General features: G+C 40.4%; 2 protein-coding genes and 1 long non-coding RNA gene across 8 annotated transcripts; 1 reads left to right on the forward strand and 2 right to left on the reverse strand.

Moving 5' to 3' along the window:
• Positions 1-709: 709 nt before the first annotated feature.
• FAM210A (family with sequence similarity 210 member A) lies at positions 710-61068 on the reverse strand. Of its 2 annotated transcripts, none has more exons than XM_055239628.2 (4): positions 60799-61068; positions 14873-15373; positions 8412-8523; positions 710-3277 (listed from the first exon to the last, which is right to left on the reverse strand). In XM_055239628.2, exons 2-4 carry the CDS (start codon positions 15343-15345, stop codon positions 3044-3046), a joined length of 819 nt encoding a protein of 272 aa, XP_055095603.1. In that variant the 5' UTR covers positions 15346-15373; positions 60799-61068; the 3' UTR covers positions 710-3043. The 2 variants fall into 2 exon arrangements, with proteins under 2 accessions (XP_055095603.1, XP_063497836.1); XM_063641766.1 differs by lacking the exon at positions 60799-61068 and adding an exon at positions 16186-16358.
• Positions 60809-98899, forward strand: RNMT (RNA guanine-7 methyltransferase). Of its 5 annotated transcripts, none has more exons than XM_055239427.2 (12): positions 61050-61204; positions 65069-65197; positions 65919-66377; positions 69231-69366; positions 71841-71966; positions 75019-75131; positions 76369-76550; positions 77390-77554; positions 80622-80739; positions 86699-86800; positions 88466-88499; positions 94298-98899. In XM_055239427.2, exons 3-12 carry the CDS (start codon positions 65961-65963, stop codon positions 94333-94335), a joined length of 1431 nt encoding a protein of 476 aa, XP_055095402.1. In that variant the 5' UTR covers positions 61050-61204; positions 65069-65197; positions 65919-65960; the 3' UTR covers positions 94336-98899. The 5 variants fall into 5 exon arrangements, with proteins under 5 accessions (XP_055095412.1, XP_055095402.1, XP_055095393.1 ...); XM_055239412.2 differs by having other exon boundaries at positions 61071-61204; positions 96395-98899; XM_055239437.2 differs by lacking the exon at positions 65069-65197 and having other exon boundaries at positions 60809-61204.
• Positions 98900-108087: 9188 nt separating this feature from the next.
• LOC129460974 (uncharacterized) lies at positions 108088-108706 on the reverse strand. The gene is made up of 2 exons (XR_008650340.2): positions 108563-108706; positions 108088-108258 (listed from the first exon to the last, which is right to left on the reverse strand). It is a non-coding gene; the product is annotated as an uncharacterized lncRNA (long non-coding RNA).
• Between the last annotated feature and the right edge of the window lie 35473 nt (positions 108707-144179).

Below are 144179 nucleotides of genomic sequence, written 5' to 3' on the forward strand. Positions count from 1 at the left end.
ACAAAAGGCTGTCTCAGTAAAATACATTTTTTGATGTGGTTGGTTTTGCTCTTATTCCTGAATAAACTAAGTCTCTCACCTAATCCATCTTTCATTTCAAATATCAATTTGCTTAGCAGACCCTTTTTGTGCATTTTACATAGGCGAATCTCAGTCCTAGCTCCCTCCCCACCTGGTCAACACACCTTGCATAAATGCAGACGTGCGTTTAGCCAGGCATGGTGATGTGCACCTGTAGTCCTAGCTACTCAGCAGGCTGAGGTGGGAGGATCACTTGAGCCAGGAGTTCAAGACTGCAAGTGAGCTATGATCATGCCACTGCACTCTAGCCTGGGTGACAGAGTGAGACTCTGCCTCAAAAAAATAAATATAAATATAAATATAAATATAAATATAAAGGTAGACATATAAGACATGGGGCTGCTTCCGCCCAGCGCTCGCAGTTCACAGAGGTTATAGGTGAATTAATCCCAAGTGTAAGGTGTACTGTAAATGAAATGAGGTCTATTATACATAGCAAACTATACTATATATATTCTCAATTATTTAACTTGACATATTGGTACTATATTCTGTTAGCCTGCTATTAATACTCCAAACTCAACATATTACAGGGGTCCCTGAAGCTTAAGGACTAGGTTGGCAATATGCTAGCAACAACATTTTTGTAACATTCCTGGTGCCAAGTAATACAACAGAACTTCTCACATCTTCGGAGAATTTTTTACTAGAAAATTTCATATCACTCAAGCAGTAACTCATTGTCTATTAGATAAACACAACATGATTACGAAACTGGATGGCAACAAAACTCAAATGGACTAACAAAAGATGTCTATGCAGGAAAAGCAAATTTTAGTTTCAGGATTATTAGTAATAAGAACCTCCAATTTATCCACACTGGAAAATATGCAACATGAAAAGTAAAAGGAAATTGTTTTAGAAGAATTCCACATAACACAAGATTTTCACATAGGTAGTCTCCAGTGGTTAAAAAGAAAAAAGAAACAAGGAACGTGTTTAATATCTTAAAAAATAGCACTTAAACCTGCAAAAATGTGAATTATTTGATAAATACTTAAAAAACATGTTAATCATGTTTAGATTTGAAAATGTGGCATCAATGTGAAGCAGTGCATTCAACCTTCTGTATCAGGAGACAGTGGTGCTGCCTGCCCAAGACTGCAGAGAGTGGAGACACAGCTGCATCTCTCAGCACTCTCCCCGGCCCCCAGGAAGAAAGATTCCAATCACAGCATATTCATTTAAAAAGTATTCTAAATATAGTAATTAGACTCATCAAATGCAAACTTTTTTCCCCCTTTAAACTATTCTCTAAATTTGGCCAAACCAAGTACTTGATACAAAAATCCTGGCAAAGAGCAGGGGTCCCTGCGGGACTGTGTGGCAAACCCAGACATTCTCTTGCCTTAGCAGATAAGTCAAAACAAGGACAATCTAAAAAGAGGCCATTCCCTCATCCAATTAGCAATTGAAGGGTTAGAACTGAAATAATCACTGTTAGAGCATAGGAAACAGACACATACATACTCAAACACACCCCCACCACCCCCGCAACGCTCACAGCTGACAATGGCTGAATTTCATTACAAGCAAATGACTTAATGATAGCTTTGTTAAGACGGTGAAACCCCATCTCTACTAAAAATACAAAAAAACTAGCCGGGCGTGGTGGTGGGCGCCTGTAGTCCCAGCTACTCGGGAGGCTGAGGTCAGGAGTTGGAGACTAGCCTGGCTAACATGGTGAAACTCCACCTCCACTAAAAATACAAAAATTAGCTGAGTGTGGTGGCACACGCTTATACTCCCAGCTACTTGGAAAGCTGAGAGGGGAGGATCACTTGAATCTGGGAGGCAGAGGATGCAGTGAGCCGAGATCGCACCACTGCACTCCAGTCTTGGAGAAAGAGTGAGGCTCCGTCTCAAAAAAAAAAAAAAAAAATCAAGTAGAATGCTCAAACAAGGATATTTCCCTTCAATGTAAGACAAAAAGCAGCAGCCACAATTTAAAACTTTACTCCATAATGAAATCAGCATGAATTCTGAAACTAAGACATTGGGAAATTGCACTGGTTTGCTGAGGCAAGGCCCATGTCTACCTCAAGGAGTTAGCAGTCTCCATGACTACCTGACTCCATTTTTAGTCTCCCAAACCTTTTTCTGCTTGAGAACCATGAGCTTGAGTTACTGCTGACAAATATTTGATTTTAACCATGAATTTAAGGTTTAATGATTTTTTACCTTTCCTCTGAAAGACTAGTTGAAAAGGACACAAATGATTCACAACAGAGGTTTATGTTTGAGGTGATCACCACCAATACACACTTTGAAAAGTACCATCACCATATATATATTTGCTTTAAAAAAATTATGACAAGCTTCAGGTAAAAATAATTTTTAAAGGGTCCATTTTTCATTTACGTACAATCAATACATCTTATTTACATATATATGACTGAATCTTTATTCTATTTTATTTTCTTCATATAAGATATTTTAACTGGTAGATAACTGCTCTATTCTGTTTTTATAGAAAGACTAAATACCTTCTTATTTACAGGAAGTTTTGATGATGCTAGTTTGTCTCCAAATTACGTACTGAATATAGTTAAAATCTTAATGAATAACATAAAAATTAAGATCCAGTATTAACAGCCTATTTTATGGGTCACATTGGATATTCAAGGAGTCAGCTGCCTAGTGTGTGTCAATTACAGCTGCAACAAACAGAAATCAAGTGTGGTTCTGAAGACCTTGAAAAAGAAGTCTGACTTCTAAGACATTAACCACTGCTTAATACTGCTACTGATGGGAAATTCTTACACTGGGTTCATTTCTTCCCTTGTAATAACACTGATTTTTCTAGTGATATTTAACTTTAAAAAGGTATTTTACTTCTTTAACCCTCAGAGAACTAGTATATTTCGGCAACTAACCAAAAAAATAATCAGACACGTATCTTTGCCCATAGTTTCCAAAGGGTTAAAGTGCAGGAATTTTCTATACTGCTATATAAGGCACCTTATTCCACTTTTTTCTTAAAGGAAACTTTTTCTTTGGTTTCTTGTAACTTTTCAGTGAGTCTATCTTTTGTTTCTTCCATTTTCTCTGTGATAAGCTCCTTTGTCTCTTCCATCCTGTCCTGCAGATACTCCTTGACGGGTGGTGGGGTGGACATGTAGCCATGACTGCGCAGATACTTCACAGTGACAGATGTTCCTCCCAAAGTCACGGTATACCGAGCAGGTGTTGCAATCTTAAGCAAAAAGCAAACAGAGGCAAATCAAAACCTGGTTATTACTGTCATCTTAAGCAAAAACAAGTTAAAATTAAAATTCTTGGTAATAACCCATCAGAATAAATTGCCTCATTGTTTCACAAAGCTAATGTAGTAATATCCTATATGGTTTTCCCTCCTAACAAGAGATATTTCTTCTGTAAAGTCATTTTATGAATGTTTGTCCTCTACACAATCCTGACTCAGATAACAGAATCATAGCACTGATGTTCCTAATCGCATGCTAGTAAACTTGGGGGACAGGTCAACCTGGAAATCAGAAAGAGGGCTCAGTACCAGTAAAAATAATAAAGGAACACGTTTCTATTCCTTAAAACCCCTGCCATCCTGCCAAATGCTTTCTATCTGGAGCTAAACTAGAATTGAATGTCTTCAAATGGTGACAGGCAGAGCATGAAGCCACTCTCTGTTGGATTTAGGTTAGCTTCACTTCCAAATCCCTTTCCTTTGACTTTTCCAAACCTATGCTACCTTCTCATCACAATCTACCCTGAGTCTCAAATCCTAGCCAGTAATTTACACGAGGCCAAAAGTAGTAAAATGGCACACCTGCTGCAGACATGCACAGGTTTAACATTAATTGGAACTTTTAGGACCAATACTAAATAGCAGATGACTGGTCAAACAGAACCATAAAAGTAAAAAGACTGCATCACATTCTAAGTCAAAAATCAGGCTGGGTGCAGTGGCTCATGCCTGTAATCCCAGCACTTTGGGAGGCATAGGTGGGTGGGTCACCTGAGTTCAAGAGTTCAAGACCAGCCTGGCCAACATGGTGAAACCCGGTCTCTAATAAAAGTACAAAAATTCGCTGGGCATGGTAGCAGGCGCCTGTAATCCCAGATATTTGAGAAGCTGAGGGAGGAGAATCGCTTGAACCTGGTGGTGGAGGTTGCAGCAAACTTAGATCGTACTTAGATCGTGCTCCAGCCTGGTCAACAAGAGTGAAGCTACCTCTCAAAACAAAACGAAACAAAAAACATAGGTGTTGGCAGGTACAATGGCTCACGCCTATAATCTCAGCACTTTCGGAGGCTCAGGCGGGAGGATTGCTTGAGCTCAGAAGTTCAAGGCTAGTCTGGGCAACATAATGAGACCCTGCAGTCTCTTAAAACAAAAATAGAAAGAAAGAAGAAAAAGAAAAGAAAAATAATTAGCCAGGAGTAAGTGGCATGTGCCTGTAGTCCCAGCTACTCGAGAGACTGATGCAGGAGGACTGCTCAAGTCTAGGAGTTCGAGGCTGCAGGGAGCTGTGGTTGCACGACTGCACTCCAGCCTGGGAAACAGCAGGATCCTGTCTCAAACAAAACAAAACAAAATGCATAGGTGTGCTGTATAACAAAACTCTGAAAGAGCTGTCTGCTCTATCTCTAATTTCTCTCCTAAACTCACGTTAAGCAAGCTTTCACCCATACCACTTCACCAAAACTGCTTTCAAAGTCACAGTGACCTCTACAAAACTAAATCCAGTTATCAATTTGGAACCAGCCCCTGAACCACTGGAACCATCTCACACAGCTTTCACTTCCCTTCACTTGGCTCCAGGCCCTCAACTTGCTGGGCTTCCTTCTAGTTCATGGCGGCTTCTCATTTTTGCCAATTCCTCCCCTTTCACCCACCTCTGAACATGGTGTGACAACAATCAATCCCTGGACCTCTTATTTTCTCTACCTATCTCACTCTCTGGTCTTTAGTGCCATCTATCCATGGATGATTCTTAACTTTAATCTCCAGACTGAACTTTTCCCCTGAATTCCAGTATATACAACCACCTCCATTTGCATTAAGATCTCAAACTTAATGCAGATGAGTCACTTAATAGGGATATGTTCTGAGAAATGTGTCACTAGGTGATTTTATTGTTGTGTGAAACTTCACAGAGTGTACTTACACAAACCTAGATGGTGTAGCCCTCTGCACACTCAGGCCACAAGATATAGCCTATTGCTCCTAGGCTACAAACCCGCACAGTACACTGCTGCACCGAATACAGGAGGCAATTACAAGACCACAGTATTTGTATACCTAAACTATCTAAACATAGAAAAGGTATAGTAAAAATATGATATTCATAAAAACATGTACCTATGGGACCATCACTGTCTGCAGTCCATGGTTAACCGAAATGCTGTTGGGTGGCACATGACTGCATGTTCAAAACTGACCTTCGGATCTTCAACTGTCCTACTTCAAACCTGCTTCTCTCAAAGTCTTACTCATCTCAGAAAATGGCAATTCTATTCTTCCAGTTGCCCGGGCCAAAAACTTACAAGAAAGCTTCAACCCCTCTTTCTTTTCCATAATTTATATCCAAACCATCAGAAAACCCCAGCAACCACGTCTTTAAAACATATCGAGAATCCAACTACTTCCTGCTACCACCTGGGTTCTGGCCACTACTGCCTCTCAACTAAAATACTGTAATCACCTCACCTCACACCAGGTCCCTTGGCTTCTCCCCTGATCCTGCCATGGTCTGTTAATAGAGCAGCCAAAATGATTTTGATGGAACAGAGGCAGTATGCTTAAAATTGTCCAGTGGCTTTCCATGTCCTCAGGGTAAAAAGCAAAGTCCTTTTAAGGGCCAACAAGGCTGTCCTGATCTGATGACACGCCATTCTCTGCCCTGTTCACTGATTCCAGCCACACTGGCTTCCCTGCATCCCTCAAATACTCCCAGGATCCTGCAGCCTCGTAACTTTGTCTTTCGGATTTTCTATGTTTGGAATGCTCCTCCCTCTTGGAGGAGCAACTCTCTTACCTTCTCAGCAAGGTGCATCATCTCCCATTGAAAAACAAATACCACAAACATACCCCCATCCCTGGTTTCCTTTCTTAGCAGTTACCATCATCTACGTACACATACTTTGTGTGTGCATGCATTTCTTAACTTCATCTTGTCTCCCCAAACCACTACCACTCACTACACTATCAGCCCTACGAGGCAGGTATTTTGCACTGTCTTCTTTGATTTGTTTATTCCCAGTACCTAGAATGGTACCTGGCACACAGTAGATGCTGACTAAAACTCTGGGTGTATTTCAAAGAGATTATGAGGCAGTCAGTGAATACATCCTGTAGCCAACTGCCACCAGACCATACATGCCATACTTCATTTGGGGACTTTGTCTTGTTGAAGCAGTAAATCTGTGTCTGTTGTTCTATTTGAGCAACTGTGGGTTACAGGTAATACATAGGAGAATCCCCTCCATATCTCCTACTTCACAGAGGAATAGTGAGGGGGAAGAAACACCACTGGCACTCATCTCCCTACCATGACGCCTACAGCTTCATTTTCAATCCCAACTCCACAAACATGCGCTGAGCATTTTATTCACCTACAAAACACAATACCAGGTGCAGTGAAAAAAAAAACAAGAAAGAAGACATGATTCTGAATTCCTGGGAACTCCTAATCAAATAAACACTTAACACCTAGCACAGACTGTGCTATCAACTGTCATGCTATGGGAGTGGGATAAGGAGCAATTAAATTAGGGAAGGTTTACATCAGCATGACCGTTTGACTTACTCGGGTTAAAATTATACCCACCATAATTAGAAACTTGATAATTTTTAAGTTTAATACACTTTAATGTAGAAAAACTCAACAATTAAATGTTAGCCCTCTGCATCAAAATTATAAGAGGAAATCTACCAAGATTTCAGAGGATGCTAATGAGGATGACAGAATGAAACAATGCTACTTTTGAGTCATGCTATAAAACTGTAATTCTTAGATATTCTTATACAACAGAAGTAAAATAAAACATCTAGCTTCTAAGTGTTTTCAACTTTCTTAGGTAGAAGTTTCATAGACCCTCATAAATATTTGTCAGTTTAGAAAATAAGATTAATATGGCTAAACTCCACAATTTACAGTGAGTCTTCCCTTCCAAAATAAAGACCCATAGGCATAGAAGCTATCAAGATGATGCTGTCAGGCCGGGTGCAGTGGCTCTCGTCTGTAATCCCAGCACTTTGCGAGGCCGAGGGCGGGCAGATCATCTGAGGTCAGAAGTTCGAGACCAGCCTGACCAAAATGGAGAAACCCCGTCTCTACTAAAAAATACAAAATTAGCCAGGCATGGTGGCACATGCCTGTAATCCCAGCTGCTTGGGAGGCTAAAGCAGGAGAATTGCTTGAACCCGGGAGGCAGAGGTTGCGGTAAGCCGAGATCGCGCCATTGTACTCCAACCTGGGCAACAAGAGCGAAACTCCGTCTCAAGAAAGTTGTCTAAATCCAGAGAATAGTTATAAAGATTATCAACTTTTAAAATGAAACATATGTTAGGTTAAAATCTAACAAAAAAGGGTTTATCATATGAGACAATTTGGATTAAACCTATTTTACTTGCTAATAAAAGATGAATTATTAAAAACAGTAAAATGGGGAGACCTCCTCTTTCGGCTTTGGAGGCCCCCCTTCTTCTGTCTGTGTACAGGGGAGCTTCTTCCTTCTCCCTTCCTTCTTGCCCCTTCTTGCCTATTAAACTCTCTGCTCCTTAAAACCACACACAAAAAAACAAAACAAAAAACAGTAAAATAAATGCTAAATTTTGCTAACAAGTCAGGTGGCATGCAGATCACTGAATAAGAAAAAACAAATATAATTATACTTAAAATAATTATATCTCCATTTATCAATGGGAGCAATGTCAAACAGATGACTACCACAGAAAAATCACACAAGTCTAACAATTATCTGATCACAGCAAGTTATGAATGATCTACCAATTTTTAAGGCATTTCTTCCTAAAACCACATTTTTACTTCCACTTTATTTTGTTATCTTGTACTCCCAGATACTCGGGAGGCTGAGGTAGGAGAATCACTTGAACCTGGCAGGCGGAGGTTGCAGTGAGCCAAGATAGCATCACCGAACTCCAGCCTGGGAAACAAGAGCGAAACTCCATCTCCAAAAAAAAAAAAAATTATCTTACATTATTCCATTATTCACCAGACATATCAGAGATGAAATACAGTGTTTCAAGTTACAAAATACAATTGGAAGCGAACGTGGAGTCTCATGGGAAAGTGAGCAGGTCACTGGTGAGTTCTGAGGAGCAATGGGTTTGTTACAGTACCCACCTTAAACAAGGCATATGCTGTGAGTGCATTTCCACTCTGGGAGCTTTTCAGGATGCTTACCACACTGTCAGGTAACCCAATGAGTTCTAGAAAAGGAACGACATTCACTCCTCTACAAAAAAAAAAAAGTAATTTTCATATGTACAAACTTTGAATGATATTTTCAAAAATTATCTGAAAATACCAAAACCACACTATAATTTTATTAAATTTTGCTTAAAACTTGATTCTACATCACTTTACCTTCACTCTAAGAGAACATCTTACTTGATGTACAATATGCAACATGCACACAAACATCACATCATACGGTATCTTACCGCCTACACTTCTATTTGCTTCATGTGGGCATCCTAGTATGTTTAGAAAAATAGAGGCAGTTATTAGAATAAAATTAACAGCTTTAAGTAAACTATGAGAAAAGGATCAGAATCATTTGCCTGGTCTTAGTTTCCTCAACCAAATACCACTTCCTTAGAATGCTCCAACTCACATTTTAAGACCTAAAATTTTTACCTTTAAAATTACATGTTTTGTTTGTTTGTTTTGGTTTGTTTTGACACAGAATCTTGCTCTGTTGCCAGGCTGGAGTGCAGTGGCGCAATCTTGGCTCACTGCAACCTCTGACTCCCCGGTTCAAGCAATTCTCCTGCCTCAGCCTCCTGAGTAGCTGGGATTACAGGCAGGCAACCACCACGCCCAGCTAATTTTTGTATTTTTAGTAGAGACAGGTTTCATCACGTAGGCCAGGATGGTCTCCATCTCCTGACCTTGTGATCCACCCGCCGCAGCCTCCCAAAGTGCTGGGATTACAAGCATGAGCCACAGTGCCCAGCCAATTACATGTAATTTTATGTGTAAAATTGCATTGTAAAAGCAAGAGATATTTTAACATCACTTTAGTGTGTTATTATGCAAAGAATAAATGACACTATGGGTTTGATGAAAACTTCAATTACTCTAAAAGGATGCTTCTATTCTATTAACAGACTTAAGGCAGGTGAAGGAGCAATTAACACATACCGTGAAAAATTTCTGGAGACAGGAGAGAAGGCAGAAAAGTCTCTAACCTGAGCCGTGACTTCTTCATTTCCAGTTTCCTGATTATTAACATCGCTGAGCCCCGACTTCTTTATTTCCAGTTTCCTGATTATTAACATCCCTGAGCCCCGGCTTCTTTATTTCCAGTTTCCTGATTATTAACATCCCTGAGCCCCGGCTTCTTTATTTCCAGTTTCCTGATTATTAACATCCCTGAGCCCCGGCTTCTTTATTTCCAGTTTCCTGATTATTAACATCCCTGAGCCCTGGCTTCTTTATTTCCAGTTTCCTGATTATTAACATTTTGCCACAATGGCTCTTGCTCTCTTTGGACACTGTGACCCTTCACCCCTAAATCAGAATGAAGACATTCACCTACATAAGCATCACATTTATAACATACACAGTAGTCTACAGTTAACATATAATCTAGATTACAGTTTCCTAAATTGTCCCAGTATGTCCCTTATGGCTATTTTTCCTGTCTCTCTAGTCTGCTTTTCTCTAGAAGTGCTTCTCAGCATTCTGTGGTGGAGGAGGGCGGGATGTCTTTCTTGACATTGAGATTTGTGAAGCATGCAGGCTGGCTACTTGGAAGGACATCTCTCAGCTTGGGTTTGTCTCATTGTTTCCTCAAGATGAGATTCACGTTAAGTACTTTCCCACGGGAAAACGACAGAATGGACACTGTCCACCTCAGCACATCACAACAAGGGACACATAAAGCCAGTCTGTCCATCCTTAGTGCAGCAGGACGAGCCACAGACAAAACCCCTCAGACACTGAGTTAAAGAAGGAAGGGCTTTATTTGGCCGGGAGCATCGGCAAGACTCACGTCTCAAAAACCAAGCTCCCCAAGTGAGCAATTCCTGTCCCTCTTTATTTATTTATTTATTTTTTGAGACAGAGTCTCGCTCTGTCACCCAGGCTGGTGTGCAGTGGCGCAATCTTGGCTCACTGCAAGTTCCACCTCCCGGTTTCACGCCATTCTCCTGCCTCAGCCTCCCAAGTAGCTGGGACTACAGGCGCCCGCCACCACCCCCGGCTAATTTTTTGTGTTTTTAGTAGAGACAGGGTTTCACCATGTTAGCCAGGATGGTCTTGATCTGACCTTGTGATCCGCCCGCCTCGGCCTCCCAAAGTGCTGGGATTAGAGGCATGAGCCATTGCCCCCGGCCCCTGTCCCTCTTAAGGGCTTACAACTCTAAGGGGGCCTGTGTGAGAGGGTCGTGATCGACTGAGTAAGCAGGGGGTATGTGACTGGGGGCTGCACGCACCGATAATCAGAACAGAACAGAACAGAACAGAACAGGGATTTTCACAGTGCTTTTCCATACAATGTCTGTAATCTAAAGATAACATATTGGGTTCGATCTTTAACTACCAGGCCCAGGGTGTGGTGCCGGGCTGTCTGCTTGTGGACTTCATTTCTGCGTTTTAGTTTTTACTTCTTCTTTCTTTGGAGGCAGAAATTGGGCATAAGACAATATGAGGGGTGGTCTCCTCCCTTATTAGTGTTACTGAGTTTGCCTCTTGGTGAAGGCAGGGTCGGTAGACCTCCACTGTAAAAGCAGCTTTCCCTATGTCATTAAGAAAGAGCATTGCCTAGATCTATGATGATTATGGTAGCGGTAAACTTTTAATTTATTTTTAATATTAATTAGGGAAAAGATGTCCCACTCTGTGACTTCACCATAATACTAAGCAGTCAGGGAGCACCCTCGGTAGATATGGCTGATCATCCTCAAGAAAGAACTGTTAAAATTACTTATCAGAAGTCAGAGGAAACCAGAACAACTTAAGGAAACTTTAAAGAGATGAATTAAAAAATAAACTATGAGTCCAATCTCATTTCTTCTATCTTCATTCTTTCTTCTATCTTCAGTTTCAATTCTTTTTCAAATCTCTTTCTAGATAACAACTAAATCTCATTAAGATAACGTTTAGGCCAGGCGTGGTGTCAAGACTTGTCTCTATAAAAAACTAAAAAATAAAAGATCATACAAATAACAGACTGAGACTCCAAGCACAAGCTGTTTTGTCACTGGCCTGCATCCTCTGTCAGATAAAGAAGCAAGCATCTAGTTCCAATTTTTTTTTTTTTTTTTTTAGATGGAGTTTCGCTCCAGGCTGAAGTGCAATGGCGAGATCTCGGCTCACGGCAACCTCTGCCTCCTGGGTTCAAGCGATTCTCCTGCCTCAGCCTCCCGAGTAGCTGGGATTACAGGCTCTGTAATTCTATAGTGTAATGCACCACCATGCCTGGCTAATTTTTGTATTTTTAGTAGAGATGGGGTTTCTCCATGTTGATTAGGCTGGTCTTGAACTCCCGACCTCAGGTGATCTGCCTGCCTCAGCCTCCCAAAGTGTTGGGATTACAGGCGTGTAATCCCACCCCCACTTATTTCTAAACTGTTGATGACTTTTCTTAAAAATAACTTTCATTTCCTCTGGAATTACTGAACGCGAAGTATTAATGAGGGTCTGATTCAAACAGAAACATCTACTGTTTGTCACTTTCTACTCTGAAGTGCCCACAGCCAGTCAGGAATCTGTGCTTCTCAAACTGCCAGCTTTACAACTGTTTCCACAGATGAAGAAACACACAAGGACAAAAGCACATTCACCGTCTGGATAAAGTGCAATAGAAATCAATCAGGGTTTTGCCTCACAGTGGATCTGTAACTTTAGGAACTTGAGGTCTCAAACACAAGGCATCTAAATGCAGGGACCACATCATCATTGCTGAGCCACATTTGACCAAACTAAAGCACTTCTGGACATAAGACATCAGATCTCTGCAAGGCTTTGCCAGATAGGAGCGGCAACAAAGCTCAGTTTAAAATAAAATCTATTAGCATGCACAATGTAGAACTCCTTGAAATAAGTATTTCAAAAACCTGAGAACTTCATCACTCTGTTAACTAAATATAGAATGACATTTTGCTCTACGGTGCCTAGAAAGGCAGTAATGCGAGCTGTCAGAGTAACCAAGACAAACACTGGTCAGTAATGAGGCATGATGTCAAATGCCAATCTTTCCAGCTACAAACTATTTTTCTCCCTTTCTTTTAATAGTAAGTAGGCAACAGGCAAATAACACACAACTTTTTCCAGCTAAAACAAACGAACAACACTAAAATATAACTAGCCTCTTGTCAGGTGAATTGACAATCTGTATTTAGTATAATCAACTTCAATTTTTACAATACAATCATCCTACAGTGAAAATATTCTAATTCCTTTTTCTTTCATTCATGAGTTTGATTTTTTTTAAGCATTACTTGTGATTAAGATCTTCATTTAGAATAAATCGACTTTCAAATTTTGAAGGATCTAATAAAAACCTCAAGGAGGACTGTTCTGGAAAGCAACCCATCCTGCCCATTATAAATTCTCTATGTGATGCTATGACAGAATTGACCCAGTGATCGTGGTGGGGCAGTAATGGTGGTCTGGCAACCCGATTCCTATGCTAACAAATAGCACCAAAGCAAGGTGTAATGGGGAAGGGTATTATTTTAAAGTAGACAGTTGTATCACCATGTTTACATATAAGCATTCTGCAAAAAAAGAGGGAGGAAAATAAAACTAAGAAAGTTGCATTTTACAGGGGATGACAGAGTATCACCCACAACTGCTTTAGATGCCACACAGCACTGAAGAAATCTTAAGCATTATTAAGATCACTAGATTATTCTGGGTCTACTTTTTCAGTTACAGAACTTTTACCAGAGAATAAGGAAAAGTAAAAGGAACAAAAATATTATTCTTAATAGCCTAAATGAGAATCTCATATTCAATTAATTAAAAGCTTGAATTTCTCCCTCTAAGGCCAGCCAGGAGGCTGAATGCCTTGCCTTATCATACATAGGCAATGTGACGAGGGCAAAAGAAACACATATGTATTTTTCATGTCATCTTTCACAGACTGAATCACAAAAATCCTCCATGACTCTACAAAGAAAATTTAATATGTAGAAATCCATTCATTACACAGCAGGACTGAATGCCTACAATAACTTTTGATCAAAATGGTAACTTTATTTTCTGTCAAAAAACCAAGGGCAGTTTTGAAGACTTCTATAAATATTAAACATGTCCAAAAATGTCATTAATAAACAAAGAAACAATTCCATAAAATATACACCTAAAGAATCTTCTGCAAGGAAAGATACAATTCTTAAAGAAAATGATATGCAATGAAGAAGGATATAATTAAATAACAGGAACATAATGTAAAGATACAAAGTGAAACAGAACAGCATCAATTACACAAGGTGAAAAAAAATCCTTTTAGAAATTTTGTCAAGAAACCTATGTGATCCTGTGTTCCCAAAAATAAGTAGTTTCTATTCCATCATCCTGGAAGAGCTACTTATAGCTTAGTCTGCAATAGGCTGCTTCTAAGGAGTGAGCTTTATGTACAACACTAACCATATTTTGTTAATGTCTTGATATCAAGCCATTAAATATAATCAAGCACTGAAAACCACTCTACTCTGGAAAGTATAAAATAATTCTCAACCCATTAGGAGAGTTTACTGAAGTGTCTAAGTCCTTCATGCACACCAGGCCCGGACACTGAGGAATGGGCACTTGGCCGACTAGTGGCAGAAATGGGAAATGACTGGTCCTCCTGCGCCTAAAGCAGTGTGAAGCAAATAACTTACCTTAAGGGGGAAGGCACAGTATTAACAAGAGAGATGCACTTTAAATTGTATGTTTCAAAATGCTGGGAGGCTAGACCTACTAGATTCATTTCTGATCAGAACAAAAGACCTTTCCTTGACACTTACTGGACTTCAGTAATATCAATACAAACAAATTAGCCGGACTTTGGCAAAATCTTGCGCATTTCCCACCAAAACCATACATAGGGCAAAATAGATATCTTTTCACATTTATGAACATTCTAAGAAATATATAATTATGGAGTCATGGTGCTGCCAAATTTCTGAAATTTGATTATTTTATATCTGTGCTCTCCTGAATGCCAGGATGAGATCTGCATATAGGAGAGTGTATGCTTTGAGATCAGATGCACCTAATTGGGTTTTTAGCCCAGGCACCACTTCTTAGCAGCTGAGTTATTTTGGGAAAAGCTGAACTATTTTTACTTCTTCTTGCCTAATCTGTTTTCTCATTCATAAAATGGGTGTAACTGTAACTTGCTTTTTATGGTTGCTGGGAGGATTAAATAAGATGAAACAGTTAAAAACTGCACCAGTTGCTTGCTCCAAACAGTAAGCAAATGTTACCTATTATTATTAAAATGTGAAAAAAGCTATGAAAAACAGTTATCCTCTACTGATGAAAAACATTAAAGCATTTAAAAATCTAAAACTATCATTAGTACAATTAAAAAGATTAATATTCTGGTAAGACAGGGAAAGACATTCAACTAAGCAAAAACTTACTTCAAGGCTGCATAATAAAATGTTCCAAACCAAACACCAGAAGTTATTAGATGCACTGGAATCAGAACTTTTCCATACTGTCTAAACGTCTTCTTGAATCGTTGATAAAGACTAATAGATTTGTCTTGCAAAGGATCAGGCTCTTCCTTTTTTTCCGGAGTTCCCTGAGCTGTGGCACTGGATGAAAAAACCCTCCTGAACGAAACATGTTGCTTCCCTTGCTTATGGCGAAGGACTCCTGGTTGGGGTGGATGAGCATCCAATGGCCTCCTTTCCTTTGCAACACACTGGGCAGCAGATAAATGCAACCATTGTTTTTGAGGGCCTTGTACCAAAACCACTTTGGATTCAGCATTGTACAAAAGTAAAGGTCCCTTTACATTTTGACAGTGTCCAAAGAGACCAGCATTATGTGGTTCCAAGCACGTCCTGCGTGCCAGTCGAGATACAGTCCGTGGTACATTCCATTGCATTTTGAAGAGTGTTGATAGGTTTCAGCTTCTACAAAGACAATTTTTCAAAAAAATTAGGTAATACTTAGGTTTCCATTTTAAATCAATTCATTTGAAAATCAATCATTAACCATTAGGAGGTAAAAAGACAGACACTGCTACATAATCCACAAAAACTGATGTTAGCGTATAGAGTTTAAGCACAGTGTAATTTTAAAATCTCATAAAGGCCAGGTGTGGTTACTCACACCTGTAACCCCAGCACTTTGGGAGGCCAAGGTAGGTGGATCACCTGAGACCAGGAGTTCCGAGACCAGCCTGGCCAACATGGCAAAACCCCATCTCCACTAAAAATACAAAAATTAGCCAGGTGTGGTGGTGGGCACCTGTAATTCCAGCTACTCAGGAAGCTGAGGCAGAAGAATCACTTAAACCCGGGAAGCAGAGGGTGCAGTGATCTGAGATCGCACCACTGCCCTCCAACCTGGGTGACAGAGCAAGACTCCGTCTCAGAAAAATAAAATAAAATAAGCCAGGTGAGGCAGCTCACGCCTGTAATCCCAGCACTTTGGGAGTCCGAGGCAGGCGGATCGCCTGAGGTCAGGAGTTCGAGACCAGCCTGGCCAACATGGCAAAACCCTGTCTCTACTAAAAATACAAAAATTAGCCGGGTACGGTGGCACGTGCCTGTAATCCCAGCTACTTGGGAGGCTGAGGCATGAGAACTGCTTGAACCTAGGAGGTGGAGATTGCAGTGAGCTGAGATCATTCCACTGTACTCCAGCCTGGGAGACAGAGCAAGACTCCGTTTCAAAAATAACATAACATAACATAACACAATAAAAATCTCATAAAACACACCATTTAAGTACGATATGGTAAACTAGTCCAGCTGACACCACAGGGAATAATGTTTTGAGGCCTCTTATTCTATAGAAGCAGTGTAGTATAGTGGGGGAAAATTCAAGATCTGGGGTTCTGATGCTTTGGGGATATAATTCCACATAATTCCTTTTCAGACTCCAAGCCCAGGTCCACTACTAAAATGAAGATTACAGGATTGTTACCAGGAATTACACAAAATTTCTGATGTAAAGACACTTTTGTAAACTAATGAGCATCATAAATGTTATTTATGATTACAAATGTTAAGATCTGATGAATTGTTGATATTAGTATTATTTACACTATAACGCCTTCGGACTAAGTTATCAAGTTATAAATCACTTATGTTATTGAATGGCGAGAAGAATTGCCTGGTATTTATTTTCTTCCCCACCCCCATATCAATGGTGGAGAGAAAAAAAAAGTGTACAGTGATGTCTCACTATTTGATCTGGCATCAGCATAGATCAAAGATTTAGAAGACAGCGAGACACAGCAGCTTTGGCTTGTGGTTCCAGCTACTCAGGAGGCTGAGATGGGAGGACATTTGAGCCCAGGTATTTGAGGTTGTAGTGCATTTGTGAACAGCTACTCCACTCCAGCCTAGACAATACAGCAAGACTGCAAGCCTTTTTTTTTTTTTTTTTTTTTTTTAAAGAATTATAGAGACTTCCAGATAATTACTTAGCCTCTCTAGACAAAGTTTTTCCCAGTGGTAAATCTAATTATAGTAGCCATTACCATATAGTCAATCAGTCCTCCTCCTTCAACATCAAGTGGTACCACACATGCCTTCCCACTCCCAACGCCAGCTCTACCTTACTACTAACATGTTGAGAACAATTTAACTATATCCTAAATAACACACAGTGAGATCTGAACTAGCACCCCTATAAATTAGCACTCCAATAAATACAGATACTCCATTTTACACGAATATTCTTCATCTGGTGTACAAAGTTGACTGGCAAAACAAAAACTGCCATCATATAAAAACATTCGGGCTGGGCACGGTGGCTCACGCTTGTAATCCCGGCACTTTGGGAGGCCGAGGCGGGTGGATCACGAGGTCAGGAGATCGAGACTACGGTGAAACCCCGTCTCTACTAAAAATACAAAAAATTAGCCGGGCGTGGTGGCGGGCACCTGTAGTCCCAGCTACTTGGAGAGGCTGAGGCAGGAGAATGGCATGAACCCGGGAGGCGGAGCTCGCAGTGAGCCGAGATCACGCCACTGCACCCCAGCCTGAGTGACAGAGCAAGACTCCGTCTAAAAAAAAAAAAAAAAAAAAAATTCATCAGTAATTATCCACCTATAAAAATTAATCCTGACTCATCCCTCCCGAATGAATAATTAACATCAGCTCCTAACAGACTCTCACAGATAATCTGACAACAGTACAAATGAGTTGATAAGGGAAACTTCAAATCTTGCAAAATAAACAGGCTCCCAAGAAGTCTTTTAAAAAGTGATACTGGGCTGGGAGCGGTGGCTCACGCCTGTAATCTCAGTACTTTGGGATGCCGAGGCAGGCACATCACCTAGTGAGGAGTTCGAGACCAGTCTGGCCAATATGGTGAAACCCCATCTCTCCTAAAAATACAAAAAAAAATTAGGCATGGTGGTGCACGCCTGTAATCCCAGCTATTTGGGAGGCTGAGGCAGGAGAATCACTTGAACCCTGGAGGCGGAGGTTGCAGTGAGCCAAGGTCGCGCCACTGCACTCCAGCCTGGGCAACAGAGTGAGACTCGTCTCAAAAAAAGAAAAAAAAAGTGATACTGGAGATTAATTTCAGACAAAGCAGACTGCAAACATTCTTTGATTATAAGAGTTAAAGAGGGGCATTGTATAATAACAAGAATGAAAAGAAGACATAACAATCCTAAATATGTATATACCTAACAAGAAAGGATCAAAATAAATGAGGTGAAAACTGACAGAACAGAAAGGAGGAAAGAAATCCACTCTCAGAGACGTCAATACTCCGGTCAACAACCTTGATAAACCCAGCAGGCAGAATGTCTGTAAGGACAGAGTTAAACTAAACAACAATGTTAATCAATTTGATCTAATTGACATTTATAGAATACTCCATTCAACAACAGCAGAATACACATTCCACTCAAGTTCACATGGAACATTCAACAAGCAGACCCCATGCTGGGCCATTAAGTATACTGTAACAAATTCTAAAAAATGAAAATCATGCAAAGTTATGTTCTCAAACTACAAGAGATACTAGAAACCATTAACATAAAGATAGCTGGGAACTCCCCCCACCCCCAATTATGTGGAATTTAAACAACATACTTCTAAAAAAAAAATCTTCAAACTTCTAAAAAGAAATTTAAAAATATTCTGAAGTAATTGAAAACAAAAATACAACTTAACAAAATCTGTGGGATGCAGCAAAGCAGTGCTTTGAGGACTAAACTTTGACCTTTTTCCTCTTGCCCAAATTCCTATCTAAGGGGTCTGGGGAGTCACACCCTGCAAACCATGAAATTCCATCAGAGGGGTTTTATTTAACCCTATATAAATGGCTACTTTCCAACTTGACTCTGGCATAACATCACATGACAGCTAGAGAAGGAAATCAAAATATTTTACCCCAAAACATGTTTCTTTACCATATTTTCAAATGACCCTGCAAAGCCATTTTTTTTTTTTTTGGTGGAGAAAACTGTATTTGTAAAGACTCTATTAACATAATCGGATCCCCGCTTCCAGGTCCTCTCAATCCTGAAGCGGTTAACTGGGAGTCTAGCACCTTTTAAAGGTCTGAATAGGAAACATTTGCCATCTATTGTCTCTAAGGGTGGCCACCTTTGAGACTTCATCTTCATCTATCAAGGTTCATCTACCAAGAACCTTGGTATCCACAACCCCTTATCTTAATTCAGACACTCTTTTTCTATTGATTCCAGGTCTTTAGATAGTAACTCTTCCAACCAATTGCCAATCAGAAAATCTTTTAATCCAGTTATGACCCACATGTCCCCACTTTGAATTGTCCTGCTTTTCCAGGTGGAACCAATGTCTGCGTATACCCTACATATACTGACTGATGTCTTATGCCTCCCTAAAATGTTTAAAGCCAAGCTGTAACCCAACGACCTTAGGCACTTGTTCTCAGAACTTCTTGAGACTGCCTCAGACCTTGGTCACTCATTTGGTTCAAAATAAACCTCCTTAAACATTTCATAGAGTTTGACTCTTTCATCAACAGCTTACAGGAGGAATGCACATATTAGAAAAGAAGTAAGATCTAAACTCAATAAGCTAAGTTACCTCCTTAAGAAACAGAAAAGAGGAGCAAGCAGAAAGAAACAATAAAAATTAGAGCAGAAAGCAACGAACATGAGGAAAAGAAAACAAAAAATATCAACAAAACCAAAACCTAGTACTTTGGGGAAAAAATGAATAAAATTCATAAATCTCTAACCAAGATAAACTAAGAGAGAAAACAAATGACCAATACTAGAAATAAAAGAGGAGTCATAACAACTGATCCCACAGATATTAAAAAAGCAATAAACGAATACTATGAATAACTTTAACTCTATGCCTGTGAGAAAAGATCTTATCTGAGGAATGCAAGTCTTTTTAACTGTCAGGCCCAAAGAGACATTAAAATGAGACCGAAATCACGCCCTACCTCCCCTCACCAACCCACCTCCTCTGAGCTGTGTATTCACCTCTTGAAACTGCTTGTTATTGCCATAAGTAACTATGAATTAACCTAATAATGCTATAATTCACAATCTATAGCTTAACAACGTATAGCCAATAACTCAATGCTACGTCTGTAAACCAGTGAGAATTCCTGACAAACAACTCTTTATTAGTTCATTCCCTGTCCCCCACAATTTTGCCTTTAAAAATCCACTTACTTATAACTGCTGCTAGTAAGTGTGTATATTCAGGGCAACTTGAGTCTATGCTCCTGGGTTGCAATCCTCAGGCTTTCCCCAAATAAACTCTTTACTTACAATAATTTTGCCTCAGCTTGTTTCAGGTTGACATCTACAAATTTGATAACTTAGATGAAATGGACCAAGTCCTCAAAAAGACAAACTGCCAAAACCCACACAAGGAGAAATAAAAGACTTTACTAACCCTATATTCATTATTCACTAAAGAAATGGAATCAAAAATTAATATCCTTTCCAAAAACAAACAAAAAAAGAACCCAGGCTCAGACTGACTAGCGAATTCTACCAAACATTTAAGGAAAAAATAATACAATTCAGAAAACAGAGGCAGAGAAGACTTACTAACTCATTCCACGAGGCCAAAAGCGGCCCTAATACCAAAACCAGCTACATATAATCCAAGAAAGGAAAACTACAGACTAATACTTCTTATAAACATAGAAAGTAAAAATCCTCAACAAAATAATAGCAAGTCAAATCCAACAATGTCTAAAAACTATCATACAACCTGACCCAATGGGATTTAATCCAGATATGCAAAGGTATATCTAAGAATCAACTTAAAGGTATATTTAAGAATCAACTGAGAATAAAAATGAAATTGTAATCTCCCAACTGACTGAATGGACCTCTCTTGGCCAAGGGGACCCTGGTGAAACCTTGGAAACTGAGTTCAGGTCACACGCCTGTTACAGGTAGTTAGACAGGTATGGCGCGGGCAGGAGAGGGCTCTTTCCCACCCACTAGAGATGTCAGGTGATGGCTCAGCAATTATCACACTACCTTTCTAAAAGTGATAAATTGGCAGCAGGGGCCAGAGAGAGGCCATTTCCTGATGGCCCACACCTGTTACACTAAAGTGTTAACTGAATGAAGGCACCAGGGAGAAGCAAAAAGGGCTTCCAATAAAATCTCAGGTATCGGACGAGTGCGCCGGGCACATGCATTAAGAGACAAAATGGGCCGGGCGCGGTGGCTCACGCTTGTAATCCCAGCACTTTGGGAGGCCGAGGCGGGCGGATCACGAGGTCAGGAGATCGAGACCACGGTGAAACCCCGTCTCTACTAAAAATACAAAAAAAAAATTAGCCGGGCGTGGTGGCGGGCGCCTGTAGTCCCAGCTACTCAGGAGGCTGAGGCAGGAGAATAGCGTGACCCCGGGAGGCGGAGCTTGCAGTGAGCCGAGATTGCGCCACTGCACTCCAGCCTGGGCGACAGAGCGAGACTCCGTCTCAAAAAAAAAAAAAAAAAAAAAGAGACAAAATGGCAGAGTATGACCTTCCAGGGTCACTCCACAGGAAAAGGGAAGAAAGCCTCAGATGGACGTGCATACAACTTCCTAAACACACTGCTCGTCCTCACTTCCCAAGTGTAAGGAGGGCACTGTACATGCAGGTAGCCCACCCTAAGAAGAATCATGGGAAAAGCGTGCAAGACACTGGAAGTGGTCAGCCTATAAAGTCCTAGGATCACGGTTAAACACTGCACTTACCCTTCACATGCCCGCTTGGGTCTTTCCCAAGCATACTTTCTTTCTTGTTCTAAAGCTTTTTTGAAAAATCTTCCACTACTTCTCTGAAACTTGCCTCGGTCTCTTTTTCTTCCTTATGTCCATCAGTCAAATTCTATCTTCTGAGGAGGCAAGAAATGAGATTGCTGCAGACCCATATGAATTCGTCACTGGTAACTTTTGGATACCTTCCACTACTAACACACTCTTCAATATGCTCCATCTCACTAACCTCCATTAGGCTTTCTTCCCTAGGAGATAAACAGAAACCAGCTCTCCAAAAGACTCCACACTGATAATGTCGATTACTAGCTTATCTTCCCATGTACAGAACAAAGACAAGATGAGATTAATTATTCTGATACAATGACAGGGACAGGAGGCAGAGAAATTCTAGGCAGACAGGGACAGGTCCCTGGCAAAACCCCACCTTTGAGCAGGAAGCCTGAAATCCACAGCCCAAAGTGAGAACTTCCAAATCTGTGTGCTCGCTCTCTCCCAATTGGTTTGTTTGTTTGTGTTTGTTTGTTTGTTTGTTTTTTGAGACGGAGTCTCGCTCTGTCGCCCAGGCTGGAGTGCAGTGGTGCGATCTGGGCTCACTGCAAGCTCCGTCTCCTGGGTTCAAGCCATTCTCCTGCCTCAGCTTCCCAAGTAGCTGGGACTACAGGTGCCTGCCATCACGCCCACCTAATTTTTTGTATTTTTAGTAGAGACGGGGTTTCACCATTTTAGCCAGGATGGTCTCAATCTCCTGACCTCGTGATCCGCCCGCCTTGGCCTCCCAAAGTGCTGGGATTACAGGCGTGAGCCACCACGCCTGGCCCAATTGGTTCTTTCTGAATGTCTTTTTACCAATCGAATGTTGTCTTTTCCAAAACTACCTACAGCTCGGCCCCATCCTGTGCCTACAAAGACCCCAGACTCAGCTGACAGAGGGGAGAAGTGGCTGGGCATCAGGAAAAAACAGCTGGACATCAAGAGAGGCACCTTGACTTCAGAGACGATGGCTGGATGAGGCAGAGAGGCAACTTAATTTCAGGGGAGAGCGACCTGCCCTTCTCAGCCCCTTTCCAGCTCATCTCCCTGCTGAAAGAGGCTTTCATCACTCAATAAAATTCTCCATATTCATCATCCTTCAATCGTGTGCATGATCTCATTCCTCTTGGGCACTGGACAAGAATTCAGGAGGTGCCAAGTGTGGGTGCCCAAAAAGGTTGTCACTCTGGCTCTTTCCCCTCACTGGCGGAGAGCAGCCACCCCATGTGACGAGCCAAAGGGTCCACTGAGCGGATAATGCTGCTGTCTGTAGATGGCGGAGCTAGGGCAGCACTGTATCACGGCCTCTGGGGCCTTGGGGTCACAGGCACCCCCACCTAGATGCTGCCATAAGGCCTGCACGGAGTTCGCTCCAGCTGGTGCTAAAGCAGCCAGTTCCTGCACTCACTCGCCTGGGCGCTTTCTCCTGTGATGGGTGAAGCACAGCAGACCTGAGTGAGCAGAGTTTGCCCCTGCTGGCACCAAAGTGGCCGGCCAGTTCCCACGCTCATTTGCTCACATGCTCCCTCCCGTGAGGGGTTGAGTGGGGCAGGCCGAGTAAACAGGGCACCGCTGTCGCGAGTCCTGTGAAGGGATCAAGAAAATATCCTGCATCAGTTCCTTCATCCCTCCCTGAGGCATCTGCTTCCTCTGTTCCCTTTTCCTTCAAAGGTTCACCTTATCTTGTGTAAAACGTACATTTACCGGGCACTAACTAAAACCTCACAAAAATGCAAGTATTCCTGTCACTAAACCTCCTGAGAACCAAAAAATCAGCCATAGATGTGTCTGTAATTTGTGTTTTTTCCGGGCACGCCTTCGAGATGGCCCAATAAGCCTCCACTGACTGTGACACCTACCTCAGTCACTCATTTTGGTTATCACAATCAATGTAACCCACCATAACAGGCTAAAGAAATCATATGATCATATGAATTAGTGGGGCAGCAAAAGCCTGACAAAAATCTAACACCTATTCCCAACACCTATTCATGATTAAAAACAAATTTCTCAGCAAACCTGGAGGGGAACTTCTTCAACATGATAAAGAACATGTACAACAAACCTATTGCTAAACTCATGCATACTTAATTGTGGGAGGCTGGACACTCGCCCCCGTGGCTGGGAACAAGGCAAAGATGACAGACAACCTCTACTGCCACCCTGATTCAACATCATACTGCAAGTCCCAGCTAGTGCAACAAGGCAAGAAAAAAAATTTAAAAAGTATACTGATTGGAGAGAAAGATGTAAAACTTTTTATTGCATATAGTATGATGGTCTTTGTAGAATATCCAAAAGAATCTATTAAAAGACTGCTAGAAGTAATTAATTGGCTGTGGTTCCAAGATGGCCAATAGGAACAGCTCCAGTCTGCAGCTCCCAGCATGAGTGACACAGAAGATGTGTGATTTCTGCATTTCCAACTGAGGTACCGGGTTCATCTCACTGGGGCTTGTCAGACCGTGGGTGCAGCCCATGGAGCAGGGCAGGGCATCACCTCACCTGGGAAGCGCAAGGGGTCAGGGAATTCCCTTTCCTAGCAAAGGGAAGCCGTGACAGACGGTACCTCGAAAATCGGGACTCTCCCACCCTAATACTGCGCTTTTCCAACAGCCTTAGCAAACAGCACACCAGATTATATCCCGTGCCTGGCTCAGAGGGTCGCACCCCCACGGAGCCTCACTCACTGCTAGCACAGCAGTCTGAGATCACACTGCAAGGCGGCAGTGAGGCTGGGGGAGGGGCATCTGCCATTGCTGAGGCTTGAGTAGGTAAACAAAGCAGCAGGGAAGCTCGAATTGGGTGGAGCTCATCACAGCTCAAGGAGGCCTGCCTGCCTCTGTAGATGCCACCTCTGGGGTCAGGGCATAGCCAAACAAAAGGCAGCAGAAACTTCTGCAGACTTAAACGTCCCCGTCTGACAGCTTTGAAGAGAGTAGTGGTTCTCCCACCACGGAGTTTGAGACCTGAGAACGGACAGGCTGCCTTCTCAAGTGGGTCCCTGACCTCCGAGTAGCCTAACTGGGAGACATCTCCCAGTAGGGGCTGACTGACACCTCATACAGACAGGTGCCCCTCTGAGACAAAGCTTCCAGAGGCAGGATCAGGCAGCAACATCTGCCATTCTGCAATATTTGCTGTTCTGCAGCCTCCGCTGGTGATACCGAGGCAAATAGGGTCTGGAGTGGACCTCCAGCAAACTCCAACAGACCTGCAGCTGAGGGTTCTGACTGTTAGAAGGAAAAGTAACAAACAGAAAGGACATCCATACCAAAACCCCACCTGTACATCACCATCATTAAGACCAAAGGTAGATAAAACAACGAAGATGGGAAGAAACCAGAGCAGAAAAGCTGAAAATACTAATCAGAGCACCTCTTCTCCTCCAAAGGAATGCAGCTCCTCATCAGCAACAGGACAAAGCTGGACGGAGAATGACTTTGACAAGTTGAGAGAAGAAGGCTTCAGACGATAGGTAATAACAAACTTCTCCAAGCTAAAGGAGGATGTTCGAACCCATCGCAAAGAAGCCAAAAACCTTGAAAAAAGATTAGACGAACGGCTAACTAGAATAAACAGTGTAGAGAAGTCCTTAAATGACCTGATGGAGCTGAAAACCATAGCACGAGAACTACGTGATACGTGCACAAGCTTCAGTAGCCAATTTGATCAAGTGGAAGAAAGGGTATCAGTGATTGAAGATCAAATGAATGAAATGAAGCAAGAAGAGAAGTTTAGAGAAAAAAGAGTAAAAAGAAATTAAGAAATCCTCCAAGAAATAAGGGACTATGTGAAAAGACCAAATCTACGTCTGACTGGTGTGCCTGAAAGTGATAGGGAGAATGGAACCAAGTGGGAAAACATTCTTCAGGATATTATTGAGGAGAACTTCCCCAACCTAGCAAGGCAGGCCAACATTCAAATTCAGGAAATGCAGAGAACGCCACAAAGATACTCCTCAAGAAGAGCAACTCCAAGACACATAATTGTCAGATTCACCAAAGTTGAAATGAAGGAAAAAATGTTAAGGGCAGCCAGAGAGAAAGGTCGGGTTACCCACAAAGAGAAGCCCATCAGACTAACAGCTGATCTCTGGGCAGAAACTCTACAAGCCAGAAGAGAGTGGGGGTCAATATTCAACATTCTTAAAAGAATTTTCAACCCAGAATTTCATATCCAGACAAACTAAGCTTCATAAGTGAAGGAGAAATAAAATCCTTTACAGACAAACAAATGCTGAGAGATTTTGTCACCACCAGGCCTGCCTTACAAGAGCTCCTGAAGGAGGCACTAAACATGGAAAGGAACAACTGGTACCAGCTACTGCAAAAACATGCCAAATTGTAAAGACCATCAATGCTATGAGGAAACAGCATCAACTAATGAGCAAAATAACCAGCTAACATCATAATGACAGGATCAAATTCACACATAACAATATTAACCATAAATGTAAATGGGCTAAATGCCCCAATTAAAAGACACAGACTGGCAAATTGGAAAAAGAGTCAAGACCCATCAGTGTGTTGTATTCAGGAGACCAATCTCAGAGACACACATAAGCTCAAAATAAAGGGATGGAGGAAGATAAACCAAGCAAATGGAAAACAAAAAAAAGCAGGGGTTGCAATCCTAGTCTCTATTAAAACAAACTTCAAACCAACAAAGATCAAAAAAGACAAAGAAGGCCATTACATAATGGTAAAGGGATCAATTCAATAAGAAGAGCTAACTATCCTAAATACATATGCACCCAATACAGGAGCACACAGATTCATAAAGCAAGTCCTTAGACACCTACAAAGAGACTTAGACTCCCACACAATAATAATGGGAGATTTTAACCACCCACTGTCAACATTAGACAGATCAAGGAGACAGAAAGTTAACAAGGATATCCAGGACTTCAACTCAGCTCTGCACCCAGTGGACCTAATAGACATCTACAGAACTCTCCACCCCAAATCAACAGAATATACATTCTTCTCAGCACCACATCACACTTACTCCAAAACTGACCACATAGTTGAAAGAAAAGCACTCCTCAGCAAATGTAAAAGGAGAAATTATAACAAACTGTCTCTCAGACCACAGGGCAATCAAACTAGAACTCAGGATTAAGAAACTCACTCAAAACCGCTCAACTACATGGACAGCTTGCTCCTGAATGACTACTGGGTACCAAACAAAGGCAGAAATAAAGATGTTCTTTGAAACCAATAAGAACAAAGACACAACATACCAGAATCTCTGGGACAAATTTAAATCAGTGTGTAGAGGGAAATTTATACACTAAATGCCCACAAGAGAAAGCAGGAAAGATCTAAAATTGACACCCTAACATCACAATTAAAAGAACTAGAGAAGCAAGAGCAAACACATTCAAAAGCTAGCAGAAGGCAAGAAATAACTAAGATCAGAGCAGAACTTAAGGAGATACAGACACAAAAAAACCCTTCAAAAAATCAATGAATCCAGGAGCTGGTTTTTTGAAAAGATCAACAAAACTGATAGACTGCTAGCAAAACTAATAAAGAAGAAAAGAGAGAAGAATCAAATAGACGCAATAAAAAATGATAAAGGGGTATCACCACCAATCCCACAGAAATACAAACTACTGTCAGAGAATACTATAAACACCTCTACACAAATAAACTAGGAAATCTAGAAGAAATGGATAAATTCCTGGACACATACACCCTCCCAAGACTAAACCAGGAAGACGCTGAATCCCTGAATAGACCAGTAACAGGCTCTGAAATTGAGGCAATAACAGCCTACCAACCAAAAGAAGTCCAAGACCAGACGGATTCACAGCTGAATTCTACCAGAGGTACAAAGAGGAGCTGGTACCATTACTTCTGAAACTATTCCAATCAACAGAAAAAGAGGGAATCCTCCCTAATTCATTTTATGAGGCCAACATCATCCTGATACTAAAGCCTGGCAGAGACACAACAAAAACAGAATTAGACCAATATCCCTGATGAACATCAATGGAAAAATCCTCAATAAAATACTGGCAAACCGAATCCAGCAGCACATCAAAAAGCTTATCCACCACGATCAAGTTGGCTTCATCCCTGGGATGCAAGGCTTGTTCAACATACGAAAATCAATAAACATAATCCATCATATAAACAGAACCAAAGACAAAAACCACATGATTATCTCAATAGATGCAGACAAGGCCTTCGACAAAATTCAGCAGCCCTTCATGCTAAAAACTCTCAATGAACTAGGTATTGATGGGCTGTATCTCAAAATAATAAGAGCTATTTATGAGAAACCCACAGCCAATATCATACTGAATGAGCAAAAACTGGAAGCATTCCCTTTGAAAACTGGCACAAGACAGGATGCCCTCTCTCACCACTCCTATTCAACATAGTGTTGGAAGTTCTGGCCAGGGCAGTCAGGCAAGAGAAATAAACAAAGGGTATTCAATTAGGAAAAGAGGAAGTCAAATTGTCCCTGTTGGCAGATGACATGATTGTAGATTTAGCACACCCCATCATCTCAGCCCAAAATCTCCTTAAGCTGATAAGCAACTTCAGCAGGATACAAAATCAATGTGCAAAAATCACAAGCACTCCTATACACCAATAACAGACAAACAGAATGCCAAATCATGAGTGAACTCCCATTCACTATTGCTTCAAAGAGAATAAAATGCCTAGGAATCCAACTTACAAAGGATGTGAAGGACCTCTTCAAGGAGAACTACAAACCACTGCTCAACAAAATAAGAGAGGACACAAACAAATGGAAGAACATTCCATGCTTATGGATAGGAAGAATCAATATTGTGAAAATGGCCTTACTGCCCAAGGTAACTCAGATTCAATGCCATCCCCATCAAGCTACCAATGACTTTCTTCACAGAATTGGAAAAAACTACTTTAAGGTTCATATGGAACCAAAAAAGAGCCTGCATTGCCAAGACAATCCTAAGCCAAAAGAACAAAGCTGGAGGCATCACACTACCCGACTTCAAACTATACTACAAGGCTACAGTAACCAAACTATATTACAAGGCTACAGTACAGCATGGTACTGGTACCAAAACAGAGATATAGATCAATGGAACAGAATAGAGCCCTTGGAAATAATACCACACATCTACAACCACCTGATCTTTGACAAACCCGACAAAAACTAGAAATGGGGAAAGGATTCCCTATTTAATAAATGGTGCTGGGAAAACTGGCTAGACATATGTAGAAAGCTGAAACTGGATCCCTTCTTTACACCTTATACAAAAATTAATTCAAGATGGATTAAAGACTTAAATGTTAGACCTAAAACCATAAAAACCCTAGAAGAACCTAGGCAATGCCATTCAGGCCACAGGCATGGGCAAGGACTTCATGACTAAAACACCAAAAGCAATGGCAACAAAAGCCAAAATTGACAAATGGGATCTAATTAAACTAAAGAGCTTCTGCACAGCAAAAGAAACTACCATCAAAGTAAACAGGCAACCTATAGAAAGGGAGAAAATTTTTACAATCTACCCATCTGACAAAGGGCTAATATCCAGAATCTACAAAGAACATAAACAAATTTACAAGAAAAAATAAACCCCATCAAAAAGTGGGCAAAGGATATGAACAGACACTTCTCAAAAGAAGACATTTATGCAGCCAACAGACACATGAAAAAATGCTCATCATCACTGGCCATCAGAGAAATGCAAATCAAAACCACAATGAGATACCATCTCATGCCAGTTAGAATGGCGATCATTAAAAAGTCAGGAAACAACAGATGCTGGAGAGGATATGGAGAAATAGGAACACTTTGACACTGTTGGTGGGACTGTAAACTATTTCAGCCATTGTGGAAGATAGTGTGGTGATTCCTCAAGGATCTGGAACTAGAAATACCATTTCACCCAGCCATCCCATTACTGGGTATATACCCAAAGGATTATAAATCATGCTGCTATAAAGACACATGCACACATATGTTTATTGCGGCACTATTCACAATAGCAAAGACTTGGAACCAACCCAAATGTCCATCAATGATAGACTGGATTAAGAAAATGTGGCACATATACACCATGGAATACTATGCAGCCATAAAAATGGATGAGTTCATGTCCTTTGTAGGGACATGGATGAAGCTGGAAACCATCATTCTGAGTAAACTATTGCAAGGACAGAAAACCAAACACCGCATGTTCTCACTCATACATGGGAACTGAACAATGAGAACACTTGGACACAGGGTAGGGAAGATCACACACCGGGGCCTGTGGTGGGTCGGGGGAGGGGGAAGGATAGCATTAGGACATATACCTAACATAAATGACCAGTTAATGGGTGCAGCACACCAACATGGCACATGTATACATATGTAACAAACCGGCACGTTGTACACATGTACCCTAGAACTTAAAGTATATATAAAAAAAAGACTCCTGGAACTAATACGCAAGTACAGTGATTTTACAAGATCAAATATATAAAAGTTAACTGTCTTTATAGATACTAGCAATGATACATATGAATTTGAAGTTAAAAAATACCATTTATATAATAATATACTCTCCCAAAATAGGTAGTATAAACAACATATGTATGAGACCTATATAAGCAAAACCTCAAAACTCTGAAAGAAATCAAAGGTCTAAATAAATGGAGAGATAGTCTACATTCATAGATAGACTCATTATTGTTAAGACAGCAGTTTTTGTCAGTATGATCTACAGATTCAACAATAATATCCGAATCAAAATCCTAGCAAACTGTTTCTTATATCAACAACCTGATTCTAAAGTTTATATGGAAAGCCAAAATATCCAGACTAGCCAACAAAATACTGGAGAAGAACAAGGATTGACATTTGTTAGCAGACTCACATTATTAGACTTCATCAAAAAGCAGGATCTATGAAATAAAAAATTGGTAAGTTGGACTTCACTAAAAATAAAAAACATCTACAACTCTGCAACACATACTGCTAGGAAAATGAAAAGACAAGTCACTAAGCAGAAAATATTTGTAAAACATTTATATAATAAAAGACTTGTATCTAATACAGTCATGTATCACATAGCTTCAGTTTCAGCCAGTGATGGACAGCATAAAAGATGGTGCCATAAGATAAGAGAGTGGAAAAATTCCTATTGCTTCATGACATTATATTCATGTATTTGTGGTGATGATGGTGGAGGTAGAAGACAGTGATACTGATGATCCTGCCCCTGCGTAGGCCCAGGCTAATGTGTGTTTGTGCCTTCATTTTTAACAAAAAGTTTAAAAAATAATATAAAAATAAAAATGTTAATAGGCAAAAGCTTATAAGCATAAAAAAAAAAGGCAAGCTAAGGTCAATTTATTACCAAAGAAATTTTTAAAAATAAACTTAGTGTAGCCTAAGTGTACAGTATTTATAAAGTCCACGGTAGTATACAGTTATGTCCTAGGCCTTGACATTCACTCACTGACTCACCCAGAGCAACTTCCAGTACTACAAGCTCCCATTCATGGTAAGTACCCTGGTATAGGTGTATCATTTTTTATACTGTATTTTTACTGTAACTTTTCCCCATTTAGGTATGTTTAGACACAAAAATATTTACACGTTACAATTGCTTACAGTATTCAGTAATGTGCTATAGAGGTTTGTGGCCTAGGAGCAATAGGCTTTACCATCTACGTTTGTGTAAGTATACCCTATGATGTTCTCACAATGACAAAATTGCCTAACTATGCATTTCTCAGTCTACATCTCTGTTAAGCAACGTGTGACTGTATACAAAGAACTCTTAAAACTCAACAATAAGAAAACAACCCATTTACAAAATGGGAAAAAGATCTGAACAGAGCCCTCATTAAGATCTACAGATGGCAAAAACACAGAAAAAGATGTTCAATGCCACATCATTAGAAAATTGCAAATTAAAAACACTAAGACACTACTACAAACTTATTACAATGCCTAATATCCAAAAATATTAACACCACCAAATGCTGGTGAGGACATGAAGCAACAGGAACTCTCACTTATTGTTGGTGGGAATGCAAAATGGTGCAGCCACTTTGGAAGAGAGTTTAACAGGTTCTTAAAAAGATAAACATACTCTTACCATACAATCCAACAATTGGCCAGGCATGCTGGCACACACCTGTAATCCCAGCTACTGGAGAGGCTGAGGCACAAGAAGTACTTGAACCTGGGAGGTGGATGTTGCAGCCTGGGAGACAGAGTGAGACTCTGTCTTCAAAAAAAAAAAAAAAAAAAAAAATCCAACAGTTAAGTTCTATTTACCCACATGAACCGAAAACGTATGCCCCAAAAAACCTGCACATAGATGTTTAAAGCAGCTTTATTCATAATTGCCAAAACTTAGAAGCAACCAAGATGTCCTTCAATAGGTGAATGGATAAACAAATTGTGGCACCTTCATACAAACAGAACATTATTCAGTAGTGTGCTATTAAGCCATGAAAACACATAGAGAAACTTTAAATGCATATTGCCAAGTCAAAGAAGCCAGCTTAAAAAGGTTATTCTGGGAAAACACACTTTCTATACTCTCACACAACACCAAAATAGTTTTTGGTCAGGTACAGTGGCTCACATCTGTAATTCCAGCTTAAGAATTAAGAATTGGCCGGGCGTGGTGGCTCACACCTGTAATCCCAGCACTTTGAGAGGCCGAGGCGGGTGGATCACCTGAGGTCAGGAGTTCGAGACCAGCCTGCCCAACATGGTGAAACCCTGTCCTTACTAAAAATACAAAAATTAGCTGGGCGTGGTGGTGGGCGCTGCAATCCCAGCTACTCGGGAGGCTGAGGCGGAAGAATTGCTTGAACCCAGGGGGTGGAGTTTGCACTGAGCCGAGATCACACCACTGCACTCCAGCCTTGGTGACAAGAGTGAGACTCCATCTCAAAAAAAAAAAAAAAAAAAAAGAATTAAGAATTAATTCAGATTAAGAATATCTGAATATCCTAGGATCCTAAGATCAAGATCCTAAAATCAAGAATTAATTCAGATTAAGAATATCCAAATATCCTAAGATTCATTCCTTTCTACCTCTTTCTTTTTATTTATTGCAGAGACAGGTTACTCCAAACTGCTTTTGTAAGCTCCCTGCCATTTTGCAGACCTTGGTCAGAGTGAAACATTCCGCAGGGGTTCAGGCCATGAGAAACACCCTGCCTAGCCACCTGACCACAAGGCACAGGAACATTTTTATCATACCCTGTCAGGCAAGGGCCCAACTGAAAGAACATCCCTATCATATGTCGCTGGGCAAAGGGCCCAAGGAACATCCTTGGCCAAACCGCCAGACCATAGAAACATCTTATCAATATCCTAAGGGGCAGCAAGGCGTACCGCCCAGACCCCTCCCCCCGATACCTATAAGTACTCCAGCCTGTAAGCGGCAGTGAGCACTGGCATTAAACAGGTCCCCAACCTCTCAGGTTTATGCTGGACATAAATGCCTGCAGTCGCTGTAGAGCCGCCCTCTTTCTCTGTGTGTGTGTCTTTCTTTAACTCTCGTCTTCCCTTCAAATCCTAACAATAGGGACTCGCTATGTTGCCCAGGCTGGTCTCAAACTCCTGACCTCACGCAATCCCACTTCAGCCTCCCAAAGTGCTGGGATTACAGGCATGAGCCACTGCCTGGCCTCAATCTCTTTCTTAATCACACTTTGGCTGCTGTTTTAAATCAAATTCAGTTTGCTGCTTAGAGAAAGTAAAAAGGTGTGCAAGTTTGTTGACAGTACTTTCTGGGTTCTTACTTTCCTACTCCCTAATGCACTGATGGCTCCAATTTAATTTCTACTATGTAATCCATCTCCTTCAGCCTATTCTGCTTTGGGGGCTTTCTAATACTACATTTGAACCACATAAACAAGCTAAATTAAGGATGAAGCCACTGCCAAATTCTTAATTTTCAGAAAAGATTAAATTATGCCCCCCTAGTGAATTCCTATGGAAGTTCATTAATAATTCATTAATTTCCAGAGCAGTCTTATATGTCAAGTGTACCACTTATAAAAAAAATCAATGGTTTTTCCAAAATCACTAGATAAATCTATTCATTTATACAAAATATTTATATCTTTATATCTTTTCAGGGGACCTAAACCACGGTTATTATCTGTAATGGTGACATAAACCCAGAATCCACAGTTCCCTTGCATCCTTTCCTTTTCACTTCTGACAGGTTGCAGTAAGAATGGAGGCTTTTGTCATCAGAAAGACCTGAGCGCTAACATTTTCTTAGCCTTCTCCTTATCAGTAAAATTAAGTTATCCTTTTATCACATGGTATTTATGAGATAAATGAGCTGGTTAAGTGTCTAGCACTTACTATGCTTTACCAATAATTATTAGTTCTAGCTCCCTTCTTCATCTTCTCATCTATGACCTGGTCAAACCAAGCTCATATTCTTCCTTCATCTAAACTTTTGCCATTATTTAATTTGGGTGACCATGCAAAATCCTACACTAAGGGTAAAAAAACTCTTTTTCTCTCTCTACTCTCACAATCAATGGAGACTACTTCTACAACTAAATGTGAAGGAGTTTTCTCCGCACATCAAGCAATTCCCCAGAGGACACCAACTGGGTACCCTATAATTCAATTCCAACACTGTCTTATTTAAGAGTCAGAATCCACAGATCAAGGGCTCAGTCCCACAAGACTACTCCTACTCCCCACTTCCGATGCAAATCACAACTAGTAAGTTGTTACCCATACTTCTCAACAGGCTATACATTCAAGTTCCCACCTTGGGTTCAATTAATTTGATAAACCTTCCATTGGAGAAACTAACAAGACTTACAAGCCAGATTTTAGGCAGAATTATAGTTAGGCCCTGACTAGGATGCATGCACTGGTACACTCTGGCCCGCTTCCCAGTAGCTGCTGAGAGTCACATAGCATGCTGAACCACCTGCTCCTCGCTGTTCCTATAGACAGAATCTCTGACACCGGACCTTTTAACCTAAGAATTGGTTAAGGTGTTTTCCAGATCCTGAATTCCAGCAAAACAGCTGACACCAAACTGTCTGAAGACCCCCACCAAGAAACTAACTCAGCAAAGGAACGTAGTTTCTTCATCTCCCTGTCACCAGACTTTACCTCTCACTTCTCGATTAATCAGCAATCCCCACACTCTAGCCCATCACTTGTCCAGAATCCTTAAAATCTTCATCTCCAAACCTCTTGGGAAGGCAGATTTGAAGTTCTTAAAGCAAAATAAATATGGCCTAAGAAGGACTCCATACTTCTATATTTGAGTCCTTGTGGACGAACTGTAACCTAGCTTAAGAGGCAGACAAGATTGAAAACCAAACTTAGGAGTATGCACCTGTACAATAGCTGAGTCTTGACCAATTCCAGTGGCTAGCCATACTTCAACCACTCATAGACTGCTAAGTGTTCGAATAAGGCAAATGCCAAACTGTAGCCAATCCAGCTGTTTCTATACCTTGCTTCTGATTTCCATAGATCATTTTCCTTTTTTTGTCTATAAATCTTCCACCACATGGCTGCATGGGAGTCTCTGAATCTGCTTTGAGCCTGGGGGCTGCCTGATTTGCAAATCGTTCATTGCTCAATTAAACTCCTTTAAATGTAATCCAGCCTAAGCTTTTAACAGATGGTGTCAGAAGTGGGATCCGAACTAGAGCTTCTAATGATCCCCAGGAGCACTGAATGAACAAGCAAGGTACCTGCTAGACCCACTTGTGTCCTTTGATCTCTCAGAGCAGCTGGGGATCATGGTTAAGTTCTCTCTCAGATTTCGGAGCTCTACAGATTTGTGTTTTGAGCTCTAGAGTTTCTCTGAGCAAATTTCTCGTCCAAACTGGGTTTGCAAATCGCAACAGAAATTGAACTGGGTTCAGGATCAGATTGGATCTGGTAATTAACTGGTTTGAATCCAGTTAGAGGCCTCTTACATCTGACTGGGTCAGAAAGAAACTGGTAGTAAATGGTAATATTGCAGGGGGTGTAAAATTTGGCTTTTAAAAATTTGCAAGGATTTTTGTGTTCTACCCCTTCGTTTCATTTTTCTTGTGTGTTTAGGTAGGGAAAAAAAAAATCATTGGCTAAGTTAATCAAGGGAACCTGAGACTAAAGCCAACATTTTAGGCAAAAACAGGATCCTTAATTTCTGGAAATCTAAGTTCCTTCCAGCTTATACATTAGGCACAGAAAGCAGCAAAGTCTTACAGAATGGCAAAATCTTACTAAAGCTAACTTACAGTAGAACGTTCTGAATAAACCACAACACACTGAAGTGAATTTAAAAATGAGGGCTCTCAGAAATTAAATCTACTAAACTTTTAGCTTAGTTATTATCCAGATCCAAAGGAAATAGACTGCACTACCAACTGGCTGACTTTGGATAAGTTATGGGGTACATTTTACTTAAGTAAAGGATGGAACTGGGTTAGAGGCCCTCCCCTCAGTAAAGTCTCTCTTGGATAAAACATCGGTTAAAGATGACAGGGCCCAATCGGGCAAATTTGAACCCTGCCAGTTCAGTAATTTGGTGCCCCCATGCAGCTGGTTGAGTGGCAACTTGCAAAATCAAGATACTTTTACCTGTGGTTCCACAAAACAGAAAAAGATGATTTTGCTTTGTGTGGCGGCTTGGCCCCCAGGGCTTTGGTGCAGCCAGCGAGGTCACAGGGCCACTCAGAAGAAGGGAACTCAGAAGCCTGGCATGCCAGCAAAAGGGTAAGACTTTCTTACCAGTCAGACTTCTACCTCTCTCTCCCTGTGCAAACTGGTTGAATGAATGGTAAAAATCACTATTTATCTCCTGTAAAGTTTTGAGTAACGGGAAAAAGGATTTATGAGGCTAGTCTTAAGCTGTAGCCAATTTGGTATGCTTATTTATGTGTCTTCCTGCATCATTCTGTCATAAAGACAGCTAACTTAGAATAGAACATGGGCTTGAAACCCCATAAGCCCGCTGCTCAAGATGGCCCAGTAAGCTGGTCAGTAACGCTTTGCTGCAGGTCCCTCACACAAACAAAAAACTGCACGAGGTCTCCATCGTGTTTTATGTCCTTGGGAGCTTGATCCTGTGACCACATGGCTATACTTACTCTTGGTCTCTGCCTTCCAGGGAACAGGAATTTTAAGGTTCATGTCATAGGTAGCTCTAAAAATCATCCTGAGTAGTTAAAAGCCTTTGCAAGCTCAAAATTAACTACTCTAGACTCCTTCTGGAAAGGGCAATGGAGGCTGCCCAGTGCTGTAGCTCAGTAGCTAAGGTTTTCTCTTTCATAGTGGCGACCTGTGTCCAATACCTGGCTTAGGGAATGAGTTCTTTCTTGTTTGGTATCTGCATAACCGTTACCATTTGTTGATTCTCTTCCCCTCCAGGAACCGTGGAATTATCCTTTCTAAGAGCACCTGTGAGGTTGCTTTTGCTAAAGTTTAAATGCCAACAATATCAGCCATTTGGCCTGGCTAAAGTTGGGTAATAGGAAATTTAAAAGGACTTTTAAAAAAAAGAGCACTGTGGTTAAAAGTCAGCTTAATTACAAGCAGATATTTAAGCTCTAACAGCATGGGACCCCTTGGGAAAAACAGGAGTTACCAGAGATCCCATTTTGGGAAAAACTTGTTTTCCTCATGAAATCCCAGGAATTGGAAGTGGATAGATTCCTTTCAAAATCTAAGGCTCTGTACTGTTTTGCATTGCAATATCTAACATTTTTTACTTTTGGGGGTATCAGCAATTACTTCACATTATGAAAGAGCTTTGGTATGTAATAATTAGGTAGGAAATATACTTTTAGGGATGTCTAGTGCCAGCTATGGGGAAATACTGAGCTCTGCACGTTTGGATCAGAGAAGCATGCTCTGGGCAACCTAGGAAGTATGGAGATGTCCCCAACTCCACTGAAAGATAAGACTCCCATAGGGGATGGGCTAATTACCACCAATGGGCTGATTGGTTTTGGGTTGCCATACAATTAAATGCACAGTAAAAGCACTGCACTGTCTTTTCCAATAGTAGCTCCCTCTTTTGGGGGACTCATAAAAATGGGACCCTTAATTTTGGGGATCTGTTTTTGCTTTCCAGCTGTGCCTGCTTATTAGGCACTAGAAACTGCATGTTTCCCTAGCCAGTTCTTCCAAAGACTCCACCCTAAAGCCAGTAATCCAATTAAGAAACTTAGAAACTAGGAAATAAAAAAATCTTAAAACTACTGAATTTTTTTCTATCTATCTGTGTAGTTATATATGTGTTGTGTGTATAGTGTTTACGTAAAAAAGCTCTAATTAATTGGCTTAAAGAAAAACAAGCACTTAAACATTTTGAAAGAAAAATAAAAACTGTAGTATCTTTTAGTTCACATAACTTTAGTGATCTTTGGGAAATAAAAACAGCTTGGAAGGTTATTGGTGAAATAAAAACTTTTGGTCTAAATTGTGCAGGTCAGATATTAGGTTTCCTAAATGCTTTAAGGTCATAAACCACTTTTTTGACTTTTAAAAAAGAGATTTTACATAAGAAACAATCTTGTATGGTAAATTCTTTTCCCAAAGTAAAATAACTAGTTGTTTAAAAAGAGGCATGTTTAGGACAAGTCAAAGTCCAAGCATGCCACAGATGGTCTAAGTCATGAAAGAAATTTATGCACCAAAAGTAAAAGCTGCTAAGAGTTACCATAATAACATGTAATTAAAACTACTAAAAAAATAGTTTTACATGCAAGGCGTGCGAGGAAGGTGAAATGTGTTTTCGATAAAAGATTATAAGAAGGCATGGGAGTGTAAGTTTTTGCCTAGAGGGTGAAAGGGTTTTTTAATTAGATAACATAAAACTAAAGGTTTAAGTTGCTTAAGGTTTATAAACACTAATCTTGTAAAAAGAAATTCTGTTTGTGAACATATTGACTAAACTTAAAGGGGTGTTATTCAGCATTCCATAAATTAAACCTTGAAATAAAAACACAATAGGGTTTTCTTAAAGCACTGATTTACTCTTTCACAAAAATTGCAAAGGGTTATATAAGGTTTATAAAAATCTCACCTCATGGTCAAATTGGTTAAGTATAATGTAGTGTTTTAAACCTTTAACATATTTGATAGGCTTCCACAAATCAAATTTCAGCTTCAAAATTGTCTTTTCTAACTTCCAACTTTGGGATACTACAAAGGGCCCCTGAAGCATCCAAAAGAGAGGTAAGCACAGGATTATTTGACATGTTAAGTTTTAACTTTTAAATGCGAAGAATTGTCAAAATAAAAAATTATGTTTAACTCTTTCAAGTTATATTTTAGTGAATGTTAATATATATTCTAAAATTGTAAGGGATTTCTAAAATTAACATGTCTGCATATATGCTATCCACAATTACAGTTATTATGTTGTTATAGACCATGGAAATAACCACATTTCCTTGTCAACTGTGTCTTTATAACTAAAGTCATTTCCAGTTAATTGCTTAATGCTTAATGCGGTTTCTAAAAACTTCATAAGCATGTAAAATCCTAGAATATGGTGTCTTTTAGGAGATTCATGAAAGGATGGAAAGCACCCTAAAAAGCACTCTTGAATACAGGTTTCTAATAACCTTAGAATCATATCATTTAATCTGGGTAAGAATTCCTGGAACTTTAATAAAAAGACTGACTGGTTAATAAAACTGCTAACCCAAGTAGACAGAAATTAATTGAACACCAAGAAAATACTTTGCCAGATTTTCACATTAAATCAGCTGGTACTGAAATCGTTTAAATATACAAGTCAAATTGCCTATGATAACCCATCAGTTATCAGTGCTATGTACCTAATTTAGAAAAACAACTGGCATTCAAGAGGACATAAGTCTAATGTTAGTTAAGCATGGACACATGGAGAACCAGGATAGCTACCTTGTCCTTCCTAAGTCCTTACAGCTTTTGTTACTAAAAGTTATGCTTTCCATGACTCATCATGGAAAAGATAAAATAATTCAAATTAAATATATTGGTGTGGTACCTTATACATTGCTAAAATAATTTTTTTTTTAAGACGGAGTCTCACTCTGTCATCCAGGCTGGAGTGCAGTGGCATGATCTTGGCTCACTGCAACCTCTGCCTTCCAGGTTCAAGCGATTCTCCTGCCTCAGCCTCCCAAGTGGCTGGGACTACAGGCGTGTTCCACCACGCCTGGCTAATTTTTGTATTTTTAGTAGAGACAGGGTTTCACCATGTTGGCCAGGATGGTCTCGAACTCCTGACCTCAGGTGATCCTCCCGCCTTAGCTTCTCAACATGCCGGGATTACAGGCATGAGCCACTATGCCCAGCCTGCTAAAATAATTTCATAACCAATGTTTAGTTTGTCAAACCCATGTGCCTGAGAAGACAATGAAAGCTTCAGGTATATTTGGCTACCTGATGGGTCATTTAAACATTTGTAAAGGGATGTCATTCAATTGTCATTTTCAATGCATGTTTTCTGGTTGTATAAAAGCTTTCCCATGCAAGAGGACTGAAGTTATAACACTAAGTTATTATGCCACAGTGTATTTTTATGGTTCACTGAGGAAAATCAACCCTTTCACAATCTAGACCCCAAAGACTGAATATTCTGAGAACATCAGAGAAAGATTGTCCTTGCTATCCATACTGCAGCAAAACTTCAGGACCTTGTATTTTGGCTTCATAATCTCACAATAGAGAAGGGTCCCTCCACAAACTTGGAACTGTACACCCATCGGAACCCTCAAGGTAAAGCTAACTAGGGAAATTTCTCCCCAGAAAAAGATGGCATCCTTGATGTGAACAGCTTTTCCCAAGATCACAGATCAAGAGTTCTACTACCATGAGACTCTTATCTTTAAATACTTTTCCCTTATTTATGCCTCTATGAACAACAGAAATGAAAATAGGGGGGTCGTCTATTGTGTGCACTTATGGGGTATACTTTTATTTGAAAATGATTTTGCAGCCAGCCTTACATATGGATAACCTTATACCTTCACAGATAAAACATGAAGCCCCAATGTAGGTAAGAAACTTTAATGGTACATATGTTGCCTCATAATCAGTCAGAAACAGCACATTGATTCATTCCTCTTAACCCACATAGGTTAAAGAGAACATTGCCAGGAGGCCTTCACTCTTCTAGAAGGGCATCGTTTGTTAGGTCCTTTTTTCACAGTTTGGAATAAAAGAGGGAATGATTTAAAATGTATCCTTCATGATAGGCTTTATAGCAGTTTCTACTGTAAAGGCTATTGTTGCACAACAGACTTTAAATTCTCTTGTGAAGGTTATGCTAAATAATAGAAGTGGCTAAACAGAAAAGTATCTGTGCAGCTGCTGGCACTTGTGGCCTACGAAGAAACACATCAAATGTAGATTATAAAAATTCAGTTGTAGGGGATTAACAGAAAAAACCACTTAGTTAAGCAAGTAGACTCTTCATTTGGCTCATTCTTTGATCTATTTGATTTTAGGTGGTTTGGTTTACTGGGACCCTGGGTAAGAGGCATACTCCAAACTCTTGGTATTATCCTCCCGACAGTCATGATAACAGTCTCCCTGGTGTGCTGTATTCTCTCAGAGATTTTAAATGTTTGCATGCAGCCATCTCTAAAACGTCACATGGTCTCTCTTCAATTGGAATGACAAGAGCTGAAAGAAATGTGCAGCCATGAGGACACCATAAGCTATAAATGACATGCTGAAACTGGAAACCCAAAATAATGGTAACTGAGAGTGGCACTAAGGCCCTAAGTTTTGGTCACACTCTCACCTAAGTGAGAACCAGAACAGAAGGGGGAATTTTTTAAATTATAGGAGGCCATTGTTTTGGACTGAACTCACGCACTAGGCCCCAACAGACCAAACCAAACCAAAGTGGAGCCACTTCTGTGAAATCTGACATAATCAAACTAAAACTTTAAGGAAACACATAGATCCTAGACCAGAACAGAACAGGTTTTGTTTTTCTCCTATAAACAGGACATTCCGGCATAAGGAGGTACCCTCTACTCAGTCCTTGTTCCTGCCTTTGCAAAACTCAATTCTACTGTTTCCCAGTGGTTTTCAAAATCAAGTAAGTATATTTATGATGGTAATAGTGACATCAAGGACTAAAGTTTTGGTCAATCTCTCAAAATTGAAAAAATGACCAAAAGAGAGGAACTGTTAAAGCAAACTAAACATGGCCTGAGAAAGACTCTGTACTTCTACATTTGAGTCCTTGTGGATGAACTGTAATCTAGCTTAATAGGCAGACAAGATTGAAAACCTAACTTAGGAATATGCGCCTGTAACAACAGCTGAGTCTTGGCCAATCCCAGTGGCCATACTTCAACCACTCATAGACTGCTAAGTGCTCAAACTGTGTTCAAATAAGGCAAAGGCCAACCTGTAACCAATCCAGCTGTTTCTATATCTCACTTCCAATTCCTGTACATCATTTCCCTTTTTTTTTTGTCTATAAATCTTCTTCCACCACGTGGCTGTGCAGGAGTCTCTCTGAATCTGCTGAGATTCTGGGGGCTGCCCAATTTGCGAATAGTTCATCGCTCAATTAAACTCCTTTACATTTAATTCAGCTGAAGTTTTTCTTTAACAACGTTTCCTTTCATCTTCTCATTTTGCTGCCCTATTATTATTGAACTCTTTCTCTGCTGTGGTTCCCATTGTTTCTGCATATTGGTTGTCGCCTTGCAATGGGCAATAGAACCTGGTAGTCCTTTAACACTGGGTTTAATTAATTTGCTAAGAAGGATTTACTGGATTATTATAAAAAATATTGCAGAGGATACAGATGAACAGCCAGATGGAACAGATACAGAGGGTAAGGTATTAGGGGGGTGTCTGGATGTCCATGCCCTCTCTGGGTGTGCCACCCTTTCGGCACCTCCACGTGCTTAGCAACATAGAAGTTTATCAAGTCTGTTGTTCAAGAATTTTTGTAGAGACTAATCCCCAGCCCTAGCCTTTCCTGGAGGATGGTGGGTGAGTCTCAAAGTTCCACCACTCTAATACTCTGTATTTCTAGTGAGTCGCCCCATTCTGAAGCTACAGAGGCCCTACCCTAAGTTAGCTCATTAGCATAACCTGTTAAGGGGATCATTATTAATAAAACATACTCCCATCACTCAGGAAATTCTCAAGGGTTTTAGGAGCTCTGAGACAAGTATGGGGGAAAAAGACCAAATATATTTCATATTATACTATACCTAGCTTCTTCAGCAATTCATTTCACTGGTCATGCCCTTGGCCTTGAAATCATCTGATACTGCTCCACAAGTGAAATTCTGAAAACTACACTATCTCACTTTCAGCTACCACCCTCCATTCCCTTCTTTTCTCTAGAGCCTAGTACTAGCGCCTTGCCCAACCCTGTCCTTTCCCTAGTTCAAATCTAACAGTTTCTGCTGGTTTCACGCTGAAATCTTTAACCAGCCTAGATTCTACAGCACATTACTTGAATCACTACCCTTCAGCAAAATCCAGCCTTCAGCCAGTCCTATTATCTGTTTCTTCCACAACCACATCTCAATAACTAATCACTGCTAACAAAACAACAGAGTAAAATAATGCCAGCATACATTGATAGTACATCATCATATCTCAGACTGGCTCTGTCTGCTCCGTGACAGTCCATGACAATTTCTGATCAGATTCCTCTCACATTCCGCTCAGAAACTATTCCATACCTTTCCAAATCTCTTCAAGCCTCATATATAAGCTGACCATATATATGACATCTAAGTCAGATCATGACTCTCCTCTTTTTAAAGCTTTCCCATTTTTCTTTGAGTAAGAGCCAAAGTCCTTAAACTGTCAGACCAGGTCCTAAGTAATCTGTACCCCCTCCACACACCCCTACCCATGATGGCATCTCTCTCAGTGTTCTTGCTCGCTCTGCTCCAGCCACACTGGGCTTGCAGCTCTGCCCAAAGGCTGAAAAGGTGCCTGCTTTAAGACTTTTTGCAGTTCCCTCTCCTTGGAACAAGTCATTCTCCAGATACCTATATGGCCAACTCCTTCGCCTCCTACAAGCCTTTGTTCAGTTGCCACTTGCTCTGTAAAGCCTACCTTGACCATCTTATTTAAAACTACAGCACCCCTCATTTCTGGCCCCAATATCCCAGTCTTCCTTACCTTGCTCTATTGGTTTCACTTTTCCCTCACCTCTTATCTTCTAACTTCTTATATAATTTACTTACTTATTATGTTTACTACTTACGGTCCCCCAAGAGTAGAGTTTTGTCACTGTTTTTTTTTTTCACTGCATCCCAGGTGCCTAAAACTAAGACTTGCTGGCACACAGGAGGCACTCAATAAATGTTTGTTGAGGGAATAAATAATTAGATGAAACTATTCCCTCCTCCCTTTGAAAGTGAACCAAAGTTACTGACCCCATTTTCCTTGTATTTTTCTACTGCCATTCTCTTTCCTGTCCCTTCGACTGCTCACTCCATCAAAAGTGCCTGTGCAAAGATTATGTCAGTGAGAGAAATCTAGCATGGCTGACTCCATCGTGCTGCCAGCCTCACTAGCTGGCTGTCTTCACTTGTTCCTGGGTGTAGAGAAAGCTAACCAGGGGAGGAATTTAGTTGATGGTTTAACTTTGAAGCCAAGATAATATCCCTCCCTAAAACTGATGTCCTCTTTGTATGGGGACTGAAATTGCCTTGTAAAACTAATGAAAGGTCACAAGATTAGAATTACAGGAAGGGCCTAAATTCTGAGTAAATGTAGGCATAGTTTCTTTTTTCTTTTTTTTTGAAACAAGGTCTCACTCTGTTGCCCAGGCTGGAGTACAATGGTGCAATCTCAGCTCACTGCAACCTCCACCTCCCAGGTTCAAGCAACTCTCCTGCCTCAGCCTCTCGAGTAGCTGGGACTACAGATGTGTGCCATCGTGCCCAGCTAATTTTTATATTTTTTGTAGAGACAGGGTTTCACCATGTTGCCCAGGCTGGTCTTGAACTCCTGAGCTCAGGTGATCTGCTCACCTCAGCCTCTCAGAGTGCTGGGATTACAGGCATGAGCCACCGTGCCTGGCCTAAATGTAGGAATAGTTTCTATAATCCCTTACTGTTCAGGAGTCATGGGGCCAGCGGTCACAAGATGTGTGACTTCCCCAGTGGTTCCTATGGATAACATCATTATTGTAAAATCTAAGATTGGTCTTCCTAAATATTTTTTATACTGACTCCACCTGGACTTGTGACTCATGACTCAACCAGTCCTACTGCCCCCATCCAGAGATAGGCTGGGCACACAAAGACCGTTTTCCACACCCTATGATTTCATCCTCAAAGCAATCAGCAGCACCCATCCCCTAGTCCTGTGCCCACCAAACTATCCTTGAAAAACCCTAACCTCTGAGCCTTCGGGGAGAATGATTTGAGTAATAACTCTGTCTCCTGCATGGCCAGCATGACATTAATAAAACTCTTTGTGTACTCCAATAGCACAGTCTCAGGAAACTGGTTTTTTCCATGAAGCGGACAGGAAGAACCCATTGGGCAATTACACCACTGGCTTCTTTCCTTCATTGTTGTATAGATACGCCATCAAGAAAGTAGGTCTTTATGTGATGTTTGCCCAATTTCTCTTCTTCATGTTACCAGCAAAGTGTCTTAAAACAACAGCCTTGGCTTGGCATGGAGGCTCATGCCTGTAATCTCAACACTTTGGGAGGCCAAGGCAGGTGGATCACCTGAGGTCAGGAGTTTGAGACCAGTCTGCCAACATGGTGAAACCCTGTCTTACTAAAAATACAAAAATTAGCCGGGCATCGTGGTGGGTGCCTGTAATCCCAGCTTCTTGGGAGGCTGAGGCAGGAGAATCTCTTGAATCCAGGAGGCAGAAGTAGCAGTGAGCCAGGATTGTGCCACTGCACTCCAGCCTGGGCAACAGACAGGCTCAGTCTCAAAAATAAAACAAAAACAAACAAAAAACAACCCCCCCCAACCAAAAAACAAAATAAAACAAAACAAAAAAACCAGCCTCCTCTTTTTCACTACCTCCCATACCAAAATGCTCCTATTAAAACCAGCAATGAGCTTCTATTGATAACCTTTCGGGCCTTTCATTCTGTTACACATAATTACCCCCACTACTTGCGTCCTACTTGTTCAAAGTCTCTCGGACTTTCCTTTCTATAACTCCAGCTCTTTTCTTCTGCTTTTCTTATCCTGGAGGTTCCTTCCTGGTCTTGTTAATAGACTCCTTTTTTCTCTTAAACCTGAACGCAGGCTCTATACATTTTATCTGGGCAATAACTTTTATATCCATTAGGTGATGAACCCCAATTTATGTTTCCTGTCCAGATCTTTTTCTGACTCTCAGCATCCACCTGGATTACTCAACATCTTTTGTATCTGGGACACAAAAGATCCTACATGGTACTCAATGACTACCTCTTCCTCCCACTCCCCAAATATGTACCTCCTTTGGAGCCCAAGTCGTCCAAGACAAAAAGCTGTATCAAAGTCAGCCAAGGATCTTCCTATTCCCTTGTACTCAGCAATTTATCAAGTCTCCTAAAATCAGTACTGTGGAGAGTACTGTGCAAACTAGAGAAGCTGTGTAAGAGTAAAGAGAAATGGTCAAGAAGATGAAAACGACAAAGAAAAGTTCACAAATACACAGATTCAAAAGAGATCTTAGGTTTCTAAAATTGTAATTAGAAAAATAATGGTGAAAAGACCCGAGACTGCAAAATCAACAGGTTCAATATGTTTAAGGCAAATTAAATTCCTTACATGAACTTGTTTAAATTATAAGAAAAATATACTATTAAGACACAGGGAAAAAGAGCTTGTCTTCATAGACCTAACTATCATGCTGGCCTTAGACTTTTCAGCTTTATTACGAAACAGAAAACAACAGCAATTAGTTGCAAAACTTAAAGAGAAAAGCATGTGACCTAAAAATTGTAAGAAAATTCAATTTGACAGTCATGTTAAAGGCATTTTCAAGTATTTAAAAGCTCCCAAATCCTGCACACATGCTATGATTTGAATATTTGTGTCCCTCCACATAGGAAGTCCTAACCTCCAAGTTATGGCATTAGGAGGTAGGGCTTTCGGGGAGGTGATTAGGTCATGAGGGCAGAGCACTTCTGAATGAGAATAGCGGCCTTATAAAAAGAGACAAGAGAGCTCATGGACCCTCCACCATGCGAGGTTACAGTGAAAAGAGGGATGTGAGCCAGCAAGTGGGCCCACACCGAACACCTTTATCTGCCAGTACCTTGCTCTTAGACTTTCCTGCCTCCAGAACCATGAAAAATAAATTTCCATTGTTTATGAGCCACCCAGTTTACAGTATTTTGCTACAGCAGCCTGAACGGACTCAGACACCACATATCCTTCCTGAGAAATTCCATTGATACAAGGACTCAAAACTAAGTACTTCAAAACATGAAAGCTGCGGTATACAAAGACTGATAGCAGTGTGCTAACCTGAAAAAGGACAGATAGTGCTTGTGGACTTGGAACAGACAGGTCACCTACTGAAGTAGCTCATTTGCCGCCCTGGCTTTCCTCCAGCCCAGCTCTATTTTTCGTTGTTACAAACCCCGGAGATGTTAACAGCTAAGATGCTCAGATCCTGAAGGGATGACTTGGAGATACTCTTATCTCTACTTACAAGTTTGAACTATACATCTATAAGAAAGTCTCTTTCCTTACAGCACAACTTTTTTTACCAATAAAAAATTTAACTTTTTTGATGTTAAAACCATTACCTTGTCCTTAAAGCATAAATTAACTTTTGCTGTTCTTGCCTACGTCTAGAATGTATGTTTGTATGTTGATACACAAATTCAACATAACTTAACAACATAACTTACAATTTCCATACCTGAGATAAGATTTTATGTTCTGCCACTATCATCCTTTACGGCCTTTTGTCCAAGTTAGCATGATACATTTCTTCTATTCTTAGTCCCCCTCTTCCTTACTACTGATTTAAAATCTCTCAACCTTCAAGGTACTTCTTAAACTAGGTAAAATTCACACCAATACTAAATCATCCCATGTGTACATATATATAAATATTCCTGAATAAATTTAAACATGTGAATTAACAAAAACATATTTGCAGTTTCTGAAGGTAATGCCTGGTGAGTGAGCACAGACCATCAAACGATGTCTGAGGACAGACATCTTTCCTATCATCACAGTGAAAGGACAATGATTCCTCTACAGTCATTCCATCTTCCACTGCTTCTGTGATTAGTAGCGGGGAAGTACTTCACTATAAAACACACACACACACACACACACACACGTTTAGAGACAGGGTCTTGCTCTGTCACTTAGGCTGTAGTGCAGTGGCACGATCATAGCTCATCAAAACCTCTAAACACTTGACTCAAGCGATCCTCCTGCCTCTGCCTCTCAGGTAGCATACCACAGCTCCTGGCCTGAAATATTTACTAAGCATCTCCCAGTTGCCCAACATTACTCCAGGAAATTTAACTCTTAGTTTTCTCAACTAAATTATAACTCCTCCAGGGGTATGAACCAGGGGATTTTCTTCAATATCTTCAGAGTACCTAAAATCTACCAACGTAGAACAGTTACAAAAGAACTTAACAGTGGAGCTTTTCACTAACCCCCCTACCAAAGAGTGGACATTACACAGAACTGTAACCCTTTTGGCACCTAGAACAAATTAGTATAATACATGTTTTCACTGTCTTTAAGTAGTTTACAATCTAGTTATAAAAGGGTAATTAAATATTCCAAGATAGGAGACATGTCAGACATGAGTTACAAGTTTATAAACATACTATGTATTGGGGAAAAAAGAAAAGGCTAACTGAACTGCAGTGATCAGTTGAAGGCTGCAGGATACCTTTGAAAGAAAAACTTCAGAGCATTGGAAAAGAAGATGGAGCCGGGCGCGCTGGCTCACGCTTGTAATCCCAGCACTTTGGGAGGCAGAGGCGGGCGGATCACAAGGTCAGGAGATCCAGACCACGGTGAAACCCCGTCTCTACTAAAAATACAAAAAAAAAAAATAGCCGGGCGTGGTGGTGGGCGCCTGTAGTCCCAGCTACTGGGAGAGGCTGAGGCAGGAGAATGGCGTGAACCCGGGAGGCAGAGCTTGCAGTGAGCCGAGATTGCACCACCGCACTCCAGCCTGGGCGACAGAGCGAGACTCCGTCTCCAAAAAAAAGAAAAGAAGATGGAAAGTCATTCTAGGTTAAAGTGGAAATGGTACTTGGAAAGGCACAGAGTGTCAATATGTAAAGATGGGCCTTTTCAGGGTAATGAGAAATGAGGCTGGAATTCTAGAGGATTTTTTAATTCCTAAGGAGTAACTGAAGTTCTGAGCAAGACAGTGATATGATAAAAGCAGGTTAATATACAGTAAGAAGCATAAAGTGAACTCAGTTGCTTCTGAAACTGTATTTTACTTTACAGAGAAATCTGCTCAAAACAATTATCTGGCTGTTCAGTCTTCTTTGACCTTGGATTTTGTACACGGGAGCCAGCTGAGAACTGCATGAACTTAATTTAGATCCTGGATTACCGCTTTCTGTATTAGATGTAATTTTGCATACCATTACCTTATGCATACACCATTAAAGAGTTACCAAAAATACGAGTCTGAACAGCTGGATAAGAAACAATTCATTATCTTGGGGAATTTAACACCCCATAATTGATATGGTTATTCTCTTACTCTTAGAAGCTTAGACTGCCCCCAGTTTTAATGCACTATAAATAGCATCCTCATATATAACATTTTTGTCCATATTTTAAGTTCTTCAAGAAATTCCTAAGAGTAGTATTACTAGGTTATTGAAGATATATTGGTTACTGGATATCTCTATATATATATATATATACACACACACACACACACACATACATCTCCAATAACCTAGTTATATAATGTATATATATATATATATATATATATATATATATAAAATCTCATATATAAATATTTATTTTTTTAGAGACAGGGTCTTGCTATTTTGCCCAAGCTGGAGTACAGTGGCTATTCACATGTGTGATCCCACTACTGATTAGATGAAAGTTTTGACCTGCTCAGTTTCTAGACTAGGCTAGTTCACCTCTCTTTAGGCACTCTGGTGGTCCTGTGCTCCAGGGAGGTCACCATATTGATACCAAACTTAGCGCAGACAACTGATCAGCACTGCACACTACAGCCCAGAACTCCTGGGCTCAAGTGATCCTCCCACCTCCCCACTAGCTGAGACTACAGGGGGACATAATTATTTTTAAGATACTTAATATAGCAATTCTTTAGCCCTAATTCTGGTTTGACAGATACGGCCTCAGAATAGTGGAGACAGGATTATATCAAGCACATCTGTGATTGCACTAATACATATTTGTCTATATTCCCTGAAAAGTTTAGCATACTCTACTAGAATGACAAACTGGGCAGTCACTTTCATTATACGGTGAGAATCATTATCATGGGTATGTTACCACATAAAGTTGTTCACATTACAACATTTTCCATATTCTGAACTTCAAGGTATCACCAAAGTTGCACAGTTATTTACACAACAAAAAATAATTTGTACTTTCTTAATGGAAAAAAAAACAGCTCTGATATTTTTAAGTCCTAAGTAGTATCAAACATTATATTCAATCACCTCAACATGAATGAATTCCTATTTCCCATTTTGGCTAAATTTCAGATCCTATAATCCCCAACATAAGATGAAAACCTAGTAAAGCAGGTGCTATCCTTGTTTCTACTGCAGCTCAATGCTTACACAAAAACTTTACCTGAAACAATTTAGAGCAGCTCTGTTCAACAGATTTTTCTGAAATGATGAAAATGTTCTATATCTGTGCTGTTCAATAAGGTAGCCATTACACACAGCTGCCTACTCAACACCCGAAGTGTAACTAGTGTGACTTAAATACTAATTTTTCTATTTTATTTAATTTTAATTACTTTAAGTTACAATAGTAACAAGTGGCTGATGGCTACTGTATTAGACAACATGGCTTCATAGTATACAGAAAGACTTCCACTTTAAGATTTTCTATAGTTACAAAAAAGAACAATAGATAAAACAGTGTTAACTAAATTACTGGTTAGATAAGGTACTGGAAAGTGTTGGCTGCCTACTAAGCATCCACTCCCCTCTTCCCTCTTCAGAGGCCCTGTTCTGCTCAGGTAGCTGTCTACCAGCGCCCCCAGCTCCAACGATGGATCCCGATCAAAAGGATAGGGCTCATAGCATTGTGTGGCTGGCTGACTGGTCCAGGGACGGGCATGTGACTTAGGGGAGTCTAAGGATTTTGAGAACTTACATTCCATGGTTTGGGGACCTAATTCCCTCTCCTAAACTGGGGGTGAGCAAGGAAACATATGGATTCTAGTTCTAGCAGCCACTCTGTAACCTTAAAGTGACATGGTTTGGCTCTGTGTCCCCACTTAAATCTCATCTCAAATTGTAATCCCCACGTGTTGAGCGACAGACCTGGTGGGAGTAACTGGATCGGGGGGCAGTTTCCCTCTTGCTGATCTCATGATAGGGAGTTCTCATGAGATCTGATGGTTTTAAAAATGGTACTCTCCCCTGTGCCCTCTCCCTGCCTCCTGCTGCTGCCTTGTGAAGAAGGTGCCTGCTTCCCCTTTGCCTTCCACTACGATTGTAAGTTTCCTGAGGCCTCTCCAGCCATGATAAACTGTGAGTCAATTAAACCTCTTTTGTTTACAAATTACCCAGTCTTGGGTAGTATTTTTACAGCAGTGTGAGAAATGGACTACCACAGGGAGCCTGCCTAAGGACAAAGCTGACATGGACAAGGCAGAGCGGGAGCTCTGAACTGAGGCACTGGAGTGTGCTCTGCTTGCAGACTTCTTGTTACTATGTCCCTCTTTATTGTTAATGCCAACTTGAATCCAGTTTCTGTTACTTGCAGCTGAAAGCAGCTTACTGATGAAGCAAGGCGGGGGTGCATAGATAGCATCCAATACTCTAAGGCTCTCCAGATTGCAGGAAATACCATCTGCCCTTTCTCACACTATATGTTAATCCCCCCAAGCAATGTTTACTATATGAAGTCTTTCATACTTGAACTGATAATCATTTTGAACTAGAGATTAGTGCTTGAGATTAGTGCCACCTGTCACCTACATTCAAGTCTAACTTTTTTTGTTTATTTGTTTTTTAAGAGACAGAGTGTCACTCTGTTGCCCAGGCTAGTCTTGAACTCCTGGGCTCAAGTGATCCTCCCACCCTAGCCTCCCAAAGTGCTGGGATTACAGCTGTGACCCACTGTGCCCAGCCCAAGTCTAAGTTTTGAACTTCACCACTGCACTGCTAACTACAAAGCAGGGTTTGCAGAATTATTTGAATTCTAAAGCACTTTGGACTTACGTTGGTCAGCTGCGTGACAGACTCTGAAAGGAAGGAAAAATACAGAATGTTTAGAAATCTACTATCAAAAGTCTGCCAAAAAAATAAAGTACAGAGAGGTGAATAAGAGGAAGATACATTTTGAATTATGGATTAGACAGCAAAAAGCATACTCCAGTGAGTCATTTGTTAACATAAAGGTTAATCAACTTGCACGAAAACTGCAAGGGCCCAGTGCACCAGAATGTCAGGTTTAAAAAGCAGTCTAACAGTCTCGAGAAAAGACTTATGGTATAGTAGACTAAATGGTAGAAAAGATGGAAAGGACTCCATCTTAACAGGCTGGAGAGAGAGTCTTCTGCTGGCCTCAAGGAAACAAAGTACCATATGATGAACTGCCTACGGACAGGGCCGCATACAGGGAACAGCCTCTAGTCCCTGAGGGAGGCCACCAGTCAACAGGAAGAAGATAGCGCCCTCACTCATATAGGCGCAAAAGATGAACTCTGCCTACAACCTGAATGAGTTTGCAAACAGATTCTTCCATAGTTGAACTTCCAGATGAGAATGCAGCCTGCTTGACACTTTGAGATGCTAAGCAGCAAACCAGCTAAGATGTGCCCATACTCCTGACCCAGAAAAACTGCGAGATAATAAACCTGTGTGAAACCTGTGTTGTTTTAAGCTGCTAAATTTGGGGGTAATTTGTTACACAGCAATAGAAAATACAAGCCTGTTCTCCTTAAGAAACCTTCCCAACCCACTGCATGAGTAAGGATTATTTTCATCTTCTCAAAGTCTTTGTTACGGGGACTACAAAAATGGAAGGCCACACAGACCCTGAGTACAACTGTATAAAAGCAGCAACCTTAGGTATAGTCATAGTTGTCTGCATTAGAACTACAGAATGTTAAGACTTGGAAGGAAACCGAGAGGCCCCTTAGTACCATCCTTTATGTTTACAGATAAGGAATGCAAGGACATGTAATAGTTCATAACTTGTTCCTGATCACATAGCTGATTAAAGGCCAAAAAAAAAAGGAAAAAGAACTGCTAATCTAGTGAATTTCCCACATCTTCACAAATTGCTCATATGTATAAATTGTGTCTTTTCCCTGAAAATAAAGGATTGAGAGCCAAACTATATAAATTTCATTTCTATCTTCTATCAACGAAAATCAGTTTTAACACAAATTTATTGTTACTAGTTAACTAAAACATGCTTAGCAATAGGAATTTACTTGATAAATAAGTCCTATGTTTGTTAAACCAAAAAAAGACATATGAGAAATTATACATATATTTTACACCAAGTAAATCGCAATAGAACCTGTTTCAGCTTGGCTTTGATGAAAAATACTAGTAACCTTCTCTGTGGGGTTAACTAGTTTTGTCAGTGTTTACTGTATCAAGCATATTTCAGAAAATGTCATTTGATCATCAGAGTACCAGACGCCATGTTGCAATAAAGAGCTCTTGTATTCTGGCTCCAATTTTAAAATATCTTTTTAAAAACTTGCATTTACAGTGATGAAGATGGCAAGAAAAGTAAAATAAAAACTTGCATTTAGAACTTGACATAGGTCTGCTTTATTTTATAGAGTGTGCCACACAATAAAATTTTTCTTAACATTATATATGACATTCATTTGGCAAATACTACATTACAAACCCATCACTGTTTATCTAATTCCTCTAATTTTAAGAAATGACTCAAATTACAATGCAGCTTACTAAGCAGCTCAAACTAGAACATGAATTGCAGTATTTCAAATAGCAAGGAAGAGTTACTATAATTCATGCTTATGTTAAAAATCAAGGAATCCAAATAAAATACCATGTTTAATTCAATTTATCAAGTCCAAGAAGTTGCAATGTGGAAGAAGTAAGTAAAAATGGGGAAGCCCTAATTTTTAAGTCTGCCTTGAAAACAATTTTTTCTTATCAATGAGACTTTCTAATAAGACTCATCTTGCCATTGGCATCCAGAAAATCTAACCACCCACCTCCACTTCTCCAGGAGGATCCCTTCCTAATGTCTGATGCCTCTTCCCTCACCTCCATTCTTTGCCCACTGCTGCACGTGCTTAAAGCCCAGCCACCCTTTCACCCACAGAGGTCATAGACCACTGCTACCATGGTTAATTCTCAGAAGTAATAAACTCAGAACCTGAAAGCACAAAATGCCTATAAGACTGTTCACTATTTCAAACTTCTGCTCCGGTTTACATGAATTAAAAAAAAAAAAAAATCACTCTATTTTTTCTGCTGTACCAAGGCAAAAAAATTCTACAATCACATTTAAAGGCATGGACTAATGACTTCACATGACATTGCAGTAGCAGCTTCAGCTGTGTTAAGAGAAGCTAAAAATTGGCAGGTTCTGTGCTGAACACGGTATCATCTCATTTATTCTATAAAATCACTCCATGAGGAAATTAAAACACAAAGTTTGGTCACTTACTCAAGGATGACATACTTAGTAAATATAACATACCCAGGATTTGAACACATGCCATCTGCTTGTGCTCTTAACTGCTGAAATATTCTAGTCATTTTTCTAGACAGGTTGCATAACTTGGTGGCCCATGGTTAAGCGTAAAGTTTCTATTAAGCCCAGTAGCAAGCCCAAAAGCTGTTTCTTAAAAGAGCGGTTACCTGCAAAGGATGGAAAGGCTTTGCTCCAAAATCCTAAGGTTCCACACTGTAATTATCTCCTATAAGGCCTGCCAAAGGTTCCTAACAGCATTTCAATCTGCCACTGACATTTCAAGCACCAGAAGATCTGCTGGGTCATACAGCCTGAGTGGCAGAGCAGTTTGCACAGCAGCCTGTACCTGTTGTAGAGGCGTCTTTTGTTCTGGGATCCACTCAAAACTAGCAGCATTTTGGGTCACTCAGTAAACAACCTGAAGTAGCACACCCAAATGAGGAATTCGTCACCTCCAAAATCCAAAGAGGCCCACTAGACCTTGCTTCTTTTTGTTATAGGTGGGAACATGCCCTACTCCACACCAGTGGACCCCTAGAAATTTCACAGGTGGAAGGCCCCTGAATATTTGTTGGATTTCCCACCCTCTGACATGCAAATGTCATACCAGTAAGTCTAGGGTAGTTGTTCCTTCTTGCCCACCAGGTCCAATCAGCATAATGTCATCAATGTGATGAGCCAGTATGATGTCTTGTGGAAGGGAAGGGCAATCAGGGCCTCTATTTGTTTGCTACAGCTGCTGTAATAGAGAACCACAAACTGAGGAGCTTACAAAACAGAAATGTACTGTCTCCAGCTCTGGGGTTAGAAGTCCAAGATCAAGGTGTCAGTAGGGTTTGTTCCTTCAAAGGGGGTGAGGGAGAATCTGTTTCACGCCTCCCCCCTTGCTCCTGATGGTTTGCTGGAAATGTGTGACATTTCTTGGTGTTCTTCTACTTCAGTTTCATATGGCATTCTCCCTGTGTGAATGTCTGTGTTCAAATTCCTCCTGTTTATAAGGACACCAGTTGTGTTGGATTAGGGGCCCAGCCTACTACAGTATGACCTCATCTTATCTAATTACATTTTTAACTACCCTATTCCCAAATAAGGTCATACCCTGAGGTACTAAGGGCTAGGAATCCAACACATAAATTTTTAGAAGACACAATTCAACTCATAACAAGACCACAGAGATCTTGTTATGACATAGTGTTGGAGAGTTGACATTCCTGAGGTAGGACAGTGAAGGTGTTATTTCTGGCTTTGTTAGTTGAAAGAAAACTGCGTTTGGTGATCTTTACTAACAGATACTAAGACAAAGCATTCAGCAGATCAATAACTGCATGCCAGCTACTAGGGGATAGGTTCTCAAGTAACGAAATGACATCTGGAACAGCAACTGCAATTAGTCACCACTCAGTTAAGTTTATGATAATCCACTGTCATTTTCCAAGATCAATCTGTTTTCTGCACAGGCCAAATAGGAGGGTTGAATGTGAATATGTCAGGAATCATCACCCCTGCATCCTTAAGTGCACTAATCTCTGCAGTTCCTCCGGGAATGAGGTATTGCTTTTGGCTTACTATTATTCCAGGAAGAGGCAGCTCTAGTGGCTTCTACTTGGCCTTTCCTACCACAATAGCCCTCACTCCACAGGTCGGGGAACCAGTGTGGTGATTCTGCCAGTTGCTGAGTATGTATATACCAGTTATGCATCCTGGAACTGGCCAAGTAACCACAGGATGAATATGGGGACCCACTGTGAGGAGGACCTGGGTTAAACTTCCATTGACCACCTAACCTCAACAAGTCCCTACTCTGAATGGCGGGCCAAAATGACACTTTGAGTGTCCTGGAATTAGTGTCAGTTCAGAGTTAAGAGTTCAGTAATCCATGAGAAGTCTAATTATTTCCTCTTCTCCAATGCACACTTACCCTGATAAGCCATAGGTCCCTTCGGGAAAAGCTGAGAAAAAAATTAACGGTACAAATTCTTGGCAGCGCAATGGGGTCCTTCCTCAAAAGGATCCAGCCTCCCCTCAGTCAAGGGGTTCTGGGTCTGTAAAATGACTCAAATCTGGGAATTGATTGAGGGACCGTGACTCTTTCTTTGGTAATTAAAGTAAGGCTTCCATTCACTTGACCTAGAACTCTTCTGCTTATAGAGATCAAGCCAGAATTCAGTAGACTGCCCATCGAGTTCTCTTCTAGGGACACCATGACCACCTATCCAATGCCGTAGGACCCCCAAGTCAGGCTGTTAAGACTGCTGCTTTGACTCCACTGTCCCCCATGATGGCAAGACACCCACTTACTCTTTGGTGATCACATCGCCCCTGCCATCCGAGATCCAACCATCCCTGCTGCAGCTAAGGACCCCCAGTCAGTGTCAACAGCTCCCACTGCAATCTCTGACCTGAAGAGAAGAGAAACCCCAGAGCTCTTTATGGATTCCTGAGGAGAACCGGCAATGTCTTGCAAGGTAACTACCTCAAGGGAGGTCATTACAGGTTCTTCAGGCAAAGCACAGTTAACCTCCTCAGAGGTGGAAGAATTGCTTCTACTGGCAAAAAAGAGTGAGTCAAATTTAGGAGTTTAACATCCCCAACTTCATCAGGATGTTCCCATATGGCCCTATTCCAAATGTGCGGATCCCATTCCTTCCCAATCAGCACCCTCATTTTAATAGCAGACCAAGGTGAAGAAGGGAATTCAGTTAGCACTGTAATTCAGCCACCTACAGGATGAGACTCTGGATTTGGTTTTCACCAACCTCAGCTCTGCAGCTACAAGAGATACGGGTTTCTTTAGCGCAGACACAAAAACTTTTCAGGTCACTTATGTGGAGCTTCAATCGAGAATTTGAAGCCTTAAGCTCCCCTTTTCTTTTCTTTTTTTTTTTTTTTTTTGAGACAGTCTCACTCTGTCACTCAGGTTGTAGTGCAGTGGTGCGATCTCGGCTCACTGCAACCTCCGCCTCCTGGGTTCAAGCCATTCTCCTGCCTCAGCCTCCCAAGTAGCTAGGATCATCCTTTTCTTTTCTCACTTTACCCAGCACAGTTAAAAGCAACCAGCCTATCTTATTATACTCATTAATTTGATTAAAATGTTCTAAGGTATCAAATACCTGATCATTCTGAATCTTGTCTATAAGCATGAGTGGGAGTATCTAATAGTGATCTTTTACGTATCTCTGTTGCCATATCACACCAGGGACTATCAGTGCCCTCTTTTCTACTGGGAATACTCATTATTGCCTTTAAATCTGCAGTTTAGAAAACCAATTCCAGAAACACTATAATCAATTCCGAAAAACTCATCCTTAAGATTCTGCTCACTACAAGTACTCTCAGCACCCAAATTTGAATCAGGGCTCTACAGAGACACAGAACTGATAGGAAAAAATATATAGATGTAGATAAAAACGTAAATATCTTCATCTACATACAGACAGATACAGAAATATTGGTGAACTGGCTCACACAACTGTAGGGGCTAGCAACTTCAAAATGTGTAGGGTAGATGTACAGACAGGAAACTTAGGCAGGAATTGATGCTGCAGTCTTGAGGAAAATACTGTCTTCTTCAGGACACCTCAGTTTTGGCTTTTTTAGCCTTCAGTTGATTGAATGAGGCCCACCCATATTATTTAGGGTAATATTTTTTAGTTTAGGTCAACTGATTCCAGATGCTAACCACGTCTTCAGAATACCATCACAGCATCAACCAAACTAGTACCTGATTAAATAACTAGGTATTATAGCCTAGCTAAGCTGACATAATAAAACTAATCATCACACACAGTATTACTCAACAAAATCTTATTGTCAACTGAAGGAAAACCCTTTTAAACAATAATATTTTATTTGTTCCAAAAGGACAATGAAATTTCAGGAGGTCACTATCTTAGGAAACTATAACATTGTTTCTACATTTTTAAAGCAATCTCTATGTTTCAAAAATAGGATCTTCAACTCTATAACAGAAATCACACTTTAAAATTATACCTCTGAGAGAAGTGCTCTCACTTTCTTACAAATGGGTTGAAATAAATCCTGCACGTCCTTTCCTTGTCTTGGTGGAGCTCACATTCCAGCAAGATAACATCCCTACATACCTATTTTCTCTCGGGACATCATAACCCAGGCATTAAGAAGTATCAAAACACTTTCTGAAAATCTACTATTTGCTAGGCAACGTCCAGTTCTGAGTATGACCTTCTAGCCAGCACTGTTTCATTACCAGCAGAGTCTGGTCAATCAGCCAGACTGCCTGGGTCCAAATCCTGATCCTACTACTTAACAAGCTGCATGATCTTGGCCAAGTTACTTAACCCTCATCTGTAAAATAAACACTCATAACTATACCACTGGGTTCGGTTAGAATTAAACAAGTGCAAATGAATAAAGCACCAAGCTTGGCACCTAAAAGGTACTCAAGTATTAACTATTATTATTTTAATGTCCAGAAAACCAGAGATTACTCAGGTAATAATGAGGGAAAAATGACACCAATGGTAACTTTAAAATCATTTTTATCTGGCTCATTTACTTCTTACATTAACTGCTTTCAAGAATCCTTCCCCTCTATTCTCAAATGAATTTACACGACTTCTAGTTAAGTTTTATAAAAACTAAAAAATGTAATCTCTATATATCCCAACATCGTGGAGTTTTCATAAACACATAGTTAAGAGGCTTTTAATCTAATAACTTTTTTTGTTTTGTTTAGTTTCTTTTTGAGACAGAGTCTCGCTCCGTCGCCCAGGCTAGAGTGCAACGGCGCAATCTTGGCTCACTGCATCCTCCGCCTCCCGGGTTTAAGCGATTCTCTTGCCTCAGCCCCCTGAGTAACTGGGACTACAGGCACGCGCCACCACGCCCGGCTAATTTTTGTATTTTTAGTAGAGACGGGGGTTTCACCATGTTGGCCAGGCTGGTCTCGAACTCCTGACCTCGTGATCCAACCGCCTAGGCCTCCCAACGTGCTGGGATTACAGGAGTGAGCCACTGAACCCGGTGTTTAAAAACATTAAAACATGTTTATAAAAGTCAAAATTACACTCATTTTTTGTAAAACTACAACAGCAATTATCTCAAGAAACTTAAGCATCAGGACCAGGGAATGTAATTGCCTGGTTCTAATGCTAGTATATGCCTATAATGCATTCGAGCTCTAAGACCTACACGTTTGCAGTTGTCAATATTCATGAAATGAGATTAATTCTCAACTTAGCTCATTTCCTATAATAACAAATACAAGCAGTCATCAGAAATTGATGGCTCATCCTTATTTGTAAAAAAATAGGCCTCATTCTTGGTTCAAAATTTGTAAGGGGTCAACATCCTCAGATGGGCTAATGCTCACAATTTAGAAGTGAATAGATTGGAAAGTACAACGCTGCAAATGCTGCCTTCCCCAAAGCCAGCTCTATTCATTAATATACCTGTGTCTACTGACAAGAAGGCAGGCTGGTAAAGCACATTTTCAAAGCTGTTTTATAAATGGATCAATTTTGGTAAAGAGTAATTAAAGACGGATTGTAAATCTGATCAGTTTTACAACCTTGGAAGGTGGGGACTTGACGCAGGACGTTAATATGCACACGCTTCAATAATCTATCCACGGATAGTTTTGACCCTGATCTCTGGTTGAAAGTCCTCAACTATGGAGCTTTCGAGTTTCAGTACAGTAGGCGCTTTCACTCCCCAGTAGAAATCTGGGGTGATGGCCAAAAAAAGTGTGTTGTCTCCCCCAAAGCACACCATGCCAAGTTCAGCCAACGTAGACTAATGCATCCTTAGGTATTTGTCAAGAAGAGGTATAGGCTGTCCCTTTTCTCAGAATCTAACAGGTAAGAATGGCCTCTTGTGGCTTCCCAAATACGGCGGTAAGGACCAATCTGCCAGTCCTTAATAAGAAATTGCTAATTTTTAAAACCATTCCGACAGCGGGCGCTTCCAGGCCCCTCTTCAACTGGCTTCCGAGGAAGGGAAGAGAACACGGTGACGGGTTACAGCAGAGGAGGCTGAAAAACAGTCCCAAAGCAAGATTTGCCAGGACACTAGCTCGACCCGGAAGGGAGGGGGGACCTCTCTCGGCCGCCGAGGTCTGTGCGGTCGGTGAATGTGGACGACCCGAGTCTGGCGGTGGTACACCGCCACAGCCCGAAGAGCGGCGCACGCGGAGCAGTTGCCGGGTTCGCGCCGCGCGTCAGCTCCCGGACACACGCCCAGGGTTGAAGGTGCCCTCTAGACCCCTCCCGCTGCCCCACAGAGGCCTGGGGCCCATGCTACCTCTCAGGACGCTGGAGCCGCCGCCGCCGCCGCTTCCCGCCGCGCAGGCTAGACCACAGCTCCTCGGATGCCACGACGGTGTCACTCAGCAAAGCAGCCCGACCGAGCGTGGGTCCGCGTGCGGGAACCCGCGGGGCTCAGCCGGACGCTAGCCCCCTACCGCCCCCGGCCCCGCCAGCCGCGCCCACTAGCAACGTGCTCGCGACCGCCAGTTGCCCGCTCAGCGAAGCTTCTGCATGCCGCGCGCGGCACGTCGGGACTCGTAGTTCCGGCGTGGAGGACGTGCGTCGCGGCAACTCTCGCCTGAGCGCCGCCACGTGACTCTCCCACCTCCGGAAGTCACGTAAGCAGACACGCGTGGCGCGGACCGCCGTTTCCGCAAACAGAATCGCGTTTGGCTGTGCTGGTGAGTGTGACGGCTGGAACTCCGGCTCTTCTTTTCTTTGTGTTTATCCCTTGGCCGCCGTGGAGGGGTGGAAGTGGCACTCCCACCCCCGACATGGGCTCACTTGGCATTAGCCCTGTGCTTCACTACCCGCCGCGTGGGTCTGTTGCCTTGTGTCCTCAGTCCCAAGCAAAATGGGAACTCCTTGGGGTGGGCGGGCGCTGTTCCTCCTCCAGACTGGGCGAGCCCGGGTGGGAGAAGCAGCTCGAAGAGCTGCTCCAGCTCTCGCCCCAGGGCCGTGCTGGGGAGGGGCGTGGGGTCCGCAGGTTTGTCTTCAGCGGCGCCTTGGAAACCTGAACCAGAGGTTGAGTAACAGGCCGCGCGAATGACGGAGGGGGTGAACTTGGCTGGAGAAGTCCCTTCTCGCCCCTCTGCCTCCTCTCGGGCCCCGTAGTAGAGGGTCAAGCGGGCGGGTTGGGGCTTATAAGAGCTTATCCCGCTTGGACTTTATCCCGGCGGCCCTGGCGGCCTGCTCGGTCGTACCCCTGAGGAACTGAAATGACGCAGAGACATAGCTTGCTTCGGAGGTGTGACTGGAAAGCCGGGTCGAAATGTCCGTGTGGTTATTTATCGCGTGTCCATCTCCATGTCGGTCGACCACCTCTAGAAGGTTTCTTCTCCAGGATTCTGAGGGACAGCTCTCTTCCCTTTGGAGTGTTTTCATTATTCCACTTTGAGTTTGGTTTGGGTTTTTTTTCCCCCATTTGTTAAATTGATACATAGAAGTTGCACATATTTGCAGGTACAGGTGATATTTTGATACATGCATACAATGTGTAACGACTTAATCAGGGCAATTGGGATATTTGTCATCTCAAACATTTATCTTTATGTTGGGAACATTCCAATTTTTCTTTTAGCTATTTTGAACTACACAATAAGTTATTGTTAACTGTGTCCACCCCACTGTACTATCAGACACTAGATTTTATTTCTTTTGGGGTTTTTTGTACCCATTAACCAGTTTCTCTTCTTCATCCCCCTCTTCCTGCTACCCTTCCCAGTCTGTGAAAACCACCAATCCACTCTTTACCTCCATCAGGTCCACATTTTTAGCTCCCACATGAGTGACAACATGATATTGTCTTCATGTGCCTGGCTTATTTCACTTAACATAATGACATCCGGTTTCATCCATGTTGTTGCAAATGACAGGATTTCATTCTTTTTAATGACTAATATTCCATTGTGTATATATGCTACATTATCTTTATTCATCTCTTGGTGTACCATTAGGTTGATTCCGTATCTTGACTATTGTGAATAAACTTGAGACTGCAGATATTTCTTAGATATACTGATTTCCCTAATTTTGGATCTGTACCCAGATTTGCAAAACTGTTCATCGGACAGGGGTTTAACAACCAGAATATAAAAGAAACTCCTCTCAGTAGCAGTAGTTCTATTTTTTTGTTTTTTGAAGAACCTCCATCATACTTTTCCCAGTATGTAAATTAGTGGCTGTGCTAATTTACATTCCCCCTAACGGTGTACAAGTGTTCCCCCTTTTCTGCATCCTCATCAGTATCTTTTTTTTTTTTTTTTTTTTTTTTTTTTGTGACAGAGACTTGCTCTGTTGCCCAGGCCAGAGTGCAGTGGCTTGATCTCAGCTCACTGCAACCTCCACCTCCCGGGTCCAAGCGATTCTCATGCCTCAGCCTCCCGAGTAGCTGGGATTACATGCGCACATCACCACGCCTGACTGATTTTTGTATTTTTGGTAGAGGCAGCGTTTCACTATGTTGGCCAGGCTGGTCTCGAACTCCTGACCTCAAGTGATCTGCCCACCTTCGTCTCCCAAAGTGCTGGGATTACAGGTGTGATCCACCGTGACGGCCTCAGCATCCATTTTTAAAAAAATCTTTTTGATAAAAGCCGTTTTAACCGAGATGAGATGGTATCTCATTGTGGTTTTGACTTGCATTTCCCTGATATTACTGATATTGAGCATTTTTTACATATATACCTGTTGGCCATTTGTGTGTCTTTTAAGAAATATCTATTCAGATCTTTTGCCCATTTGTAGTAGGATTGCTTCTTTTTTTTGCTATTGAGTTGAGTTTTTTCTATATTCAGGTTGTGAATCTCCTGTCAGATGAATGGTTTTGCAGATATTTTCTCCCATTCTGTAGGTTATCTCTTCACTCTTGTTTCCTTTGCTGTGCAGAAGTTTTTAGCTTCATGTAATCCCATTTGTCTGTTTTTACTTTTGTTGCCTGTGCTTTAGAGGTCTTACCACAAAAATCTTTGCCCAGACCAGTGTCTTGAAGCATTTCCACAATGTTTTCTTCAAGTAGTTTCATACTTTCGGGTATTAAATTTTTCAGTCCATTTTGATGTGATTTTTGCATATAGTAAGAGAGAGTGGTCTAGATTTCCCAGCACCATTTTTTGAAGAGGCTGTCTTTTCACTATGTATGTTCTTGACACCTTTGTTGAAAACAAGTGGCTGTAAACATGATGCTTGGTTTTAAACATTCTTACTCATTTTTGTGGTCATCTGGAATGCTGTGTCATTTCTCCTGACCTAATTATGTTTTTATGATGTCACATCTGTGATATCATAAAAGTGACAAGTAAAATTCATGCTTAAATCTCAATATTAATTTTAGGTAATAATTATAGCTAAAGATAAGTCACATTTCTTTATTCGAATTTAAAGCCAATTTCCATTAGGAAATCAATGGCGGAGGAGGAGAAATAGGAATTTGATAAGTTGGTAGCCAGTTTTTCTAGATAATCGTTTCAAGTATTTGTTCTGAAAATTACTTTTCTGATTTGTTGTTGTTGTTCTCTGATTCAGTTCTATTTGGTACCTCTTGGTATTTTGTTAACCTCAAATGGTGGGTCATGAAAACTAATAACCATTGAAACCCTTGCCCATTCATAGTGACTTGTTACCCATTCCTTTAAGCAACTTGATTTCTTATTCTTTTTGATTATCCAAAAGGCTTTTTATTTGTTTACTTTTTTTTTTAAGCACAAACACGTCCTTCGTGAAAAAGCTTTTTTTTTTTAAGTGGGATCTCACTTTGTTGCCTAGGCTGGAGTGCAGTGGTGCAGTCATGGCTCACTGCAGCCTGGACCTCCTGGGCTCAGGTGATCCTCCTACTTCAGCCTCCTGAGTAACTGGGACTAAGACATGTGCCACCATGCCCAGCTATTTTTTGTAGAGACGGGATTTTGCCATGTTGCCCAAGCTGGTCTCAAACTCCAGAGCTTAAGCAGTCTGCCCACCTCGTTCGCCCAAAGTGGTGGGATTACAGGTGTGAGCCACTGTGCCCAGCGAAAGCTTAACATTTTAATAGTGGTATATAAGCTATAAACATCTTGAAAACATGATTTACATTGAGCTTCTCCATAGTAGGATGTCACTAAATTTGTTGAATGGCTTAATGAATGAACCACCGTAATTCTTGCCCAATAGATAGTTCAGTTATTTCTCTCTCTTTCCCATCTTAATGTAGGTCTAAAAACATATTTGAAAGAGACTTCATGGTCATCAAACTGCAGGCTGAGTCCTGAAACTTGTCTAAAGCCATTTCTACTCTCTTCACTTTCTACCTAATTGGAACACCCATTATGAAATATGATTTCAGAAATCTTGCTGTAGAATCCCAAACTTTTTCTGTTCTTGATGCCCTTAGTGTCCATAGGCCAAAAGAAATATAACAGTTCCATTTATTAAGTAGTTTACCCCAAAGAATTTAAAAGTATTTATGATCTAACAACTTTATGTCTGTTTAAAAAATTAACACACATAAATTGGGGGGAAAGGTAATGTTTGTGTTTTATTCTTGATTAATCACAATCCCTTACTAACAGGATGTGTGAACCTATTGGGTACTGTACAACTTCAAGCCTCGAAATCAGACAGGCACCACCAACCTCATTTCTTGTTTCACCTTGATTTTCTGTGATACCAAAATCTCAGCTTCACAAAGTTATTGAAAGGTATGTAGTGCAATCTATTCAACTGGAACTGTGCTGTACTTAAAGCTGGTAGTTTCTGTGATATCTTCCACATTAGGTTCTGTGGTGCCTGTTTGTTATGGTGCCAACCATGCAGTTTGGGAACCAGGGTTATAGAGTAAGGATCAGAACCAAAATGGAACTAGTGCATGTGTGTCCCCACTTCATTTGTCAGCTTTAATGCCAACAGTGACGTTTATGAATAAGATTATAGAATTTTGGGGGGATTATAATTAGTACTACCATATTCAGAAATTCATACATAATATCAATTAATATTTTTAAATATTCTCTCTATAATGAGATTTTTTTAAACTCCTCGTTGATCAAATTCCAGTTAAAATTATTTTAGGCCAGGCGCAGTGGCTTACACCTGTAATCCCAGCACTTTGGGAGGCTGAGACAGGCGGATCACCTGGGGTCAGGAGTTAGAGACCAGCCTGCCCAACGTGGGGAAATTGCGTCTCTACTAAACATACAAAAAATTAGCTGGGCGTGGTGGCAGGTGCCTGTAATCCCAGCTACTCGGGAGGCTGAGGCAGGAGAATCACTTGAACCCCAGAGGCGGAGCTTGCAGTGAGCCGAGATCATGCCATTGCACTCCAGCCTGGGTGACAAGAGTGAAACTCCGTCTCAAAAAAAAAAAAAAAATTGTTTTAAAGTCTTAGTGTTTACAAGTAATACCAATTTTTTCCCATTCTAGTGTTGGTTCATGAAGTTTTACTGTCAATTCAAGTAATCATAAATGGCAAATTCTACAAAAGCGGAGGAATATGAAAAGATGTCTCTTGAACAGGCAAAAGCGTCAGTGAATTCTGAAACAGAGTCTTCATTCAATATTAATGAAAACACAACAGCTTCTGGGACTGGGCTTTCTGAAAAGACTTCTGTCTATAGGCAAGTAGACACAGCAAGAAAGAGAAAAGAGTTTGAAGATGATCTTGTAAAGGAAAGTTCTAGTTGTGGGGAAGACATTCCATCCAAGAAGAGAAAACTTGATCCCGAAATTGTCCCAGAGGAAAAAGACTGTGGTGATGCTAAAGGCAATTCAAAGAAAAGAAAAAGAGAAACCGAGGATGTTCCAAAAGATGAATCTTCTATTGGAGATGGCACTCAAAATAAGAGAAAAATAGCACTTGAGGATGTTCCTGAAAAGCAGAAAGTATGTTCAGTGTATTTTCTTTTATTCATAATAGAATATGTAAGTTTGAAATGTGGAACACCTGTGGATTCATACTGGTTTTTTACATAATAGCTTAAGAATGTTCTATTTTTAATAGATATGGTCTTAAGACAAAGTAGGCTTTTAATTCTTACGATTTCTGTTAAGGTGAAACGTCTCCTGCTAATGAGTTAGATTTTTTAGTTTTTGTTTTTATTTTCTAATGTGATAATCTTTGTCTTATTTTAGAATCTTATTTAACTAGAAAGTTTTTTTTTTCCGAGACGGAGTCTTGCACTGTCGCCCAGGCTGGAGTGTGATGGTGTAATCAAAGCTCACTGCAGCCACAGCCTCCTGGGCATAAGCAGTCCTCCAGCGTTTTTAAAAAGACTAGAGTATGAGATCCAAATGATTTACCTATTTTTCTTTTTTATTAGGTGTTCAGCTCCAGTTTTTTTGTCAGAAGTTATCACTTAAAGGGATAACTTTTAAAATTATACCTAGCTTTGCCGGGCGCGGTGGCTCACGCTTGTAATCCCAGCACTTTGGGAGGCCGAGGCGGGCGGATCACGAGGTCAGGAGATCGAGACCACGGTGAAACCCCGTCTCTACTAAAAATACAAAAAATTAGCCGGGCGTGGTGGTGGGCGCCTGTAGTCCCAGCTACTCGGAGAGGCTGAGGCAGGAGAATGGCGTGAACCCGGGAGGCGGAGCTTGCAGTGAGCCGAGATTGCGCCACTGCACTCCAGCCTGGGCGACAGAGCGAGACTCCGTCTCAAAAAAAAAAAATAAAATAAAATAAAATAAAATTATACCTAGCTTTACATCTGTTTATTAATGTAATTCCTTAAACTGTTTTCAACTTCTTATTAATGTATTTTACATACTGTTTTAGTTAAGTGAATGCAAATGCCTAATATTTAGCAAAGATATTATAGAGCAAGTTGTTTTCATCTGGAAGTACCACATTAGAAAGGAATTTGAGGCAGAATCTGGAGTTAAGAGTACTTTAATGAGTAAATAAAATTCTGCCATTGGCCCTTATGAGGAAAGTGACTGATAGTGAGGCTTTTGTCATTAATGGAATGTGAATTCTTGTAACAGAGGGGAGCTTTTTTTTTTTTTCTTTTTGAGACAGAGTCTCGCTCTGTCTCCTAGGCTAGAGTGCAATGGTGTAAACTCGGCTCACTGCAACCTCCACCTCCCGGGACCTCCACCTCCCGGGTTCAAGCGATTCTCCTGCCTCAGCATCCCGAGTAGCTGGGACTACAGGTTCCCACCACCATGCCCGGCTAATTTTTGTATTTTTAGTAGAGATGAGATTTCACCATATTGGCCAGGCTGGTCTTGAACTCCTGACCTTGTGATCTGCCCACCTCGGCCTCCCAAAGTGCTGGGATTACAGGCATGAGCCACTATGCCCGGCTGGGAGCTTGTATTTTAAACATGGTTTTCAAACTTTTACTAGCCCCAGAACCCCTTTTTCAAGTGAAAATCTTACACTTAAACCTGTTATGTAAAATAGGTCAAGGATTTGCTGAAAGGCCTTTCAGCACATCAGTGAGATTCAGCACTTTGGCTGCAAAGGGAGGTAGGAGGATCTGAAGCCCTTTACCTATCATGGCATTTTTACAGGATTCCTAGGGCCTCAGAAAGCACAAATTGAAAACTGTTGGGTTACATATAACATGTATAATAGCATTATTATAATAGAAATCACTAACACTGCACATAGCCTACTGAATTCTAATCTCTCTCTTTTTTTTTTTTTTTTTTTTTTTTTTTTTGAGACAGTCTCGCTCTGTTGCCCATGCTGGAGTGCAGTGGCCCAATCTCGGCTCACTGCAACCTCCACCTCCTGGGTTCAAGCGATTCTCTTGCCTCAGCCTCCTGAGTAGCTGGAATTACAGGTGTGCACCACCATGCCTAGCTAATTTTTGTATTTTTAGTAGAGATAGGGTTTCACCATGTTGGCCAGTCTGGTCTCAAACTCCTGACTTCAAGTGATCCTCCCACCTGGGCCTCCCACACTGCTGGGATTACAGGTATGAGCCACCTCACCCAGGCCTAATCTCTTTATATACATTATCTTATTTAATTTTCACAACAGGTTTATGATAATAATGTAATTATAGCTTATTCCTAATTTATTCCTTTGTAGAAACACCAAACATTGACTATCATTTATTGAACTGAATAAATCAGAACTCTGGAAGAGTACTGGGTTTATTAAGACATTGACACTAAAATTATGCAGATGAAATATCACAATGAAAATTTTGAACCTAGAGATGTTTTTCAAAATAAGGTCATATGGTTTGGGTGTGTCCCTACCCAGTTCTCATCTTGAATTATAGCTCTCATAATTCCTACATGTGTGGGAGGGACCTGATGTGAGATAATTGAATCATGGGCGCACTTCCCCCATACTGTTCTCATGGTAGTGAATAAGTCTCACAAGATCTGATGGTTTTATAAGGGGTTTCCCGTTTCACTTGACTCTCATTGTCTCTTGCCTGCCGCCATGTAAGACCTGCCTTTCACCTTCCGCCATGATTGTGAGGCCTCCCCAGCCACGAGGAACTGTGAGTCCATTGAACCTCTTTTTCTTTATAAATTACCCAGTCTCGGGTATGTCTTTATCAGCAACATTAAAATGGACTGATACACAGGGACACAGAAAACAAATCTTAGGTCTAATGATAATTAGTGAGACTTCTGTGGTTAATTGCCATTGTTTAGTGAAGTTTACCAATTCTAATAGTATTTTATCCATTCACAGGTCAAATGTTCTGAGGCTTATTTTTACCATGTTCTGATCCTTGATTTTTTTCTGTTCTCTTTTATTTTCAGAATCTGGAAGAAGGACACAGCTCAGCAGTGGCTGCCCATTACAATGAACTTCAGGAAGTTGGTTTGGAGAAGCGTAGTCAAAGTCGTATTTTTTACCTAAGAAACTTTAATAATTGGATGAAAAGTGTTCTCATTGGTATGATTGTGTTTTGCTGTTTAGCTTGCAATTTTTCATTTTAGCTTATGTTTCCTTTTTTTCTCGCCACTGGTTTAACCAACACCAAGCTACTGAGTCTTTAATTCCTATTCATTTAATTATCAAACCTTGACTTTATAAAGCTAGAGCCAAGACTAGGTCTTGAAGACAAATTCTTCTAATATTTACTTTTGGTTGACTGTGTAAGATTTTAATGAGTGTTTAGTTATTATGTTAATCAGGCTTTCAGAAGGCAATATTTTTTTTAATGCACAGAATTAAGTTTACCTAGTACTATTAAGTAATGATTCTATTTCACTCTAATAGTTTTGGAGCAACTGCATATTGTTGGTTAAACATTCAGGTTTCATTAAGTCAAGAAATAGGCGATGTCTTGATTTGTTTAGGCCTTCAATTAGTTGGTAAAGATCATGTGTATTACACTGAGGATAGATAAAGACATTCAACTTTTTTGAGCCAACATTTTATCTATGGAAACTCACCTTTGAAATTAAAATGAAAGTGAGCAGAGAAAATATGATTCAGAATACAATTCTTATCAGCACCATAAGATAGGGTAAAAAAAAGAGTATGATTATTGCTCTGTATATTTAGTGCATTAAGTAGACTCTTAGATAAATTTAGAGAAGTTTAAAAAGTGGTTTGTTTTAAAATTTTTCATAATAAAGATTTTTTTTCAAGCCAGTCAAAGAAGTGAGAATGCTTTCTTAATTATGCTAGAAAGAATAAAGTGCTAATTATGGGTACTTCCTATTAGTTTCGATGATAATTTACTAATTTTCAAAGATAAATTACCTATTCTGAGAAGTATTAGCAGTAGGAACTAACTAGGCTTACTTGGAACACATTTTAATATTTTGTATACCACTTGTTTTTAACATTCATGTTCTATTACAAAAATATTTATTTGACTCTGCCATGTGTCAGCTTAGGCTAAATGAGTGTTCACTTTTTTTTTTTTTTTAAGATTAACGTAATGGCATTTTCAGTCTCTACTCATAAGTTTGGCTACCCCAGTCCTAATTTCTTTTCAGCCTTTCTCTTCCTTCATTATCCTCAATGATGCAGATAACTTACTGGATTTTTTATGAATTCTTATTTATTCGTGTATTTTTTTATTGAATAACTTTTTCGAGTCCATATTTTCCACATTGTTACATGTATTATTTCTATAATCAAAAAAGAGGTATTTTTTTTTAAAGGACTGAAGTCGTAGTTGGCAAAATTGTCTCTCAGCATATACAGGGTATTCTTTCCTTCTTCAGCTGTTCTAGCAGCTCTCTTGATGTGTGCTTTGCACCTGTCTTTAACGTCCTAATACAATCAGTGTGATCTGTGCCAAGCTTTCCTCTGGCATTTTCCTTTCTCAACACTCATTCTTTGTCACTCATTTTCTCTTTCTTCTTGGTGCTTGTAGCTTGGTAAGTAAACAGTTGAGTATAGTTCTTGAATGTGATAAAGGCTTTTTTGTAATTGTTTCTTGATGATTTCCTCTCTCGTTAGTCTTACTGTATATAAATGAAGAGATTTTATAATTGTTTTTCGCTCTTTCAGTATTTTTATGCTATTAATTTTCATGGCAGAAAGTTAAATATTATGGAACACTTGTGCTTCTGTTGAAGTTACTTTAAGTTCCTGCAGAAGGTGAAAGTACTTGTACAGGATATTTTAGCCATCAAAATAATACACACCTGAGCTAGAAAGTGTTCAAGTCAGTGATAAAGACAAGGAGAATGTATCTAGGATTCAGTATTGTATCAAGTTTTAGAACTGTTGAATACTTAAACTTGCCTGAGAATATTAATATGCCTTTAATTGACGTTTGAACAATTTGCCTATTGATGTTTGGGTGCCTACTGATTTTATCTGTTGGCTGTTAATGTCATTTAGCAGACTGGGGTCTACCAAATTCTGATGATGCTAAAACTAAAAGACATAGTGCTTTTTTTTTCTAGTTTTTATATTTCTCTTGGTGGTAAGCCTGACGTCTTTGATAATCAGGCTCTTTTATCATTCCATAACAACTTTGATTTACTTATGTGTCTACTGTTAAATGCCTAGCTATGAAAAGAGAAAGCTACAAAAAAATTATGAATAATTAGTTTTTCTCATCCTTACTTAGCTTTTTCTCTCATCCTGAACAAGTGTTGTGTTGTCTTATATTAGAATTTTAAATATCTGCTATTTAAAATTCATTTTTGAAAGTAACATTCAAAATGCTGCCTTTATTTTCCAAAACACCAGACACGTACTCTTTAATGATAGAGGATCAGATTAATCAACTCTTAGTCATATTTTTAGTTACTTATCAAAAGTTACAAATTACACAAATGGATGTGTAATAGTTTATGTTACATATTGGGCAAAGGATAGTAGGTTATTAGAGGTAACAGTTTATACTTCAGTAAAATTGAAGAAGAGGTAGTTTATTGTGACTGACTTCTCTCTTTTAGGAGAATTTTTGGAAAAGGTACGACAGAAGAAAAAACGTGATATCACTGTTTTGGACCTGGGATGTGGTAAAGGTGGAGATTTGCTGAAATGGAAAAAAGGAAGAATTAACAAGCTAGTTTGTACTGGTAAGATAAATAATGGTATGGGAAAGAATAATTTGTAGTCAGATAAATGGAAAATAAGAAGGATTGTCTCTAATTGCAAGATATCTGGGACTATGCATGAGATGGGTTTTTTTTTTTTAATTAATTACGTCCCGACGCGGTGGCTCACACCTGTAATCCCAACACTTTGGAAGGTCGAGGTGGGTGGATCACTTGAGGTCAGGAGTTTGAGACTAGCCTGGCCAACATTGTGAAACCCTGTCTCTACTAAAAATACAAAAAATTAGCTGGGCATGGTGGTGCACACCTGTAATCCCAGCTACTCAGGAAGTTGAGGCAGGAGAATCGCTTGTACCTGGGAGGCGAAGGTTATAGTAATACAAGATCGGGGCACTGCACACTAGCCTGAGTGACAGAGCGAGACTCTATCTCAAAAAAAAAAAAAAATTAGTTACAAGACTTTCCTGATAGTTTCATAGTAAGATTAATAAGCCTGGGATAACATTTCCTTCCCAAAAGGAAGGAAGCTATCAGAGATGGTTGGAGTCATGTCTAAAGGGCAGACTTGAAAAGGTTTCCATTGGCAAAAATAGGACAATTTTAACATTAAAAAAAAAAATAGCAGTTGGACACATCAAATCAGAAAAAAACATTGTTCACCCTTGAAGGTTGCTAAGAAACTATTCTGAAACTTATAAATTAAGGGGAGGAAATCAAACATTTGTAATCAGATGGTTAAAAAGGGCAGTTCCTTTTTTTTAATCAGATAAATCAAAGAGGAATTATAGAATTAGAAAATCATTATTTTTTTCATTCTTTATGAAATAATAGATCTAGGCAATAATTTTTTTTTTTTTTTTTTTTTGCTACCGAAGCCATTGAGGGAAAAGTCGATAGTAACACAATGAATCAATCAATCAATCACCTTAGCCCAGTGGTTAGTCTTAACACTGAAGTGGGACAAGCAGATGTCAGCGTCTTTCCGATGTGGTGAGTTAAAAGAGATACATACCCCCACTACTGAAGTACTGCCCAAATTAGCAGTTCTCAGATTTTTTGGTTTTATGAGCCCTGTACACTTAAAAATTATTGAGGACCCCAGAAAGCTTTTTTGTATGTAATTATGGTAAGTAGCTACTGATATTTACTATATTAGAAATTAAAGCTGAGAATTTTGAAAATATTTTTTAGTTCATTAAAGTAAAAGTAACAAGGCTGGCTTTTACATTTTTGTAAATCCCTTTAGAGTTTGAAATTACAGGAGACAACTAGGTTCTCACACCTGTTTCTACATCCAATATGTTGTGATTTTATTTTGGTTGATAAGTAGTTGTAAAATAAAGGAGTATTTTAATAGCCTTTTTTGATAATTGTAGATATTCCTCTTTATTACTACATCAAAACTCAGTAAGTGGTAGTTTCTTAACAAGTAGTTACAATATGGAATCTGAAACCTTACTGATGAACTTTTTATACTGTATAACATTAAAATCCATTAATCTGTCTTGCACTTCCTGCATGATTTTATAGGACTTGGAAAATACTGTTCACTAAAGTTATGCAGATCTAATTGTTGAGAATCAAAAAATCACGTGTTTAATATCACTGCTAATCAGAAAAGTATTGGGAAGAAGTCCAGCCCACAGTGATCAATACGAGTTTTCAAGGTTGTAATTCTTATTTGAAAGTCAATTTTATTTTTGGCAACAAATACACTGTCCCTTGTTTCCCTTTAAATCAGCGGTCCCTAACCTTTTTTGGCACCAGGGGCCGGTTTCATGGAAGACTGTCTTTCCACAGAAGTGGGGGGATGGAATTCTACCTCGGATCATCAGGTGTTAGATTCTCATAAGGAGTATGCAACCTAGCTTGCCTGCCACTCACCTCCTGCTGTGCAGCCTGATTCCTAACAGGCCATGGACCTGTACTGGTTTGTGGCCCACGGGTTGGGGAACTTTTAAGTGACAGGTTCACTTTGTTCGTTTTCAAGAAAATATGTGCCAGATACTCAAGTCTGCATAACCATTGTTTGTCAGTCATTCAAGTCAAAATGATTTTCTCAGAAAAAAAAGTGGCCAGTACACCTCAAAACTCAGAACAGTCATATCAGTACTGCTCTTGAAGATGACCATCAAACTTTGTTAGGTAGCAGAAATGTTTTGTTACTTCCCATTTCATCACACAACATTTTAAAAAGTGTGTATTCAAAAGCCCAGGTTTAATAAAATTAATTTTCACAATTTTATCAAGGGCATTCTTAAACTGTTTTTCTCCCCCTGCGTATTGTATAGTGGTGAAGAATACATGAAGTACTGCCAGTACCATTTAGTGCTGCTACTTTGTATTTGTAATAAGATCCCATCGCCTTTGCATCGTCAGTGTGAATCTTTAAACAGGGAAAAGGGCAGGCTGGGCACAGTGGCTCATGCCTATAATCCCCAGCACTTTGGGAGGCAGAGGAGGGTGGATCACTTGAGGCCAGAAGTTAGAGACCAGCCTGGCCAATGTGGTGAAACCCCATCCTCTACCAAAAATACAAAAAATTAGCTGGGCATGGTGGCACACAACCTATAATCCTAGCTACTCGGGAGGCTGAGGTATGAGATTCACTTGAACCCTGGAGGCAGAGGTTGCAGTGAGTGAAGATCACACCACTGCACTCCAGCCTGGGCAATACAGCAAGACTCTGTCTTAAAAAAGAAAAAAAGAAAAGGGCAAATAACATTTTATTATAAAAATATACCCTTGGTATTTCCAAAACTGGGCTTATTGATAGTGTTAGGTTTTATAATTCATATTGGAATAAAACTTTCTCCTTTTTACTTTGAATAAGCATTTAAAAATCATGATAGAACTTTTCTAGCATCCGTACCTATTGAGACGCTTTTAGTTCCTCTTGAAAACTGTAGGGTATTTGCGTCGGAACAAAGCCCTTTTCTTTTATTTTAAAGGAAATAAAACCTTTTCACTAGTACCAAGGCCGACTTTTATGCCAGAGTTTGTCAGTTGAGATCAATGTCTAGATTTCTGGCATTCTGTGTTGCTACTTACTAATACCCTTCCATCCTTCCAGATATTGCCGATGTTTCTGTCAAACAGTGTCAGCAGCGGTATGAGGACATGAAAAATCGTCGTGATAGTGAATATATTTTCAGTGCAGAATTTATAACTGCTGACAGCTCAAAGGTACAGTTTCTTTCTTTGGTCAATTTATTTTTTACGTTTTTAGTTTGGGTAAATAATTTGTTTTAAAAATCAACTCAATTTTTACTTTTTAAAAAAAAATTTATTCTATTTTTTTGAGACAGAGTCTCACTCTGTCGCCTAGGCTGGAGCACAGTGGCGCGATCTCAGCTCACTGCAACCTCTGCCTCCCGGGCTCAAGTGATTCTCCTGCCTCCCAGCCTCCTGAGTAGCTGGGACTACAGGCACATGCCACCACACCCAGCTAATTTTTATATATTTTGTAAAGATGGGGTTTTGCCATGTTGCCAAGGCTGGCCTTAAACTCCTGAGCTCAGGTGATCTGCCTGCCTCCTATAGTGTTGGGATTACAGGCATGAGCCATGGTGCCCGGCCACTCATTTTTTAAAATGGGTTTTGAAACTTTAAAAACCTTGGGACATGCATTTTCACTTTCGACTAGAAATTCTATTATGATAAATTCCCTTGAATGACTCACTGAATACTTGTAATTTTTTGCTTTTGAAATTAGCTGTTGCTTTTCTATATGGACATCATTTATTTTCCAGTATTTTGAAATAGGACTGAACTTATACTGTGTTTTGTTCACCTTGTAATTTATTAGTTTCCCAACATATCAGAGCCTGTTTGGTTTTTTCCTACCTTCCACCTGTTTCTGAATTTCTTAAAAAGAACTGCTTCAAGGGTGAAAGTCTCACCATGAACTTTTTGTTCTTCATTGACTTACTGGCTCATTGAACTGTTATAGATACCTTTAATCATACACATTTTGTTTGAAATTTGAAAGTGAAAAAGATAAGTGGGAGTATACTGCCAGAAAGTTGTAATACCTTTAAAACATTTTTGCATTTTTTAAAAAATGCCAAACGCCAGACAGATGTTGTTTTTTAACTCAAGTTATTGTTGAATGTCATTTTATTTTAGCTGTCAAGTAAAGTGATGAAAGGATCAACTTGAAATGTCATAATTGACTAATATATTTTAAACATGATTTCAGAATTCCTCAGTTTTTAAATACTGTGAAAGTGGGAATCAAATTATTCTGTTAAACTAGAATACATGCATGATTTGTGTGTGTCCTTTATTGTACAAGGGAAAGAATAGGCTGAAGATTGTGAGGGAAAGGAAGAATCTTATGTTCTAGAAGTTAATTTACTAAAAAGTTTTTAATCTGTGTTGTAGTTACCTCACAATCATAACTCATTTTTATTTGTTTCAGGAACTTCTGATTGACAAATTTCGTGACCCACAAATGTGTTTTGACATCTGCAGTTGTCAGTTTGTCTGTCATTACTCATTTGAGTCCTATGAGCAGGCTGACATGATGCTGAGAAATGCATGTGAGAGACTTAGCCCTGGGGGCTATTTTATTGGTACTACTCCCAATAGCTTTGAATTGATGTAAGTACTTTTAAATATATTGTGGTTTATAAAATATTCAGTATTAAGTAGCAAATGTTTATCAGAGGTAGATTTTATTAAAATACGCTATTTTAATCTTATAAGTGTTGAACACTTTCATAAGATATTTGAGTAGACATTCAAAATTTAAATTCAATAGACAAATTTACAGATGAACTTTTAAAAGTTCATGTTTTATGTGTTTTAAAAGTTCATGTTTTATGTGTTAAAAGTTTTATGTGTAAGTTAGAGACTGAAGTTATACTGATAGACAAACTGCAGGTCAGATGGACAGGCACAGAGATTAACCAGCTGTCATGAGAGTGATACCTACTTCCAGCTTAATTTTATTGGTGTGACTGTTGGTGATCTTTTAGTATATTGCTTCTTAAAAGTAGCTCAAATCAGGAGAGTGCAGTGGCTCATGCCTATAATCCTAGCACTTTGGGAGGCCAAGGCAGGAGGATTGCTTGAGGCCAGGAGTTTGAGACCAGCCTGGACAACATAGTGAGACCTTGTCTTTACAAAAAACTTACAAATTAGCTAGCATGGTGGCACGCCCCTGTAGTCCTTGCTCAGGAGGCTGAGGCAGGAGGATCACTTGAGCACAGGAGTTGGTGACTGTAGTGAGCTATGATCACACCACCACACTCCAGCCTGAATGACAGATTAAGACCTTGTCACTTTAAAAAAAAAAAAAAAAAGGGTAGCCCAGATCTAATTAAAAAGCTAATCAAGTGTGCATCATGTAGTTTTTCACATGCATAATCTGATCAAAATAAGTCTACACTAATCACAATTTTAATCTTTTTATTTTGGTTGGGGGATAACCTTGATAGAAGACGCCTTGAAGCTTCAGAAACAGAATCATTTGGAAATGAAATATATACTGTGAAATTTCAGAAGAAAGGAGATTATCCTTTATTTGGCTGCAAATATGACTTCAACTTGGAAGGTGTTGTGGATGTTCCTGAATTCTTGGTCTATTTTCCATTGCTAAATGAGTAAGAAGTCATTAATCTGTTCACTCTTTTCTTTTTGTCTTAAGGGAAAGAAAAGGGGGGGAAAGCAATATTTCTTTTGCTCTTTATTTTAAATGAGGGCCAAAGAAAAAGTAAAATCTTGTTTTTTTGTTTTTGTGTTTTTTTAAAAAAAAAACAAAAAAATGACTAGCCTCACATCTAGGGGATTATTGCCATAGGTCTCATAGAGCCTAACTTAGTTTTCTCTCATTCCTGGAATTTTTTAATCCTATGGGTGAAAAAGGGAACCAGTTGCCTTCAGCTTGTGGCACAAAATGCCTGACACTGCAAATAGCAAAAGTTTTTTAGTGACTGCTGGTAACTTTGATGATAAACAATGAGTCTTCATGAATCAAAGATCCTCCTATTGACAGAGATGAGTATTAAAAGTTGTTTGCATTTCACTATAGCCTTGAAATTGCCTATGTCTCACAGGCAATGTTGATGATAAAATCCTGATTCAGGAATGTATTCTCCCATGTGGCTGAATTCCTAGGAGTCCTGGCAAACTGTAGACACAGGAAAAGCTGGGGGTAACTGGGCCTTACCAGGTAAGGCTTCAAGGCCTTGTGATACACCTTGGTTTCCAGAGTTTGCCTGGTAGGGAGAGTATAAAAGTCAGCTTAAATGTAGGCCATGTCATGATTGATTGAACTTGATTTTCTACTTTTTAGAAACAAAAATCTTTTGTTTTGGATATTAACTGAGAAAAAGAAGAGGTATATTGTCTGCTTACTTCTGCTTGGTGATTATTTTAATTGTAACTCAGTCAGTCTGTAAAATTAGGGTTACAGTATTTTCAGGAGTTCTATAACAGCTTATTCAATAATATAAGAAAGCCAAGTAGCATTGTGACTGAACATGAGGAAAATACTGTGCATAATTTTATAAATATAAACCATTTACAAAATTTAAAAATATCAATTACATTTTGCTTTTTAATTTTTAAAACTAATAAACTGGGGAAACGTTACTGCTCTTCAACTTTATTTAAAAAAGAACTTAATTGTGGAATGTTGTTATGTTTAATATGTTAGCTTGAGATTTTAGTTAACAGTTTGGTGATTTTAGTATAATCAAAAAGATAACAAAACAAAAGATTTGTTTTAAATGTTAAACAAGACCTAGCGATCTTTTTTTTTTAAGTTAAATTGCCTAATGATAGTAAACCTAAGTCATCAGTTTAATATCTAATTTTTTAAAAGATTATTTATTGAAACAGTATTGGATGAAACAGAATCTGAAAATGTGTGGGGATTTTGAGATGCCTTTTTGCTATTTCATTAAGAAACTTAACAGAAATAAGCTTTTTGTGTGGCAAAACTTATTCAAATTGGGCCTCAATTCTTTGAATCATGATATTTTTTAGGTGTAAAACTTGGTTTCATTTCTAAAGGCTTATTTTAGAGATTTACAAAAGAAAATGAACTGCCTGGAATAAAAGACTTAATTTTGCTCATGTTGCCTTTCTAAGGAGGATTAATTGAAGTAATACAATCCTGCCTTACATATACCTCTTACATAGAAACCTCAGTGGCCCTTCAGTGTTTGCCCTTACCCTATCCCCTCAAATGCCACCCTGTACACGAGCCCTCCCACCTAATTTTCAGGGTTTCTCCCCTTTCTTCCACTCTTCCTTTAACTGCTGCCTGAAGTCATCTCCAGGCTCCCTCTTGTTGTCTACAGATAAATAATTATAAACTTGGCAAATGCAGTGAGGAAAAAATATACCTGAGAGTCTAATGGAGAGACCTAATATAATTGAAGATTTAAGGAAGGTACCTGTAAAGAAGCGATGTTTGAGTCAGGATCTAAAGGATGGAAAAGTAGGTGGGCAGCTGAGGACTGGAGGGAAGAATGCTCCTGACAAGAGGACAGCGTGTGTGAGGGCCCAGCAGTGGGAAAGCTAGGCTAGTCCAAGATGTTGAAAGAAGGCCCATCCTGACTGACAGTGGGGGCTATCCCAAAATGAGGCAGCATTCCTTTACAGATCAATGTCTTCGAGACCATGTTCTGTGTCCTAAATGTACTGGAGCCCAGTGGAGGGTGTTAAGGAGGGTAGTGGTGACATGACTCAGGTCCGCATTTCTGAATGCTTAATCTGGCTGCGGTTGGAAAATTCACTGGGGGAGAGTAAGAATAGAAGCAGGGGACAAGCAAAGTGAGTTTATGGACTGGTACCACTGAGTGGTGATGGTGACTGAAGCAGCAGGATGGTGCCAAATGCAGGAGGTAAGAAGTGGACCTATTTGAAATTGAAGTTTTCTAGGTAGAATAGGACTTAGTGATGTGTATTGAGCACAGTGGGTAAAAGAGAAGGGGAGATGGCATGGATCACTAGATGGATTTACTGAAATGGCAAAGATTGGCAGAAAAAGAGCAGTGATGTTCAGCCTTAGATGTGGGAAGTTAGAGAGTGCCAGTGACACATGCAGGTGAAGATTTCCAATAAGCGGTAGAATCCATGAGTGATGAGAGACAGCTGAACTACCGATAGCTGGGGGGTGGAAGTGAGTAGGGCTCTGGACTGTACTCTTCAGAACCTTGAAGTTTAGAAGTTGGGTAAAAAAAAACCTGTAAGGAAAAAGAAAAAAAAAAAAAAACCTGCAAAGAAGCAGTTCATGATATAGGGGAAAAAATTAATAGTGTATCTTGCCAGAGAAGTCAAGAGATGAAAGTGAATCTTTAAGAAGGAAGTCGGCAGCTGTTTGCAGTGCAGCTGTGAGAGATCGAGTAAAGTGAAATGGAATCAGTAGAAAAGAGTTTCCTACACTACTTCTTCCGCATCTCATAGCTCCGGAGACTCTCATTTGCTTCCTGACCTTTATGTTATACTAATAGAGCTCTCTGAAACCCCTGAGATTTAGAATGCATGTTTCTTTTAGGTGTGACACGTTACTCTTGATTCATTTTGTATTACTCTTGTGAATTTATCAAGGAAATGGTAGCTTTTTTAGTTAAGTCCAGAAGATGTCATTGCTGTACAAAAGTAAGTTGAGGAATTACAAACATGTGGAAGCTTTTTCATTAAGTATTCTTTTTTGGACAGAATGGCAAAGAAATACAATATGAAACTAGTCTACAAAAAAACATTTCTAGAATTCTACGAAGAAAAGATTAAGAACAATGAAAATAAAATGCTGTTAAAACGAATGCAGGCCTTGGAGGTGAGTATTTAGAAAAGATGTAAAAATTCCAGTCATGATGAACTTGTTCGGCTGTTCTTGAGATCCTTGCAAGGCCATCTGAACATGAAATAGTTATGTGTATTACGCTTTTCAGCACCTAGGACAGAGCTTGATACAGAAACTGCATGGTGAGTGCTCAGTAAATACTTGATGAAAGAATGAGTACTGCTGTTACCAAATTCTGTTTTCTAGATAGTACTGCTTTAAAATAGGATTTCTCAGCCTCAGGACTGTTGACATTTTGTTCTGGATAATTCCTTGCTGTGGGATGCTGTGCATTGTAGGATATTCAGTAGCATTCCTGGCATCTACGCACTAGATGCCTTCCAGTAACACTCTTGTCCTCAGTTATGATAACCAGAAAACTCTCTCCAGACATTGCCAAATGTCCCCTGCTGGGCAAAATTGCCCCAAGTTGAGAACCAGTTCTTTACAACAGTGCCTTTTGGTTACGACAATAATTTAGAACCTTCCTGGCCAGTGTCCAGACAAGCTCAAACCATACATAATTTTATTGTATGGTAATTCTTTAGCTGGGTTCCAGTCTTTTAGACTATGTTGTTGCTAAGACCTCTCCTGTCCTAATGCAGCGGTGAAGGTATCTACATAAGCTTCAGTTACACAGCCATTGATTGTTTTTCCTTTTTCTCCTTACCAGACAGTGTTTGGTTGGACAGACCTAAAATATTCAGTGAGCATTTTTATTATTGATCAGTAGAATCATATTCATCAAGTGGACATTAAACTTCTTTAGAGAGTTTATTCAGTTTAAGTACTTTAAGCATACTCTGACTTGTTTATCCTTATAATTACCTCCATGAAGTAGGCAGAACGGTAACTTTTCACTTTTTTTTTTCCTTTTTTTTTTTTTTTAATGACAGGATCTCGCCCTGTTGCCCAGGCTGGAATGCAGTGATGTGATCACAGCTTACTGAGGCCTTCACCTTCTGGAAGGTGATCCTCCCACCTCACCCTCCTGAGTAACTGACTACAAGTGTGTGTCACCGCACCCGTCTCAGTTTTAAACTTTTTGTACTGATGAGGTTTTGCCGTGTTGCCCAGGCTGGTCTCAAACTCCTGGCCTCATCAAGCGATCCTCCCGCCTTGGCCTCCCAAAGTACTGGGATTACAGATGTGAGCCACTGTACCTGGCCAGTTTTCACATTTTTTTAGTGGGCAGCCTGAGGCTCAGAGGACAAATGACTTACTCAAGGCCTTACTAACCTTTAGATTTTCTTCAGTATTTGTAGATGATACTCAAACAAAAGTCTCCTGCTGAAGTTGCACCTGCACCCAGCCACTCCCACAATGTTGAGTGGGAGGACTTTCTATAAATTCTAAATTGTCTTTTATGAGACATAATCAGTAAAATGTTATATTCCTCATTAGTTATATTTCCTATACTTTAGATCTAAGAATGTTTTTATTGGCTTTATATTAGGAAGGGAGGCTTGGTTTGTCTTAAGGAAGAGGAGAAAACTAGCAAAACTGTGGATAAGTCCCTGCATCCCACATATACAGCATATCTTTAGCATATTGCCTTTATTTGATGGTGCTTTGCATGACAGTGGTCAGTTGTTTAGCCTTTCTCTTAGCATATGGGTAATGAATTCACTTGTGTAATGTATGCCAAAATGTACTTAGGTATAGTAGGTATGGGATAACAAGAATTTTATGGCATGTTATTTCAGTAAATAATGCATTCCATGGTGGGAACTGCAGTATTGAAGCATTCCAAGTGCAGTGAGTATATAAAGGGCCTTTTGGGAAGGAAGAAGATTGGTAGAGGACAGGCAGAGAAACCGGAGTGCACAGGGGATGTTTGAGGAAGTAGCACTAATGGCCTTCACAGTTCTTCAGCAGTCTGCCTTCTCTCCCAGTACTGCTCTTGGGGATATGACCTGTTACCATGGCTGTCTGGGGACAGAAGCAGTAATAGCATGTAGTTTGAAAAATCCTTTGGTTTTCCTGCTTCTTGACCAAGTCATTCTGGTGGGTGTGTAAAGGACTTGGAGCAGGAAAGGATATGACCAGATAAGAGTTAGGACGCTACTTGGGTGGCATAATGGGGGACGGTTTGGAGGGACTTTGAGACCAGACCAGAGGTGGAAAGAGCAGTCGGATGCCACTGCTTTCGACCAGGTCAGAGGTTTAAATGGATCTGTTTCTTGATATTTGCCCCCAAAAGTCTTTTCCTGAAGCATCCAGCTTTTATCTGGGTTCAGCACTAGAACCAGTACAACTTTTCTGCTTTCCTGGAGCGTTGGAACAGAGAGAAGAAAGAATGAAAAGACGTAGGCCATGGAACTGTAGGTCCTGACACCTGTTTTCTTTTTTTTCGCCGGCAAACATATTCTAGGGACAGTTCTGGAAAAGTAACTCCTTTTAGAGGAGACACTAAGATATATATGTTTTAATAGGTTTTGGGCCCGGCACGGTGGCTCATGCCTGTAACCCCAGCACTTTGGGAGGCCGAGGCGGGCAGATAACGTGAGGTCAGGAGTTGTAGAGCAGCCTGGCCAACATGGTAAAACCCCATCTCTACTAAAAATACAAAATTAGCCAGGTGTGGTGGTGCATGCTTTGGAGGCCGAGGCAGGAGAATTGCTTGAACCCGGGAGGTGGAGGTTGCAGTGAACGAAGATCACGCCACTGCACTCCAGCCTGGGTGACAAAACTGAAACTCTGTCTCAAAAAATAAAATAAATTTTAAAAAATAACGATGTTTTACAGCTTTGTAATCATGTATTGGTTGGTCTTTCAAAATGATCAGTAGAGAAACTGGGTGTCCAGTGATAAGCAGATAATCACATGGAGGATAAGTTGAAGAACAAGTTTACAACAAAATAGTTTGGCAGGCATTCAAAAATGAAGTTCTGAAGCTTTGTGATATGGTAAAACTACAATATATGGAATTAAAGTACAAAAAAAACTGATTGATAGTCTGTTCTTTCTTACAGCCCTGTGTTGGGATGTGATACAAAGTAAAGTGGTTTATGCTAATGATACAGCAGTCCCAAATAGCCGAATACTTTTAAAACAGCAAATAAATAGGTTAATTTCTAATGCCTAAACTTGCTGCAGGATGTTTATAAAGAAAACAGACAAAGAGGATTGCAAAGCAGATATTCATAGATCATTTTCTTAAAAGTTTATTAGGGAGTTGTAAGTTTAAAGTGCTTCCTTTCTAGCTGGTTTGTTGCAATAAGACAAGTATAAAGAATTATAAATGAATTATTAAAAATACAAACTTTGTAGAGTAGATGGTTCTATTAAATGTTTTATGTAATTTATTGTGTTTTGATTTTCATGTATCTGGTTTGTTTTTTGGTGAGGGAGTGGGGGAGACAGAGTCTCGCTCTGTCATCCAAGCTGGAGTACACTGACACCATCTTGGCATCTTGGCACACTGCAACCCCTCCCCGCTGGGCTGACCCCTTCCCCAGCCTCACCAAAACCTGGCCTAAGTGATCCTTTCACCTCCGCCTTCTGAGTAGCTGGGACTACAGGCGCATGCCACCACACCTGACTACTTTTTTGTATTTTATGTAGAGACAGGATGTTGAAATGTTGCCAGGCTAGTCTCGAACCCCTGAGCTCAAGTGATCTGCCTGCCTCGGCCTCCAGAAGTGCTGGGGTTACAGCATGAGCTACCGAGCCAGGCCTGATTTACATGTATTAAAAGGCAAAATGCAGATACTATAAAGGGATATCACTTAAAATGGATTAAAAATAGCACTTGAAGTAACTTGGATAAACATTTGGCCAGCATACCCTTAAAAACACAGCATGTTTTTCTGACCCTTTTCCAGAGTCTTAGGTAAATATGGGAAATGTCTGTATTTTGGAGGCTGGATTATTAAACAGGGTTCTATGTTGACTTGACTTTTTTATTTGTATTATTTGTAATTGCTATTTATGCTTTTCATGGCTATTAAATTGCCATCATTTTAATATTTAGCTCTTTTTATGACATCTTTAAGCTCTGTATTTATAGATACAAAGCCTTTGGCTAACAGTAGAGAAGGTGCAAGTGTTTGCTGCTAAATGGTTCTTGGTGGTGATTAAATTATGTAGCTTCTTCCAGCTGTGAATATCCTAAGATTGTGATAAAAGTTGACCATAAGGCTGGATGTGGTGGTTCACACCTGTGATCTCAGCACTTTGGGAGGCTGAGGTAGGAGAATTCTTTGAGACCAGAAATTTAAGACCAGCCTGGGCAACATACTAAGACCTTGTCCCTACAAAAAAATTTTTAAAAATTAGCCAGCATAGTGGCTTGTGCATGTAGTCCCAGCTACCCAGGAGGCTGAGGTGGAGGATCACTTGAGCTCGGGAGACCAAGTTTGCAGTGGAGATCCTGCCACTGCAATACAGCCTGGGAGACAGAGCAAGACTCTGTCTCAAAAAAAAAAACAAAAAACTGCTAGTTTACATCTGATCTTTGACAAACCTGACAAAAACAAGCAATGGAGAAAGGATTCCCTATTTAATAAATGGTGCTGGGAAAACTGGCTAGACATATGTAGAAAGCTGAAACTGGATCCCTTCCTTACACCTTATATAAAAATTAACTCAAGATGGATTAAAGACTTAAATATAAGACCTAAAACCATAAAAACCCTAGAAGAAAACCTAGGCAATACCATTCAGGACATAGGCATGGGCAAAGACTTCATGACTAAAACACCAAAAGCAATGGCAACAAAAGCCAAAATAGACAAATGGGATCTAATTAAACTAAATTAGATGTACTTCTGTACAGCAAAAGAAACTATCATCAGAGTAAACAGGCAACCTACAGAATGGGAGAAAATTTTTGCAATCTACCCATCTGATAAAGGGCTACTAATATCCAGAATCTACAAAGAACTTAAACAAATTTACAAGAAAAAAACAACCCCATCAAAAACTGGGCAAAGGATATGAACAGACACTTCTCAAAAGAAGGCATTTATGTAGCCAGCAGACACATGAGGAAATGCTCATCATCACTGGTCATCAGAGAAATGCAAATCAAAACCACAATGAGATACCATCTCACGCCAGTTAGAATGGCGATCATTAAAAATTCAAGAAACAACGATGCTGGAGAGGATGTGGAGAAATAGGAACGCTTTTACACTGTTGGTGGGACTGTAAACTAGTTCAACCATTGTGGAAGACAGTGTGACGATTCCTCAAGGATCTAGAACTAGAAATACCATTTGATCCAGCGATCCCATTACTGGATATATACCCAAAGGATTATAAATCATGCTGCTATAAAGACACATGTACACATATGTTTATTGCGGCACTGATTCACAGTAGCAGAGACATGAAACCAACCCAAATGTCCATCAGTGATAGACTGGATTAAGAAAATGTGGCACATATACACCATGGAATACTATGCAGCCATGTAAAAGGATGAGTTCATGTCCTTTGTAGGGATGTGGATGAAGCTGAAAACCATCATTCTAAGCAAACTATCACAAGGACAGAAAACCAAACACCACATGTTTTCACTCATTGGTGGGAATTGAACAATGAGAACACATGGACACAGGGCAGGGAACATCACACACTGGGGCCTGTCATGGGGTGGGGGCCTGGGGGAGGTATAGCATTAGGAGAAATACCTAATGTAAATGATGAGTTGATGGGTGCAGCAAACCACCATGGCACATGTATACCTATGTAATAAACCTGCACATTTTGCACATGTACCCTATAATAGTATACCCTAGTATAATAAAAAAAAAATTGGTTTAAGAGAGGATTCCTTTTTTTTTTTTTTTCCCCCCGTATTTCAAAAGTATGTATAGTTTGTATTCCTGAAGTAGTACTTACGGATTATTCTCCTAATTATGTTATTTCAGTGATGTAGCGTGTTTAATTCTGAATTGTAAATTTCAGTTATTATCATAACTAGGACTTTCATTTGTTTCCCCAGCCATATCCTGCGAATGAGAGTTCTAAACTTGTCTCTGAGAAGGTGGATGACTATGAACATGCAGCAAAGTACATGAAGAACAGTCAAGTAAGGTTACCTTTGGTAAGTTTTAAGGAAGTATTTTATAGAGAATGAAAAAAAGAACATGCTTATATGGAGACATAGGAAATTATTTCACTTGTTTACAATACTTGGGCTCACTGACTTACAAATCAGTTGTTTCCACTAAGTGATGTTGACTTGTTATAACCACAGAATATGGAATAAAATTTATTTCAATGGACTGAGAATGGAGTGCTATATCTAAGGCAGTGAGGATAGTGAAAAAATTACAGGCTTGGTTTGCAAGTTCCCTGCTAATGTAGGCAACCAGTGAATCACAGCATTTCATACATAGAATTCAGCGGTCCAGGAATTTAAATGGGAAAAAATTACACCTTCACTTAATACTAATTTCTGTGTAAAAGTTTACATTTTAAAAATGATTACTACAATAGTACCACAGTGGTATTAGCTGCTGCTGTGACTTTGTCATCAGTAGAAATTACAGATATTTTCATAGCACGTTTTTGCTAATATCTTAGAATATTGTTTTCATTTATGAAGTCTGGAAAAATCACATCACTAGAACTGCCACTAGATCTTGTTATTAATGGTGTGTGCAAAGCAACACATATCTTTAATAGCTACTTAAATATAATTTATTTCCTTTGTGTAATATGTACTTTATTTTGTTATTCCTTTGAAAAAAACACAAAAATTGTATTTTTTCCACCAGTGCTGTTTGATGTTTCAAGATAGGCCTTTTTTATTTTTTCATTTTCCAAATTAAGAATATAAGATAGGGCCAGGTACGGTGGCTCACGCCTGTAATCCCAGCACGTTGGGAGGCCGAGGCGGGTGCATCATGAGGTCAGGAGATCGAGACCATACTGGCTAACACAGTGAAACCCTGCCTCTACTAAAAATACAAAAATTAGCTGGGCGTGGTGCCAGGCCCCTGTAGTCCCAGCTACTCGGGAGGCTGAGGCAGGAGAATGGCGTGAACCCAGGAGGCGGAGCTTGCAGTGAGCTGAGATCGTGCCACTGCACTCCACCCTGGGCAATAGAGCCAGACTCTGTCTCAAAAAAAAAGAAAGAATACAAGATAGGCTGAGCGCGATGGCTCACGCCTGTAATCCCAGCACTTTGGGAGGCTGAGGCAGGCGGATCACAAGGTCAGGAGATTGGGACCATCCTGGCTGACACGGTGAAACCTTGTCTCTACTAAAAATACAAAAAATTAGTCAGGCGTGGTGGCGGGCACCTGTAGTCCCAGCTACTCAGGAGGCTGAGGCAGGAGAATGGCGTGAACCCAGGAGGCAGAGTTTGGAGTGAGCCGAGATCGCACCACTGCCCTCCAGTCTGGGCGACAGAGCAAGACTCTGTTTCAAAAAAAAAAAAAAAAGAATATAAAATAGATGCATTTTCCAGTTACACACACACACACACACACAACACACACTATGCCCTCTTCACACACATTCACTCTGTGAATGAGAATTTGAGAATTTGGCAGGAGGATAAAAGTGTGAGAAGATGACTTTCAAAGTTAATCTCACTGATTTCTTTTATATGCTCAGGTCACAATATGATTAACAGTGAATTGAATGTGTATTTACAGTGAAGTTAGGGTCTTTTGGCCATGTCTGCCAATTATTTAGAAATAAGCATATGTTTACTTCCATATCGAATCTAAAATTTTCTTTTTCTCTTTTGTAATTTTAGGGAACCTTAAGTAAATCAGAATGGGAAGCTACAAGTGAGTATATCATCAGCATAGATTAACTGATAATTTCAAAGGTCCTGTTTCAAAGTGATCATTAAAACCTGAAAAAAGGCTGGGCACTGTGGCTCACACCAGTAATCTCATCATTTTGGGATGCCGAGACAGACAGATTCCTCGAGCCCAGGAGTTGAGACCAGTCTGGGCAACATGGCAAATGCTTGTCTCTACCAAAAATACAAAAAAATTAGCCAGGCATGGTGGCATGTGCCTGTAGTCCAGCTACTCAGGAGGCTGAGGTGGGAGGACTCCTTGAGACTGGGAAGTCAAGGCTGCAGTGAGCTGTGATCACATCACTGCACTCCAGTCTGGGCAACACAGTGAGACACTCTCTCAAAAAAAAATCTGAAAACTTTGAGTTTTTCTGACATTTTAGGTTGTGTTTGTGTTTACACACACACAGATACGTATATCTCTACATATGTCTAATCCTCCTTTCTTGCACAGCTGTGTAGCGCCAAGAGAAGATACACTGTACACAGGGTCTTCCTCAGCATAAACTTTAGTGAGCATGTGTAAACATTCTCATTGCCTATTTGTTACTAAGTAGCCATCTCCATTTGAAGTGTTTACCTCAGATTTCTAGTGGAATTTTTGGCTTGTAGAATACTTGCATGTCTTTTTTTTTATTTGGCCACTCTGATGTGACAGTGAAGGCATAATAATACTAGAATAGTCAATGAAACATCCATGAGCAGGATGTGTTAGAGGTGTGCACAATAGGGGACAAATGTGGTGCAAAGATATTCTGAAGTGAAGTTCCTGTGTTCAGAAGAGAAGCCAGAAGCACAGCAAATCTGTGAAGGCCTGTGCTTCTTCAGCAGTGGGTGTTGAGGAAGTCAGGTCGCAGAGCCTCATTGTTACTGTAGGAATCCCCTTACATGGTGGTTGATGATGTTGAGGCACAAGTGGTCATTAAGGACAATCCATTTGATAAACATTATTGATTTACATGAAGTTCTGTGAAAGGTAAAGTAAAATAAAGATGTTAAATCTCTACCTTCTAGAAGTCTACACTGTAATGGAAGGAACAGGCATAAATAAACATACTACTAGGCAAACTTTTAAGTGCTAATGATACTGTAGTGGGGAACAAAGGTGAGAGAGCTTAATGAAAACTAATGACATCTGGGATGTAGTAGTAATATTGATATTACTGAGTGTTGAACATGTGCAGGTGCATGTGATGTTTTTAATCCTTATAATAACTCACATGTAACTCATTTAATCCTCACAATGACTTTATGAGTAGAGTATTATATCTCCTTTCACAGATGAGAAAAACTAAAAACTTAGCTAAGATCACAGAGCTAACCTGTGGTTAGCTTACCTAAGTGATCTGTCATTTTAACTCTGGTTTCATGGAAGCCTGGCAAAAGGAAAATCTAGTAAGACTTCCTGAGTTGGATATAGAAGAGGAAAGGAGTCAAGCAAGACCAGTATTTTGAGGCTATTTGTCTCTGAACATTGGTACTATTACTAGAAATCGGACTGGAGGATGTTATACGCGTACGATCATGCTTGACACACTGGTGAGCATGTGCATAAACTATGAATTTTATTACCTTTTCCCTGCAATGGAGACTGGTTGCCTGTCTTAGACATCCTGCTGGTCCCAAAGTAGAGTGTAAATTTTGATCACGAGTCGTCATGATGGTGGTACTGGCTGTGGCTTAGAACTGTATTTTTATATTATTAAGTGTGGACTTTAGTCATCATGTACAAATGAAAAATTAGATGGCCCCAGACAATTGGAAGAGATGGGCTGGACATGTGAAGAGAGCAGTGGCCAAATTGCACCTCGGGTGTGGCACCCCAGGATTGTTTGGCTGTTTGATGAATTGCTCTGTTCTAAGCTAGAGGGCTTCGTGGGTTGAGCGTATTTTGCATGCCATCACGAGTCTAAAAGGCCCAGGCTACATTTTAGACTTCTACTGGTGTGATCATTAAGCTATCACCAGAACCGCTGCTCCTCTAGAAGATGGCTTTAAATGAGAAAGGAGAGAATTGCAATTGATTTCTGGAAGTGGAAGTGGTTCACGATTTGATTTTTTTTAAATCCCAATGGAAATGCCTGCATAGAAGGCATTTTATACAGTAAGTGGGACTTTTTAGGAGTTTCAAGTTAGAAAGAAAGTTACTATTATGTATTGAAAATCAGACTCTAGCATGTTAGTGGTTTCAAGTGACCCTAAATGAGGACAGGACAGGACTGATGGGTTGTTTGCAATTGGTATGGGCGTGTGGGGGGTGGGATTTGGCAGGGCTGGACTGCACAAAGGTCACACAAAGTGGGGGACAGCATGAATGATACTGGCCAGCTGTAAGTGCTGACATGCTGTGCACGCTGATGTGCTGCAAGTGCTGGGGACTGCTTTGTCTCCTTACCTTCTGGCAAGAACCGCAGAATTGATGAACACCCTGCCTGTTTTCTGTCCAATCACTGTGCTACTAGCCACATTTCATTTCAACTAAAAGAAATTGAAAACCAGTAAATAAGGAGCAGATAGTAGCATGACCAAAGTAATATTTTGGAAAAACTGCTATGGTATTCCTGTACAAGTTGGGTTGGAAGAGCAAGAAGCTGGAGTCTTGGGAGGCCATCAGGCGGTTAGCTGTGTTCATCTACCCTCCCTTCAAAAGAAGTCATTTCAAGGAGTGAGGCCTCCAGCTTAGGTGGACTTGATCTTGACTCACTGTTGAGTATCTTAGCACATGCCCCGAACATCCTTGTGATGTTTTCAGGATTTGTCACCTTTTCAGGTATTTTCTTGCCCTAAAATCTATTGGTATTTTATTAGAAGATATACAGGCATATCTTGGAGATACTGCAAGTTCAGTTCTAGACCACCACAATAAAGCAAGTCACTCAGATTTTTTGGTCTCCCAGTGCATATAAAAGTTATGTTTACACTGTACTGTAGTCTGTTAAGTGTGCAGTAGTGTTGTGTGTAAAAACAATGTACATACTTTAATTTAAAAATACTTCATTGGTAAAAAAATGCTGATGATCATCTGAACCTTCGGTGAATCTGAATCTTTTCTGCTGATGAAGGGTCTTTCCTCCATGACGGAAATACTCTCGATGGATGGTGGTTGCTGAAGATTGGTGTGGCTGTGGCAGTTAAGACAATGAAGTTTGCCTCATTGATTGACCATTCTTTCACAAAAGATTTCTCTGTAGCATGCAGTGCTGTTTGATAGCGTTTTACCCACTGTAGAACTTATTTCTAAATTGGAGTCACTCCTCTGAAACCCTACTGGTGCTTTATCAACTAAGTTTTTGTAATATTAATATTTGAAATCCTCCTCATTTCAACAGTGTTCCCAATGTGTTTATCAGAAGTAGATTCTATCTCAAGCTCATCCGTAAGAAGCAGCTCCTCATTTGTTCAAGTTTGATCATGAGATTGCAGCAATTCAGTCACATCTGCAGGCTCCACTTCTAATTCTAGTTTTCCTGTTGTTGCCATCCCGTCTGCAGCTGCTTCCTCCACTGATGTGTTGAACCCCTTGAAGTCATGCATGAGGGTTGGAATCCAGTTCTTCTAAACTTGTGTTCATGTTGATATTTTGACCTCATCCCATGAAGGATGAACATTCTTAATGATACCTAGAATGTGGAATCCTTTCCATCAAGTTTTTAATTTACTTCATCCAGATCCATCAGAGGAATCACTATGGCAGCTATAGCCTTACAAAATGTATTTCTTAAATAATATGACTTAAAAATGAAAAGTACCCCTTGATCCATGGGCTGCAGAATGGATGTTGTATTAGCAGCCATGAAAATAACATTAATCTCCTTGTACATCTTCATCAGACCTCCTGGGTGACCAGGTACATTGCCAGTGAGCAGTAATATTTTGAAAAGAATTTTATTTTTCTGAGCAGTAGGTCTCAACAGTGGGCTTAAAATACTCAGTAAACCATAATGTGAACAGATATGCTGTCATCTAGGCTTTGTTCCATTTATAGAGCATGAGCAGAGCAGATTTTACGTAATTCTTAAGGGCCTCGGGATTTTTGGAAGGATAAATGAGCATTGGCTTCACCTTAAAGTCACTAGCAGCATTAGTGCCTAACAGGAGAGTCGCCCTGTCTTTTGAAGCTTTGAAACCAGGTATTGACTTCTCTCTAGCTATGAAAGTCCTAGATGGCGTCTTCTAATAGAAGACTGTCTCGTCTTCATTGAAGATCTTATTTAGTGTAGCCACCTTCATCAATGATCTTAGTTAGGTCTTCTGCATAACTTGATGCAGCTTCTACATCAGCACTTGCTGCATCATCTTGCACTTTTACATTATGAAGGTGGCTGCTTTCCTTAAACCTCCTGAACCAACTTCTAGTTTCAGACTTTGCTTGTGCAGTTTCCTCAACTCTCTCATCCTTCATAGAATTGAAGAGAGTTAGGGCCTCTGAAACAGGCTTTGGATAAAGGGAATGTTGTGGCTGGTTGATCTTTGCAGACCACTCAGACTTTTTCTGAAAATCAGCACTAAGGCTGTTTGCTTTCTTATTCCAGTGTGTTCATTGGAGTAGACTTTTATTTTAAGAACTTTTCCTTTGCATTCGTAACGGCTGATTTCAAGCCTAGCTTTTTGCCTATTTTAGCTTTTTACATGCCTTCTTCACTAAGCTTAATCATTTCTAGCTTCTGATTTAAAGTAAGAGATGTGCAAGTCTTCCTTTCACTTGAACATGTGGAGACCATTATAGGATTATTAACTGGCCTTATTTCAATATTGTTGTATCTCCAGGAACAGATAGGCCAAGGAGAGGGAGGGAGAGAGATGAGGGAACAGCTAATTAGTGGAGCAGTCAGAGCACACATGACATTTGTGAGTTCTCCATCTTATAAAGGCACCTCTATAAAGTTTGTGGCACCCCAAAACAATTACAGTAATAACAGCAAAGATCACTGATTACAGATCATCATGACAAATAATAATGGAAAAGTTTGAAATAATGCAAGAATTACCATAATGTGACATAAAAACCCGAAGCGAGCATGTGCTGTTGGAAAAATGGTGCCAGTAGACTTGCTTGATGTGGTGTTGCCACAGACCTACAATTTGTAAAAAACACCAATTTGTAAAGCTTAATAAAGCTAGGTATGCCTTTAATAGGTTTCAACTTGATTCAGAACAAGGAATCCTAAATTCATTTAGCTGTCTTTGAGTCAAAGCAGGAAACCTTATTTCAGGGAGAGAGCTCTTGGGGCCAATACATGCAAAATAGAAATAATATATCTTAAGTATTAATTGTCATAGAGCTTTTGGCTTACTTTCTTCACAAGGCCCTACAACACAATAATTGGATAATTGGGTGAATTGTTAACATGTCATGTTATGTATGTTCCTTTAATTCTAGTTTTCTAAAATATCTTTAATATTTTTAATTCTAGTTTTGTTATACTTTTTATTTGAAATTTAATTTTATTATAATTTTAATTTGTTATACTTTTAATTTAGTTATACTTTTATGTTTCTTACCTTAAACTGATTTTTAGAGCTGTTGAACTGGTTTTCCCATGGGCTGCAATGTCACTGAGTATTATAGTAAGTAGATAATTGTTTTAAAGTAAACAAATACCATCCCATGTCTGCCTAAAAATGATTCAAATAATAGAGGAACTCTTAGAATTAACGGGGATTTTCCTCTTCAGAAGCTGCTTGAGAGCCTAAGAATTTTCACCAAATTATGAACAAGACAGATTGTTTTACTTATTGTAATCATATGAGAAACTAAACTCTTATTTATTTCCTCTTTAGGTATTTACTTGGTGTTTGCCTTTGAGAAACAGCAGTGAGCACATAGGCAGGAGTCCCAGAGGGGCTGTGTTCTGTCCTGCACAAATTTGAACAACTCATCTCGATATATTTGATATTTCTCTGTTTGTTGATTTTAATTCTAAATGTGCAGGATGCTGCCAGAAACTCCAGTGTAGAAATTCAACATTTGCTGTCTGTGACAGATGAACTTTCGCATGTGTATATAAGAATGAGTTGGGACCTCTGTCTTTAAAAATCTATTTTTAGGTAATGTTCTAAGGTTTCCATTTGCCTCTATGATTTTAGCTCATAAAAATATAATATGACTTGTTAAAGCAACTAAACTCTTTCCACAGTGCTCAGATTTGTCCTGTGTGTGTTTACGGTATCCAATTTATTGCAGTTGTAGAATTGGTCAGAGAGCGTTTTCATAGTATGCTCATTTCTATGGTTTTGTTATATAGCATTTTTCAACATTTAATGGTCTGTACAGTTCAATGTAAGTGTTCAATATGTATTGTTAAGTTATAAATTTAAAACTCAATTTCAGATGCTCATAAAAGTTACTTAGCTAAAATTTTAGCAATTTATTGCATTTTGAAATAATCATTAACATGCTGCAATTCAGGAGCTGGTTAGAACATCTTAAGTGGCAGCATAGAATTTTGGAATTTTGGGGCTTTCTTTTGAGAAATTGCTACCATAGCAATTAATATTTCCAGTTATCAAGATTGTGATTAGACACATTTACCTTTCTTCATTGAACAAATGGTGCCATAGTTATTTTTCTCAAAATTTAGTGAAAATCCCTCCCATGTAAACATGTTGCACATTTTTTCCAAATTTATACACGGAACTGCAATAGGAATATTCTCACCATCTGATGCCATGTACCCACTTCAGAAATAAGCAATACCTGTTCCTCTGTTACAACCTCAGCACTTTGCACCATAGGAGCCATTGTTAAAATTGTCACTTGTGTAATTGACTGCTTTTCCAAAACTGGTACTTATGTGAACTGTTGTCCTTACTTTACACCACCATTTGGAAAACTTGCCAGTTTTTAGATGTAGATGTAGTGAAGAACTTCAAGAATGAAGCAGAGCAATTGAGTATTCTTTTTTAAATTATTAAGCCATGATTTACAAAAACATTACTTTCTGTATTAATTCACAATACTTGTTTTAAAAACATAGTGTCTTCGTTAGTGTACATCTGTTAACTGTTCATGGTGTAAGAGTTGCAAACTTTTTAGCAAGAAAATATGGGTTTCCTCATTTCAGTTCCTTCTGCAGCCTGTGAATCTCCACAAAGTGTTACCAGTTTACAAAAATAAGTCTTTTTGCCTTAAGTCATTTGGGAAATAAGTAATACTGCATCTGACTCTGGTGGCTGTCATTAGCTAGGAAAGGTTTGTAAATGATGCCAGTGAGGTAGGGAAAGGAAGTCTTCCTGTCACATATGCAGGTTCGTTTTCATTCTAGGGCAGTGCCAGGAAGTATATTGATAGCTTTGTAGGTACAGGGAAAGCATCATCATTATTTCCTCTGTTCACATTTACTGGTCTTAATTAACAGGTAATAATAATGCATGTACTTTTAGCCTGAAACCTCTTCCACGCCATGGGTAATTTGGGGGAGAGAAGAATCCTCCAAACGATGGAGTAGCCAGTGGTAATACAAAGCAGGGAGAACAGAAAGGTAAAGTTCCTAAGTAAGGCCTTCAGTGAACAGAAAGGAGCAGAGAGCAAGATTAGATCTGAGAAGATGCTCTGGGGACCGAGCCCACTGTTGTTGGTGTCGGGGAGGCGTACTGGAGCCACACCTGCAGGCACTGTGTTCAGGCACCACCTTCCTCCTTGAGCTTTGCCTGTCTCTTGCCTTACCAGTTCTTCCTCCACCACCCCGCACCCCCCTCCCCCCGCCCCAAGCCCCTGTGTCTCCATGTTACAATTAAGTTTCTGGACATTGACTTACGAACTGTTAGGAAGAGGACTAGAAAAGGCATGCCTATCCTCTCCGATCACCAAGGTGGAAGGGAGCTAGTAGGACTCTTCCTCGATACACCTTGCGTCTAAATGTTCGCTATTCTATTCAGGACTTATGGTAACTATTAGGGGGGCATGGCTTTCCACCGTCGGGCCAGGAAGAGCACCTGTTGCCGCAAGCTCAGTGAAGTGGGGCACTCCCAGACCTGCCATGCAGTTTATCCTCTGAGAATGGAATTAGAAATGAAGACCTAACCAGCTATTGGTGGGAATGACGGAACTGGGGATTGCAACGATTGATCTGGGAACATGGCTGGATTGTGATTTAACCAAGAATGCTGATGTTGAATTCTTTGGGCCTAGAATATACTTGAGAAAGCACTAGTGGCTTGTGTTCAGGGAGAGGAGCTGGCAGTTTTTAACCACTTCTGAGGGAGCCGTGTTCTAACCTGCGGAAAGTATTGCAATTCTGTGAGAGTGACTCTCTGCAGAGTCACTGCACCATCAGGCTTGGCCCTGCTGTGCCTTCAGTACCCAGCCAGGCTCTCTGGGTCCAGGGTGACTCTCCAAAGAAATTGGCCTTCAGCTGGAGAAAACATTGGGTGGAGACTCTCACTTATGTTGATGCATTCTTGAAATGACTGAAAGGTAGATTGCCAGCACAGTGAGTTTCCCAGCCTGCTCCCCCATCCACACTTGGAAATTGAGGGAGCGTGACGGCTGTCTGACTTCACATGTTAATAGAGGATCAGAGCAGAGTTGGGAGTATACTGGTCAGCATCACAGAAAAGAAGACAAAGTTGCCCAGCCATGAGATGGCCAGGTATCCAGTTTTGTTAACTCTCTTGGGAATTTCTTTTTCAGCCTGTTTTTTAGCTTAGTGCCATTATGTCATTTTGATTTGTATTCAAGTACTCTTCAAGAGTCTTTGTGATGAAGGTGTGGCTACTTGTATAGGTCTGCCTGCAGGGTGAAAATGCCAGTGTGAATATTCTAGCTACCGAACATTGTTTTTTGTTGAAAAACTGACTTTCTGTTGTCTACCTCAGGCCTTGTGCATTTGGGTTATCTCGAGCCAGTCACCACAGAGGGTCTCTAGGGTCTGCAAAATAGAGGCCAAATCCAGGGACCAGGCCCCAATAATAGAAGTTGTACCAAAATGCCTGTGGTACTTGATGGCCTGTTGGTCAAATAGGAAGTACAAGTGTGTGATGTTAGAACCTCCCTAGTTGCTGCTATATCAAACACTGCACACTTGACAAGTGTTTTCATTCCCCACCCTCTGACAGAACGACATTCCTAATTCTTTGAAGGCAACCAGTGCGAAGGCTACTACACTTGTGTAATGATATTTAGCAGATACATACAGGACTGGATCCCAGGGCACTGTCAGTTCTTCCCTCCCTCTTGTGCTTCTCAGTTTGTCCCCTGCTCCCATGTAGGCCTAAAGTCACCCCACTCCTTAGTGCCTGTGCCTCACCATGGTATTGAGGAAGCACAGGACACCCAAGGGTACTCTCCACAGTTTGGCTGTGGAGACTTGAGCAAGCCCTAAAATACGCTGCTCCCTGGACTTCTCCTGGGTTGTGCTTTTTTGGGGGCAGCATACCTTGGACAAAGCTGAGCTGACAGCTAATGTTTATTAGCCTCCTACCTAAGTCAGTCACTTTGCTAAATTCTTCACCTGTGGTAACTCATTTTGATATAACATCTCAGCACCATTATTCCCATTTTAATGATGAGGAAACTGAGTCATAGAGAATACAGACTTGCCCAAAGGACAGCCAGGATTTTCATACCCCCTCCTCAAGTCGGGCCTGCCCTCCAAGTGCTTGTTATATACCTCCACGGGTGTCAGCCCAGATGACTCCTCACCCATCCACCACCTGCAGCTTGAGATGTTAACTATTAGAGCTCCATCCTTCTGGTTCAAAACGTTGATACTTACTTAGATGTTCCCTGGGAGGAGTGTTTGTTTCTGAGTAAGGGGCTTTGTTGAAAGAGGGGGTTAGAGAGAGCAAGACAGCACTTGAGTGCACTGGCAGGAAGCAGAGATAAGACTTGAATTTCAGTTTGGTAGACCTCCTCCTTTAGCAGCCCAACCTGTAGCAAATCTAGTTTAGCCTGCATGACAGGGAGAAGGGTTCTCTTCCCACCCTCACCATTTGCAAGTGGCAGGAGCTGAGAATGCCAGTACGAGAGTGTAGCCAAAGTGAGAGGCTGAGAGAGGAGACATTTTTTTCAGTTTTGAGTCGAGTATCCAGACAGAGGCAAATCATTTTGTTTAACTTTTTATTAAAGTGTAACTATAGAAACACATCAATGATTTTTCACAAATGGAGCACATGCATACAATCGGCACCCCAGAAGCCCCCTGTCAGATTCCCTTCCAGTTAACTACCTCTCCAAGGGAAACCACTATCCTGAGTTCTAAGAGCATAGATTAGTTCTGTCTGGTTTGGGGAGATATATAAATGGAATTATGCATTCTTTGTATCAGGTTTCTTTTCACCAATATTTGTGAGATTTTTGTTGCATGTATTTGTACATGGTTTTTCATTCTCATGGTTGTATAATATTCCATTGTGTGAATAAACCACATACTATTTATCTGACAGCTGTTTGGTTCATTTATCATTTGGAAACTAGTACTGATCCAGATATTCCAGTACATGGATTTTGGTGCGCATAGGTACATACTTCTGCTTAGGAATGTGCTACAATTTGAATGTTTGTCCTTCTAGATCTTATGTTGAAATTTGATACCCAGTGTTGGAGGTAGGGCCTAATGGGAGGTGTTTGGGTCATGGGGGCGGGTCCCTGATGGATAGATTAATGCCTTACTCTGGTGGGAGTGTGAGTTCTTGCTCAGTTAGTTCCCAAGGACAAGTTAATTGTTGTTGCTGATTAACAACAATGACGCCTGGTTGTTGAAAAGAGCCTGGCACCTCCCCCAGTTTTGCTTTCTCTCACCATGTGATCTCTACACACCAGCTCTCCTTTGCCTTCCACCATGAGTGGAGGCAGCCTGAGGCCCTCATCAGAAGCAAATGTTGCAGGATCTCACCGGGCCTTTGTCTTCTATGCCTACATGTCCGCTGCTCGGTTACTCTCTACTGCTCCTTTGCCTTTGCTCTGTCACCCTGTTACCTGCAAGTGTTGGGAGATGTGTAGGGAAGATGTACACTCCAGAACCAGGAAGTGGAAACAGAGGAATACCAGAACATTGAAGATGAGTACAATAATGCTTGGAGAAATCTAAAAGAGTTGGGGATGGGGCCAGGAAGAGCATCTCTCACCAAGAGACCAGACCATCAAGAAAACCGGCACACCCTGAGCAGATCTTTGGAAGGAGGGTGTTGAGAGTGGACAGAGGGAAAATACAGACACTGGGCTCAAGGGGAAGGAAGCTGGGAACCCTGCCCAGGGCAGGTGAGCACTAGGATTTGTTCCTGGTCCCCAGTGGCTCCTGGGTAAGGAGTGAGTTAGATAGACGAGTGACCCACTCTCACCATGGACCTCCGGAATCCTAACTGCAAGAAACCCCACAACCCCTATGGACATTTAAGCTGACAGGGAGAGTTGTTTGGAGCAGTGGCAGGGAAAGGACTCCAGCCTTTGCAGAACCGAGAGGGTTTGGCATGGGAATGGCTACAGCGGAGTGCAACTAAGGACACCCATCCCCTAGGGCTCACCACACTCCTTGTAGGTTCTTTAGTTTTTGTACATAGAGGTGTTTGTAACAGTCTCTGAGGATTTTTTGTATTTCTGTGGGGTCAGTGGTGACTTTGGCTTTGTCAGCTGTCACACCTGGACAGAGCAGGGTGGTCTTGCCCTTGGGACAAGGCCAGTCTACCTGAGTGCCCCTGCTCCTCTAATCTGCTGGCCTCTCTGGGATCCCTGCCTGGCCATGCCCATTTGCAGCGCAGCCACAGATGCCCAACCAGGGTGCTCCCCAGTGGCAGCGAACATAGCTCCTTTACAGGCAGACCATACCTAACTGCTAGAGAGTTCCAGCAGACTGGCCCCTACCAGTGGGCACACACATACCCACAGCCTCCTCCCACCACAACCTCCCTGCACCATTTGCCAGCACCCACGGGTGGTCTCACTATCCTGCTCCCACCAGTACCCGACCTCTGCTGACACACGCACACCCCACTGTGCCGCCACTTACACCACAGTCAAACCCTCAAGGGCATCAAAGAAGATAAATGCAGGCCAGGCATGGTGGCTTACACCTATAATCCCAGCACTTTGGGAGGCCAAGGTGGGTGGATCACAAGATCAGGAGTTCGAAACCAGCCTGACCAACATGGTGAAACCCTGTCTCTACTAAAACCACAAAACTTAGCTGGGCATGGTGATGCATGCCTGTAATCCTAGCTACTCAGGAGGCTGAGGCAGGAGAATCTCTTGAACCTGGGAGGTGGAGGTTGCAGTGAGCTGAGATCACACCACTGCACTCCAGCCTGGGCAACAGAGCAAGACTCCGTCTCAAAAAAAAAGATAAAAGCAAAAAACCCTATAAAAAAAAACAAACAGCAATTTCAAAAGATTAAAGGAACATCAGCACACACAGGTGAGAAAGAACCAGCGCAAGAATTCTGGCAACTCAAAAAGCCAGATTGTCTCCCTACTTCCAAACAACCACACTAGTAACCCAGCAATGCTTCTTAACCAGGCTTAAATGGCTGAAGTGACAGCTACAGAATTCAGAATTTAGATAGGAACAAAAATCATTGGGATTCAAGAGAAAGTCAAAACCCAATCCAAGGAATTGAAGGAATCCAATAAAACAATATGAGAGCTGAAAGACAAAATAACCGTTTTAAGAAAGAACCAAACAGATCTGCTAGAGCTGAAAAACTCACTGCAAGAATTTCATAATATGATCAGATTTATTAATAGCAGAATAGATAAACTGAGGAAGGAATCTCAGAGCTTGAAGACCAGTCGTTTGAAACTTAGACAAAAATGGGGAACAAAGAATAAAAAAGAATGAACAAAACCTCTGAGAAATATGGGATTATATTAAAAGACCTGTGACTCAAACCTATGGCTCATTGGCATCCCTGAAAGAGATAAGAGAGTAAGCAAGTAACTTGGAAAGCATATTTGAGGATCTCGTCTATGGAAATTTCCCCAGTCTCACTAGTGAGGTCAACATTCAAATTTAGGAAATGCAGAGAACCCCTGCAAGGTACTACAAGACAACCATCCCCAAGACACATAGTCATCAGATTCTCCAATGTCAAGATGAAAAAATATTAAAGGCAACTAGAGAGAAGGGGCAGGTCACCTACAAAAGAAACTCCATCCAACTAACAATGGGCCTTTCAGCAGAAACCCTACAAGTCAGAAGAGATTGGGGCCTTATATTTAGCATTCTCAAAGACAAGAAATTCCAACCAAGAATTTCATATCCAGCCAAACTAAGCTTCATAAGTGAAGGAAGATTATTTTCAGACAAACAAATGTTAAGAAAATTCATTATCACCAGACCTGCCTTACAAGAGGTCCTTAAAAGAGTACTAAATATGGAAATAAAATATTGTTAAGATCCACCACATAAACACACTTAAGTACATAGCCCATTGACACTATAAAGCAACCACACAAGTCTGCATAACAACCAGCTACCGGCATGATGACAGGATCAAATCTGCACATATCAATATTAACCTTGAACATAAGCGGGCTAAACACCCCACTTAAAAGACGCAGAGTGTCAAATTGGATAAAGAAGCAAGACCCAATTGTATGCTGTCTTCAAGAGATCCACCTCATATGCAATGACACCCATAGGCTCAAAGTAAAGGGATGGAGAAAAATGTATGAAGCAAATTAAAAAAGAACAGGGGTTGCTATTCTAATTTCAGACAAAACAGACTTTAAACCAACAAACACAGAGAGACCAGGGCATTACACAATGATTAAGGGTTCACATCAACAAGAAGAGTTAACTATCTTAAATATGCACCTACCACTGGAACAACCAGATTCATAAAACAAGTTCTTAGAGACCTTCAAAGAGACTTAGATAACCACACAATAAAAGTGGGAGACTTCAACACCACACTAACAGTATTAAACAGATCTTTGAGGTTGAAAACCAACAAAGATATTCCAAGACCTGAACTCAACACTTGAGCAAATGGACCTAATAGACAACTACAGAACACACAACAACAGAATATACATTCTTCTCATTTGAACATGGCACCTACTCTGAAATTGACTATACATTGGCCATAAAACAATTCTCAGAAAGAAAAAAAATATGAGAGCAAAAACGTATCAATTACACTCTGAGGCCATGGTGCAATATAAATAGAAATCAATATTAAGAAAATCACCCAAAACTATACAATTACATGGAAATTAACCTGTTCCTGAACGACTTTTGGGGCAACTATGAAATTAAGGCAGAAATCAAGAAATTATTTGAAATGAATGAAAAAACAAAGATATAATGTAGCAGAATCTGGGACACAGCAAAGAGTGTTAAGAGGAAAGTTTACAGTGCTAAACACCCATATTAAAAAGTTAGGAAGATCTCAACAGCCTCGCAGCATACCTAGAGGACCTAAAGAAACAAGGCCAAACCAACCCCAAAGCTAGCAAAAGACAAGAAATAACCAAAATCAGAGCTGAACCAAATGAAACTGAGATGTGAAAAACCATACAAGAGATCAATGCAACCAGAAGTTGGTTCCCTGAAAGAATAAATAAGACTGATAGACTGCCAGCTAGACTAATAAAGAAAAAGAGAAGATCCAAATAAACACATAGATGACGAAGAGGACATTACCACTGACCCCACAGAAATACAAAAAATCCTCAGAGACTGTTGCAAACACCTCTATGTATAAAAACTAAAAAACCTACAAGAAATGGATAAATTCCTGGAAACACACAACCCTTCAAAATTGAACCAGGAAGAAACTGAAACCCTGAACAGATCAATAACAAGTTACAAAATTGAATCAGTAATAAAAAGCCTGCCAACCAGAGTCCAGGGCCAGGTGGATTCATAGATGTATTCAACCAGACAGATAAAGAAGGGCTGAGTGGCGGTGGCTCACACCTGTAATCCAGCACTTCGGGAGGCTGAGGCAGGCGGATCACAAGGCCAGGAGATCGAGACCATCCTAACACAGTGAAACCCCGTCTCTACTAAAAATACAAAAAATTAGCTGGGCGTGGTGGCAGGCACATACAAAAAATTAGCCAGCATGGTGGCAGGCACCTGTGGTCCCAGCTACTCAGGAGGCTGAGGCAGGAGAATGGTGTGAACCCGGGAGGCAGAGCTTACAGTGAGCCGAGATCACACCACTGCACTCCAGCCTAGGCGACAGAGCGAGACTCCATCTCAAAAAAAAAGAAAAAAAAGGCTGGGCGCGGTGGCTCACGCTTGTAATCCCAGCACTTTGAGGGCCGAGGTGGGCGGATCATGAGGTCAGGAGATTGAGACAATGGTGAAACCCCGTCCCTACTAAAAATACAAAAAAAAAAAAAAAAAAAAAAAAAGAAGGGCTGGTACCATTACTACTGAAGCTATTCCATGAAAAATTGAGGAGGAGGGACTCCTCTCTAATTCATTCTATGAGGCTAGAATCATTCCAGTACCAAAGCCTGGCAGAGACACAACAACAACAAAAACTTTAGGCCAATATCCTTGATGACTATAGATGCAAAAATCCCCAACAAAATACTAGCAAACCAAATCCAGCAGCACATCAAAAAGCTAATCCACCACAAAAATGGAGGCTTTATCCCTGGGATGCGAAGTTGGTTCAACAAACACAAATCAATAAATGTGATTTATCACATAAACAGAAATAAAAACAAAAATCTTATGATCATCTCAATAGGTGCAGAAGAGGCTTTCAATAAAATTCATGATACCTTCATGTTAAAAACCCTCAACAGACTAGGAACTGAAGGAGCATACCTCAAAGTAATAGAGCCATCTATGACAGACCCACAGCCAACATCACACTGAACAGGGAAAAGCTGGAAGCATTCCCCTTGTGAACCAGAACAAGACAAGGATGTCCACTCTCACTACCCTTATTCAACATAGTACTGGAAGTCCTAGCCAGAGAAATAAGGCAAGAGAAAGTAATAAAAGGGATCCAAATATAAAAGGAAGTCAAACTATCTGTTTTCAGATGATGTGATTTTATACCTAAAAAAGCCCATAGTCTTTGCCCAAAAGTTGCTTGATCTGATAAGCAACTTCAGCAAAGTTTTAGGTTACAAAGCCAATGTACAAAAATTAGTAGCATTTCTATGCACCAACAACATCCACACTGAGAGCTAAATCAGTAACATAACCCCATTCACAATAGCTACAAAAAATTAAACTACTCAGGAAATACAGCTAACCAGGAAGGTGAAAGATAGCTACAATGAGAAGTACAAACCACTGCTGAAAGAAATCAGAGACAACACAGATGGAAAAACATTCCTTGCTCATGGATAGGAAAAATCAACTGTTAAAATGGCCATACGGCCCAAAGCAATTTACAGGTTCAGTGCTATTCCTATCAAATGACCAATGACATTTTTTACAGAATTAGAAAAAAAAGTATTCTAAAATTCATATGGAACCAAAAAAGCCTGAATAGCCAAGGCAATCATAAAGAGAACAAAGCTAGAGACATCACATTACCCAACTTTATACTAGAAGGCTACAGTGACCAAAACACCATGGTGCTGGTACAAAAACAGACACATAGAGCAATAGAACAAAATAGAGGACCCAGAAGAAAAGTTGCACATCTACAACTACCTGATCTTCAACAAATTTAACAAAAACAAGCAATTTGGACAGGACTCCCTATTCAATAAATAGTGCTGGGATAACTGGCTAGCCATATGCAGAAGATTGAAACTGGACCACTTCCTCACACCATATGCAAAAATCCACTCAAGATGGATTAAAGACTTCAATGTGAAACCCAAACCTACAAAAACCCTAGAAGAAAACCTGGGAAATACCATTTTGGAGATAGGCCCTGGCAAAGATTTGATGATGAAGATGCCAAAAGCAATTACAACAAAAACAAAAACTGACAAATGGTAACTACACAAAAAACTTTCTGCACAGTGAATGAAACTATCAACAGAGTGAACAGACAACCTACAGAATGGGAGAAAATATTTGCAAAATATGCACCCAACAAAAGTCTATTATCCAGAGCCTATAAGGAACTTACACAAATTTACAAGCAAAAACCAAACAACCCCATTAAAAAATGGGCAAAAGACATGAACAGACAATTCTTGAAAGAAGACATACAAGAAGCCAGCAAACATGAAAAAATGGTCATCGTTACCAGTTATCAGAGAAATGCAAATCAAAACCGCAATGATATATCATTTTCACACTAGTCAGAACGACTTTTGTTAAAAAGTTAAAAAAGAAAAAAAGATGTTATGAGGCTGCAGATTAAAAGGGGCACTTATACACTGTTGGTGGGAATATAAATCAGTCCAGCCACTGTGGAAACCAGTTTTGAGATCTCTCAACTACCATTTGACCTAGCAATCCCATTACTGGATATATGCCCAAAGAAATATAAATTGTTTTACCATAAAAACACATGCATGCACATGTGTATCATAACACTATCCATAATAGCAAAGACTTGGAATAACCTAAATGCCCATCAGTGGTGGACTGGATAAGAAAAATGTAGTACATATACACGATGGACTACTATGCAGTTATAACAAAGAATGAAATCACATTCTTTGCAGCAACATGAATAGAGGTGGAGGCCATTATCTTAAGCAAATTAACACAGGAACAGAAAATATGTTCTCACTTCTAAGCGGGAGTTAAACATTGAATACACATGAATACAAAGAAAGGAATAGTACATACCAAGACCTACTTTAAGGTTGGGAGTGGGAGGAGGCTCAAAAAACCTACCTATAAGGGAAGTCCAATTCTGGCTCCCCTCTCTTGCAAGAGAGAGAGCTTTTCTTTTTCTTTCACCTACTGAACCTCCACTCTTAAATCAACAAACAAACAAACCTACCTATCAGGTACTATGCTTATTACCTAGTTCACAAAATAATCTGTACACCAACCCCATGACATGGAATTTACCCATATAACCTGTACATGTATGCCCTGAACCTAAAATAAAAGTTGGAAAAAAAAAATGAGCGAACGTTGGTGCCATGCATCTTGTACAGACTGCAGAACCATGAGCCAAATAAACCTCTTTTCTTTACAAATTACCTAGCCTGAGATATTCTTTTATAGCAACATTAGATAGATTAAGAATGGAATTGCAGGGTCATAGTACATACATCATGTTCATTTTTAATGAATACTGCCAAACAACTTTCCAAAGTTCCAGTTGTCCAACATCTTCAGCAAACTTAGTAGTGTCAGACCTTCATGTTATTCTGGTAGGCGTGTAGTGGTACCTTATGGCATTAGTTTTCATTTCACTGATTATTCATGAGGTTGTGCTCTTTTCAGGTGATTATTGGTTTTTGTCCTGGTGTGAAATAGCTGTTCAAACTCTTGCTCACTTTAGGAGGCTAAGGGTTGCTTGTCTTTTTTATACTGACATGTTAATTTTTTAAAATATATTTTTGTGTTCTGTATACAGTTCCTTTGTTGAATATACTGTGTTGTGAGAATATGTTTGATGAAAAAAGCTCTTAATTTTAAGGTAGTACATTTACTGATGTTCTTTATGGTGAGCATATTTTGCTTAAATGTTTGTCTGCTCCAAGGTCATGAAATGTTCTGTATTTTCTTCTTTTTTTTTCATTTTTTTTATTATTACTATTTTTAGACAGTGTCTCGCTCTGTCACCCAGGCTGGAGTGCAGTGGCATGATCTTGGCTCACTGCAACCTCCACTTCCCAGGTTCAAGCGATTCTCCTGCCTCAGCCTCCTGAGTAACTGGGACTACAGGCTCATGCCACGCCTGGTAATTTTTTGTATTTTTAGTAGAGATGGGGTTTCCCTGTGTTAGCCAGGATGGTCTCCATCTCCTGACCTTGTGATCCGCCCACCTTGGCCTCCCAAAATGCTGGGATTACAGGCATGACCACCGTGCCCAGCCCTCTATGTTTTCTTCTAAACTCTTGTTTTAAATATTTAAATATGAAATCTTACTGAATTGATTTTTGTTAATAGTGTGAGGTAGGGTTTAAGCTAAAAGTTTTTCCTTATGAATTTCCAGTTGGCCCAGCATCATTTTTTTTCTCCAAGCAACATCAGAACAGACCACCACCATTTTTTGAGAAAAATCATCCCTTCCTTGCTATAACAGTTTTACCTTTGTCATGTGTAAGGTGATCATATATGTGTGGGTATATTTCTGGACTCCATTGTGTTCACTGGTCAGCTTGTTTCTTCTTACACCAGTAGCATACTATCTTAATTATTATGTTTTTATCATCAATCTTGATAGTATATTGTGTAAGGCCTCCGTATCTGTTTCTTGGTTCTTTGCATTTCCTTCATGATTTTAGAATCAGCTTGTAGACAGGGCAATCTTGATATGCATTTGCTGCCACCCACCAAACGCATCATTCAACTGCCTCTGCAGTTTTTACCAGACAACTAAGAGTAATTTATTCCTCTTTTCACCCTAAATGTAACCACTTAAATGAGGCATTCTAAGCTTCCTAACAACACATGAACAAGCAGGACTGAAGCAGCCTCTTGAGGCACAAATCCATAGGTACCTAGGAAATTTAGCCATACTTTCTTTATAAGGCCATTCTTGCATGGCTATAAAAAATACTCAAGACTGGGTAATTGATAAAGAACAGAGTTTTAATTGGCTCACAGTTCTTCAAGCTGTACGGTAAGCATGGCAATGGTGTCTTCTTGGCTTCTCAGGAAGCCTCAGGGAACTTTAAATCATGGTAGAGGGTGAAGTGGGAGCAGGCACATCACATAGCGACAGCAGGAGCAAATGAGAAAGAGCTGGTGAAGGGAGAAGTGACCTGCATTTTAAAACAATTGCATCTCATGTGAAATCAGAGGGAGAGCTCACTTATCACCCAGGGGATGACCCAAACCAGTAATGAAGAATCAGCCTCCATAATCTAAACACCTCCCACCAGGCTTCATCTCCAGCATTGGGGATTACAACTCAACGTGAGATTAGGGCAGGAACAAATATCCAAATTATGTCATTCTGCACCTGACCTCTCCCAAATATCATGTCCTTCTCACATTGCAAAATAAAATTATGCCTTCCCAATAGTCCCCCAAAGTCTTAACTTACTGCAGCATTAACCGAAAAGTCCAAAGTTCAACGTCTCATCTTGCAGAAAGCAAGTTCCTTCCAACAGTGAGCCTGTAAAATAAAAAACAAGCTATTTACAATGGGGGTATAGGCATTGGATAAACATTCCTGTTCTAAAAGGGAAGATCTGGCCAAAAGAAATGGGGCTACAAGCCCCACACAAGTCTGAAACCAAGCAGGGCAGTCATTAAATCACAAAGCTCCAAAGTCATCTCCTTTGACTCCATATCCTACATCCAGGGCACACTGGTGCAAGAGGTGGGCTCCTGTATTAGTCTGTTTCTTACACTGCTATAAACATACTACCTAAGACTGGGTAATTTATAAACAAAAGAGCTTTAATTGACTCACAGTTCTGCATGGCTGGAGAGACCTGTGGAAATTTACAATCACGGCAGAAGGTGAAGGGAAAGCAAGGTATACCTTACCTAGTGGCAAGAGAGACAGCATAAGGGGGAACTGCCAAACACTTTTAAGCCATCAGATCTGGTGAGAACTCACTCACTATGGTGAGAACTCACTCACTATGATGAGAACAGCAGCGGGGAAACTACCCCCATGATCCAGTCACCTCCCACCAGGTCCCTCCCTGGACAGGTTGGGATTACAATTCAAGATGAGGTTTGGGTGGGGACACAGACCAAACCATATAAGTTCCACAGGCCTTGGACAGCCCTGTAAATGTGGCTTTGCAGGGTGCAATCCTCCCAGCTGCTTTCACAGGCAGGAGTTGAGTGCCTGTGACTTTCCCAGGCACAGAGTGCAAATTGCTGGTGGATCTATGATTCTTGGGTCTGGAGGGTGGTGGCCCCCTTCTGACAGCTCCATTAGGCAGTACCCAGTGGAATCTCAGTGTGGGGACTCTAATCCCACATTTTCCCTTGTCACTGCCCTAGTAGAGGTTCTCTGTGATAGTTCTGCCTTTGCAGCAGGCTTCTGCCCGGACACCTAGGCTTTTTGATACATCCTCTGAAATCTAGGTGGAGGCTGCCAAGCCTCATTCACTCTCACATTCTGTGCACCCGCAGGCTTAACACCACATGAAAGCCATAAAGGCTTATGGCTTGCATTCTCCAAAGTGGCAACCTGAACTGGCCCCTTTAAGCCCTTGCTGGAGCTGCAGTTGCCTGGATGCAGGCAGCAGTGTCCTGAGATTTCACAGTACAGCAATGACCTGGCCCTGGCCCATGAAACCATTCAGCCCTCCTAGGCCTCAGGGTTTGTGATGGGAGGAGGGGGCTGCTGCCAAGGTCTCTGAAATGCCATTAAGGCCTTTTCCTTATTTTCTTGGCTATTAGCACTTTACTCCCTTTTAGTAATGCAAATTTCTCTAGCAAGTGGTTGCTCCACAGTCTGCTTGAATTCCTCTCTCACAGAAATTCCTCTCTGTCTCTGAGAAATTCCTTCCAACGGATACCCTAAATCATCATTTTGAAGTTCAAACTTCCACAGATCCTTAAGGCATGAATGCAATGCAGGCAGGTTCTTTGCTAAGGCCTAACATGCACGACCTTTTCTCCAGTTCCCAATAAATTTCCCATTTCCATATGAGACCTTGTCAGCCTGGAGTTCACTGTTCATATCACTATCAGCATTTTGATCACAACCATTTTACCAGTCTCTAAGAAGTTGAAAACTTTCCCTTACCTTCCTGAGCCCTCCAAACTCTTCCAACTTCCGCCCTTTACCTAGTTCCAGAGTCACTTCCACATTTTAAGGTATCTTATAGCAATGCCCCACTCCTTGGTACCAATTTTTTATGTTAGGCCTTTCTTGAATTGCTATAAATACCTGAGACTGGGCAATTTATTTTAAAAGAGGTTTAATTGGCTCACAGTTATGCAGACTGTACAGAAATCATGGCAATGGTATCTGCTCAGCTTCTGGGGAAGCCTCAGGGAGCTTTCAATCATGGCAGAAGGCAAAGTGAGAGTTGGCACATCACATGGCAAAAGCAAGAGCAAGAGAGAGATAGTGGTGGGGAAGTGCCCCACACTTTTAAACTACCAGATCTTATGTGAACTTAGAACGAGAGCTCACTTATCACGAAACGGATGGCCCAAGCCATTCATGAGGGATCTGCTCTTATGATCCAATCACCACTCATCAGGCCCCATCTCCAACAGTGGGGATTACAATTCAACATGAGATTTGGGTAGGGCAAAAATCCAAACTATATCACTTTCCCTCGTCAACCATGGCTTCTCAGATTTAAAGGTAGATTTCCTACCACCCTTATCGGTGGGATACACTTTACTTTGTAAAAGTAAACACTTGGGGAGTAGTCAGCAAACAGCAATTGGCCACTTACATAAAGGTTAGGTGTCAGGAGGTAATAAGCCTGCAGAAAGAATTGTAAAGGCAGAAATGTCACAACGTGGCTTGTAACTCTTTTTTTTCTTCGAGACGGAGTTTCACTCTTGTTGCCCAGACTGGAGTGCAATGGCGTGATCTCAGCTCACTGCATCCTCCGCCTCCCAGGTTCAAGTGATTCTCCTGCCTCAGTCTCCTGAGTAGCTAGAATTACAGGCACGCACCACCACGCCCGGCTAATTTTTTGTATCTTTAGTAGAGATGGGGATTCACCATGGCCAGGCTGGTATTGAACTTCTGACCTCAGGTGATCCTCCCGCCTCAGCCTCCCAAAGTGCTGGGATTACAGGTGTGAGCCACCACACCTGGCAGCTTTTCTCCAGACAACTTTTCATATTATTTATAACTATTAATTTTTCCAGCAATGGCAATCCAATCATACCAGTAAATTGAATGGAATGTTTAAGAGATTTTTCCTAAGATTTTTTCTTTCTTTCTTTTCGGCATGTATCACTTCTCCTAAACTGGTAATAAAATGAAGTTACCACTATATGCAAATAAATTGCCCTTCTCACAAAAGTGAATATATCACTTTTAATCACATGGTAAATCTTTTCATTATTTTTTTTTTTTTTAAGAGATAAGGTCTTGCTCTGTCACCTAGGCTGGAGCACAGTGGTACAATCATAGATCACTGCAGTCTTGAACTTCTCAGCTCAAGCAGTCCTCTTGCCTTAGCCTCCCAAGTAGCTAGGACTACAGGCACATGCCATCACACCTAGCTAATTCAAAAAATTTTTTGTATAGACAGGGGTCTTGCTATGTTGTCCAGGCATGTTGCAAACTTCTGGCCTCAAGCTATGCTCCCACCTCAGCAGTTGAAAGCACTGGGATTACAGCCATAAGCCACTGTGCCAGGCCTTTTCCGTTATGTGATGATTACAGTGATAGCTAATATTTTAAAGCAGATACCATTAATTACATTATCTTTTAACTCTTGCCAGCATTAATACAAAATAAATGCTGTATTATTATTTTCTTTTTTTTTTCTTTTTCTTTTTGAGATGGAGTCTTGCTCTGTCCCTCAGGCTAGAGTGCAGTGGCATGATCTTGGCTCACTGCAAGCTCTGCCTCTTGGGTTCACGCCATTCTCCTGCCTTAGCCTCCCGAGTAGCTGGGACTACAGGTGCCCGCCACCACGCCTGGCTAATTTTTTTTTCTTTTTTTGTATTTTTAGTAGAGATGGGGTTTCACCGTGTTAGCCAGGATGGTCTTGGATCTCCTGACTTCGTGATCTACCCGCCTCAGCCTCCCAAAGTGCTGGGATTACAGGCATGAGCCACCATGCCCGGCCTATTATTATTTTTTTAATGATGCTGATGAAAAAAACAAAGTTGAATGGAGCTAAATGGCCCAAACTCAGGGAATGAGTGTTGATGCTGAACTTCCATCCAGACCTCTGAGAATGCAAACCCAAATTTCCTAACCTCACTATATTGTGTGTATTGACTATGTATTTATGGTCATCTGAACTCCAAGAAACCTTTAGAAATTATATAGTCTTTCACCTTTACTAGGAAGCATTTGAAAGTGAACACTTAAAGCATCAGATGGATGAAAATGGATTTAAATTTAGCACCAGTTATTGAGACCTCTTGGTGAACTACTCATGATTTATCAAAGAGGCATTCCAAGAATAATTATTTTTATTTACATTGTCTTCATTCCGGGATTTTACTGTACATGGCAGATAATTAATTTTACACTGTATTGGCTGAATGGTATTAGAACTTTTCCAGATTTTTCTTTTTTAGAAAACTTAAACAGAAATATTTTGAACAACACAGGTTTGAACTGTGAGGATCCACTTTTCTGCAGATTTTTTTCAACCAAACATGGATTGAAAATACAGTATTCACGAGATGTGAAACCCACATATACAAAGGGCTGACTTTTCATATACATAGGTTCTACAGAGTTAACTCTGGGACTTGAGTATGCAGGGATTTTGGTATACTTGAGAAGTCCTAGAACCAATCTCCCCTGTTTACTAAGGGATGACTATATATAATATTTCAAATTTCTTATATGATAGAATATAATTTTAAGTTATGTATGTTTAATTTAGATCAACATATTAAAGTCCTATAAATGTTGTTTATGTCTTTCATATATAGATGGATAATTTTTTTCTAGTTTTTTTCATTTACTAAGTCAATTTTTTATTTTAAATTATGAAAATATTAGTATAATTTGTTAAATATCATTTGAAATGATACAGTGTTTGGTTTGGATGCAAAATATATATTAAAATATATTTAACTTTTAATTTTTAAAATATATTTTATAGGTTATGCCATTAACTTAACATATATTTTTAAAGTTAATGGCATAACCTGTAGAATTAATGGCAATTTCAATCTATCCACATATGTTCTAAAAAACACACAGGTGGCCGGGCGCAGTGGGTCACTCCTGTAATCCCAGCATTTTGGGAGGCCGAGGTGGGTGGATCACAAGGTCAGGAGTATAAGACCAGCCTGGCCAAGATGATGAAACCCTGTCTCTACGAAAAATACAAAAATTAGCCAGGCGCGGCGGGCGCCTGTAATCCCAGCTACTTGGGAGGCTGAAGCAGGAGAATCGCTTGAACCTGGGGGGCAGATGTTGCAGTGAGCCAAGATTGCACCACTGCACTCCAGCCTGGGCGACGGAGTGAGACTCTGTCTCAAAAAAAAAAAAAAAAGAACAAAACAAAAAACAAACAAACAAAACCGCCACATAGGCTAACAAGAAGAGTAAATAAAAATTACCCATAGCTCGCACATACAGCTTACCTAGGAGACAGAATACTATAAGCTACAGTTTCCATTGAAGTAGTTGGAGGTTGGGGTGGCGTAAATAGAAATAGTTCCAGAGTCTACACCAGAGCAGTTTCAGAAGGGGACAGTACATAAAATAGAGAGGGCAGTAATAAAATAACCATCAGAAATTGAGAGTGCCACCCTGAGTAGACGAATGATGAAAACAATAAATTTTTCCTGTGGACTCATGAAAACAGCTATTATCTGGCAAGCCCAGCAGGTGGGCCAGGGTACAGAATGACCACTGGTAAATTTAGATAGTGACAACGCATAAAGAAAGTCATCAGAATGATTTGATAAAAAAGGCTTAGTGGAGGCAGAATAGAAAACAGGTTTGAAGCTGGGCGTGGTGGCTCACGCCTGTAATCCCAGCACTTTGGGAGGCTCAGGCAGGTGGATGACGAGATCAGAAGTTTGAGATCAGCCTGGCCAACATGGTGAAACCCTGTCTCTACTAAAAATACAAAAATTAGCTGGGCATGGTGGTGAGCATCTGTAATCCCAGGTACTCAGGAGGCTGAGGCAGGAGAATTGCTTGAACTGGGGAGGTGGAGGTTGCAATGAGCTAAGATTGCACCATTGCACTCCAGCTCTGGGAGACAGAGCAAGACTCCATCTTGGGAAAAAAAAAAAAAAAAGAGAGAGAGAGAAAGAAAAGGAAGGAAGGAAGGAAGGGAGGGAAGGAGGGAGGGAGGGAGGGAAGGAGGAAGGGACGGAAGAAAGAAAGAAAATAGGTTTGATTGTTGGAGAAGATCTCAAGAGGCAGTATTTGAGCTCAGACCCGAATAATCGTATAAGGCAAGAATGCCCCAATCTAGGAGAATAGCAAATGCAAAAGCTTAAGTCAAGGATAAGACTGCAATTTCAGAAAATGAGAGTAAGTTATTTGAGTTAATTGAGTAAAGTGATGAGTGTTATATAATGGATGCATAGAGACAGGCAGGGACCAGGTAATGTAAGACCCTGTAGGTGGTGGAAAAAGTCGATATTTTTCTAAAGTCAATGGAAAGCCACAAGGGGTTTATGAGATATGAATGTAATCATCCATTCTATGTTTTTGGTAACCAAAGCAGCAGGATATTGGTATAAAAATAGATACATTGACCAACGGATCAGAATGGAGAACTGAGAAATAAAGCCACATATTTACAGCCAACTCATCTTCAACAAAGCCAACAAGAACTTACATTGGGGAAAGGACACCCTCTTCAATATGGTGCTGAGAGAATTGGAGAGCCAGTTGCAGAAGAATGGCACTGGACCCTTATCTCTCATCATATACAAAAATCAGTTCAAGATGGATTAAAAACTTAAATGTAAGAACTGGAACTTTAAAAATACTAAAATCTAGGAAAAACTCTTTTGGACTTTGGTCTAGGCAAAGAATTTATGACTAAGACCTCAAAAGCACAGGCAACAAAAACAAAAATAGATAAATGGGACTTAATTAAACTAAAAAGCTTCTGCACACAAAAAGAACAGAGTAAGAGAAAATTTGTTGAATGGGAGAAAATATTTGCAAACTATTCATTCAACAGGATACTAATATCCAGAATATACAAGAAACTCAACAGGAATTCCATTAAAAAGTGGGCAAAGGGGCTGGGCGTGGTGGCTCATGCCTGTAATCCCAGCACTTTGGGAGGCTGAGGCGAGTGGTTCATGAGGTCAGGAGATGGAGACCATTCTGGCTAACATGGTGAAGCACCGTCTGTACTAAAAATACAAAAAATTAGCCAGGCATGGTGGCAGGCACCTGTAGTCCCAGCTACTCAGGAGGCTGAGGCAGGAGAATCGCTTGAACCCAGGAGGCAGAGGTTGCAGTGACCTTAGATCACACCACTGACCTCCAGCCTGGCAACAGAGCGAGACTCCATCTCAAAAAAAAAAAGTGGGCAAAGGATATGAATAGACATTTCTCAAAAGAAGACATACAACTGGCCACCAGGTATATGAACAAATGCTCAACATCACTATCAAAGAAATGCAAATGTCAATAAATTTTAAAGTATTAAAATCATATACAATATTTTTTTCTACCACAACAGAAATTTATAAAAGAAGAAAATTTGGGAAATCCACAAATATTTGGAAATTAATACACTTTTATTTTCATGGACCAAGAAAGAAATCACAAAATATATTAAGTGGAATGGAAAAAACACATCAAGACACATGGGATGCAATGACAGCAGTACTTAGAGGGAAATTTATAGCTACAAATACATATTAGAAAATACAGATGTCACGTCAATAAACTAAGCTTTCACTCAGTAACTGGGAAAAAAACTAAAGACAAGAAGAAAGAAGCAAATAATAAAAGATTTGAGTGAAAAATCAATGAAATAGATAACAGAGAAGCAATAGAGAAAGTTGGTGAAATTAAAAATGAGTTTTTTTAAAAAAATTCAACAAAACTGACAAATCTTTAGCTAGACTGATCAAGAAAAAAAGACAAATTAGTAAAATGAGAAATGAGAGGACTTCACTATCAAATTTATAAAAATTAAGGGACCATAGTGGAATAACACGAACATATTTAGGTCAACAAATTTGACAACTTAGATGGAATAGACTAATTTCTCCAAAGACAAAAATATCCACAAAATACTAAAAATGACTCAAGAAGAATGAGAAAATCTGACTAGTAAAAAAATGTAATTAGTGCCTTAAAATCTCACAAAAAAAGCCCAGGCCCAGATGGTTTCACTGGTGATTTCTCTCACATTTAGAGAAATAATACTAACCCTTTATAAACTCTTCCAGAATGGAAAGGAGAAGGGAACAATTCCCAACTCGTTCTATGAGGATAGTATTTGCATATCAGAGGCAAAAAAGGGCATTATTTTTTAAAAACCTACGGACAAATATTTCTTAAAAACGTAGATGCACAGATCCTCAACAAATCTCTAACAAGCAGAATGCAGCAGCATATACAAAGAATTGTACACCATGATCAAGTGGAATTTATTCCATAGTGCAAAGGTGACTTAACACCTGAAAAGTAATATATTGCACCGTACTAATAGAATGAAAGACAAAACCACATAATCATCTCAATAGATGAAGCATTTTTACAAAATCCAACATCCCTTCATGATGACATTCAGTAAAACTGGAATAGAAGGGAGCCTGTTTAATCTGATAAAAGCATCTACAAAAACCTACAGCTAACATCATAACTAAAGATGAAAGAAAATAAGAAACAAGGCAAGGATGTTCAATCTCACCACTCCTATTTAACATGGTACTGCAGGTTTTAGCCAGTGTAATAAAGCAAGAAAATGAGATATGTATAGACAATCCTTGGAAATTCACAAAATTATGAGTTCAGCAAAGTTACATGATACAAAATCAATATGCAAAAGTACTTGTATTTCTATATCTTAGCAATGAACAAATTAAAGATGAAACAGAAAAAATTTAATCAACAATAATAATAATGCAGGAATAAATGTAACAAAGTGTAAGGCTTGTACACTGAAACTATAAAAAGTATTGCTGAGGGAATTAAAGATCTAAATAAGTGGAGGGATATTTCATGTTCGTGGATTGGAATGCTCAATATTGTTAAGATGTCAGCTGTCTTCAAATTAATCTATGGATTCAACATAATACGCATAGAAACTCCAGCAGACTTTTTTTTTTTTGCAGAAGTTAACAACCTGATCTTAAAATTTATAAATTAACGCAAATGACCCAGCATAGTCAAAACAATTCATAAAAGGAACAAAGTGGAAGAACTTATACTTCTTGATTTAAAAAATTACTATAATTCCAAATAAGACAATGAGTGTAGTATTGGAATAAAGATAGACATCCAGATCAATAGAATGAAATGTACAGTACAAAAATAAACCCTTGTATTTAGGTCCATTGATTCTCAAGAAAAGTGCCAACACATATGGGGAAATAATAGTCTTTTTGACAAATAATGATGAAACAGTTTTAAATCTTATCTCACACTATATGCAAAAATTAATTCCAAATGGATTTAAAGCCTAGTTTAAGAACTTTAGAAGACCATAGGATCTTTAGAAGAAAATATAGAGAAAAATCTTCATGACCTTGGGTTAATCAAAGGTATTTTGGATATGACACTAAAAGAATACATTAGAAAAAAATAGACAAATTGGACTTTGTCAAAATTTAAAACTTTGTGCATCAGAAAATGTCATTAAGAAAATAAATAGACAATCTGCGTAACGGTAAAAAATATGTGCAAATAATATTTATGACAAAAGTCTTCTATTCAGAATATACAAAGAACTTTTACAACTCAATAATAAGGCAAACAATCTTGTTTATAAATAGCCAAAATATTTGAATAGATATTTCACAAAAGGTATGAATGGCAAAAGGCACAGGAAAAGATAGTCAACATCATTAATCATTCAGAGATTCAAATTAAAACACAACACAATATCACTTTTCACCCGTTAGAATGGCATAATCAAAATAAAGACAATAATAAGTATTGGGGAAGATATAGAGAAAAAAGAGCTCTTGGCTGAGTGCAGTGGTCAAGCCTGTAATCCCTGCACTTTGGGAGGCTGAGGCTGGCGGACCACGAGGTCGGGAGGTCGAGACCAGCCTGGCCAACGTGGTGAAACCCCGTCTCTACTAAAAATACAAAAAATAGCTGGGCGTGGTGGCGGGCATCTGTAATCCCAGCTACTTGGGAGGCTGAGGCAGGAGAATCATTTGAACTCCGGAGGCAGAGGTTGCAGTGAGCCCAGGTCGCACCATTGCACTCCAGCCCAGGTGATAGGGCAAGACTTCATCTCAAAAAAAAAAATAAAGAAGAAAAAGAAAAAGGAGCTGTCATACACTGCTGATGGGAATGTAGAATGGCACAGCCACCACTTTGGAAAGCAGTTTAACATTTTCTTAAAATGTTAAACATAAATTTACCATATGACCCAGCAATTCCACTCCTGGATATCTACCCAAAGAAAATGAGAACATATGTCCACACAAAGACTTGTTTAGGAATCATAACAGCTAAAAGCATTATTCACAACAGCTAAATGCACATGTCCATCAAGTGGTGAATGGATAAACAAAATACAAAATATCCTTATAATGGAATATCATTAAATAATAAAAACGAGCTAACTTGTTATCCATGGGTGGACCTCAAAAACACGCTAAATGAAAAAAGTCGGATTTGAAACATTACATATTGTATGATTCTATCTACAGGAAATGTCCAGAAAAGACAAGTCTACAGAGCAGATATCAACAAACATTTGGCATAAAGGGCAATACAGTAAATATTTTAGGTTCTGTTGGCCATAAAACAAAGCTCTCTTACAACTATTCAATTCTGCATTTTTCAGGAGAAAGCAGCCACAATGTATATGTAAATGCATGGGCAGAACTGTGTCTCCATAAAACTACAGTTGATCCTTGAACAACACAATTTTGAACTGTGTGGGTCCACTTACATATGAATTTTCTTTCACCTCTGCTACTCCTGAGACAGCAAGATCAGCCCCTCCATTTCCTCCTCTTCCTCAGCCTACTCAATATGAAGATGACAAGGATAAAGACTTTTATGATAGTCCACTTCCACTTATTTGTGATAGTCCATACTATTATGAATCGTAAATATATTTTCTCTTCTTCATGATTTTCTTTATAATGTTTTCTCTAGCTTACTTTATTTAAGAATATAATAGATAATACATATAACATGCAAAGTGTATGTTAATCAACTATTTATTTTATTAGTAAGGCTTCCAGTCAACAGTAAGTTATTAGTAGTTATGTTTTTGGGGAGTCAAGTTATATGTGGATTTTTGACTGTGCATGGGGTTGATGTTCCTAACCCCTACGTTGTTCAAGCATCAATTGTATTCATAAAAACAGGCCACAGACTGGATTTGGCCCATGACAGTAGTTTGCAGACTCCTGCTATAGAGGAAAGAGTACATTAATGGCCTGGAGCTGGGTGGGGGTGAGGAGGGTGACAACTGCAAGTAATTGAAAAAGGTGAAGGGGAATATTTTGCAGATAACGGGAGTCTGCAAACTACTATTAAAGAAGAGCAAGAGAAGAAAAGTCAAAGAAGAATATGCAACAGAGAGGATTCTGTGAAGACAATGGAGTAGGAAGCACCAGGAGTAAACTCACATGCCCAGGGAAAGGCACAGACTCAGAAAAGACCTAAGAAATCTTTAAGTTTACACCTCAAGCTAATCCTTGGCACAGAGACAGCCTACAATAATAAAAATCAATACACAAATAAAAACAATAACAAAAAAACCGCCACAGTTCTCTCTCTGTGCAGCAGTCTCCTCTCTGGTGCTGTGCCTGGAAGTGCTGCAGCCACTCTGACTCCCAGCTCTGCCTGACTCCTGGCTAGCTGGCTAGCCCAACTAGCGGCCTGCCTCCCTGAACTTCCAACTCTGCTCCTCAACTCAAGGAGGCTACCTGTGTTCCCAGCTCTCTGCCATATCCTGGGAACTCTCTAAGCAGTAAACTGAGGCAATCATAGGACTCACCCGGATAGTGAACCTTGTACCAAACAGGTAGTTTTTCAGTCCTTGCCCTGGCCCTCCCTCCCTACTTTCGGAATCCCCAGTCTCTACTGTTCCCATCTTTATGTCTGTGTGTACCCAAGGTTTAGGTCCCACTTATAAGCGAGAACATGCAATATTTGGTTTTCTGTTTCTGCATTAATTCTCTTAGGGTAATGGCTCCCAGTTGCATCCATGCTGCTGCAAAGGACATGATTTCATTTTTTATGGCTGCATAGTATTCCACAGTGTATATATACCATATTTTCTTTCTTTTTTTATTATTATACTTTAAGTTTTAGGGTACATGTGCACAACGTGCAGGTTTGTTACATATGTATACATGTGCCATGTTGGTGTGCTGCACCCATTAATTCGTCATTTAGCATTAGGTATATCTCCTAATGCTATCCCTCCCCACTCCCCCCACCCCACAACCGTCCCCGGTATGTGATGTTCCCCTTCCTGTGTCCATGTGTTCTCATTGTTCAGTTCCCACCTATGAGTGAGAACATGTGGTGTTTGGTTTTTTGTCCTTGCGATAGTTTGCTGAGAATGATGGTTTCCAGCTTCATCCATGTCCCTACAAAGGACATGAAGTCATCATTTTTTATGGCTGCATAGTATTCCATGGTGTATATGTGCCACCTTTTCTTAATCCAGTCTATCATTGTTGGACATTTGGGTTGGTTCCAAGTCTTTGCTATTGTGAATAGTGCTGCAATAAACATACGTGTGCATGTGTCTTTATAGCAGCATGATTTATAATCCTTTGAGTATATACCCAGTAATGGGATGGCTGGGTCAAATGGTATATACCATATTTTCTTTATCCAATCCACCACTGACAGCCACCTAGGTTAATTCCATGTCTTTACTTGCTTTTTAGAATCAATTCCTTACCCATACTTTTTCAAAGTTGTTTTTTTCTAGCCTTTTGAAATGAATGCTCAATTCAGTGATTTTAATCTATTCTGTATAAATATTACCTCCTTTAAGGCTATGAATTAGCCTCTGAAAACAGCTATATAGTCAGCCCTTCATATTCATGGGTTCTGCATCTGTAGAGTCAACCAATTGTGGATCAAAAATATTTGGGGAAAAAATGATGATTGTATCTGTACTGAACTTGTACAGACTTTTTATTCTTGTCATTATGCCCTAAATAATAGAATATAACAAATGTTTGTAAAGCATTTGCATTGTATTAGGTATTATAAGAAATCTAGAGATGATTTACAGTATACAGGAGGATGTGCATAGGTTATATGCAAATACTGTACCATTTTACATCAGGCACTTGAGCATACATGGCTTTTGGTATCCATGGAGAGTCCTGGAACCAATTCCCCATGAATACAGAGAGACAACTGTATTAGCGTATTGGTTGTTATGCTTCAAGCTACAAGGAATGGAAAACAACTACAAGTAGCTTAAACAAGAGAGAATTATTATCCCATTGTATTAACTATATTTTCTTATCTTCTGCATTCATGATAATCTGGCATTTGAGGACTTGATTCTGGAGAAACTGCCCCTCCTAGGGTTAACTCATTCCTAAAGAGCAAATGACTCCCCTGCAATCACACCTTTTTTATACAAACCAACCGATCCAGAGCCCACAGTTATACCTACTTCATAGGACTGGTGTAAGGAGTAAATGATTATGTATGTATGTATGTATGTATGTATGTATGTATGTGTGTGTGTATGCATGTATGTATGTATGTATGTATGTCTCTATCTATCTATCTATCTATCTATCTATCTATCTATCTATCTATCATCTATCTATCTATCATCATCATCATCATCTCTATGTATAGGCCAAGTTAAAAACATATAGTGGATTCTCAATGTTTATTTCATTCTCCTTTTATAGTAGTAGCTAATATAAAATCAAAAACTTTTCACGTCTTGATTCTTTTTAACAACAGTTATTTGAGATATACTCCACATAAATAAAAGTTCACCCATTTAAAGTTTATAATACAGTGTTTTCTTAGTATATTCACAGAGTCGTGCAACTATAACCACTAATTTTAAAACATCTTAATCACCCCAAAAAGGAACCCTGCACCCATAAGCAGTAAGTCCCTTTTTTCCCCTCCCCTAGCACCCGGCCACCATTAATGTACTTTCTGTCTTTATGAATCTGCCTATTCTGGACATTTTATGTAATTGGGATCATACACTATGTGGCCGCTGTAACTGGCGGAGATTTTTGTTGGACTTGTGCTGAGTCTGTAGGTCCATTTGGAGAGGATTGCCACATTGGTAATATTGTGTGTTCTTATGCATGCACATGGGATATCTTTCCATTTATTTAGATCTTTAATTTCTTTCAACAATATTTTGTAGTCATCAGTGTACAAGTGTTAGACTATTTGCTAAATTTATTCCTAAGTGTTTTATTCTTTTTGTTGCTATTGTAAGTGTAATTGTTTTCTTAAATTTTCAATTATTCATTGCTAGGATACAGAAATACAATTGATTTTGTGTATTATTTTGTATCCTGCACTTTTGCTGGACTTATTTTTTTAGTTCTAATAGCTTTTTAGTGGATTTCTTAAGATTTTCTATATACAAGATCATGTTATGTGTAAACAGAGATAGTCTCACCTCTTCTTTTCTTATCCAGATACCTTTTATTTCTTTTACTTGTCTAATTGTCCTGGCTAGAACCTCCAGAGCAGTTTTGAATAGAAATGGCAAGGGTGGACATGCTTGTCTTTTTCCTGAGCTTTGGGGGAAAGCATTCAGTCTCATCATTAAATATGATGGTGGCTGTTTTCATAGATGTCATTAGTGAGGCTGAGGATGTTCACTTGTCTTTCTAGTTTGTTGAGTGCTTTTGATCATGAAAGGGTGTTGGATTTTGTGAAATAGGTTTTCTGCACTGGTTGAGATGATCATTTGATTTTTTTCCTTGCTCTATTAATGTGGAATATTTCATTGATTGGTTTTCATATTTTGAACCACCCCTGCATTCCTGGGATAAATACCGCTTAGTCATGACGTATAATTCTTTTAATATGCTGCTGGACTTGGTTTGCTGGTATCATATTGAGAACTTTTTATGTCTTTATTCATAAGAGATATTGGTCTATCTCATGTTTTTCTTGTGATGTCTTTGACTATCAGGGAAATATTAGTTTCATGGAATAACGTGGGAAATGTTGCTCCGTTCTTATTTTTCTGAAGAGTTTGTGAAGGACTGATGTTAATTCTTCTTAAGCCATTTGGTATAATTTATCAATGAAATGATCTAAGCTGGGGTGGGAAGTTTTTTGATTACTATTTAAATATCTTCACTTATTACAGGTTATTCAGATTTCCTATTTCTATTTCTTCTTGTGTCAATCTCAGTAATTTGTGTCTTTGCAGGAATTTGTCCATTTCATCAAGGCTATCTAATATTTTGTCATGTGTTGTTCATAGTATTTCCTTATGCTTCATTTTTATTTCTGCAAGGTTGGTAGTGATGTCCCTCTCTTTCATACTAATTTTAGTAACTTAAGTCTTTTTTCTTTTTCCCTTGGTCAATCTACCTAAAGATTTGCCAATTTCATTGCTCTTTTCAAAGAACCAACTTTTGCTTTCATTGATTTTCTGTTTGTCCAGTCTCTAGTTCATTTCTTGTCACTCTAGCCCTTATTACTACTTCATTATTTCCTTCTGCTTATTTTGGTTTTGTTTGCTATTTCTCTAATTCCTTAAGGTATAAAGTTAGGTTTTGTTCTTTTGCCCTTGTTCAGTCTACCTAAAGGTTTGCCAATTTCATTGCTGTTTTTAAAGAACCAACTTTTGCTTTCATTGATATTCTCTGTTTTTTGTCTAGTCTCTAGTTCATTTCTTGGCACTCTTGCCCTTATTATTATTTCATTATTTCTTTCTGCTTATTTTGGTTTTGTTTGCTATTTCTCTAATTCCTTAAGGTATAAAGTTAGGTTTTTGATTCCAAAATCTTTGTTTTCTAATATAGGCATTTTCAGTTATAACTTTTCTTATCCTAATTACTGCTTTTACTGTATCCCATAAATTTTTGTATGCAGTGTTTTTGTTTTTATTCATCTAAAAATATTTTCTAATATCCATTTTGATTCATCCTTTTACCCATTGGCTACTGAAGAGTGTATTGTTTAATTTTCACGTATCTATAAATTTCCCAAAATTTCTTCTGTGATCAATATCTAATTTTATTCCATTGTAGTTGGGCCATATACTTGGCATGATTAAAATCCTTTTAAGTTTATTAAGACTTGGCCAGGCGCGGTGGCTCACGCTTGTAATCCCAGCACTTTGGGAGGCAGAGGCGGGCGGATCACGAGGTCAGGAGATCGAGACCACGGTGAAACCCCGTCTCTACTAAAAAATACAAAAAAATTAGCCGGGCGTGGTGGCAGGCGCCTGTAGTCCCAGCTACTCAGAAAGGCTGAGGCAGGAGAATGGCGTGAACCCGGGAGGCAGAGCTTGCAGTGAGCCGAGATTGCGCCACTGCACTCCAGCCTGGGCAACAGAGCAAGACTCCATCTCAAAAAAAAAAAAAAAAAAAGTTTATTAAGACTTGTTTTATGGCATAACGTATGATCTTTCTGGAAAATGTTCCATATGCACTTAAAAAGCTGTACATTCTGCTATTATTGTGTGAAGTGTTTTGAATAGGTGTGTTAGGTCTAGTCAGCTGATTGTGTTCAAGTCTTCTACTTCCCTGTTAATTTTCTTTCTTTTTTTTTTTTTATTATACTTTAGGGTTTTAGGGTACATGTGCACAATGTGCAGGTTTGTTACATAAGTATCCATGTGCCATGTTGATTTCCTGCACCCATTAATTCGTCATTTAGCATTAGGTGTATCTCCTAATGCTGTCCCTCCCCCCTCCCCCCACCCCACAACAGTCCCCGGAGCGTGATGTTCCCCTTCCTGTGTCCATGAGTTCTCATTGTTCAATTCCCACCTATGAGTGAGAACATGCGGTGTTTGGTTTTTTGTCCTTGCGATAGTTTACTGAGAATGATGTTTTCCAGTTTCATCCATGTCCCTACAAAGGACACGAACTCATCATTTTTTATGGCTGCATAGTATTCCATGGTGTATATGTGCCACATTTTCTTAATCCAGTCTGTCGTTGTTGGACATTTGGGTTGGTTCCAAGTCTTTGCTATTGTGAATAGTGCCGCAATAAACATACGTGTGCATGTGTCTTTATAGCAGCATGATTTATAGTCCTTTGGGTATATACCCAGTAATGGGATGGCTGGGTCAAATGGTATTTCTAGTTCGAGATCCCTGAGGAATCGCCACACTGACTTCCACAATGGTTGAACTAGTTTACAGTCCCACCAACAGTGTAAAAGTGTTCCTATTTCTCCACATCCTCTCCAGCACCTGTTGTTTCCTGATTTTTTAATGATGGCCATTCTAACTGGTGTGAGATGGTATCTCACTGTGGTTTTGATTTGCATTTCTCTGATGGCCAGTGATGAGGAGCATTTCTTCACGTGTTTTTTGGCTGCATAAATGTTTTCTTTTGAGAAGTGTCTGTTCATGTCCTCTGCCCACTTTTTGATGGGGTTGTTTGTTTTTTTCTTGTAAATTTGTTTGAGTTCATTGTAGATTCTGGATATTAGCCCTTTGTCAGATGAGTAGGTTGCAAAAATTTTCTCCCATTGTGTAGGTTGCCTGTTCACTCTGATGATAGTTTCTTTTGCTGTGCAGAAGCTCTTTAGTTTAATGAGATCCCATTTGTCGATTTTGGCTTTTGTTGCCATTGCTTTTGGTGTTTTAGACATGAAGTCCTTGCCCACGCCTATGTCCTGAATGGTATTGCCTAGGTTTTCTTGTAGGATTTTAATGGTTTTAGGTCTAACATATAAGTCTTTAATCCATCTTGAATTAATTTTTGTATAAGGTGTAAGGAAGGGATCCAGTTTCAGCTTTCTACATATGGCTAGCCAGTTTTCCCAGCACCATTTATTAAATAGGGAATCCTTTCCCCATTTCTTGTTTTTGTCAGGTTTGTCAAAGATCAGATAGTTGTAGCTATGCGGCATCATTTCTGAGGGCTCTGTTCTGTTCCATTGATCTATGTCTCTGTTGTGGTACCAGTACCATGCTGTTTTGGTTACTGTAGCCTTGTAGTATAGTTTAAAGTCAGGTAGCGTGATGCCTCCAGCTTTGTTCTTTTGGCTTAGGATTGACTTGGCGATGCGGGCTCTTTTTTGGTTCCATATGAACTTTAAAGTAGTTTTTTCCAATTTTGTGAAGAAAGTCATTGGTAGCTTGATGGGGATGGCATTGAATCTATAAATTACCTTGGGCAGTATGGCCATTTTCACGATATTGATTCTTCCAACCCATGAGCATGGAATGTTCTTCCATTTGTTTGTATCCTCTTTTATTTCATTGAGCAGTGGTTTGTAGTTCTCCTTGAAGAGGTCCTTCACATCCCTGGTAAGTTGGATTCCTAGGTATTTTATTCTCTTTGAAGCAATTGTGAATGGGAGTTCACTCATGATTTGGCTCTCTGTTTGTCTGTTATTGGTGTACAAGAATGCTTGTGATTTTTGTACATTAATTTTGTATCCTGAGACTTTGCTGAAGTTGCTAATCAGCTTAAGGAGATTTTGGGCTGAGACAATGGGGTTTTCTAGATATACAATCATGTCATCTGCAAACAGGGACAATTTGACTTCCTCTTTTCCTAATTGAATACCCTTTATTTCCTTCTCCTGCCTGATTGCTCTGGCCAGAACTTCCAGCACTATGTTGAATAGTAGCGGTGAGAGAGGGCATCCCTGTCTTGTGCCAGTTTTCAGAGGGAATGCTTCCAGTTTTTGCCCATTCAGTATGATATTGGCTGTGGGTTTGTTGTAGATAGCTCTTATTATTTTGAGATACGTCCCATCAATACCTAATTTATTGAGAGTTTTTAGCATGAAGGGTTGTTGAATTTTGTCAAAGGCCTTTTCTGCATCTATTGAGATAATCATGTGGTTTTTGTCTTTGGTTCTGTTTATATGCTGGATTACATTTATTGATTTGCATATGTTGAACCAGCCTTGCATCCCAGGGATGAAGCCCACTTGATCATGGTGGATAAGCTTTTTGATGTGCTGCTGGATTCGGTTTGCCAGTATTTTATTGAGGATTTTTGCATCAATGTTCATCAAGGATATTGGTCTGAAATTCTCTTTTTTGGTTATGTCTCTGCCAGGTTTTGGTATCAGGACGATGCTGGCTTCGTAAAATGTGTTAGGGAGGATTCCCTCTTTTTCTATCGATTGGAATAGTTTCAGAAGGAATGGTACCAGTTCCTCCTTGTACCTCTGGTAGAATTCAGCTGTGAATCCATCAGGTCCTGGACTCTTTTTGGTTGGTAAGCTATTGATTATTGCCACAATTTCAGAACCTGTTATTGGTCTATTCAGAGATTCAACTTCTTCCTGGTTTAGTCTTGGGAGGGTGTATTTGTCGAGGAATTTATCCATTTCTTCCAGATTTTCTAGTTTATTTGCATAGAGGTGTTTGTAGTATTCTCTGATGGTAGATTGTATTTCTGTGGGATCGGTGGTGATATCCCCTTTTTCGTTTTTTATTGCATCTATTTGATTCTTCTCTCTTTTCTTCTTTATTAGTCTTGCTAGCGGTCCATCAATTTTGTTGATCTTTTCAAAAAACCAGCTCCTAGATTCATTAATTTTTTGAAGGGTTTTTTGTGTCTCTATTTCCTTCAGTTCTGCTCTGATTTTAGTTATTTCTAGCCTTCTGCTAGCTTTTGAATGTGTTTGCTCTTGCTTTTCTAGTTCTTTTAATTGTGATGTTAGGGTGTCAATTTTGGATCTTTCCTGCTTTCTCTTGTGGGCATTTAGTGCTATAAATTTCCCTCTACACACTGCTTTGAACGTGTCCCAGAGATTCTGGTATGTTGTGTCTTTGTTCTCGTTGGTTTCAAAGAACATCTTTATTTCTGCCTTCATTTCATTATGTACCCAATAGTCATTCAGGAGCAGGTTGTTCAGTTTCCATGTAGTTGAGCGGTTTTGACTGAGTTTCTTAATCCTGAGTTCTAGTTTGATTGCACTGTGGTCTGAGAGACAGTTTGTTATAATCTCTGTTCTTTTACATTTGCTGAGAAGAGCTTTACTTCCAACTATGTGGTCAATTTTGGAATAGGTGTGGTGTGGTGCTGAAAAAAATGTATATTCTGTTGATTTGGGGTGGAGAGTTCTGTAGATGTCTATTAGGTCCACTTTATGTAGAGCTGAGTTCAATTCCTGGATATCCTTGTTAACTTTCTGTCTCGTTGATCTGTCTAATGCTGACAGTGGGGTGTTAAAATCTCCCATTATTATTGTGTGGGAGTTTAAGTCCCTTTGTAGGTCACTGAGGACTTGCTTTATGAATCTGGGTGCTCCTGTGTTGGGTGCATATATATTTAGGAGAGTTAGCTCTTCTTGTTGAATTGATCCCTTTACCATTATGTAATGGCCTTCTCTGTCTCTTTTGATCTTTGTTGGTTTAAAGTCTATTTTATCAGAGACTAGGATTGCAACCCCTGCCTTTTTTTGTTTTCCAGTTGCTTGATAGATCTTCCTCCATCCCTTTATTTTGAGTCTATGTGTGTCTCTGCACGTGAGATGGGTTTCCTGAATACAGCACACTGATGGGTCCTGACTCCTTATCCAGTTTGCCAGTCTGTGTCTTTTGATTGGAGCATTTAGCCCATTTACATTTAACGTGAATATTGTTATGTGTGAATCTGATCCTGTCATTATGATGTTAGTTGGTTATTTTGCTCGTTAGTTGCTATAGTTTCTTCCTAGCCTCGATGGTCTTTACAATTTGGCATGTTTTTGCAGGGGCTGGTACCGGTTGTTCCTTTCCATGTTTAGTGCTTCCTTCAGGAGCTCTTTTAGGGCAGGCCTGGTGGTGACAAAATCACTCAGCGTTTGCTTGTCTGTAAAGTATTTTATTTCTCCTTCATTTATGAAGCTTAGTTTGGTGGGATAGGAAATTCTGGGTTGAAAATTCTTTTCTTTAAGAATGTTGAATATTGGCCCCCACTCTCTTCTGGCTTGTAGAGTTTCTGCTGAGAGATCAGCTGTTAGTCTGATGGGCTTCCCTTTGTGGGTAACCCGACCTTTCTCTCTGGCTGCCCTTAACATTTTTTCCTTCATTTCCACTTTGGTGAATCTGACAATTATGTGTCTTGGAGTTGCCCTTCTCGAGGAGTATCTTTGTGGCGTTCTCTGTATTTCCTGAATCTGAATGCTGGCCTGCCTTGCTAGATTGGGGAAGTTCTCCTGGATAATATCTTGCAGAGTGTTTTCCAACTTAGTTCCATTCTCCCCATCATTTTCAGGTACACCAATCAGACGTAGGTTTGGTCTTTTCACATAGTCCCAAATTTCTTGGAGGCTTTGTTCATTTCTTTTTATTCTTTTTTCTCTAAACTTCCCTTCTCTCTTCATTTCATTCATTTCATCTTCTATCAGCGATACCCTTTCTTCCAGTTGATCGCATCTGCTACTGAGGCTTCTGCATTCTTCGCGTAGTTCTCGAAACTTGGCTTTCAGCTCCATCATCTCCTTTAAGCCCTTCTCTCCATTGGTTATTCTAGTTATCCATTCTTCTAATTTTTTTTTCAAAGTTTTTAACTTCTTTGCTATTGTTTTGAATTTCCTCTCGTAGCTCAGAGTAGTTTGATCGTCTGAAGCCTTCTTCTCTCAACTCATCAAAGTCATCCTCCATCCAGCTTTGTTCCGTTGCTGGTGAGGAACTGCGTTCCTTTGGAGGAGGAGAGGTGCTCTGTTTTTTAGAGTTTCCAGTTTTTTTGGTCTGTTTTTTCCCCATCTTTGTGGTTTTGTCTACTTTTTGTCTTCGATGATGGTGATGTACAGGTGGGTTTTTGGTGTGGATGTCCTTTCTGTTTGTTAATTTTCCTTCTACCAGACAAGACCCTCAGCTGCAGGTCTGTTGGAGTTTACTAGAGGTCCACTCCAGACCCTGTTTGGCTGGGTGTCAGCAGCGGTGGCTGCAGAACAGCGGATTTTCGTGAGACCACAAATTCAGCTGTCTGATAGTTCCTCTGAAAGTTTTGTCTCAGAGGAGTACCCGGTTGAATGAGGTGTCAGTCTGTCCCACTGGGGGGGTGCCTCCCAGTTAGGCTGCTCAGGGGTGAGGGACCCACTTTAGGAGGCAGTCTGTCCGTTCTCAGATCTCCAGCTGCGTGCTGGGAGAACCACTACTCTCTTCAAAGCTGTCAGTCAGACAGGGACATTTAAGGCTGTGGAGGTTCTCGCTGAGTTTTTGGTTGTCTGTGCCCTGCCCCCAGAGGTGGAGCCTACAGAGGCAGGCGGGCCTCCTTGAGCTGTGGTGGGCTCCACCCAGTTCGAGCTTCCTGGCTGCTTTGTTTACCTAAGCAAGCCTGGGCAATGGCGGGCGCCCCTCCCCCAGCCTCGTTGCCGCCTTGCAGCGTGATCTCAGACTGCTGTGCTAGCAATCAGCAAGACTCTGTGGGCATAGGACCCTCCGAGCCAGGTGCGGGACACAATCTCCTAGTGTGCCGTTTTCCAGGCCTGTTGGAAAAGCGCAGTATTAGGATGGGACTGACCCGATATTCCAGGTGCCGTCTGTTTTCCCTTTCTTTGACTAGGAAAGGGAACTCCCTGACCCCTTGCGCTTCCCGAGTGAGGCAATGCCTCACCCTGCTTCGGCTCGCGCACAGTGCGCTTCACCGACTGTCCTGAACCCACTGTTAGGCACTCCCTAGTGAGATGAAACCGGTACCTCAAGCAGAAATGCAGAAATCACCCGTCTTCTGTGTCGCTGGGGCTGGGAGCTGGAGACCGGAGCTGTTCCTATTCGGCCATCTTGGCTCCACCCTCCTAATTTTCTTCCTAGTTGATCTATCCATTATTGAAATTGGGGTGTGGAAGCCTCCAACTATTTTTTTTTTTTTTTTTTTGAGACAGGGTCTCACTCTGTCCCTCAGGCTGGAGTGCAGTGGTGTGATCATGGCTCACTGCAGCCTCAGCCTCCTGGGCTCAAGCGATCTTCCCACCTCAGCTTCCTGAGTAGCTGGGACTACAGGTGCGCACCACCAAGCCCAGTTAATTTTTTGTACTTTTTGTAGAAATGGGGTTACACCCCCTGTCTCTACTAAAAATACAAAAAAAATTAGCCAGGCGTGGTGGCGGGCACCTGTAGTCCCAGCTACTCAGGAGGCTGAGGCAGGAGAATGGCGTGAACCCGGGAGGTGGAGCTTGCAGTGAGCCAAGACCGCGCCACTGCACTCCAGCCTGGGTGACAGAGCAAGACTCCGTCTCAAAAAAAAAAAAAAAAAAGAAAGAAAGAAATGGGGTTACACCACGTTGCCCAGGCTGGTCTTGAACTCCTGGGCTCAAGTGATCCACCCACCTTGGCCTCCCAAAGTGCTGGGATTACGGGCATGAGCCACCATGCCTGGTGCCTCGAACTATTATTGTTGAATTGTGTATTTCTGCCTTTATTTCTGTGAGTTTTGCTTCATGTATTTGGGGGCTCTGTTGTTAGCGTATAAGTGTTTATAGTTATGTCGTTCCAACAGATTGACACCTTTACTATTGTAAAATGTCTTCTTTGTCTCTAGTAACAATACTTGTCTTAAAGTCTGTTTTGTCTGATACAAGTATAGCCACTGCAATTCTCCTTTTCCTTATAACAGCTTTATTGAAATATAATTCATATATCATATAATTCACACATTTAAAGTATAAAATTCAATGGGTTTTAGTTTAATCTGCGCATACAGACTTGTGAAATCTTCACCAGGTTCAATTTTAGAACATTTCCATAACTCCAAAAAGCAAACCAGCTCACTGCCGCCTTGACTGCCAGGGCTCAAGTGATACTCCTGCCTCAGCCTCCTAAAGCGCCAGGATTACAAGCATGAGCCATCACGCCCAGCCAAACATAAAGCTTATGCTAGGTTGCTGGTTTCTGACAGCATTTCAAGCAGCCCTCAAGCTGCTGCTGCCATACCATGACTGTGAGGGGAGGGATGTTTAAAGCTAAATGAACGGGTGTGAGATTCCATTGCGTCACAGTGCATCGAATGCATTGAAGTGTCATAAGTGTAACTCAGTGAATCACCAAGCAGAGAACACACCCATGTAATCACCTTTGTCAAGAAACAGAACACTATTAGCTTCCAGAAGCCTCCCTCATGCACTCCCACAATGACTATTCTCTTTCTGCCAAAAGTTACTCTACTCTGACTTCTAATGCCATAACTTAGTTTTCCCTGGTTATGAACTTCAGATAAATAGAACCATATGGTGTGTAATCTTTTAAGTCTGGTTTCTTTTGTCCAATATTACGATTGTGAGATTCATCCATATTGTTATTCGTACCTACATTTTATTCATTTTCTGTGATATAACGTGCCATTGAATGAATATATCACAATTTTTATCTATTCTACTGTTGATGGATATTTGGGTTACAGTGGGCCCTCCATATCCACAGGTTCTGCAAATTCAACCAACCAAGGATGGAAAATATTTGGAAAAATAACAATACAAAAATACAAATTTAAAAAATACATTATAATAACTATGTACTTGGCATTTACATTGTATTGGGTATTATAAGTAATCTAGAGATGATTTAAAGTATATGAGAAAATGTGCATGGGTTATATGCAAGTACTATGTGATTTTATATGAGACTTGAGCATCTGCAGATTTTGGTATCCTCAGAGGTCCTGGAACTAATCCCCCAGGGATACCAAGGGACTACTGTATTTCCATTTTCTTAGTTATTACAGTTATTACAAGTAATGCTTCCATGATCATTCTTGTATATTTGCTGTATATATGCACAGCATGCATTCTCTTTCTTTCTTTCTTTTTTTCTTTCTTTCTTTCTTTTCTTTTTTTTTTTTTTTTTTGAGACGGAGTCTTGCTCTGTCACCCAGGCCGGAGTGCAGAGGCATGATCTCGGCTCACTGCCACCTCCGCCTCCCGGGTTCAAGTGATTCTCCTGCCTCAGCCTCCCGAGTAGGTGGGATCACAGGTGTGTGCCACGACACCCAGCTAATTTTGTTATTTTTAGTAGAGACGAGGTTTTGCAATGTTGGCCAGGCTGGTCTCGAACTCCTGACATCAGGCGATCTGTCTGCCTCTGCCTCCCAAAGTGCTGAGATTATAGGCATGAACCACCCCCCCCAGGCCTACAGGAGTGCATTCTGTTTGGTGCACTCCTAGCAATGAAACTCCCTGACTGTTGAGTATTGTATATTCCACTTCAGTGACTGGACAAATTTGCACACTCACTGGAGCTGTGTAGAAGTTCTTGTTGCATTACTTCTTTGTCAACACTTGGCATTGTCAATCTTTTTCATTTTAACTCTTTTGGTGTGTGTGTAGTGGAATCATTGTCAATAGTATCTTTTAAAAACTTTTATTTTCTATTTGTTGCTGATACATAGAAATATGTCTATTATTTGTATTTTGACCTTTCATCCAGCAAGCTTACTAAACTCACTTATTAATTCTAAAAATTCACCTGTAGATTTGTTGGCTTTTCCACATACCTAATCATATGATGTGTGAATAGTACCATCTTTATTTTTTCTAATTTTTATTTCATTTTATTACCTTATTCTGTGTAGGGTACACAGTACAATGCTGCATAGAAGTGTTGATAAGAAAGCATTTGATAAGGTTGCATTCTGCCTTTCACCACTACACGAGACATCCACTTCAGGGTTTTTGTAAAACATCATTTATGAGAATAAGGAGGTTATTTTCTATTTCTTGTTTTCTAAAAGTTTTCATCACGATGAATGTTAAATTTCAAGTGCATTTTTTGATCTACTGAATGTAGACCAAAAATAAAATTTGAAGTCCCCCTGCAGCCATCTAAATGGACCCCCTCGTTGACCAGGACACTCTAAAATTTAACATGAAAGGCTGGTGCAGGCCATGGCAGGAAGTGGGTGTCTGACATGCCTCATGCTACCCTCCTCCGTTTTGGATTTCAGGAAAAGGCGATCGGCATTGAACATCAACACAGACCTTAAGTATGATAAGAAACATTTACAAAATCTATTTTTTCTGAAGCCTGCTACCAGGAGGTTTCATCTGCATGATAAAACTTTGCTCTTCAAAACCTCTTTATTGCAACCCAGAAGTTCCTTTCTATTGATAACCAATTGCCAATTAGAAAAATTTTAACTCTACCTATAATCTGGAAGACCCCCGCCACATTGAGTTGTCCCACCTTTCTGGACCCAACCAATGTGTACCTTCAACGTATTTGATTGATGTCTCATGACTCCCTAAAATGTATAAGCCCGAGCTGCGCCCTGACCACCTTGGGCACATGTTCTCAGGACCTCCTGAGGGCTGTGTCATGGCCCATGGTCACTCATATTTGGCTCAGAATAAATCTCTTCAAATGTTTCACGGAGTTTGACTCTTTTTTTCGACAGTTTGTTGTTTTTGTTTTTATTTGTAGTCTTTCTCATCAGATTTGTGTTCCTTGACAGAGTTGGGGAGAGGTATGCTTTATTTAGGGTGTGTCCAGTACCTGGCATTTTTATTTGGCATTTAATAAATACTTGACAAATTAATAAGAATAAGAGCTCTCTGGACAGATGAACTACAATGAAATGTTTGAGATCGTTGCTAAAAGAGAGGTCCTTAAGCTGTGGGTCTGGGAAGAAAGTTCCTCTGGGCAGGGACCCTCATCCTATTGCAAGCAGAGTTTCTTGTGAGTAGGCTACCGTCTGCGGGGCCCTGGCCCACTCTCTTCATCAAGATTTCCTCACAGCCAGTTAACTCCCCGTCCACCTGCTCCTCCTGCTCCCATTTCAGCTTCTTCTGAGGTTTATCCACGTGGCATCGCTAATGGTCTCCCTGCTAGTGGGAATTTTGTGACAATGGGACCTTGTTTATTTTACTGCTGTATCATGATTGCCTAGAACACTGCCCAGGTGGTCAGCACATACTTGCATAGTGAATCATGTGCTATTTTTCCCCCGGGAGAAATGTTCAGATTTTTTGTTTTGTTTTCTTTTTTTTTTTTAATGGTTTCTTTTTTTTTATATTGTACTTTAAGTTCTAGGGTACATGTGCACAACACGCAGGTTTGTTACATACGTATACATGTGCCATGTTGGTGTGTTGCACCCACTAACTCGTCATTTGCAATAGGTATATCTCCTAATGCTATCCCTCCCCCCTCCCCCCACCCCACGACAGGCCCCAGTGTGTGATGTTCCCCTTCCTGTGTCCAAGTGTTCTCATTGTTCAATTCCCACCTTTGAGTGAGAACATGCAGTGTTTGCTTTTTTGTCCTTGCAATTGTTTGCTGAGAATGATGGTTTCTAGCTTCATCCATGTCCCTACAAAGGACATGAATTCATCCTTTCTTATGGCTGCATAGTATTCCATGGTGTATATGTGCCACATTTTCTTAATCCAGTCTATCACCGATGGACATTTGGGTTGGTTCCAAGTCTTTGCTATTGTGAATAGTGCTGCAATAGACATACGTGTGCATGTGTCTTTATAGCAGCATGATTTATAATCTTTTGGGTATATACCCAGTAATGGGATGGCTGGGTCAAATGGTATTTCTAGTTCTAGATCCTTGAGGAATCGCTGCACTGTTTTCCACAATGGTTGAACTAGTTTACAGTGCCACCAACAGTGTAAAAGTGTTCCTATTTCTCCACATCCTCTCCAGCACCTGTTGTTTCCTGACTTTTTAATGATCGCCATTCTAACTGGTGTGAGATGGTATCTCATTGTGGTTTTGATTTGCATTTTTCTGATGACCAGTGATGATGAGCATTTTTTCATGTGTTTATGGCTGTATAAATGTCTTCTTCTGAGAAGTGTCTGTTCATATCCTTTGCCCACTTTTTGATGGGGTTGTTTGTTTTTTTCTTGTAACTTTGTTTGAGTTCTTTGTAGATTCTGGATATTAGCCCTTTGTCAGATGAGTAGATTGCAAAAATTTTCTCCCATTCTGTAGGTTGCCTGTTCACTCTGATGATAGTTTCTTTTGCTGTGCAGAAGTACATCTAATTTAGTTTAATTAGATCCCATTTGTCTATTTTGGCTTTTGTTGCCATTGCTTTTGGTGTTTTAGACATGAAGTCTTTGCCCATGCCTATGTCCTGAATGGTATTGCCTAGGTTTTCTTCTAGGGTTTTTATGGTTTTAGGTCTAACATTTAAGTCTTTAATCCATCTTGAATTAATTATTTTATAAGGTGTAAGGAAGGGATCCAGTTTCAGCTTTCTACATATGTCTAGCCAGTTTTCCCAGCACCATTTATTAAATAGGGAATCCTTTCCCCATTTCTAGTTTTTGTCAGGTTTGTCAAAGATCAGGTGGTTGTAGATGTATGGTATTATTTCTGAGGGCTCTGTTCTGTTCCATTGGTCTATATCTCTGTTTTGGTACCAGTACCATGCTGTTTTGGTTACTGTAGCCTTGTAGTATAGTTTGAAGTCAGGTAGCATGATGCCTCCAGCTTTGTTCTTTTGGCTTAGGATTGTCTTGGCAATGTGGGCTCTTTTTTGGTTCCATATGAATTTTAAAGTAGTTTTTTCCAATTCTGTGAAGAAAGTCATTGGTAGCTTGATGGGGATGGCATTGAATCTATACATTACCTTGGGCAGTATGGCCATTTTCATGATATTGATTTTTCCTATCCATGAGCATGGAATGTTCTTCCATTTGTTTGTGTCCTCTTTTATTTTGTTGAGCAGTGGTTTGTAGTTCTCCTTGAAGAGGTCCTTCACATCCCTTGTAAGTTGGATTCCTAGGTATTTTATTCTCTTTGAAGCAATTGTGAATGGGAATTCACTCATGATTTGGCTCTCTGTTAGTCTGTTATTGATGTATAAGAATGCCTGTGATTTTTGTACATTGATTTTGTATCCTGAGGCTTTACTGAAGTTGCTTATCAGCTTAAGGAGATTCTGGGCTGAGATGATGGGGTTTTCTAGATGTACAATCATGCCATCTGGAAACAGGGACAATTTGACTTCCTCTTTTCCTAATTGAATGGATTATTTTGTTTTCTTTAAATTCTTCAATGGGGTATGACCTTCTCCCCAAGTCAAGAGCCACTGCTTTTTCTCGAATCACCTCTTCTGTCCCTTGATCCCCCAAACTGGTGTGCTGCTTGCCACAGTGAGGGTGACTGGTCTTGCTCTGCTTCGCTTCTAGAGGGGCTCAGGTGCCCCCATGAGGGTATGGAAGTGGGATCAGTGAAAACCAGGCAAAGAGTTGCAGCCATTCACAGGAAGGAAGGCAGAAAGGACCCGGGCCATGTGAAAGAAACAAGGAGGGTGGAACAGAGAGGATTGTGCAAGCCTGGCTGGTGTGGGAGCCCCATGAGGCGCCTTGCAAGGACAACAGGAGGCCACTGCAGTCTAAGGTGCCTGTGGGGCTGAGGCCCCCGGGGTCCTCCAGGGCCGGTAGAGGGTGCTGCTACAAGCTCCCGCAGAGTGTCTGTAGGCCTAGCCACCACCCTTCAGCTGCTCCCCTAAGACGCCGTGATATATGTTTTCCTCTTAATTTGTGTTGTGTTGGTGACAACTGCATGCACAGTACCACCTCCCTGACTCGTTTTCTCCTTGGCTGCTGACTGCACAGACCGAGACTGGTGGCAGAAAATGGCGAATTCTGGGAGAAAATAGTGTTTTTCTAAGTCAAACTTTCTGCCATTTCCACGTTTTCTATGCTATGTAAGTCAATCCATTTATGTTTTGAATTTTAAAAGATTTTGGAATGTTTGAACAGAGAAGCTTCCTTGCACACATGATTTTTCAAGATTCTAGGGAATTTTTATCTACCATGGGAGAGAGAAATATTTCATATGTCTAGTCAAAATGAAAATAAATACCAATTACCCATGTATCTCTCTCTCTCTTGCCCAAGTTCTTGCGAATCTTAATGGAATTCTCCTGGCAGCATGCAGCTTATTGGATCGTGGAGGCAGGAAATACTCAACATATTTAAAGCATTACATTGTCCAACAGGTGAGGAATGGGGGAATACTTATATTAGTTACTTGGGCACAGTCCAGTTAACTAGAGAGGCTGTATGTGTTTTGAAGATCTAGTTCTTTGAAGCTATGTAAATGTGTTTGAATAATACCAAGACGAGCAGATGGCATTTTTTTTTTCTAAGGGTCAGGGGTCAGGGTGGTATAGGGAAGCTGTTTCCCCACAAGGGAAAGAGGGGATTTGTCAGAAAACCAGACAATGGCCAGAGGCCAGGGACCTATTGTTTTCCAGTCACAGGACATATATCCTCTTGGGCCCAGGTTGAATTGCTCAGGGTCTCAGTATCCAGGAAATGAAGCTGTGAGAAGAGTGAATCAGAACATGAGCTCAGGACTTCCAAGTTCATTGAGAATTCACCAAGGAGCCCCGGAATTAGACAGGAGCAGTAAGGAGTAAAAAAAAGGAAAAAAAAAAAAAAAGCGGTATTCTTCAGCATTATGGACATTGCATCCATAAGGGGGCTCTTGGCGACAAACGAGGTTTCACTTGTAGGCAGCGTGGGCTGTCATTCTCAGGGAAAGAGCTGTCTGCATCAGCTTGGTAGAAAACCCGCCTGAGTTTATCCAGATAGATTCTACTAGGTAAGGTTGTCAGTCTTTCTCCCCCCTCTAATTTTTCCCCCCTTACTGGCTCTTTCTGCTATCAGAACCGTTCTTGATCAAAGCAATGAACCCAAAACCAACAACTTCTCACACTCCCCACCTGCAGCCACAGACCTTGGCCACCACTGCCCTCTCACCCTCATTCAATCCTCTCTTTTCCTCTATCACTAAGACTTTTGGAAAGAGCTGTGCTGCATGAATAAAACTGGAGTTCTGCTAATGAAGAAGAGAGGAAGGGAATGATTAAGACCTACCATTGATAGCACAATAGGGTGACTGTAGTAAATAAAAACTGTACATTTTAAAAGAACTTAAAGAGGCTGGGCATGGTGGCTCAAACCTGTAATCCCAACACTTTGGGAGGTCGAGGCAAGTGGATCACCTGAGGTCACGAGTTTGAGACCAGCCTGGCCAACATGGTGAAACCCTGTCTGTACCAAAATTACAAAAATTAGCCAAGCGTGGTGGCGCATTCTTGTAATGCCAGCTACTTGGGAGGCTGAGGCAGAAGAATCGCTTGAACCCGGGAGGTGGAGGTTGCAGTGAGCTGAGATTATGCCACTGCACTCCAGCCTGGGACACAGAGCGAGACTTCGTCTCAAAACAAACAAACAAAAAACCTTAAAGAGTGTAACTGTATTGTTTGTAGCTCAAAGATAAATGCTTGAGGTGATGGATTCCCCATTCTACAAAGTGTGCTTATTTCATGTTGCATACCTGTATCAAAACATCTCATGTACCCTATAAATGTATACACCTACCATGTACCCACAAAAACTAAAATTAAAAAAGAAAAGAGGAAGGGCAGCCGCTGCAGTGATGCAGAAGCTCCTCGCCTCCAAACCGCAAGCGGCTTCTCTGCTGCGCCTTGCTTGAGCTTTTCAGGGGCATCTGTCTGTGGGAGCTTCCCTCCTCCCTTGGCTTCTGCGGGGCCCCTTCTCATCCTCCTCTGTTCTCTCACCTGCTTTCTTCACACACAGTGGCTGCCAGGCTCCTGGAGGTGCTGGCCTGGTCTTCTGCTCTGTTTCTCGGTGGCTCTTCCAGAGTTCCCGTTGTCCACACCTTTGGCTTCAGGGCCCCCTGCCCTGCTGATGACTCTCTCCATCTTTCGTCTCTGCTGAGACCTCTATGTCCATGGCCTTCCAGACATCCCCATGTTCTGGCTCTCAGGCAACTTTAATTTCACATGGTCAATTGCGGCCCTTCTCTTTTATGCTGAACCTGCTCTTCCTCTTGCAATTCCTCTTCAGGTGAGTGGAGCCAGGAGCTTCCCAGCTGCCAGGGCAGAATACAGAGTATCATTCCTTCACTCAGCCCACACCCAACTGGTCACTGTAGGAGACACCCCTGTGCCGCCTTTAATGGCTGCTGCACCCATCCCCCAGGGAGCTGCCTTCGGGGACCACGCCTAGGAGACTGCATTTTCCCTCACCCTGCGGCAGTCTGCAGCCATAACTGACCCACGTGAAAGGCACTGCAGCCCAGGCTGCTCGCCTCGCACAGCACAACCTCTGTGGTGCAGCAGACCTGCTCCAGGTCTTCCCTGAGGCGGATGGAGGCTAGACTTCTCCCAAACCACAGGGTTGCTGAGCTGCCTTGCATGCTGGCCTGCTCCTCTCACTCCCACAGGGGGTTCTGATGAGAACCTTCCTCTTCAGGCACTCGCGTGAGCATCCCCATCCCAGACTCTGCGTCTAGGGATCCCCGACCTAAGGCTGTCATGGTCTCACAATGCTGCTTCACTGTTTTGCATCTGCCCCACTTGGCATCCCCTCCACCATTGTCTCATCCAGGCCGCACTCATTCACTGAGCCCAGAGGTGCAAATAGAAATGGAACGCAAGCCACATTCACCATTGAATATTTTGTAGCAGCCACCTTTAAAAAGTAAAAAGAGGGCAGGCGCAATGGCTCATGCCTGTAATCCCAGCACTTTCGGAGGCCGAGGTGCGAAGATCACTTGAGTTCAGGAGTTTCACACCAGCCTGGCAACATACTGAGACCTCATCTCTTTTTTTTAATAAAAAAAAATCAAAAGAGTCAGGTGAATTTAACTTTATGAATATATTTTATTTATCCCAATATATCCAAAAATAGTATACTTTAACACGTATTCCATATAAGAATTATTATTGAGATATGTGATATTCTTTTATTCATTCCAAGGCTTTAAAATCCAGTGTGTGTTTTACTCTTACAGCACATCACAATTTGAATGCTAAATTCTCAAAGAAAATGCTAGATCTTTATTTAGATTTCATAACATCTACAATTGTAAAAAATGAATTCACATGCTCAAGTTGTTCCAACCATACATACGTTTTCCAATTACGGAATTGAGTATCAGTGTTAAGATTTAAGTTAATTAAGGTGAAATTAAACTAAGAATTTAGCGTCTCAATTGCTGCATTTCAGGTGCTAAATGACCACATGCAGCCGCCAGCCGTTCTGCTGGCAGTGCAGATGTACGCTATGAAAGCAGCTTAGAGTTGGTGTCCACTCTGGATGCAACTCTCCCAGTCGGCGCTCCGCACTGCAGTCACTTTGCCATGTTAACATGCACATTACACAGGAAAAATCAGTAATGCTGGTACTGTCATTTCAAATTTTGATATTATGTTCATCATGAACTTTTTACATTAATTTTGATTTTTAAAAAATATTGGATTACAGTATTATTTATCTCGATTATGGAGGTTTTGGGCATTCTCTTACGTTTTGTGCCTGGGGTGAATTTCTCATTTGCCTGGCCCTAGTCCTGGCCCTGTGTACTGATTGCCTGTGTGCACAGTGGGTCAGATTCCAGGTTCCTAAAGATTGGTGGGCTCTCCCTCCCTAAAGTCACTCCTCACCATCTAGGAACGGGAGCCTCGCACTTCCCTGCCTTCAGTCATGCTGTTTACTTAGTCTGAGAGTCACCTTTCTATTTTCTTTAACTAGCTATTTCCTACTCAAGTCTGCAAACCTCCTCTCTGGGGGCAGGTTCTGGTGTTGCCTGGTTTTGTGCAGTTTTTTGCGCAGTCTTCACCTTCGCTGGCCATGCAGGGCGGGCCACGGCTGGGCTAGATGCAGTGCTCTCTGCTCTGTCCAGCTCAGATCCCGGGAAGCGTCGCCTGGAGCCCCTTCCAGCTGGGTCCCCGCTGGAGGCCCCGGCAGGCGATGCGGAAGCAGCCGGAGAGAGGCTGGGTGCTGCCCGTGGCCGGTCCCTGCGCTGGTGCAGCCTTGGTTCTGGTGGAGCGCTAGGTCCCCGTACGCAGGCCCGGGCCGGCGGGCTTTCTCCAGGGCGCCACCGCCCCCGGGCCTACAGGTATCGGGACGGGAATGCTTCCGGCTAAGGCCGGTTTATGCGGCCTCAGCGCGCTCCGCCTCCCATCTGGATAGTCCCTGTCTCTTCAGTTGCGCCTTTTGAGCAGAACCCCGCCTTATGCTGAGATTTTGCCCAGTACGTTAGACGTGGGCTGGTTTCCCTCTCCGACTCCCGTAGTCATTCTTACTTCTCTTTTGCCACATTCTGGGTTATGTGATTTTCATTCTGGGCTTCTCTCTTTCTGCTTCGTTTCACTGTAAACGGCCTGAGGACAAAGCAGGTCTTCCTGACATTTGCGCCCCTCGGGAAACCCAGCCCCTAGCTGCGCACAGGAGCCCAATGAGCGCTGAAATCGACACATTCATGGAGAAAGGCAAATATAGAAAGTGTCTTAACTCATGGCTACCTGCGACTTCTTGTAGAACGTCTATGAAACAGATATTCTGAAATTATTCTCAAGATGAGGAGGTTTTAATATTAGGAAACATTTTCTTTTTTTCTTTTTTTTTTTTTTTTTGAGACGGAGTCTCCCTCTGTCGCCCAGGCTGGAGTGCAGTGGCGCGATCTCAGCTCACTGCAAGCTCCACCTCCCGGGTTCATGCCATTCTCCTGCCTCAGCCTCCCGAGTAGCTGGGACTACAGGCGCCCGCTACCAAGCCTGGCTAATTTTTTTTTTTTTTTGTATTTTTAGTAGCGACGGGGTTTCACCGTGTTAGCCAGGATGGTCTCGATCCCCTGACCTCGTGATCCGCCCGCCTCAGCCTCCCAAAGTGCTGGGATTACAGGCGTGAGCCACAGCGCCCGGCTTAGGAAACATTTTCTAAATATTACTCCATTCTTATTCACTCTGGAAATAGCCTCCCCTTAATCTCTATTTTCTGAAAATAGAAATTCATGTCAAGATCCTACATTATTGAACTGATGTAGCCATAGGAGAAGGGCATGCCATTTTAACTTCCATCCACCAAACAAGAACTATTTATATACATGGAGGTTGCTGCCCTTAACTTCTTCGAGATATGTGACATTCCATTTAAAAAGAGATTGTTCAGGCCAAGCGCAGAGGCCCACGCCTGTAATCCCAACATTTTGAGAGGCCAAGGCAGGCAGATCAAGGCAGGCAGATCACCTGAGGTCAGGAGTTTGAGACCAGCCTGACCAACATGGTGAAACCCCGTCTCTACTAAAAATACAAAAAATTAGCCTGGCGTGGTGGCGTGCACCTGTTATCCCAGCTACTTGGGAGGCTGAGGCAGGAGAATTGCTGGAAACTGGGAGGTGGAGGTTGCAGTGAGCCGAGATTGTGCCACTGCACTCCAGCCTGGGCAACAAAGAGTGAAACTCCGTCTCAATAAATAAATAAATAAATAAATAAATAAAAATAGATTGTTCAGAGTAGCAGAAACTGAAAAGAAATGACGGAGAAAAGCTAGGTCCAAAGTTTAGATTCCCAGTGCATCTCCTTTGCATTTTTCTTTATTAAAAATTGCTTGTTTTTTCACATGCCGCTTTGGAGTGGGTCTTGTAGAATCCTGGGACGACCGCTTTCTAGCCATGTGACCTTGGGCATTACTGAATCCCACCAAACCTCAGCTTCTCCATCTAAAAATGGGGATAATCATACCTTCCTTTTATATATTAGAAGATAAGTAGCTGACGTCTAGCAGGTACTCAATATGTATTCTCACACAGTAGTGTACCTAAGAACAGGAGATCATTAAAAGCTGACATTCCTAGGCCTCTTCCTTCTGAGGTTCTGGGCTAGCCTGTGGGTGCTCTGGCATATGTATTTGTCACAAGCCCCTTAGGTAACTCTTATGCAGGTGGTGTATAGACTGCACTTCAGGAGATGCTTCTGCAGAGCTCATCTTCTTGGGATGATAAATGCACCACGAGGAGTCCTGGACCTCC

This window comes from Symphalangus syndactylus, chromosome 1 (genome assembly GCF_028878055.3).
Source record: "Symphalangus syndactylus isolate Jambi chromosome 1, NHGRI_mSymSyn1-v2.1_pri, whole genome shotgun sequence".
Classification (NCBI taxonomy): Eukaryota; Metazoa; Chordata; class Mammalia; order Primates; family Hylobatidae; genus Symphalangus; species Symphalangus syndactylus.

Bases quoted from the DNA above. Each gene is read 5' to 3' on its own strand.
- RNMT (XM_055239418.2), top strand. From the start codon at position 65,961: ATGGCAAATTCTACAAAAGCGGAGGAATATGAAAAGATGTCTCTTGAA. The intron at 69,367-71,840 runs GTATGATTGTGT...TCTCTCTTTTAG, and splicing joins GATGAAAAGTGTTCTCATTG to GAGAATTTTTGGAAAAGGTA. The intron at 71,967-75,018 runs GTAAGATAAATA...CCATCCTTCCAG, and splicing joins TAACAAGCTAGTTTGTACTG to ATATTGCCGATGTTTCTGTC.
- FAM210A (XM_055239628.2), bottom strand. From the start codon at position 15,345: ATGCAATGGAATGTACCACGGACTGTATCTCGACTGGCACGCAGGACG. The intron at 8,524-14,872 runs GTAAGTTTTTGC...TTTTTTTTGTAG, and splicing joins TTTTATTATGCAGCCTTGAA to AGGAGTGAATGTCGTTCCTT. The intron at 3,278-8,411 runs GTGGGTACTGTA...TTTTTGCTTAAG, and splicing joins CAGCATATGCCTTGTTTAAG to ATTGCAACACCTGCTCGGTA.